A 144179-nucleotide genomic window follows, 5' to 3' on the forward strand; every position below is an offset into this window, starting at 1 on the left:
CACCCTCGTCTTGGATAGATAAACAAAGCCTATAATTTTCACAAAGGAAAAAACGGTGTTGAGTGCAGAGGGAAAGTGGTTTTAGAGGGGTAGGGGCTCCACTTTTCTGCTGGCTCCATTTTCACTCCATTCTCAATAGCCTAATTGTAGGCCCCCACAATCAGTTTTAGACAACCTTTGTAGCAGGTAAAATGAAGGAAGTAAACAAATGTTCGGAATCCGGGCAGGAGAAAAGTTATTGGCAATAATACACTACTGCACAAAAACAGCAGCAGCATCTATCTTTGAACAGCTCAAGATGCAGAGCAGAAAAAACATTTACTCTAGAAATATTTTCATTAGATTGGAATAAAAGGTCCTGGCTTGTTGATGAGCCACAAGCAGGATAGATGTTGCTGGGATTTGAGAACCCCCCCAACCCCCTCAGTAACTTGAAAGAAGAATAAATTGGAAAGCTTGAAAAATACACATTTAGGAGGCAACAAACAAAAATAGAAAATCACATAAAAAAGGTGCAGTGAAGTAGACAAAGTATTGGCAAGAAAATAAGTAGATGGATGGGAGCACTAGATAAGACTGCTGCTTCAGAAAGATGTCTGTGGAGGGCTAACACAAATACGACCAACTGAGGGAACGGAATATCCCAGAAAAGTAGTAAAAATAACAGAGCTTTCTTTCACTGCACAGAGTTGCAGTTCCTCCAACAGTGTTTAGCATTAGCTTTTACCAAGGAGGTGCATTTTATACTACACAATGGCTTGTTCAACAATACCCCCCCACCCCCCCAAAAAAAAAGGTACAGCCCAAGAAGGAAATAAAATGGTGAAATTATTTGTCTGTTCTTTAATAAATAAGAATAATGTGGACAATAAATGGCCAGAAAACAAAATCATAAACCAGAAATTCGGCAGAGTACTGTACAATTAGAGCTAAGACAGGAAATCACAGACAAAAGAAAAGCTAACAATTTTATAAAATGTACATTACAATAAAAAAGCAGTGTAAGGACTGCAAACAAGGTTGGGTTTTTTTGGGTGGCAGAGATTAAAACATACATTGTCTCAACGTGCCATCTTACACAGACTGCGGGCCATTCGAACACCCCCTGCTGTCCATAAACCAACATTTATTTGAAATACGAAAAGTGGCCGAGTGGGAGAAGGCCGTTTGCATCGCTGAACATATGGAGTCAGAACAGACTCATACTACATTACCTACATGTGTCATGTATGTAATGTACAGTCTATGCAATGCGAGTGCACGTTTCCGATCATGTCAGGGTCTTGTGGCATTTTTACTGTTCCTGTTTCTCTCTTGTCCCAGAGAAGTTCAGTACCACCTTTTACTTTCACTTATTCAACCCCCCCCCACACACACCCATGATGAAAAAACATTTTCAAGTTACCTCATGCCTTTGTTTTAACCATTATTCCTTTTCAAAGATTTGTTTTTATATAAAATTGATAAGAAAAGCTGGGCAACGATTGCTTTTTTTCTCAGTATTTCTGATTAACAAAATAAATACCTAAAGACTCTTAATTATTAATTACAATGTGAAGTTTTCCACAGCGTACTTCAGCACCAGCACGTTTTCTTGCAAATATTACGGCCTGTTTATTTTTTTTAGCCACAAACTTCCAGTGTCATCTGTGATACACAAGCTTCTGAACACAAAGATATACTTCTTGTTATGCTGACTGTAAGACTGTGGTTATTACAAACGGGAGACATGCGGACTGATTACTTAAAAAAGGAAAAAAAAAAAAAAAAAAAAAAAACTTGTCAAAAAGATGACTACCTGGAAAACTGTAAGATCTACAACAGTTGTTTGTTTGCTTTTTGTTTATTCGTTTTCTCATTTTTCTTTACAGTTTCTCTTCCACCTCTTCAGTCTCTGGTGGCACGGCTGCCCTCGGGTGTTGCCGTCTCTAAAGCAGACTGCAATGTGCTCCTGCCCTTGTCAGCACTCCTGGAGCATCGCGATACCCCGCAGGAGGAGAAAGGATCCAGTGGGAAACAGGTCCAGAGCACCCAAGCTGCCCAGTCCTGCAGTGCCAGGTCTTGGCTTCCGTCCTTCCAAGTGGTTCAATCGGTCGGTTCTCGTCTCATTCTTTTACACAACGGTTATTTCGGAGGCGGGGCGGGGGGCAGCTCCTCAGGTGGAGCAGCACAGGGCGATCTGCTGCACCTTCCCCAGCTCGGTCAGGAGCTGCTTGATCCGGTGCTTGAGCTGGGGCAGTCGGGCCAGGGGCTCTGGGGGCTCCAGCTCTCCGGTGTAGTCCAGCCAGCTCTCAAGAACTTCAGGAGAAAAAACAGAAAAGAAAGATGTTTTTTCTGTTCTAGCCATTTAATTACACACATTGTGAGCTCACGGAAAGGACTGGGCTCCACCTGCTTCACACCAGGCCACTGCTTTCTTCAGCATTGTCAACAGCATTTGTAACCGAGTAGCAGTGAGGACTATGTCATCAGATATGGCACACTGATCAGACACTTTCAACCCCTACAAAGCGATTTGCTACAACAAAGATTACCATCGAGCTCCCTTTCGATGAAGTCCATCCTGTGGATGACCTCATCCTGCACAGCCTCAATGTGGTCCAGCAGGTTGATCTGCCACTGCTGCTGGAAACTGTCAGTGCTCTCCGCCCCTGGCTCGGCCTTTGCTTCAGTGCCCTTCTCTAGGCTGCCTTTCTTAGGCACCTCAGCTTCCTGGAGCAAGACAAGCAGCAACACCTCACCATTAGACACAGGAAAACGAGGCTCGGTGCATCAATGTACTTCAATGCTGCCGAGGCAGGTGAGAACCTGAAGCTTTGAAATGAATGTGACAGCAAAGAAGCCGGATGGTATTCAAATCAAGTGCATACTGTGTGTATGGAATCTAATTAATACACTACATACATTCAGTTTAAGTTAAAAAACGAAAATTAATCATCCATGCACACACCTTGCTGTGCGTGTTCTTATCCAGCTGCAACTGGCTGTGTGTCCTGACTCGGTCAGAGTCCAGGCTGCGGCCATAGCGCTGCCCCAGAGCCAGCAGGTCCTCGGTGCTCCTCAGACTGTCCTCCAGATCTGTGCCGCGCGTCTCCACCACGAGCCGCTGCTCAACGGCGGGGTAGTAGGTGCGGGGCTTCTGGTAGCAGTGCTCGCTGGTGATGTAGGAGTGCTGGAAGGAGGGGATGCGGCAGGGCTTCTCCACCACCGCCTCCACGGCCCGGCACATGCTGCTCTTCTCGCGCTCTTCCCCGTCATCAGCCGCCACCATCGCCGCCGCCGCCACTCCTGTCCCGGCTCCCTTCTTCCAGGGCTTCTCCCACGAGTCCACCTGCTTCCAAGGCTGGCACCACAGCTTCAAGTCTGGGTGAGCCTGGCTCCTATAAGGAAGAAGGGCAGGGAGACAAAGAGCCATTATCTACTTTTCATGGAAAAGAATTCAGCAGCACCAACCAGTCCAGGTATAAATGTTCTTCTGATGTTTTCTGTAAGTTAGTAACAGTATTGGAGCTACCAGCCTAGCATTATAGAGTGCTTTATTGTGCATATTGGAAAGTGAAGTGAAGGGAAGTGAATACTCACTGCAAGATGCTCATCTTCAGCTGTAGGCCGTTGAGCACCTCGATGACTCTGTGGACGTCTCCCAGGAGCTGGTGGGTGGCGGCAATCTTCTTGGCATTCTGGTGAGAGTAGTTCTCCTCAACGAAGGATAAGCCGTACATATGGCCGCTACTCAGCCAGTCTTTGTCATACCAGTACTTCAAGCTTTGCCTCTGCCCTGGAGCCAAAACACAAGACACAGGATGAATGGCAAGTCTCCTGTCAGTAAACATCTGGGCACGATTATGGTCTCTTAGCAAAGATCAGTAAAACACAGGGTTCCACACTATATATTTAGAGAATAAAGTTAAACCAAAAGAGTTTTCAAAAACAATCTAGACTTTTAATGTGATGTTCTGTGAAAAGTTGTTTATTTTAAACTGTTCTCAGATGCTTAAAGTATTTGAGTCAAATGGGTTTTAAGGTCTTTCCAAATCATTCTCTTAAGTGCACAAGTTTAGTTTATTTTGTTTTCCAGGCAGGGATGCTCCAGAGACGACTAATGCTACTTTAATGCTCATTAATTCCATTAAAGAGGCTAATGACAATGGTAATATTACACTCCAGAGGCATATAGATCATTATACAGACATCAAATAAATTCTGCAGAATGGGTTTGGTTTTCTTCCAACTGCCTGGATTCATCACAAAGTTATTAGTTACAAATGCACCCCAATAATTACATCATTAATAGCTCACAGAGCTCATTCAATAAGACAAGAAGCCAAATTGTCAAAAGGGAAAAACCCCAAACCTAGCCCAGGAAATTCAACAATGACAATGAGAGCTCTGGGGGTTACCTGGGGGATCTCTGCATATGTAGCAGGAGTATTTCTCTGGAACATTGTCCTCTAATAACCCCATGCAGATCCCATGCTGCCAGCACAAGCACTCCTCACACTGCGACACAACCAGAGAAAAAATATTAATTAATATGATGTCACCCTGTAACAGAAGATGTGCCCACAAATGAAGATAAACACTGAGCTGACAGTTGCGATTCTTTGAAAGACTTTCTAGGGATTAGTCATGTTTTACACAGTAACTCTGTGACAAGTGGCTTTATTCACAGAGGTGTCTCTAAAAGGGTTTCACAGAAATGTTTGGTTACAATGCCCCCAGACAGAGTTCATTGCAAATGTCTGTCTATTGCTGACGTACACAGGAAAGAACATTCAAATGCAGGATTAAAAGAGAAAGGGAAAACAAATTCAGACGTATGACGCCCGTTTCATCAGGAGCTGAAATGCAAGTTCAGTTTTGTTTCTTCACGTCAGCTTGTGCAGGTAGTTCACCTGGATCATGAAGTCGTTCTCCTCTTGCACCTCACAGACGCAGCGCACGATCTCAAATTCCCGCTGTCTCAGCACGGGTCCCTCTTCCTCTGGGTTGGTGGTGACGTCCACGTCCTGGCCATACTCATCCTCGCTCCACAGCAAACTGTCTGTGGACGAGTCGCTAAGCGTGTCCTCGTCTGCTACAATGAGGGGGAAGAAACACTATGGAACCGAGAAGCATGGATCTTCACATACCCTTGAGGAATTAAAAACCGTGCTATACCCTCATTCACAATCAGAATTATACCCACACCAAAATGTCTGGATGCACTGAATACACTACTAAATGTGACTTACTGCCATTCAAATGGATCCAACTATTTATACCACAAAGAAACCCATCATAACGACCTTACAGATCAATACACAGAAGTGTGTTTTATGTAGCAGCTGCTGAGAAACTACGCGCAGTGGGGAGCGGTGTTGAGTCAGGTAGCGGCAAAGTCAAGAGGTGAACTTTGAAAATGCCATTTGCAGCTCAAAATTATTAGGTGCAGTCGCTGAAGCAGGGGCATTGACTTGGCAGGACCCACTGTGCACATGCACACAAATGCAATTCAGTTCAAAAAGTGTCCCACACTACAAAAGGTGACCAAAAAAAGTCTAGTTGTCTAGTTCAGCTCAGTGTCAACTCTGAACTCAATGGATGAGCCTCCTCTAGTAAACTGGATTCCCACGGCCCACAGTGATTGTTATCAATCTCTCTCTCTCTCATGTAACAGACCTCACTGTAATATACAAGGCCATCAGCACTGAGCAAATGTGATTCCATTGCATCACATATGGCAGACATCTGGTTTAAGATCTACAATTACAATTGGACGCTGTCATCCACTAGCCAAATCTGTACACCCAGAGATTGTTAATGTTAATCTTTTTTATTTTTTGGTCACCTTCCAAACTACAAAAACAAACAAACAAAAAAAAAAAGTATGAAAAGTCTTGATACCCACCATCCAATTTTAGCGTTTCTGTGTTGTGTCCCGGGCTGGAGTTGTGTAACAACTTGTGTTTGTGTGAAAAGGAGAATTTGTGTGCCAAATTCAATTTGGATTGAACAAATAGTTTCTTGGACGAGAAGTCCCTAGAGATGTCAATATTTTCTTCACTACCAGTATACTCTGTCAAAGGGAAAGCAGACGCAGAAATAATTAAACACTTCAACTTGCAGAACATTCACGGCACAAAATGAAGGCTACACTACTTATGAAAACGACAAAACTAAAAAACAAATTGTCACAAAAATTCTCGGCCTTCTCTTGGCTCAGCACATTTAGTGAACTACACATGACAATGGGAGATTGATGGTCCAATTAAAATGCATTACATAGACAAGGCATATTACAGGGGAATGTAGTCAGTGATCAGATACAACCACTAACACATTTAATTAACTTCCAACACCTGGGAATTCAAATCATCATCAGTCAATCAGTGGCATTGAGTGCATCAGTCACCCACTCAATTCACTCACATCTTTTCTTCACTATTACAATATTTTTGGCTCCACAAATAAATGTCTCCAAAGCATGTGGTATAATTGATCCCCCCCCCGCCAATTGCTCTGATCTGCTTAATTTTGTGGTCCTCATTTTAAGTATGTTAGTGTCATTTTCGTATGGGACAAATGGATATTGAAAACATTTATTTAAAGATTGAAGGTCACGGTGCAATGTGAGGGAAGGGCACAAGAACATGGTATGTAATGTAAATAATATTATGGTAAAAAAAAAAAGTACAGCTGACAAGCTTTTAGGAGGAGCTTGTGGAGCTTGTCTGTACCCTGGTGAAGTAATGTAACTGATGGAAACAAACAGATGGCTCAAAGCTAAGCTCTTGTTCTTACAATCTAAGGCTCCAAATACAGGCCCAGACAAAGTGCATCATCCCCTCAGGAATCTCAAGTCTAGTGTAGCAGAAATGTCCCTGAACATCTTCGCAAGATACAGATCAATCACATCCTTGGAAGAAACTGCTTTCCCCGGCAGAAGAATACAGACTTGATCAAAATTTCAGGACCATCTGAGACTCCAGCACGCGTCCCTAGTCCTGTTTGGGTCATAGCTGCAGTACTGTGATCAGAATTTGGCAGTTGAGCATGTCTATCGTCAGTGCTTAACGCACACCAGCCTGGGAAACAATTAACAGATCAGACCGACGCATGACTTGCCATAGTGAAAAATATCCGCCCCCCCCTTTTCTTTAATTGTGCTCGTCTGTGTTCCATCAGATAAATTACTTGAGGAAACAGACTCGCTCGATGAATTAGAGGCAGATCGAAAGCAGCAGCCGAAGGGAAGTGCGTTAGATTGGCAAATCTCTATAGAAAGGTGTACTGCTCGGTGAGGTAAAATGAAACTGGAGGATTTGATGTCTTACCAGATTTGGACTTCTTTTTCTTCTTCTTTTTCTTTTTCAGCTTAATTCTGAGAAAGTCCCTGTGTTTCTTCTCTTTTAACTTCTCTTTATCTTTCACAACTGAAAGGTACAAGAAGGAAACTAAATGCACCCTTGAACTTTACCAGCACGATCTCACTACCTCCTTTTGCTTTTCAAATTATTTTAAAGATTTTGCCTATGCTTTTAGAGAATCTGAAGTTTGCCCTTAAATTTAAATTTCATTAGTAGACCACAAAACATGGGAGTAAATAAGTTTAAATTAACATGAACCTGATTTTGGAAACCTTATTTCATTTTCTAGGAAATAATGCTTTTAAATGTATTCAATTTCGTAAATTGTCATGTTCTTTAGTACTTAATCAGAAACATGAGGTTTTGGAGTAGAATTGAAGGTGAGGACAATTATTATTATTATACTGTTATATAGAGTAAAATATGTATGGGTGTGTGATCCAGAAGTCACGAACTGACCAGTCTCCACAGAGGTCTTCTCTTTCTCCTGCTGCTGCTGCTGCTGCTGCTGCTGTTGCGGTTTGACTTCTCAATCTGGTTCTCCTTGCTCTTCTCGCGCAGGGAGGGCCGGTGGTTGTTCAGCGTGTTCACAGCAGGGGGCGCGGACGTCCTTCTCTTCTCGTTCAGTCTCCCAGCCTTGCCGTCGCTGCGGGGGGACTGCAGGGTCCTGTGAGTACTGTGCAGTGGGAGGTCTGCAAGACAGGAACAAAGCAATATCGTCTCCAATGCACATCTGTGTGGTTTAATACTTCTGTCAGTGTCAGGGGTGTACAGTGTGTACATTTAAGACTAATCTTAACCTATAGATCTGAAGCAAATTAGGATACTACTCGAGTTCAGCTCAGTTCTCAGCAGAATCAGTGACACAGTTAGCCAATTTGCTGTTCTAGTTTAATGCAGTTTAAAAGGAATTATTCTTTAGAACGCAACCAAAAGCTGCAAACTAAATCAGTGGTGAAAACTTCAATGAATTCACAAAAATAATTAGCTAAATGTATTATTTTCATAGCAAATTCTAAATACAGGTATAATTACCATAACACCAATACAATTATGAATCTTTGTTTCTCCCTGTGATATTAAAGCAATAGATTATCAACTATTTAACCATTTAAAGCCTGAACAACCATCTCAACTGCTTCCCTAATAAACATTAACATTTTACGGTAGCTCCTTTCAAATCTACACCCCATTCAGTAGAAACTCAATCCTAACCTTAAATGGAAAGTGAAGTTTACTGCGGAATGTAACCCGAACCCAGATCAAAATATAACCTTAACAGAGATGGATGTCAAACCATAGAAAGATATATTTCTTAACTTTACAATTTATATTCACGATACAGAATAGAGGAAATTCTACATGTGTGAAAATCACACCCCAAAGCAGATGGAAAATACCCTCCCTCCCACTTTAAAACACAGCTGAGAGTGCGCTTCTATCAGAACAGGCGACTTACGCAACGAGGCGGAAATGGTTCGTCTCCTTTTGGGGTTTTCCAGGGCCGCCTGCTTCTCAGAGGCCCGCGTCTGGATGCTCCTCTTGGGGCTCTGCTCACCCTCGGAAGTCTTGTCCACCCCGTGGTAATACTTCATGTGGTAGTGCAACAGCTTGGCCTTGCGGAAGGACTTGAGGCAGTCAGGCACCTTGCACTTGAAGGTGTTATGGTCGAGATCAATGGCAAGAGCTGTCGGGGACTGTTTAATTGCCGTGTACACTAAACAACAACGAGAACAGACACGGAGACATCAGCAGTCAATCCAAAGGCCCAGAACAAGAAGGATTAACCAATAGGCAGTAGCGATACTCACAAGGCTCTCTGCTGAACTTGTTGGGGTTTGGAGGGTGAGGCTGACGTTTCACAACAGGAGCTGTAAAGGATCAAAATAATTAAATTAACAGATACATAAATACACCCACAATGTACTCCAAGAGCTCAACTGAAACAATTATATCCCATGCTCTTTCTGTTTCATAATGGTCCCACAGCCCACATTTATTATGTTCCCTCTCTTACTCCACAGTTATCATACAGGCAAATGCTTTCTTGGTGTTTAATTCAGGCGGCCCACTTAAATCATCTGATCACCAGGAGAGGGTGAATTCCAACATTCAACAAATCAGTCTCAGTGCTAGCAACCCACAGCCCTGACTCGGCACTCACTCAGTACTGTCACTTTCTTTCATCCTGCTATCTGCCACCAGAACACTTTCTCCATTCACTCATGCGCAATGTGATTTCAGACCTTGTTCAGCGGAGATGCTTCCTGGCTCTGCGGGTGTCATGGTGGTCTCAGCCTGCCCATCTCCACCCTCCTGCAGCTCTGGATTAGTTGACGAGATAGCTAGGGACTCTGGGATGGCATCAGCAGCCTCTTGGTTCTGGTTCGGAGTCGAGGCCTCAGTTGCAGGCTTGGGCTCTGAAGGATTGCTGTTGTCTGGAGAGAGGGAGAACAGGAGACCGTTAGTCCAAGGCTACCAGAGCGTTTTAGCCGCTAAGGATGAATCAGGCATAGGAGGTGGCTGCCATTGTAGATTTCCTATTGCAGATAAATTGCAACCAAAATCCAAACACTGAACCTGCTGAGGGCTCCTTAAGCTGGCTTTCAGAACGGGTCTTGTGCTTGGATTCAGTGGTTTCCGAGGCAGTGCGAGGGGATGCTGGCTCGTGCCTGGATGACCTCCTCCGGCTCCTGTCTGCCGCCCTGCCGTTCACCTGACTCACCTTTCTGGCCGCTAGACAACAGGACACACACCACAGGACACACGTTCAGCTACTCCTGATCACGTGACCACAGTCTGACAGGGAAATCTACTTCCTGTTGCTGCTGCGCACATAGACAAAGCAGAACCTTCCCTACTGACAGAGGAACCAAATCTTTCCATTTAAAGAACACACCCTTAAAATTGGAAAAATGTATATAAAATCAAAACACAACACACCCACCTGCCACATAAAAGCAGGGGTGTTCTTTGCTAAACAAAGAAATATGAGTTGCAAGAGTTTTGACTTTACTGTTACATCTACTCTTGTCCTCGTAATTGGCCACAAATGAAAGGAGCTAGTGAGAAGTCCTTATCTAGAGCATGAACCTTGTGCAGTGGTTCCCCAAGACTGCTTTGAGGAATGTTTTTTAGCACCAAACTGAACTGTTCAGTTTGTGCAACCCAGGTTTGCATGCAGCTTGTACACTACCTGGATTCGTATCCAGCCTGGTTCTCTTCGAGGGCAGGTTCAACCCCAGAGAGATTTTCCTTTTTCTCAGTTCCAGCACCCCTCGCTGGTTATCTGGTGATTTTGCTGTGGATGGAAAAATATATATAATTATCTACAATTAACTGAAGTGAAAATGTATAATGAACATATTTCATGGTGTGTGAATTATGGTGACAAATCACACTGGGGTTCTCAATGATAGGAAGGTTATAAAGAATTATTAAAGAAGAATTATTCTACATCAGACTTTCCTATTGTTTACCGTTATAATTTAAGCTTGCTTTAAAGAGCCTTCAAAAAATCTGTGCATATAAAACCTTTAAACAATGATTAATGTCTGACTACTCCCTCTGCATTACAGTGTTGAAAGTAAAGCCACACTCACATGCTGAGGAAGGCCTGCCCCTCTTCCTCCTCACTGGGGTAGGGGTCTGTTCCGCTGCCTCGGACTCCCGTCCACCGGGCTGAGTGCCTGCTGGGGGCTCTTTGGTCGTTTCTCCTGCTTCGCTGATCTTGCAGTCTTTCTCTGCACCCTCCTTCGCAGCGGCCTGCTCTGCTCCCTCCTCCTCCTCGCCAGGTCCTCCAAGCTCTGCCTCCAGCTTATCCTCGGCTCCTGCCCGCACCTTCTTGTCCTGGCTTCGCTCCATCTCTTCCCTCCTCTCGCTCTGCCTTTCTGTGTCATCGATTTCCAATTCCACTTCTTCTCCCGTGTCTCTGGACTGCTCCATGGGGTCACACTGCAGCGGCTCCCCCCACTCGGACCCGTCCCGCTCACCGTCCTTCTCTGCTGGGATCACAGGGTTTGGCTCGTTCTTCTTGCACTTCTCAATCACCTGTTTCTCGTCCGCCCCTTTTGTACCCTGGGACTTGCGATCGTCTTGTGCAGGGAAGCCACGTTTGGGTTTCTTGCTCTCCTCCTTATGGTCGCTGTGCTCCTCGGGCCGTTCTCTGTCGGTGTCTCTCCCCAGCTCCTTCGCGCTGCGCTTGATCTTCTTGCTTTTCATGGTGCCGTTCTCTTTCTCTTCTCTCGTGTCTTTTCCGTTCTCTTCCCCGCTCACATCGCGAGAGATCCTCTCCTTTTTGAAACAATATTTCTCTCGGTTTTTATCTTCTTTCTTAGATTTCCCTCCACTTTTCTATTTGAACACAAAGGAGAAAAGTTAAAAACAAGACAAAACTAAAAGTAAAAAAAGGAAAACCTCCATGTTCAGTTAGCTACCCCGCTTTAAAATTAATAATTTAAAGAAAGCAATAAATACCGGAGCCTTAATTTATCAGTTGCTATATGTCACGATCTACTAATGAGAACAAAGCTAGGGTTGTGGCCCTCCAGTAGGATAAGTTTGATTATTGTCATTACTGCCATCTCCATAAAACCATATCTAAATAAATAAATAAAATAAAAAAATATATGACTTTCTTACCTCTTTGTAAAATGGCTTGACATGGATTCCTTTGACGGTCTGAATAACACCATCGAAAAACTTCACAGTATACGAAGCTGAATGCAAAGCAATTAAGAAGTTAGTGGAAACATCTGATAAGCGAGAGATCACTAACACAGTTTCCATTTTGTGAGACGAGCAATCGCATCACAGACTAGAGTCTCCGCCATTCAGCACTTTGTCTAATCAAAAATAATCTTCCATCACAGACCGGACATAAAAATCTAATGTCTCAATTCAATTTAAAAAAATGCACAGAATCCATCTGGCTTTAAAAAACAGATAATAGAACTAAATCAGAAAAGTATAAAACAGAAAAAATAAACGAATAAAAACCTCTTTTCCCACCACTTACCATCTTTATTGACTGCTAGGACCTTGGCAGGATAGAATCGACAGTCAGACCAACTGGCCAAAACCTTCTCATTCACCCGGAAACCCTGTGCAAGGGGGTCCAATAGAGGGAAAAAATGCAGTATATATACATATTTTTTTTTACTTTCAGCTTCACTTGAAATATAGGGTAAAAAGAACATGCATTGTAATTTTAAAATTATGGTATATCTACAAAAACAAAAAGTCTCTCTCTGATATGGTACATGTACAGGTGAAGATGAGAGTTAATGGGAATTTTTTTTTACGCCTGAAGGCAATTTCGATAGTGTAGGGACGTAGGTTTAATGGTCTGCACTATAAATCAGCCTCAATGGAGAGAGGGAGGAAAAGGTGACTAATTGAAAAAGATCAAATCGAAATCAAACACGTTTAATATAGTACAGTGGTTCTCAAACTATAATTAACAGACCACTTGCAGAATTCACAGACCACAAAACAAACACAATCATTTAGACAAACACACTAACCACTCATCTGTTATAACATAAAAGGTGACGGTAACAGCAACAGCTTCTTTTATAGTTGCCATGTGACATTTACAGTAGTTTTATCGAGAGGATTTTCTTTAACTCCTATAGCGATGCTATGAGCAAAGCAGCACTTGGCTAATGGTACAGTACTGTACAAATCAATTGCCAATGTGCAGTATGGTAGAATCTATTAATGCAGTTGACTTTACACAAAAGTAAACACACCGGCCACACCTGGGAGACAGTGGCCTGCAAGGGTATATGCAACTCTTTTACAGGAACCTGTGGAATTAAATCAAATCCAGATTTATACAAAGCTAACAATTACCGCTAAGCCATACTACTCAACAGTCCTATTCAACTGTATCCTGAACTGTGACAATGCACTGATTTAAAGTCAATAGTACACAACAATTAAACCAACAACATACCTACCTAGCCCATAATAAGCCCAAACAACAGCCAAAACCCAACCACAGCCAACACCAATACTTGAAGCTATGCCAGATCTACACAAGTTCAGTAAAAACATCACCCTAACCCAACATGAGTCTAAAGTTAAACCTAACCCAAACAAAATATAACCCTAGTTATAACATGGAATTAATGCTTACTGCAGTTCTCTTCCCAAATGATGTAACCTTCCCACCCAGCACCAGAATGGAGCTTGTGGAACACAGTTTGAGAACCTCTACTTTAGTAAATTGTCAGACACCAGATCCAGATCCATTGTGTGACAATTACAGAGCCCTGCCATATCAAAATGGGAAGCTTTGGCACACCTCCCAACTAGCACAGCCTGGTCAATCATGCAGGGTCTGACTAGGATGCTCCTGCAGGGGGCTGACATTTAAACGGCTGCAGACATGGAAGTGTGCAGCGACGACTGGACTATTCCACTATTCTGGGGTTGTATTTGTGTGTTTTTTGTCTATGGCAGGACTGCACATCTGCTGCAGATCAGAGATATGGTGACTGCAAGTCGTGGTGGTTCTACAGTTTGGCACCCAGGGGAGCCGTTCCACTCACAGGCTGCACCTCCTCCTCCTGCAGTCCCTCCCTCCTCAGCTGGATTCTCTCCACTGGCCGCAGATAAGGGCTGGCCCAGTCAAACCATTCATCGTAGCGGTGACTCCACTGTCTGTAGTGAATCAGCACCTTCTCATCCTCGTAGTCAATCTTCTCAATGTTCGCTGCATACCTGAGCATGGGACGTCAAACGTGCTTACTACTGAAATGCCATTGAAACACACACCGCACACAACAGAAATAGTGACAATGTGTGCAGAACAAAACAAGAAAACAAGGAGAATTTGTGAGTGAGCGAGAGAGAGGAGGAGGAGGAAACTCACCAGTTCTTCAGGCTGTCCCTCGCCTCCAGCTGGGCTCCCACCTTAAAAGTTATTCCTCTCCTGTTCGGGGGTGTCTTGCTCATTCTGCTGACATCAAAAATCTAAAGGACCAAGCAAACGAAAAGAAAATCAGACAATGCTAGACACAATATAAACATTGTGCTCAATTGCACAGTAAGGAATACACTGGAGATACAATAGTGTGTATAGCGTCAGGATATAATTTATCCATTTACTGATCAAGATAATTACCAAACCAAACATTAATTATTTAGAGGGGATCCTGTTTTTACATTGTCATCACATAAGCACCAAAATGGATGGAACAAAACCATGCAATACTTCAAAGAAGAACTTGTTATGCAGCCATGCACCTCTTAATGGCAGGGTTTTAGACCTGATAAGACACTTTTTATAAGCCCATATTTATTAAGAAAAAAGTTTGCCAGCAACATAACTACATCATTTAGTGCTTGTACTGAGGGACATGCAGCTAAAACCAACATAAACCCAATGCAAATTAAAACCTCAGTCAGACAAAACAGTTTGCCTAAAAAACAATAAAAAAGTCAGCCAAGCCTGTAATATGAACATGCTACTGTTTTCATCCACCAATCTACAGAAAACTGTATTTCCATTACATCACATAGGCCTACATTACATAATATTATATTCAGATCACAACATTTTCTATTAAGGAAGAAAACAAAACAGGCCCTAAACAAATAACACTTCTGGACATTAATGCACTGTGTCGGAGAGCAGGCGCTCCCGGAGTGAAAGGCCGCTTTCAACGCATGACTGTCTCACTCCCCCTGCAAGTCAGAACATCATGGAGCCCTGCCTTTTCGCTGCTCTCAGCACAGCCCTGTCTCCGCTGATATTTTAATTAGACATCGATGTGACAATGCCTTTGAGCTGCAATTACGCAGGTGGACGAAGGCCGGCAGGAGGGAGCAAACAGGCTGCAGAGGCGGTAATTAAAGAAAGTGCAGGCTAAGGTCTGCTGTGAGAAATATGAAGGACGAGGGGACTACAGGAGCACCACCACAGACCACACAACGTATCCGTCCTAGCGTCGCTCCAAACTGCGGGCGCTGAGGAGGCCTGCGTTGGGTGCTGAATTATAGCATTACCCAAATTCTGAGAGAGTGACCATCTAAAGAAAAAACATAACTTGTTCATTGGGTTATTATTTCTCTTCATGGCCTGCATGAATATTGCTCTTACATTAGGGTCGAAAGTCTCCAGTTTCCCCCCGTATTCTTATCAATCTCATCGGCTTTAAATATAAAGACCTCCAGAGTTGACTTTGATAAACATACCTCACCCAACCCCACCCCCCCCCTTCAGGGATTCCCAATTAAATAAAAAATCTCTTCTCTGTACTCCTGTGAGGTGTTGTCAGTGTGGCATCGGGTGTGGCATCTGGCTTAACAGCAGCTATGAATGTCAGTCACACAGGTGGCCTATTATACTGACAGTAAATTATATTTTAAAAATAACTGACAGAAAAAAAATGTGGACTCAAATACACAGTGACAGCAACAAATCTGGGGATATTATTTAATCTTACTGGAATAATTCAGTTTATATGCACAATTACAAACCTTCTCTGGTTGCTTTTAAATGTTCTGGGACATGATCTGGACTGGTTGGGCATCAAAGGACAGTGACAGCATGGTAAAATAATTTGACATGGTACCTAGAGTAGCTTCTATTCCAGACACTAAAAGTTGAGGGGGGGATATTTCCACAAGAAAGGATTTCATTTTTCTATAGTGATGATGTTGTCTTTAAATTTTTTCCAGAGCTGTGTGTGTGTGTGTATATATATATATATATACACACACTCACCTAAAGGATTATTAGGAACACCTGTTCAATTTCTCATTAATGCAATTATCTAATCAACCAATCACATGGCAGTTGCTTCAATGCATTTAGGGGTGTGGTCCTGGTCAAGACAATCTCCTGAACTCCAAACTGAATGTCTGAATGGGAAAGAAAGGTGATTTAAGCAATTTTGAGCGTGGCATGGTTGTTGGTGCCAGACTGGCCGGTCTGAGTATTTCACAATCTGCTCAGTTACTGGGATTTTCACGCACAACCATTTCTAGGGTTTACAAAGAATGGTGTGAAAAGGGAAAAACATCCAGTATGCGGCAGTCCTGTGGGCGAAAATGCCTTGTTGATGCTAGAGGTCAGAGGAGAATGGGCCGACTGATTCAAGCTGATAGAAGCGCAACTTTGACTGAAATAACCACTCGTTACAACCGAGGTATGCAGCAAAGCATTTGTGAAGCCACAACACGTACAACCTTGAGGCGGATGGGCTACAACAGCAGAAGACCCCACCGGGTACCACTCATCTCCACTACAAATAGGAAAAAGAGGCTACAATTTGCACAAGCTCACCAAAATTGGACAGTTGAAGACTGGAAAAATGTTGCCTGGTCTGATGAGTCTCGATTTCTGTTGAGACATTCAGATGGTAGAGTCAGAATTTGGCGTAAACAGAATGAGAACATGGATCCATCATGCCTTGTTACCACTGAGCAGGCTGGTGGTGGTGGTGTAATGGTGTGGGGGATGTTTTCTTGGCACACTTTAGGCCCCTTAGTGCCAATTGGGCATCGTTTAAATGCCACGGCCTACCTGAGCATTGTTTCTGACCATGTCCATCCCTTTATGACCTCCATGTACCCATCCTCTGATGGCTACTTCCAGCAGGATAATGCACCATGTCACAAAGGTCGAATCATTTCAAATTGGTTTCTTGAACATGACAATGAGTTCACTGTACTAAACTGGCCCCCACAGTCACCAGATCTCAACCCAATAGAGCATCTTTGGGATGTGGTGGAACGGGAGCTTCGTGCCCTGGATGTGCATCCCACAAATCTCCATCAACTGCAAGATGCTATCCTATCAATATGGGCCAACATTTCTAAAGAATGCTTTCAGCACCTTGTTGAATCAATGCCACGTAGAATTAAGGCAGTTCTGAAGGCGAAAGGGGGTCAAACACAGTATTAGTATGGTGTTCCTAATAATCCTTTAGGTGAGTGTATATATACACACACACATATAAAACATAAGTATGGATCTGTCTGATTACAGCAGGTGGCAGACTGTTCTGGAAAAGGACATTTCACTTTCATTTCCGTGCTGCCTGACACAGTTATAAACAATCCTGTCCTTGCAGCCCACAGCGAAACTTCATGAGGCAGGAATGAACAATCTGCTCGCTTCACAAGTCAAAGCTATTAAAATAAACTATACAATAATTAATAAAGTTATCAGTGTAATTGTCCTACTATAACTACAGTAATAAACAAATACGTAAACGGCAATTAAACTATATTCTGCAGCAGCTGCTGTGCTATTTATACTCATACTTCTTTTATAAATGTAATATAAAATATTTTTCTCCAACATAGTTTTAGTTTTCATCAATTGTATCTATAACTGCCGAAGAACAATACATTATGGGTCAATCATTTGTATGCGTTTACTGTAATTTGGAAATTATAAGACGTCGTTTATGACATATGGTCCCGTCTGCTGCCTCTGCCGGTAAAGATGCTACTATGTATCAATCATTTTATTCGCGTTCTAGTAGCGCAGCTGTTGGCAGTTCTGCGCAGTTCTGCAGAATCCCAGCGATCCCATTGGTGGAGCCGCGCAAACCTGCACAGTACTGAGGAAACCTGCGCTACACGAACGCACCCAGAATGTCAGCTGCACACGTGTGTTTCTGTGTTTTCAGACAATCACTTCCCAAGGTGCGCACTGACCCAGCGACCCGCCTGGCCCGACACAACACGCAGCGCAGCAGTCTGCGGCTGCGCGTCGAGTCCCAGCGCCGCCGCCGGCAATCACAGCAGCGCCTGCAGGGCGAAAATGACGCAAATGGCGCGCAATACGTTTCTTCCCCGTTGTTTACCGAAGGAGACTGGGACCCGGGAGTAACTTTAGTTTAGTTTTAAGTTTAGTTTCTGTACAAATACATTCAGTGTCATTTCACTAAGCGGGTATTACCCGCAAAGCCACAATCTGTCTACGCTACACAATCTACTGCAAGACATTGGATTGTTTTCCCCAAGAAAAACGTGCATGCAACGTTTTAAGAAATGTGCGTGGTGGACTTCGGATCCATTTGATATTGCACGAAAATGAACCGAAAGTCCCGAATACCATTACGATTACATAGAAGAGAGCTGTGGCTTTAAAGAAAACGTGGTCTTTATTAAAAATGCGTTTTGCAGAAGGAAAACATAATTACATTGGTGACACCCCTCCCACCCGTTTGCGGATTTCTCAGAAGCTCATTGGCCCACAGCTCTGACAGAAAGCAATAATTGGACGAGCCGGCTGTCGGTCAATCGGCGACTTTGCCGGGGCCTCTTCGGCCTGCACACGGCGTCTCTACCGTAATTACAGCCCGAAAAGGAAGGAGCGAACTTCCCAGAAAACTCCCCGGCTCATCGGGGGGGAAAACAACAACGCCGGGCTCTCAGGGCACACCACGCTTCTCTCACACCCTCCACTAACATCTTACCCTCCCTCGCCCGAGCTCATCTCGACACAAAATGGTCTCCTTTTCCCCACAGCGGAGCAGCATCACTCGCCAGTGGAAACACATGCGGCAGCTCCGATGCCGAGTTCGGCGCAGCGACAATGACGGCCGAGCGGGCCAGCGCTGTCCACGCCTGACGAAGAGCCCCTACCTCGTATCTGTGAACGTCCTCCCCCGGTGATGATGCATGTACAGTTGGTCCTTCCAGCCTCGCATGTACCGCCACCTTCGCTCGGCGTCGGCAGCCCACGCAGTTTGTTTCCCCGTGTGTGAGAGAGAGAGAGAGAGAGAGAGAGAGAGAGCGCAGCGCCTGTGTCCCGGAGTGGCGCTCTTCTGCGCCTGCGCGCCTGCAGAGCGGCGCCCCTGTCTCCGGGTCTGGCGTGGAGAATGTTCTGCACAGAGGAGGCCGGCGACGGACGCCCAGCACTGCCTGCCTGCACGCCATGTGTTGTGGGCTTTGCGTGGCCTTTGTCCGGTCTTCATTTTTGTACAGCTGGTGGACCCCCATCGATTCAATGTAGACAACATGACTCGTGTTTAATACACATACATGATGCAGCCACGTCCAACTGCATCCAATCAGCACTGGCACAAGCACATTATACTGAAATATGAAGGCACACATCATGCGTTAGTAGTAGTAGTAGTAGAAGAAGGATTGGTGTCACTTTGTATACTTATTTGCTTTTGAGATGCGGATGGGGGGCGATTATAGCTGGTCATTATAAATCGGCCTATATATTTTGTATTTATATCCGACTTGTTTTGTGTGGAATGGTTTTATTTATTTACTTGGTTCTATAGTTATAGTTTGGTTATAGCAATACAAACAGTACCAAACGCACTGTGACACTTCCCTCTGACGTCAGCTATTTAAGAGTGATACGGGAGAGAGTAGGCCCATTCTTATGAGAGAAACCTTACATACTTGTATGATAAGACGCCAGTTGAATTAGTTATAACGAAGATGCATGATAAGCAACATCTGCTAATTCCTGGACTCTGGGCTGCGGGCGTGTGAATTGAAGCGACACGGTTCCCATAGGAGACGGCAACACAACTAAAGCGCTGGCGGCCTCTGTTTGTGCACAGTGTCGGTGCCGTGTCCTTTCGTCTTCCTGGTGCCGGGGTGGGTTTTGGTTTCCCAGTTCTGTGGGGGGTGGCTGTGTTTACATCGTGAGTCCAACACGCACTAAAATAAACGTTTTCAAGAACGAACTGGTAGTAATCCCGCTCTCCCACAAGAGGGCGCTGGTCCGATGTTCCAGTATTGATCAACACTCGCTTGCATAGTGCATTTGAAAAGGCAATGCGTGTAAACCACCACTATAGGTGCATGGATTGTTTTGAGTAACCTAAGCAGAAGTGGTCGAGATTTATTTATTTCTATGCGGTGACAACATATACCATTAAAGTCCTAACACATTATTTATATCAAGCCATACCTCTATCTGTATTGGTCCCGTTTGTGCAGCACAGCTCGGTACCCTTTTTATGTAGCACAGGTGAATATCAGTAAAGCTGAATGTTTGCATTGGTGTGACCATTCACAACTATTTGTAAAGGGATAATTAACATTTTAAACAATTGCTTCAAAACTCATATTACAATATACACTGATAAAACCTACCCCGAAGGGAGCTGTCACAATAGCGCAGAGCAGTCATGGTGTACTTTTAAAACTCAGCTGCTGCAATGCACATGACCTCCAGCAGAGGGAGTGCTGCCCCATGCAGTCTGGTTTTTTCCCTAGCTCAAGAAACAAAACACTTCATGATTTGAGTCCACAAGCCCCCATTATATTTTTTGCAACAACACAAATTGCACAGAGACATTTAATTTAACACGGCCAGGGTCAAAAAGTTGAGGAACAGCTGTTGTTGCTTCAACTTTTTAGACAAAGGCAGAGCAGAGCAGTGCCAGTCTCCCCAGCTGTCCACACCATAGAGAATCAACAGTGTGAGAGAAGGAGTCCTCTTCCTTCTGCTGAGAAAAATCATTAGTCATGGATAAACCACTTGGAGTGAAATTATAATTTCCACTCTCTGATGTACTATTACCACTATCATGATAATAATTTGAAGAAAGAATGAATGTTGGTATTACATTACTGACATGGGCATCTCGATTGTTTCGTTACAAAATGCATTGCTCCTGTGTAAAGTGAATAGCAGCACCTTGTGTTTTTCATTATTTTACAGAATGCACTAATGAAATACTTTCGCCCCCTACACCACATCTTTCAGCTTCCCAGGTGTTTAAGTTATGGGTCTTAAACTAATGTGTTCAATATGTCTCATCTTTTTACAGAAGGCTACAGAACTAGAGATGATGTATTGTACTTGGTCAGGCAACCTGAACTGAATTTCTGTGGAAAGCCTTGTTGAAACTCAGGTCAAAGTGACTGGTCAGATTTGCCCTGGACTCCTTTATCGCTTTACTTGACCTGCCTTCTTGCAAAGTTACACTACACTATAAATCTCTGAGGCAAATCCACAGAGTAATATTTACACTGAAAGAATGTTTGAAGGCCGCCAAGTCAACGCACATATTTGGCATCCGTGTATTAATAAGGGAGTTTGTAAATTAATCAAATGGTTGCGGAGAACTGGGAAATATTCTTGAAGTCTCCAGCATGAGCCGTCTTGTGGCGAACCACAAAATTGACCAACAGCCATGTCAAGTATTTATTATTTACACACGCTGCAGACGGAGCATTTTTAAATCCCTCGAATTTACTAGAAAATGAACGTGTTGGGAGGCAGCTGCAGATTCCCTTGACTGAACTGCATGACATTTGTGTATTGAGCTCGGCGTTTAAATCACACGCCTGTTGTGCAGTGTGTGACAGGTCCGGGAGATAACATGAGGGGAACTATTTTATTTTTGTAGGAAACTGTGTTCAAGCCCTGCTTTTAAGGATCTGTTCTATGTCAAAGCGTACTAAAGATTATGCTCTTGTTTATTACAATCTACATTAAGAAAAATATAGAAGTGTATGTGCTTCTGGCTTTATGGAAAATGTTGCTGGAATCATAACAACTGACTGAGTTCATGCCCTACCGACCAAACAACAGCAGAATACAATTCTTTTAGGCAATACAAAACTACCACGTTACATAGATGTTATTTTCCTACTACATGCTGCTCAGATTATTGATATGTAAAGATAAAAACAGTCTGCATTCAATAGCTCTTCAGACACAACTGTGCCAATCTTCCATAGTGAAATAACTTGAGGTTCGTGGTAACTAAAAGTATGTGCTGTGCATGTACTCGTGCTTTGTGGTACTTCCCTCCCTGACAATCCTACAGCCGTCGTGTTCCCTAAAAGAAAGAAGAAAAAAAAAATCTGGGTTCATTATCTGTGTCTTTACTCAGATGTTGTTTTTCATCTGCCAACTAATTCAAGAAGACTTTGAATTTTATAGCTCTTCGCCGTTTGTGTGAATGAATCCATGTGCTTTTCAGAATGGGCGCCAGAAGGTAGCATTATGTTCTCATGATGGTTAACGGGGCTGTGTCGCATAGCCAAAATTAAAAGTTAACGATCTTTCTAAAAAAAAATCTCCACAAGAGCCTGTGGGTGGTTGTTGTGCTGCTAATGCTCAGGGTGGCAGTAACATCTGGATCCCATGAACTGACAATACATCCAATACCTAAAATACATGTGCTGGTGGGGTAAATTAAAATAATGACAAAGCTTGGCACAGACAGAGAGAGATCGAGAGAGAAGGATTTCAGCTCCAGAGGTTCAGTAAGTTTACAAACTTTATTTTGTATTATTATTTATGAAATTAGGGAAAATAAAGCATCTGCATTGTCACCATCTTTCACTTGCATCTCTTCACACACATACAGGACATTCGGAGCACAGCGGAGGCATTTACAACAAAAGCCAACAGCATCAAACAAACAGGAACAGAAGCTAAGTGCAATAAGGATCAGGGTGGGTGACCTGTTGCTGTATAACTGTAGTCGTTACAGTTCGTTGGAAAAAAGTTCACTTGCTAACAGACATTAGGAGCAATCATTCCAAAGGAAGAACAAAAAGATGTACAGGTACAAAAAAGATAGCATCAACAAGCGGCTAGATCAATTTCCTTTCAACAGGCAGCCTACGGTAAGGGAATACAAAAAAGGAAAGAAAATAAACGGCTTCAATTTTGTTTTATTTTTACAACAATAATAATCATCTTTATCCTATTACTCTGAAATACAGTAATTAAGACATCGCTATTCACAGGTGGTATTTACACATATGAACATGAAGGAGAGCAGTGTAGTCTATTTACCTCCTGGGAGGGTTGCGAGGTAAAACTGAATTCCATAAATGTATTATTCGCTTTTTGCGTGCTCTCGTTGTGTGGTTTCTGAGCAACTTTCAGCTGTCAAAACCCATCCCCTTCCCCATCTACAGCATTCAAAAGGTTAAACGTTAACAAACACCAGACACCTAAATGGGGGGAACTTGCTGTAGCTCAACACAGCATGGCGAGCGATTATGTTTTTAATAGTGCACACTGGGGGCAAGCCATCTCTGACAAAGCCAAAGAAATTACATGAGAGTAGGGGGAGAAACAAATCCCATAGCTTATTTATGTGGATTAGCTCCATTGCAGAATGCTAAGGGGAAAACAAATTCTCTTTAGCCTTTTCAAGGCCCTGGAAACCTTTTAAAAGCCCTCTCGGGTTCACAGAGGAGATCACAATGTCGTACAAGCAGGCCTGTCATGGCTCAGCAATCCGCTCAGCAGTGTATCGCTTGATCAGCACAATTTAAAAAGACGCACACGAGCAGCCAAAGGTCCGTCTCCTGGCCCGTTCCCTGCACTTTCCCCGTCTTTTTACTGCGAGCCAGAGAATATAAGCTTGCCTGTTAAAACAAGTACTCCTTCATGAACTGCAAAGAGGAACTGAATTTTACAAAGCTCCATGCCCCATTTTCTGTTTGATAATTGTGTATAGTAGCAAACACCTAATTGTACCCTGATTATATGGACTGCTGACATTTATTCCTAAAATAATTCAAAGTGTACTTTAAAGCAACTGAATAGGTGGATAAGGGAATAACATAAACCAACGTGTGTTGTCTTTTGCGTGGTTTTCCATAACACAGTCAGTCTAGTGATTTGTCATTGTAATCTTAAACTAGGTCAGGCCTTCTGTATAATTGCTGACATTCCAAAGCGGTGATATAGATTTAGTTAACGAGTTATATTTGATGAAAAGGGGAGGGGGGTTTACAATTTTCCATGAAGGTTTCCCACATTCTAAATTATATATGTAATATACATTTAAAAAAAGGGAATACGTTTGAACATTTGAAGCGTATAAAACTGAAAAGCTCCTGTCCTGTCCCGTGTGGTCATCAAGAGTGGGGAACTCTACACACAGGAAAAAAAGCAGGAGGAGATCAGCCACTGGGAGTTCGCAAAGGGTTATCGAAAAGACTAACCTCAAGAAGAGATTTTCTGGTTTAACACACCCTGTAATTTGGCCTGGGGAAGAAGCAAGTTCAGCTTCTAGGAACAGAACGCAAACTGTCACTAAATCCTGTCAAGAGTAGAAATAAATGTGAGAGGAGGAGGCCACAGGGCTATGGGACGCCGGGGCCACAGCGCAGGAAGGCCATGAAGGCCCAATAAGCCCGCAGTGCCCTGTAGTGAGGGCCGTCTCCCACCCTGCGTTCACCGCTCTGAGCTGGCACAGCAGATGGAGAAAACTTCTGAGGCGCTTAAACAAAACTGCAACCACAGCTATAAATAAGAGGGCCGCTCGGGAACAGCAGCCAGCCAGCCAGCTAACAAGACAACTGAAATATGACGGTTCAATCAGTTTTCCCCCCCCCAAAAAAACCCTCCTCGTCTGCAATAAACCTTTTGTTTACAAATTAAAAATAAAAGTATTAGTGTGATTTTAATCTACATTTTCTGGTTCTTTCAGCTTACTGATTTTTTTTTTTTTGAAGCTACAATCTTTTACAGGAAAATGCAACAAACAATCAATCAGACAAGGCACATTTGCAGGTGTCATGGAGGGAGACATGTCAAGGTGAGGCACAAGCTACGAATAGTGACAGACAGACTGGACTTCGGAGGGCACAAGCACACCAGGAACACAAGAACGTGATGCCAATTCAGATCTCTCCTGTCCGAGCCAAGTGTATTGGACTTCTATCCTGAGCCATAACGTTTCATCCAAGAGCTCCCACATTCACTTTATTAGCATTATTTCCCCCCTAAGCACAGCTAAGGCCTAAAACAAGCCATTTGTAACAATATATGTCTTTTGAATAAAGCCTCCAGAATTCAGAAATGCTTGCCGCATCCACCCACACCCACAACTCTCTAGTCTGACTGTAACGTCTTACAGTCCACAGCTGAAAGCGCTTCAGAATCCGACACTCCTCTCTCCATGTGTAAACTGGAGCAGTCGGTTGGTGCTGTTCAGATCAGGCAGAGGAAACAAGTTCTCTTCCAGTCGTAGTTCATACAATGTGAACAGCTAAAACGCAGTCTTCAGTTAGGCAGCAAAGTCAGTCTCTCTGTAGAACAGAGACGGGCAGCGCGGTGGCGTTAGCAGGTTGTTGTTCAGTGTTTTTCCTTCTTGGTTTGTTTGGGTAGTGTTTTCTGTCCCAGTGTTAGTCAGCTGTAGGAAACGGGCACTGCCAGCAGTTTAGGACAGTTTGCCCACAATTAAATAACCTTGAAATTAAATAAAAAGTAAGAAACGAACCATTGCTTTTGATACGCAGACTTAACAAAACAAGATCACAATTTCTTCAGTAATCGGTCACTTCCCCAGTCTCCTGGTATCACACTATGATTCATCATTTGTAGTCGTAACTAACCACAAATAAATCTGAACTCTTTTCTATTTAAACCCTAAAAAGTCTGTATGTCACAAACACCATTTGTACTAGATGTTTCACATTTTGATAATACAGTTGTATTACTTGTACATGTGTACGTGTATATGAAAGACTATATACATACATATATACATAAACACACACTTACTGAATGACAAAATGTATGAGAAGCAAAAGACTTGCAAATTTCTGTTATGCCTGAGGACTCTTATACAGTATGACTCGCATCCCATACACATTAACATATGGGAAAAAATCTAAAATAAAATAAAACCATAATAAATTACTGGATACAGTATTCGCATTAGCTTACAAGAGCTCCACAGGGTTGTAGAAAACACAGAGTGGGCAGCAGAGGACTTGGACCGTGTGCCGGAGGGCTACTGGGGAGGAGACAGACGGTGGAGAGGGAAAGTGAGAGCAGGGAGGGGAGAGTGGTCACACGATGCCCTTGATGAAGCTGGTGTCCAGGTGCACGATCAGCATGCGTAGGAAGGACATCTCCTTGCGCGTGTTCTCGAAGATGATGCGTGGGTCGTCCGACTGGCAGCGCAGGCAGTTGGGTGCCATTACCATGGCCAGATTGTTCACGTCCATCTTGGTCTTGCTCACGTTGACTGGCTGCGCAAACACCTGGGTCAGAACAAAGTGGACTATCAAACACATGGACTAACCACCCCCCCAAAAAATGAACAAACCTTTTTCCCATATTACACTGCATTTTTGTACTGTGGAGCTTTTGGGAATCTGGACATTTCTTTGATTTAGGTTTTCCTGCATTTGAGGAGTTTTTCGATGAGCATCTGGTTTTGCCGAGAAACCATTTTCGTTTTTGGGACTTTATTCTTTATAACTTTTATAGTTGCATTGTTTGGAGTTGGACAAGCCTCTTTCCTCTCACAATAAACGGTAACCTGCATTTCCCTAACTACTCCTGGTCATGCGAGCAAATTATTTCGATCTTAAAGGCCGCTTTCCCAATTCAACAGAGGGATTATAACCAGACAAGGCCAGCCTCCTGCCCAGTCTACCGCTGATCTCTCACATGAAATAGTAAAAAAAAAAAAAAAACATACAATTGGCAAACCTCGGGCACAAACTGGACAGCATAGAGAGAGTCTCAAACACTGAAATTATCAGTCTGTTATGTTTGTTTGCCGTCTCGCTGCAACATGACGGACTGTATGACGGTTTCATCAGTTCGCTTTGTAGTTCATCTACCTGAGGTCTGCACTGCTGAGCTGAGGTTATGATACGTACTATACAATGGAATGAGTCAGTAATAAGTAAAAAATATATTCCATCAAAGCTTTTTTGTCTTTTAACGAGATATTTGAACAAGGCGAAAACAAACAAACTGTTTTTGTTGAACAAAAGCTACAAACAACAAATGCCGACACACACAGGGTTGTGTCACCACCAGCTGAACTAGAATAGCAAAAATATAATGATTGTCTTTATTTGTATGCAGAAAGCAAATTGTTAATACTTTTGATGCCTGCGAGGCTATACTCTAGGTGCAGGGTGTGCTTCGATTAACAAATTCGGTTTTGTGAAGGAAAAAACATGCTCCGATTCTACAGAGACCCGTGCTTTGTCAATCTGACCACACAAACACTGGGCAGCCGCTTGTTTCACATGGTGAGAGAGGTCTGGCCTGTACTGGCCCCCACCCTGCGAGAAAGCAGTAACTAAGACAGCTGTTCAATCACACCCTCTCCCTATGGCTTCAGCCAACTTTTTCATTTTTCTGCAACTAGGCCTTAGCCACCACTATTCATTCTTCTACTGCTGCTCCTTCGTCTTTTTTTGTGCTTGTGTTCACGTATATTGAAAAGGGTTTATTTGCACAACTTTTTGTTTACTGGCGAATGTTAAAACCCTAAAACAGCTCTGACCAGCTCACTGTCTTTGATCAGGGCTCTTCAACCCTCGTTAGGATTATAATTGTGAAAGCCTAGCATAAAAATAAAGCCAACCGCTCCCTTAAAGAACACAATCCCTATTTGTAATCAATGATTGCACAGTCACTCCCATTGATGCTTGCAGGCCATAGGAGTCCCACTGAAAAGAGAAGCCACATTTCACCCTGCCACGCTCTCCTTTGATTTCTTTTGCTATGCATTTACAAGCTTTGTTGTTTAAAAAGGAGCAAGCCCACAAGAGAAAAACACTTTTTTTTGGTTGTCTGAGCAAATGAAAACATCTCCAGTTCAAGAAAACAACTGCAGCCCTAGAAATTTCACTTCATAAAACCTAAATAAAACTACACTGAGCCTGAAACAAGCAAAGGGATGAAAGGAAAAACGTATGCTTTTAAAACAAAAGCTTTCAAACAGGATACATCTATATGAAATTGATGTTGCCACATGAACAGTTTGCTTTCTGTAGCATTTATGTAAATCAATGATGAGTTAACAGCCTCATTAATAGGCTGTTTATAGTTTCGTGCTTGTTGTTCAATATCTTTAATGATGCTCAGTAGGGACTTATAAGTTACTAGGTGATAAATCGTCCCTCGTGTGAACCCTGTTGTAATGTATTCTCAGGCAGTTACAGGGCAGGTAAACATCGAACAAAATCTCAGAATGACTGGATTGGGCATGGGCTTTTTCTCTTCATTTGCATGGTAAGATTATGCAATGCAAGATGTCTGCAAACAGTGCAGCCCCCTGGCCCATTACAGCCACAGCAGGGCCAACACCAAGAGGGCATGTGTGAGTGGGCGTCCTTACCTGCAGGAAGTGGATGAGGTAACAGAGGACGAGGCGGCTGAGCTCGGGCAGCGACTGCACCACGGCGATGGCGGCCTCGGGGTTCTCGTAGTTACTGATGCACTGCCTGTAGAAGCTCTGAGGGATGACCGGTTCCTCCAGCTCGCGGTACCACAGTTTCAGCAGGGAGGCTGCAAGCGAACAACACAACATGATGCACACGGAGAGGCAACTGAGAGCGCAGACTGACGCGCTTCCATTTACTGTCCGTCAATCTGCCATTAAATCACAGCAGGAGGTTTGATGAGTCACGTCCACCTCACCAAATGGTGATTATGATTAGTGCTGCCACAATTAATTATTATTATTATTATTATTATTATTATTAATATAATAACAATTACCCTTTCGTTTACAATTGTAAACTTATTTCAGGCATAAATGCCAACGATGCGTCTGAACTGTGAATAAATTGACTAGAGATTTCACCATCTAGTAAAACATGTATTTCTCCATTCAGACGTTCTCCTACCTGGGACGTTGGGATCAGAGAGATTCTCTGGGATTTTCCACTGGTCCACTTGTAGCTTCAGTGCATTGACCTCATCGATATCTCCGGGCACTCTGGAAAAACAAGTCCAGGGAAAAGCCACAGGTGAGACACAGAGCCCTGGACGTGGAGCATGAGAACAGCTTTCATGCGCTGTTTACACTGCTGTTCAGTGAACCTTGAAGAATTCTGTGAACCCGTTTCCAACACTTACTCAGATTTTCACAGTCAAGCACCACCAAAGATGTTTGTTATTCTATCGTCTTATTTAAGTGGATTGTTTGAAGGCACATCATTAGTAATGTAATGGCTACAGTTGGCCACAGGGTGGTGTGCATCTTAAACAGAGCTGTACAACCGTCACATCAGTGTCCATCTGGCACTCAAAAACCCAGGGAGGCACTTACACACAAAGTCTAGGTATGAACCCTATTAGTTCTCACAGATTGAGTTACTCAGTGCATTTCCTGCATTTACAATTCCAGCCGCAGCAATTCTAACTGTCTGTATGGAGCTCGAGAGATATCAGTTACACAGAGGCCTGACTTTAAAAACCCTTTTTGGCAACAAAGTGAATCAAAACAGCAGTTTAAATCCCCTAACGTTAAAAAAAAACAAAAAACAGTGACATGATGCATTGAATAACATATCCTAAATCATCAAAGAAGACTTGTCTGTCATTTTCTTACTTACACTTCTTACAATACAGTTCAAATACAACGCAGTATACTTATACACCTTATAAACTGCTACCACTTTATTTACACAAGCGATGTTAAGTAATGTCAGGCTCGTGAGGAAGCAGCTTATGACTTTTAATGCTACATAATAAATGTGCTATCTACCAAGATGTAAGAGGAAGTGACGCAATTAAACTCCTATTCTTAGGGTTCCACCTAGGTTTTCATATGAAGCAAAAGGCCCAAAATATGAAACTGACATCACATCTTCTTGGCCTCCAGCTTCTAACTTATATAAAAGGCAGATATAAAAGGCAGTCTTTCAGGAACCGTGTGGGGCTGCGCTAATTATATTGTGTGTCGCACACTAGCAGGAAATGAGCTAACCCATTTTCGTGGTCTGGATTGATCCTTGTACAATACAGTACCTCTCCAAAACAAAAACATAAAAGACAGGGATTTTCTATTTCTTCTCGAGTAAACCATTTTGTCTCTGGCGGAGTGCGCCTTGTTGGTCTTCAATAACATCTTGAATCTACAAATACTGAGCTATCCTAGTTGCCTGTAGGTTGTGCGTGTGTTTTGTTATCTACTTTGCATAATCAAAAATAAATGCGACAACAACCCCAGAATGGAATGAACGTTTGGAGATGATGATAATGATAATAAGCTTTTGTGCTTCGCAGTCCTTACTGTTGATCTTTCCCTTTCAAAACATATGGTTCAAACACTGCTTAAGTACAAAAGTAAATGATACAAGCTTTCCGTGTTTACATTCAAAATAAAATGATAACGATATATCTTTAACACAAATCCCAACGAGTTTGTGTGCGAGATAAACGTTTTAGTTGGTGTTGGATCTTTTTGTATTTTTATTTATTTTTTATTTACAAGTAGTTGGTTTGGTTGCTTTCCCAGACCACCCAGCGAGACACCTTTTGGGTCAAAGCTCACATTTTGGGGAAGCTCTGTGCTAATGAATTAAAAAATGTATATTCTAGAGAGAAAATAAAAACACAGAATGACTCAAATCCTTTCACTCCCAGGGCTTAGGCCAAATGGTGAAACATTAACTTCCACAGTTTTGGGATGAGAGCATGTTTATTTTAGTGATTACAATGGTTAAAGAGCAGCCAGAATTGCAGGAGCTTTGAATGAAGAGGCGTAGCTTAAAACCTACTGTCCAAACTCTCATTTAAGATAAATCTTGTGCTTCACATCCACCCCCCCACCCCCCCCCTCATCTTTAAAAAGTCCTTTCAAACATGGACTATGAATGGTGGCAGACACTTCCCTAGTCCAAGAATACAAACATTTCAATAAGGTGAAAAATAACACTACACAAAAATAATTAAACATGTCTACATAAAAGTAATCTTTGAAGATATTATATAACAAACTGCTTTACATCAAGAGATGTGGGAGTCTGCAACACACACTGCCATGTAGCAGGAGCTGACTCTTAAATGGATGACACAATTGTAGGATAATTTTAGGATGGAGCTACCAGTAACCATTTTTTATGTTCTCTCTGTTTGATGTCCATGTTGTTGCAACTCACCTGAAGATGCCCTCTGTCTGAGCGCCACCCAGCGCCAGCACGTACTGTGACAGCTGCACCTGCACCCAGGGCAGCCGTCGGTTGGGGAAGAGCTCCTGCTGGCGCTGCATGATCTCTTCCAGGGCGCTGCCGAACAGCGAGGGCGTCACGATGGCATTCTTGGCGTGATCGATCTCCTCCATAGTGGGCTTCCGCAGCCCCTGAAACGAGCACCAAGGAAAATAGTTAAACAATTGACGGGGGCAGACGGAACTACTTTTCAATTTTTAAAACCCCCAAAATTCTCTTTGAACTGCGAAGAGAAGACTGGATAGAGCCTTCTAGGAATCCCACACCGGAAACTCAACAGTCAAGACAAGTCAGAGCATGTTCCGTCCACGTTACGTCATTCTGAGATCTGGGGTGTTTCCATCAGGACCAAAGATGCTTCACACAGGCTAGTTCAGCTTAAAATGCTTCCAAAATAACGGCCCTGAATTGAGATGCTGCCTGAAGGTGGCCCATAACCTCTTGTGCCGTACTTAAGACTAAGGATTACCTCTCCTCCTTGTTACAGAATCAGAGACAGCCATTCATACAGTCTTCTGATTGTTAACATATGTCTTTCCTGCTTTTCTATGGGGAGACGAGTATGACTCACAACCAACCCAGTATGATCTAGTCCATCCTGCTTACAGTTTAATGACTTAAAATAACAGTGGAACTTGAGACTTTCTGTGTAAACAAATCTTGAAGGATTACAGTTTTTTCCTAAACCACTTATTGGTTTACACACATCAGGAGAGCCAGCTGTCACATTTAGACTGACAAACACCCCCTCTCTATACATCATCATCAGCACTCAATGAGTTGTCTCAAACTACTCCCCTCGCCCTTCTCATCAAGGGTCTTCGGGGGCTACTGTGTGGGAATGACTGCTCATCTTGAAAGCCCATGTCAAACTTGACACAGAAATCAGCACCAGAAGACACAGAAACCGCAAAGCAGATCAAGAACTCCCGAGTACAATATGCTTCATTACACACAGTGATGGGCCAGTAGGCTGGAATCCCATGAAAAACAACTTAAATGTAGTTCTTGGACCATTAATCCAATAACATCTTATTGACAAAAATGGGGCAAATAGGGAAGGCTGTCTCATGTTCTGCAGTAATCCCTTACCTTTTTGCCTCCTGTGACGGCCACTTTCTGGAGCTTGCGGTAGCAGTACTTTGCATACGTGCTGACTGGCAAGCCTGCAATGAAGACAGAAAACACATATTAATTCAATTCAAGAGCTCTTCACTACCACATTGGCGTGCTAAACGAGTGAGTTCCATATTATCACAGAGACCAGACACTGCTAAAATAATCTAGATTCAAGGCAATGTTGGTCCCCCCATCGTCATTGCATTTGCAGTCTGTGATATCTTGGTATCAGGCCTAGTCTGAAAAATTCCTACTGTGTTAAAATTTCTCTGCTCTAGACTTCAAGCCTGGAAAACATCAAGATTTATGATAAGCAGGTGCAAGTGTGGATGTTGATCTGGCAAAAATAATCTAACACATTTGCGGTGGAATAAAATAATAAAACAAAAATCAGTCGACATGACATTCAATCACAGCTATAATTAAAGCTATTAAATTATGTTTTCCTTTTCTCCCTGTCAACACTTATTTGAATGCATTGGGAAAAGGTTATCCCAAACCTCTGCAGAAATGGTGTTACACCGTCTGTTCCTTTAGAAACCATAAGCATTCTGTTCCCTTACACAGCAGTGTAAATGAAAGCGCTGTAAACATGGCCAGCACATCAACATAGGTCACTAAATAAATGAACAATGATTACAAAGCAGCTTGTGTTTGGCAGCAGAGAACAGAACGAAAACAAAAGGTCCAGCCCCCGAAACCCCCGTCAAGTGGAATGACATAAATGCAGGACGTGAAGGGCAAATGCACTACAGCTCTAGAGGTTTGTTTCCAAGCGCAGTTCGCTAGTTAGCACCTCTGTGAGACCCAGCGAGCTGAACCCCTGAGCGCCGAGGAGGCGTGAGGATCCGAGTTCGCACCAGAGCTTCACGCACGCCTGCTCACAGCTGCTCAACAAATGGTCAGCGCCTCTCCAGAACTGCGGGAACAAGGGAGAGAAGCGCAAGTGGGAACAATCTGCCCCGAAATACAGCACAAGCCTTTCCTGAGCTGCTCTTAAGGCCTAGTGGCTGTGTCTGGTTGTGATATACTGGAGCAAGGTCGATGCCACTGCTTTTGCAAACCCCAAAGATGGCCACTTCCGCATAGCGTTGGCGTGGGGGCGTTTCCGTGGCCACAGCACAAAGTGTTTTGTTTTTTGTTTTGTTTGTTTTTCATTACAACCTCTAACCCCAAAAAACTTAAAAAAACAATAACTAAATATTACAAAATTAACCTAATTTCTAGGACATCCAGACATCTGAAGATCATCCAGCCGTTCAAGGCTGTGGGTCCCAGCTGGCCATCTATGATCATTCTGAGTTATTGGCTCAGTTGTAGAATGAGATCCTACAGTATATATCACTACATAAGATGAAAATTTTGAGAAAAGCACTTTGTGGGCATAAATCACATTGGGTCATGCTTGCGCTTCAAGATCATTGCTCTCAATGTTTGGAGAAGCAGCCCTCAAAATGTGAATTCAAACTGCCGTAGTTTTCTACTGCATTCTTTGAACCTCCAGTCTGGCGTTTCTCTGCAAGAATGAGAAACACGCAGGCTGGAGAAGGAGGCTAGTGTTTGAACAAGAGCTGAGAAAGGGCTTGATTTAGATGCTGGGCAGGGACTGCAGCTCCTGTAATCAAAATTAATAATTGCTCACAGATGTTTCTTTATGCTGAGTTTGTGCTAAACACATAAAGATGGTGGATCCTTCATAAATCCTACACGGACAGTTAGTGAGCTGGAATAAAAGATAGATGGGGAAAAAAAAATTAGGATGGCTGTAATTTTGTCTAAAAGCCAAAGAAAGGAGCAAATCATCACAGAGAATTTACAGCCGCGAGGAGAGGGAGTACACTGAGACCTGGAGGGCTGGAGTTTGGAAACAGCTTGCCATGGATTAAGTCATGACTTTGTAATTTCAAAACCGGAACATTTTTCATGTGCCGCTATTTGGATTTGCAGGCATTCCCTTGGCACCTGACCGAAGAGCACCACTCAACTGCGCGCAGGCGAATCCTAAATTTGGATCCAGGACTGGGAGTGTGACGACAGGATTGTGCCGCTGAATGGCGAGTTGTGCAGTGTGGGTGTAATCCCCACAGAGTGTCAAAACAACCAACAACAGAAGGAATCAAAAAAAGGAAAACGATAAATGAAAAAGAATGAAAAAGGTATGGAGAGGCGATTAAGAGGGGGTAAGAAAAGATGCTTGGCAATTTACTTTCAACTGCCTCTTTTTCATAAAAGGATAAATGCAAGCCCACCACTCCACAACCCCCCTCTCAGTTACAGATCCAAAGCGAGCTCACTGATGTGTCTAATGAGATAAAAAAGCCGACGGAGCATTTTTGTTGAGAAAAAGAGAGAGAGAGGGAAAAAAAATACTGTTTGCAAGCAGAGTCTTCCCCCGACATTTGCATACAAATGCCCGGTGTTGTAATGGCTGGGGTTAATCCCCGACAGCTCTTCAAGCACAAAGGAGCCGCTCCGCAGTGACAGGCCAGGGGCTTAGTGAGGGAATGTTTTTCCCAAGCCATCGGTGTCTGCTGCCACAATACCTCTCTGCCCACACTGTATCTGCCTGCCTACGGACTGCAGCCAGGCCATTGTGTGCAGCACGCTTTAAAATGTGCCATTGAGGCTGCGGGGACAAAAAGCTTTCTTTCTTTTGGCATGGATTAGATCTGAAGCTTCAAGCTGGCATCTGCACAATGCCCCTCATTTCTCAGGCAACTTCTTACCCCGGCTGCAACAGATGGGCAGGGCCAATATGTGCCCCTCACCCCACCCCACCCCACCCCAGGCCCACTTCCACAAGTGGTTGTGTGCCCAACCTCATCATTTCTGAGAAGACTCACATTTTTCATTCTTGTTATTGTTTTTAAGAAAAGCCAACTACACTGACTGAGAGGAGAAAAGCATTACAGGGTTTTAACTGTAGCCTACGCCTTGGGGAGACATTATGAAGGAAAATAAATGCGCCCCCCCACCCCCTCCCCACCAAACACACAGCTTTTACCAGCTCTGTCTTGGCTGTTCCTCACAGCTGTAACAGCACTGAATTTACAATACAACACACATCAGACACTGGGCAATTAACAAGAATGAAGCAACAAATCCTAACCACTGCCACTCAGCTTCTTACTCAACAGTTCTTTTGTCCTTTCTCCTGCTCTGTGGGAGAAATCTTTTTTAGTTTGTTATATATATATATATATATATATATATGTGTGTGTGTGTGTGTGTGTGTGTGTGTGACCATGGATGACTGCATGATTCAAAAACCCCAGCTTTGTGCTCTCTGCATGTCACGTTTTATTTGTGTGCAACTCGCCTAACGTGGTCATTGACACATGATGTGTAAGCTAGTGTGGGTTCACCACAGAGATGCTCAGAGTGCCCTCGATAGCAGGAAGGCTGGTTAAATAAGGCTGCTGGGTAACTGGAGCCCCACCGCAGCTGGCGGGTGGCTGTGTGTGTTGCCACAGAGAAGGGGCGGAGGCAGTGACTCACCTGCTGACATCACTACAATCGGGACACCACAGATAGACTCACACACAGTGACAGTGGCAGAGTGAATATTGCGGAGGTCACAATGAAACAGTACAGAAAACCCCAGAGCAAAGCAGGCTATATTCGTAACAACCTTTTACGTACATAATTGTAGGGATTTCAGTCGCGTCCAACAAGAATAATAATGGGCAAGTGTCTGATTTTTTTTTTTTTGTTTTACTTATTTTTCAGCTTTGTTTAGTTTGAAAAGGAGAGGTTTATCCTTTCCTTCCGTACTAGAAAACCTCAGTCATGGCTAGAGCTATAATTATTGAAACTCTTCCTGCAAATGGTAAAAGGAAGTCTTCAAGTCTCTACACCTAATTAACACAACTAAAATACATGGTAATAAGCAACTGACAATCTTTTAAAAATATATTTAAAAAGGTTTCTCTCTCATATCCTGTGCTGACTGATATATATTCATATGAAAAATATATTGTACAACATCTATATTTAGTTTATTTAGTGCAGTTTGAGGGATCCACAATACATTTGTTTTTGTAATGATTATTTTGTTGAGCAGTGTTCTTCAGTATTAGTCAGATGTTTTAGGCTGCTGCAGTGTGGGATGCCTGTGAATGGGAACACTGTGTCTGGCTGATGGGCTAATTAGTATGCATCGCTATTGAAATGGGGCAATTACCAGTATACAGCTCTTACTATAAACTTGAAAGCACTCATTATGCATCTGCAGTGAATGAAAGCATTAATACAAAACAAACTGGTACTTCATGGCGTGTGCGCATTGCCAAGCACTTCTGAGTTGTATTTAGCCTGTTCATCAATGTGGCATGAAATGTGCATCCTGCTAAAGGCCACATTGCGCTCTCTCTGCTTTAGGTACCGTAGGCACGAGAAGGGTGGTATTTTGTCTGCCGTATCTATGTTGGAACTAATCGCACCCTCTTTATTTGTGTGCACTGGGCACTGTGGAAAAAAGAAATGGTAATTTATGAAGTTTGACAGCTGTACTTTCTCACTCAACCGCACTCAAAGTTAGCTATTTTGCTGTCGCTGGATGGCAGTGGATGGATCAATTGATTTGTCTTGGCTTCAGAAGCAGCCCAGGGTCAACCTTGCAAGGCAGTACATCGCTTCTCTCATCTATGCCCTGTGTGTCCCACACAGAACTGACCCACCTCACGGACTAAACTATATAGCTGTAATGAGGATGGAATGTAAACTGAGCACAGAACCCACATATGAGAGAGACAGAGAAAGAGAGATGGTCCCAAGACTCTCACTCCATTGAACGGAGTCTCACTTAGAGTCAAATTAAGCAAGAACATAATTAGCCCTAACTAGTATGTCCTCACGGTGAAATCCATAACAAGTTATGAAATTGGTCCTTTTAATTAAATTAAAACAAGAAAATGGGAACTAGTGGCTTTAATTCTCGCTCTTCTGGCCCACACTTCTGGTGCTGGTGCAGAATGGACGCCGTTTTTCTGCCCCGTTCTATTCTTAATCTCAGTAAAGGCATGCATCACTTTTCAAAACAATGCTGGCAAAGAACGCACTGCTGCAAATGTACCCATCAAACCATCCAGTTCCCCTCCGGCAAAAATATTTCCCCTGCATTTCGAGAAGTGGTTTCTTTTTTATTGTTGTTTATACCGTACATATAACACCGCACTCCTCCAAAAGGGAAATTGTTAACAGTATATCCTTCATCATTTTCTCAGTGTGACAGAATGATGTAAGTGATTCAAATTAGTCATCCCAGCTGAGAAACTTGCACTGCGCTGAGTTACTGGCTGTTAATCGCAGTCCGAGCGAGAGAAGTGAAACTCACCCTCTTCCTCTGTGTTCTGCTTCCTCTTTTTCCTGGACTTTGAATTCTTCTTGTTTTTCATGTCCATCTGTTCCATGATGTGCTGGGTAACTGGATATCAGAGAGAAAAATGTGTTGTTTCACTTTGTTTCACAAAAATCCCCTTTTGTTACTTCTCCATCTCTAAACCCTGTGATTTGGAAAAAATATGAATCTGAGATAAAAATAGAATAACCAAACTATTTGGAAAAGAAAAACAAGCCTCTTTAAATTCGACATGCACAATGCTATTCAACAACAACTGAACATACAGTTATCCTTTTCTTTTACTGCTTACTGCTTTTAACCCTTTTCCCAAGACACTTTTGTCCTAATTTTAAACAGGAACACATTAAAGACACCCATTTTTGAACAGTGTCAGAAAAAGCTATTTTGCGTTTCTCATATCCAGCTCAAGGCTTAAAGAAACGTGAACTAAACCCAAAGACACAAACACACACTAAACACGTGGCAGTACCAGCTGGGCATTGACTCACTTTTCTTATCGTATCCCGGATCTAGGTGCCTCTGGATGTAGCCCTCCAGGTATCGTCTGAACTTGGGCGAGGGGGAGAAGAAGGCCAGGCTGATGGCCATGAGCTCCCAACCAGCAGCCAGGCTGCGCAGGCACAGGTTGTCCGTGGTCTGCCGGACCAGCTGGATGTAGAGCTCATCCCGTAAGCCCTGCATGTTCCAGCACTTGGTGACGATGAGTAGGGCCACGTGGCGGCGCTCCACACGGGCCTGCCGGTCCCCCATATAGACCTGGACCAGCTTGAACATCTCGCAGGCCTCCTTCTTCACCAGACGGTCGCTGGTGATCAGCATAGGCTTCTTGATGGAGCCCCGGTTCCAGGAGAGCATATTGGCGATGGATACTCTCCGCCGGAAGATGCCCTGAGTGTGCATGTTCAGGTTCTTGCTCGCCCAGTCCACCATGTTGGCCTCGGGCGGGGGTTTGCACAGGGTGGCGTAGGGAAACTGGTAACCGCCAGCGGTGGAGCCCAGCGTGCTCCCGCCACCGCCACCCCCTCCTTGCTTCCCGTTTTCCGATTTCCCTTTGGATTCCAGTGTTCCAGCCTGGAAAAGCGCAGACAGAGGATGAGTGTTAAAACAGCTAGTGATCGGCACACAGGATTCACATAGCTACTGGCTCTGTATTGCAGACTCAACTGCTGCTTCTCTTAGCTACTGTCGCTAACCTAGAAAGGGAATTGTTGCAGGATTGGCTTATTCATTTTAAGACAAAAACAGAACACAGAGCTTTGAGCCGTCGACAACACATAAAATGCAGTGCAATGCTGAGGAAGTGGATCAAAGTTTAGATGTAATTCCGGCCCTTGCTGGGCATCAAGAAAGATGTTGTTCGTTCCAAAAACGGCTAATGCTTCTATGACCAGAAAACCCATAAAAATACTTTATTAAATCAAGCAAATTCAATAAGAAGATAAGATGATCACTTTGAAAAATGTATTTGAATAGTAAGCTAGCAGAATTATTAAAGGATAAATCAACATCCTTTACATTTTTGGCATTCTTTTAAATAAAAAGTTGTAACATTAATGCAGCATTAAAACGAGCAGTCTGATTTTAAATTATTAAATCTGGCATCCTAATTTATGTCCATCAATATTTCCAAGTTCTGTCTAGCAGAATAACCAGTAGATATCACATGAATACAGTGCATTGCTTTCTTCTTACATTTTGTTTGCAAAGGGTCTGCTTAATATGATCGGTGCCATGTCCCAATGTAGCAGGGAAATAAACATATGTTGTCCTTTTTATGTTGTTTGGATTTGTTTTACTTGTAAAATATATACAATTTGTTCACTTGGAGTTCTCACAGTTCCATTGCAGATTCAAAAGAAAATGTGTTTTTGATTAAAATGTTGCTCTACAGAGAAAGCCAATCAATCTGACTATTTTATATTTTAATTAGGCTATAGAAACTGCTTGATACAACCATCTCCAAATCACTTGAAGGAACAAACAGACTTTTTTGTTGCATTACAGCTTTGAAGTGCCAGACTCCACAATAAAAGGAAACCTACTAAAGTAACAATTCCACTGGGCGCACACAGTGTTTTAAATATACTATACCCAGACAGGAGTTATTTTATGATTCTATGTAACTAGATGAAAGTAATATTTAAACAAAAAACTTTTGGATACTCCTGTAGCTTGAACTACAGTAGTTAAACATAAAGCTCTCTGCCTAGAGGTAAGCAAAATAATAACAATTTTGAACTAATGGGAATATTCCAAAACTGGGTCAAAACTTAACGGTAAACTTCACATTCTGCAGAGGTTGAAAAACATTATCAGAGAATAGACTGAACCCAAACCAGAAGACATGAGGTGAAGAATGGTCAGGGACTGCTTGTCCCTTAGAACAACAAGCCATTGTTTACTTCTGAAAGTTACTGTTGCCATGATCCCTGGTAATCCCGGTTATGAAGATATACCCCATGCAAAGGCCAATAATGTACCATGGCTTTGGCAGCAACAGTAGTATATTTGTCAATTAAACTTCATCCCTAAACTCAGATTTTTAAAAAGTATACTTAGGCAAATTAAACTAATTTAATATATGCATTCTTAAAAAACAAAACAGAAAAGAGAACATGGAGACAAAAAAGAAAAAGGAAAACTATCCCCACACACATTTTATTTGCTTGAATACACAGAGTCACGGTCAATAAAATAAGCAACTCATGACACAGTTTAGCACCTGCACAATAGTAGATAGGATGAATGCTAATTTCCCTGCTGAAGCTTTACCCTGCTAAAGCATATGCATATGGACCTCAGCTTCTACCTTCCTGAACAGAGGGACGGAGCTCCAGTTCTCTGCGGTGAATCTGGCACTTGCCGGCGCCCAGACCACAGGCAGGTAAGAGGGCTGGACAGGCCTACTGGCCCACATTGGGATCAGACAGCAGGAGAAACGCTGTCACCAAACTACAATACAAAACTGCTTCTCTGACGGGCAGCAATGGCCAGGTTAGCTCACAGCTGCAGTGTGCTGTTGCTGGAATATGCATACTTTAATGCTTACCCTTAAGGAATGCATCAAAAACACACAGAGCCTTCTTTTAATCCACAACTGTAGGTCAGCACTGGTCCAAAGCTATTTTACACATATTTGCTCTGTGATCATAGTGAGATTAAACTAGTTCAGAAAAAGTAGATTTGTAGATTTCTCCTGCTCTACCATGGCCCCGATTACAGACATTTCTCCATGCTATTCAAGGAAATTAGTTAATAGTACATCCACACTATTTCTGGTACTAGGTTTTCCCAGAGAGGATAGCTATCTCTCAATATCGCTATTACAACATGAAAAAAAATGCATTCTAGGAAAGGTACAGTGAAATCCAGAGCATTTTCATTTTATTCCACTCCCCCTCCCCAATGTCTCAACATACTTCCAATCTACATGTGTGGCCCAGCCTGAATCATGAGCTTCAGTCATCCCCACTTCTACAAGAGATTTCACAGCATTCAAATATTATCTTTAAAGGGAACATTTGTCTGTGCTACAGCAAAGCTATGTTAAAATTCATGCAGTTTTCCACAGGCTCTTATGTGGCTGCTATTTGTCAAAATCAGGTTATCATGATTCATTCCTCATGCTGTACCGTAACCCTACTTTGATTTGCTTTCTGAGTCACAGTATTAGGATAGGCATGTAGGGGATGATTCCTGAACCATGTGAACAATTGAGACCTGGGGCCATGGAATTCAGAAACCCAGAGAGTTGCAGTCCATGATGATGTGTGATCAAATACTGTAAACAAACTGATGATACTTTATACCAGCTGGACATAACCAAACTCCTATTGCCACACATTTTCTTGTATTAAAAATAATAAAGGCAAATGACAGATTAGCCTTATTTTTCCATGCTAGGCAGACTATTGTAATAAAAAAGTATCAGTCTGGAATTTAACCTACCACACTAACAAGGTCTCCCAGATTAAAAGCTTATTGAAAATAAAGTGCCTACTACAGTTACAAACAAAAACAAGTTCCCCATTATGATCTCACTGCTCTAAATCCCTGTGCAAGAATAATCTCCAAACCAGTCAGTTATTAGATGTGTAGGGGGACAAAACAAAGCAAAACTACCAATGAAGACAACCATGAAAAGAAACCCACCTGCTGTCTTAATTGCAACTGCTTATTTTGTGATTAAAACCCCTGTCTTGCTCACCAGAAAACATTTAAAGCAAAACTAATCACTACCTGACATTGCCAAAACCCAATTCCCCTTTTACCTTCCTGACAGGGCAGTTTATTACAAGCAGAAGAAAAAAAAAGAAGCAAATTCAGTCTGGAAACTCATGGTCCCAAAAGTCTGCCAGCAAAGTCAATTTATCGTATAAGAGACAAGAGTGAAATGTGGTCATTTTAACTAGCAGTTAAAAAAACAAAAGAAAAGAAAAAAGGTATAGAGCTTGGTTACTCACCTCCACTTTAATCCCAAGAGACAATCTAGTTGGCGTGCCACTTAATAGAGTGGCTGGCAATTTGTACAAATTGTACATTTGTGCATTAACGTGTTGTTAAAAGACTGATATTAAATGTCTAAATCCATCCTCCGAAAGAGCAGACAAAACCCGAGCCCTAACTTTTATTTACGCCACTAAAAAATGAAATGGGGTACCAATAAAATCCAATCAGCATCCCCGAGAGGTACAGAATTTCATCCACGTTGTCTCGAAAATAATTAGCTAGCACACTGCATCTGGAAAAACCAGACAACACCTCAAGTGTGTAGCATCGCCCCCATCAAAGCTCTCTTTCGTTTAATGTTTATTTTCCTGTGTACCACAAACATATAATCAGGAACGATGACTTGCTTTTGCGATGTATTTAAATCCCTTTTTCAGGATCGGCCTCGCAATTATGGGGGTGGATGCGGTGAGTGATAAAAACCTCAGACAAAAACAACTCCCTGGATTAGAATAACCCCTTAAATAAAAATAAAATAAACACAAAAGACCAAAAAAAAGACTATACCAAAACCCTCAGGCTCAGATAGCAGTGTGCACACAGTGAAGTTAATACCATTCTTTGGGGTTAATATCTCATGCGTAACTTTCTTTCCTTCTTTACATTATTTTCCAGGAATGAAGCACAATGGCAGTGGCAACAGGAAGTGGATTGTGAACGGCTTTCTACTGCATTGTGTTGAAAGCTAAAGCACACAGCACAAAGTTAGAACGTGGCTTTTGTGGAGGGGTGTTTTGGAGAGCGTGGGGAAACGTATACTAGGGAAAATATACTTCAACCAGAATGATTGCTTTTACTGTGAATTCTGTGGAGAAACCACTGACAAAAAAAAAAATCCTTTTTATCCTGATCCTTTACTTCACAGGGCTACAGCATTTCTACAAAACACAGTACTGGTGCACCACACAGAGCAGCACTTTCAACTCCATTTCACAGGTCACTGGTGTAATTCGAGCATTTGCTTTTATAATAATTTTTATGTTAACGTAACTCGTCTCAAATCCAAAATTGATATGAAACGCACAGCACTGGATTGCAATAGGTCCTCTTAAGAAAATTACTGAATGTTTTCACTTGCAAATTGAATTCTCCTTTCAACTTGTCTCTATTTGTGTTGCGGGGCAACACTTACCACAGTTCTTGTCCTTTTGTGCATGTTTGCATTTAATATACAACTTCAGTTCAGTCTGTACAAAACAACCTACACAAGAACAACTAAATAGGTTTGAAAATATGTGAAGCCCCGAATTACAAAAGGTTGAAAAGCCAAAAGATTTACTCTCAGTTGCTTTTATATAAACCCCTCAACATAACACTGGTGGAAGGGGAGATCGGGGACCAAAAACAGGTTGCTAAACTTGGAAGGAACAATCAGATCTTGTGCACAGCAAAATGTACACACTGATAAACAAACGCACACAGCTGTGAAGGGCAGTACCTGAGATGGTGACCTGGGAGGCTCTGGGGAGGACAAGCTGATCTGGCTGGTGACGCTCTTCTCCAGGGAGTCCACCTTCTCATAAGTCCGTTTCTGCCGGCACAGGCCCTCAGTGGCCAGTGGGGAGAGAGGGGCTTCGCTGTGTCCATTGGCTCGCGGATCAGTGCCAGCCCGGTAGAGAGAGCGATTGCTGGCTGTGATGTCCTCCCGGGAGCCGCCTCCTCGCCCTCCATACTTCTTGAGAGAGTCCAACGGGGAGAGGGGGCGGGGAGTGGAGTTCTCAGACATCTCCGTATCTAGGCTGGCCTTGCTGCCCCGCAAGGTGTTAGACCTGCTCACCACTGCCCTCATCTCTGCCATCAGCTTCTCGTTGAGGGCGTTGAGCTCCCCGCTGCTGCCCACCGAGCCTGGCCGCCCCTGCCCAGCCCCAGCCATCTGCCTCCGTCGGTTCTTCCTCCTCAGGCTGGGCGAGGGCCCTGTGGAGTAGCCGGAGTCCTGGTAGTTCACCGTCGCTGGGGCAGGATATTCCTGTGAGGCCAGGCTGTTCTGTCGACTGTGCCGAGCTTCAATACTCTTCAGGACGTTGGCCTCCAAGATCCTCCAGGACTGCTTCTTCTCCCCCGTCCCGTCTTTCGGTTTGGACAGGGGGACTTCAGGCAGGGCAGCGTTCGTCGGGGTGGCGAGGGCGAGGGCCGCCGGCTTGGAAGAGCTGGAGTCCACATTGATCATGTGCTTGATGCACTCTCTCCCGGCGGGGCTGTACTCTGTGGCGGAGGGGTTTCTCTTGTGTTTGGAGTTGAGGTGAGAGGCTGGGTACTGGAGCAGCTTGGTTTGCTGATTTTGGAAATGCTGCTGCTGCTGCCCTTGCTTCTGCAGGCTGTGTGTGGGGGTGAAATGAGGTGAAGATGGCACGTTGTGGAGAGAAGCCCCCTCGACTTCCATCTCTACCGGGGGCTCATCGTAAATGGGCGACTCCAGCGGAGGCTCATCATAAATAGGAGGCGTAGCACCATACTGAGGCGACACGGGCCGAGGAGTCCCTGCCTGCGACCTGTGAGGGGTCTGGTAGGTTGGGCCAGTTGAGTTAGTGCTGGACGTCACTGAGCAGAAGCTTCCATTGTCAGTCTTTTTAAGATGAAGGGCATGCTTGGAATCCACAGGTGATGCCATCTTGCCAGACAGAGAGTTTTTGTCTGGGAAAATGTAACCCGCCGCCTGTTTGCCAGTCACAGTGCTCGGGGGGCTGCTGCTGTTGAAGTGTGGTAGCGCATTAACAGGCCCCACCGTCTGGTTCCTGCCAATGCTGTTGACCTTCACCAGCATGGCTGCTTTGGACCCGGGAGCTGGCTGCCATCTCTGCGGAGAATCCCTGGAAGACAGAAGGGAAACAAGTGAGCCCTGAGGTCACACAAGCAAACCACAATACTTTTCTGAGGTAAGAGGATAATGGACAGGTCACAATGTACAATAAGTATGCCAGAAGTGATGATCCAACCTCCAGCACATTCCTTACACAGTGCAAAGTCAGTGCGTTTCAGCTAGGTGACCTTTCAAAGATTTACAACTGGGAGGTCTGTAAATAACTGGGGCTGTAATTAGGGACTCCATAGTTACTTCTATATGCCATAGAGCAAGAGCAGTTTACAGCAAATAAAATTAAAATAATTACCATAAACTACTTCTGCAAATCTGTACTGCAGTATAAAGTAGAATATAATTTCCCCTGATTGTAAATCATAAACGTTTAACAAAATTGTTATTACAGACTGAGAAAATGATACTCAGGCACCACACATCCATCAGACGAGCCTGTATTAAACGGACAGCCCTATGAAGACCTTTACTTTACCAGTTACATGCATTTTCCAGGAGTGGTCTGCAGCCTAGTGTGTTTATGAGAATAAAACAACAGGAAACATGGTACAGTCTGTTCAGCGCAGAGACCCAGTAAAAGACAGAAAAACAGGAATTCAAACAGCTTCATTCCAGGCTCCATCTCATGGGACCCACAGAAAAAAAACAACCTCAAACATCTCCCTGTTTTCACTGAAATGGACTGCATGAAAAGGGAATTAAGAGAAATTAAATCTGCCCTTCAGCGGTGTCCTGTACCACTTTCGATTTAGTTACTGGGCTAATTTCATACCACAGATCCCAATTATTGTAATTGATCTTCAAGCACTTTTCACGCCCATCGCCCTTCTGCAAATCCCAGGCACATTTCAAAAGATTTGCAAAGCATAGTCTCACGGTCCCTACTTACAATTTTCACATAGTTCTCCAGATCTTTGAACAAAAATGGTGCAACACAGTTGCATCGCATGTTCAGTCTCAGTGATGGACTGCTAAAATCTACTGTAGGATTCAAACAATGCATTTGTATTGACAGTGATGCTTGAAGGAATTGTAAGATTCAAAAGAGCCACCTTCATGTGAAAGGAACTACAAACCCCAACTGACCTAATTTACTTAAACAGACAAATGTTTCTTTTTATTTTTCCATCAAGTCAATAGATTTTAAAATAAACTTACCCCCAGTCGCCTCTCCTGGCTTAATAATATTTTTTGGGAAACTGTCTGGGTTGACTTACTCACTTCCTGATCTCAACAAAAAAAAAAAAGGAGAGCAGTAGAAACTTCCCAGCGAACTATTTTAAGTCCAGTACAATTTCAGTCTGAATTACACAGTAGATCTACAGTGTCAGTAGAAGCAAAATGAAGGCTAGTGTTTCTCTTTTAATTGTAGGCTTCCAGCGTCTATTTCTAATTCTGGCACTCAGTTACGAAAAAGCAGAGGCGGGTCCATTTTTTTTCTCCCCCAAGTTACAGTAGCTGGAATGTGTCCCCCACAAGCACCCTCCCTCTGGCGGCTCTGAGAGCTGACTTCGAGTATGTGAAACAATACAGCGACAATGCCCTTGAGGCCCGTATACAACAGTGACCCATAGTGTACTTCCTCTCTCCCCCTCTCTCTCTCGCTCTCTAGCCCTTTCTTGTCATCTGACCCACCCATTGAGGCTCCGGCCACACGGTTCCAAATGTCAACAATCTTTTGAATCTGCTAAGCAAATACAGACCCTGGCCCACAAACAACTGACATACTGGCAAACATGCAGAGCCCACCGCCTGCATTGCCCATCACTCCGAAAATTACAGCCCTAACCAAGAGAAAAAAGTAAAACAACAAAGCACTTGTTTATGCTGTGCATCTTAAGTGGAAAACAGTTCACAGAACATCGCTAACAAGTTTCACAGAGTTTAGTTTTCCCTTGTGTGCTTCTACCCACTGTTGGATTTAAAACCACAGCATCCAGGATCATATGCAGAGTTGTTCTTGACAAGGAAATCTAATTACAATTGTAGACTTACACAGAGCCGAAACATTTGCTTAGCTTCTAATTTAGTAGACCGTGTTGGTGGCTCGATTTTTCTTTCAAGAAATGCAATACTGTAATACTGTAGTAATAACCGCTAAATTTGTCTGGTTATATTTGTGATTTGAATGGGCAATCTGTCAGAAACGCCACCAAATAAGAATTTCATTCAAGTATTGTGAGGAAAACAGGCAGACAATTCAGAAAGAAAAGAAACTGGATTAATATTGTATTACAGCAGCCAAAATTTAAAAATATATTATTTCAACTTGTTTTAAAAACAAAAACTTTCCTTTTTTTTCCCCCACAGAGCACTGTAATGGCTGTAGCACACAGAGATGGGGCACTAGGGGAGTGCCTTGTTATACAGTTCAAAGGCCGTTTTCCAGAGTGCAAACAGGAAATACCAAACAATGTGTTCACATAAGTGTAAGTAAAAAAATAAAAAAATAAATCCTTTCAAGTAATAGTGAGTTTATGTTACAAATGAAAATAAATAAATGAGTCCACTGATCTCTACCTCCCTATTTATGTGTAAATTGCAAACATACATATATGGTGATGCAGTTATAGTGGCATCTGTTGAACATATATAAAATGACAGGCCTTTTGGTTTGCGTACAGTACATTAGGTTTCCTCCTAATTAGAAAATACTGAATATAAGAGAGAATCCTAAAGTCCAACTCTTAGAAAACTAACAAATAAGACAGCAAATACATACATACATACATACATACATACATACATACATAAATAAAAGAGGAGGGACTGTTCCTGGTTACTCCATAATCCCAAACCTAATATCGCAGACTGAAAGACAAGGGCTCACCCACACGGGAATCAGAGACTGCCAGGCTCTCTTCGAGGTGTAAGAGTGGATCAGTCTGGTTGCCACTTCACCGCGTCGGACAGCTATGAAGATCGATACCGATGCCACGGAAGCCACTTCTGCTTGCCGTTGGCGTGCATGGTGGGGTTTTCCCAGTAACACAGGAAAGTCCTCTGGGAGCTTCAGAGCTCGGTCATTTCCCCTACTTCACAAACAGGCCTCGCTTCTTTGAAACTGCTCAATTGCTCTCAACCATTTCTTTCCTTGCATGTAACTTGTAACTCCACCCTATTTTAGGAATTAGGAAGGGGGAAAATCTGGCTACTTCTAATTTGTGTTTCCTCTGTGCTGCTCTTTTTGCAGTCCAGGTTGCGTCCCCGGCTCAAGCAAGCGCTCACAGTTGCTTTATACAGTTTTACTCTGCCCTCTTTCAGCTTAAAAAATAATGACATATGTACACAATACAACACAACATGGAATCACTCTTGTTGTGGTAATGCATTCCTAAATTGCACTGGTATACCTACGGAGCGAAAGGCAATATTAAAGTCAAACATTTTCTGCCTGAAGACCTTTCTTTTTGTTTTTTGTGCTTTGCAAAGATGAAAGGAACTAATATTGTCACAATCAAGCGATGGTACGAACTCGGCAGCAGTCGTGAGTATATCCTTCCTGAAGTACATCATCAATTAAATTTAAATCAGGAAATTGTATGTCATAGTCAGGCTTTAGCAGGTTATACTCTGTTAACGGACTACTTTTGTTCCTGTAAAGCTGAAATATTAGCCATTTTGAGAGAAAGAGAAAATCACAACGTCCTGAACCACCAACCTGATTTATTTACTTCCTTCAGTGTCTTTCCTTTGGGATCATTGCATAACAAGAACAGCTGGCAACTACAGGCAACAGGGTTAACAAACATCTTCATTAAATGTTTAAATGGCAGCCTTCTCCCCTGACAGGAGAGGTTATATAAAAGACTGCTGTAAATAAAGGATTACTTCTTCTCTGCACACAGAGAATACAAGACTGAATAAACCCATAAAAACAAAATAAGAGACAGATGTTAAAACACACAGTTTATTTTAATACTTTGGATCAAAGGAAAAATCCAATATGTTTAGTACTTTTGAAGTGATTATTCTTGATTTCTCTTTTCTTTTCTTTGTATTTGTAAATCCAAAACTATAGTCTCTTGTGGTCGACACGTCAGCCTATCTAATGTGAAATCATCCAGACAACTTGAATGCGGTAATGATTTGAAGCACATTGGCTAGACTTACTCAATTAGAACATGTTCAGTAACATATAGCTAGCAGGTTTAGACTAGTGTTAAAAGCACACATGATATAAACCTAGTGATACACCTGGACACTCCAGTTCAGACTGGTCTCTATGCAGTACACCAGTTAAACCATTTAAAAACAATGTATACAGTTCTGCAATGTCGCTGAAACGTTTAACTGCCAATTCTTAACCAGGGAGTTTAGCAATGGAACTGCCTCCAAAATATAGTTGGACTGGCTTTCTCTTTTTCTTGTTTTTCTTCTTGAAAATGTGTTCATGTCATTTATAATGGCTAAATGATTTAGTTTGGAACTCCTTCAGGTCTACGGCAATAGAACAGCAGTTTATGATGTATTCCCCAAACACAACACAGCTTCCCAGTCAAAGACTTTGAAAGGTGCAGAACAAACAGGCCAGATTTTCATGATACCAAATGCTACATTTTAGAATTATACACGCTGAACAAAAGCAAAACACTTTCCAGACGGGTTTCATCAGGTCACGTCCATGCATTTGCATCTAATTCTTGCCCTCTGGTGTCTAATTAAGGTAGGAAATATATATATATGAGATTTCCAATTGCTGCTCAATGCACGTGGTACTACCAGCAGATGTTGTAATTTCTCAGAAATACAAAGACTAATAACTCACTACAGTGCTGGACATTCCTTCATATGCCAGATTGTCCACCACGGCATGTACAAGACTTGGCCTACAACACACTGAGGGCAGAGAGGGTATCTGGGTTATGGCTTTGTCTGACGTTCTTAAATTAAGTGTTACTCAACTAATTTGTGCTGGCTTAAATGCAATTCAACAGCTAGTCCACAGGCCAGTAAACAGATCTCATGAAAAGAAAAGAAAAAACAAGAGAAAAATAAAAAAACACAACAGATAAAGGAGACTTGTTATTAAGAGCAACAGCAGGAGATTACTCGACCCTTGAAGTGTGAAAACAAGACAAGTCTATGTTTTATGGGCATCTCTGCCCTCTCTCTCTGTGTGTGAAGCCTGTGGGCAAGAATCATAATCTCTTCAGTCGAACTGGAGCAAAGATCACAGTCCTCTATGGCCTTTGCAAGCCATCTCTAGGGTTCACAAACTACTCTTCAGATAAGAAGAGTTTTTTGGGGAGATTTATTCTATCCATTAAGACTCACAAAAAGGCTGTGTTCAGAGCTGCAGAGAAACAATGTCTTGCATGCATTAGGTGAAGCTCCAGCCACTTTATAAATCAAAACTGCCTCGACTCATATTTAATTATTTAATTATTGCTTTAATAAAATCCTTTATCTGCTTTGATAAAACAATTACGACTTCAAGAAATGATGGTTAAATATCAGTTTTAACAGAACTAACCAGAAAAAAAAAAAAAAAAACACCTTCAGGTTTTAAAGTAATTTTACTGATGCGTCATAAAAACAACAGCACGGGAAACACAAAAGAAGATTCTGCTCTGGACATGAATCTGCTGGCCAAGCAGGATGTCGAGTGGCGTCTCTGTGTTCAGACAGTCTTTTGGGTAAACGTTACAGCAAAGTAAAAAAAATAAAATAAAAAAAGGTTTTGGTGAAAACAAACTGCCGCCATAGAAAGATAGAAAGATAGAAAGCTCCTGTCGGTCGAGTTCAATTGTGATGCACACTTATCTAAAGCTCTGTGTTGTGAATGCGCTTGCTGTTCGACAGGTTTGTGATGATCCGTTTTCTGCCATTACAAAGTGGGGCTTTAAACACCCTCCTTTGGCAGACCATCCTGTTTGTTCATTTCCACACCAGCAGGCACAATGCAACTCCCCACCAGCACATCCACTCTCATCCACACATACCATCATCCCACTCCGCATGCTGTCAACGGCCCATTATCCTGCCCTGCTCCGTTAACCCTTTCATCCCAGATGATATCAAAGAAAATGGGAAACCTTTGAAAAAAAATGCTGACCAAATGAAAAGACTAGATTAGAAGGGGAACTAATTTTAAAATCTATAAATGTGCAAGGTTCTGAATGCAAAGCTAGAACTGGGAGTTATCAATTATAATGCACTTAAAAAATTAAAATCAAGTACATAATTTTGCCCTGCGAAGCCTTTGGCATTGACATAAGAGGAGAAAGGGTGGGGAGTCGGTCAGGAGTTCAAGTTGACATTATTACTCCCAGCCAGCTATCCATTTTGAAATATGATTTACTACCCTTTTTTTGCTTTCCGTTACAAAGAAATCACAATCAATTTGTTTAGAATAAAGGAAGGAATAAAAAGGGAAAAGATGTGACACACACACTGTGTCATTGTATTTCCTTGCACGAAGCCCTGACCTCACGCTGTGTGTCTGTGTTACAGTCAGGATATCGTCATTTCAGGACTCTGAGAGCAGTGACTCATGCTGCAATATATCACAGGACTCCTACTCCGACACCCGGCTTGACAAGTACGCTTTGCATTTCTGCAAATTTCACAAGCAACAGCCATATTAAAATCAATGGCCACATTTGCATAGCACACTGGTAGGTATTTGTTTACAATCACCACTGCAATCCGAGAACAGGCACTTCAATAGCTTTCCCTTTGTGGCATCACTATGTGCAGTACACACATATAGCGCCATGTCATTTGGTCCTGTTCAAACAAACTGGAGGAACCGACCGAGAAAACGAGAGAGGCAACCTAAGAGAGAACCTGACAGACCCTGGTCACATGCTAAGGGAGATGGCTGCTCTGTGCTTGGTGTGTGTGTGTGTGTCTGTGGTGGGGGGGTACACTCGATTTAATCCTATTTGCCTGTAAAAAGCCAAGGACAAAATGTACAATTTACCAGCATTATGGAATGCTAAGCTTAAAGCGAACAAGAGGTGAGACTCACACACTCCCGTGCTCATATCCCACAGCAATCCCCCAAAGTACTGCATCCACAGCCCATAGTACTGACCCCGTGTCCTTGAATACTTCAGGCAGTTAGATTACTAGAGTCAGGATATTAAAAGACAAACACTATGAAGCACATTTGTTTTATATTCTCACTCTCTCACGCACACACTCACACACACACTCACAAACTGAAACAGTCCAAGTCAGACTGTACTATGTATGAATCCGCCACTCGTCTCGTAAACTCATTTTGTATAATGACCATCTTGACATTTGGGATCTGTTTATGCCGTGTAACCACAAGTCTATAAGCTGCCACACTATTTACGTGCATCTGAAGAGCGCCAAGGCCACCCCCCCCCCCCCCCCAAAAAAAATCAGAAAAGGAAAAGGAAAGTTGGCAAGAATAAGTCTTATAGCTGGACTACCTTTTTCAGCAGCTGCATTGTTAATACGAACACAAGCAGGTGACCACTCTTTCAGATGTGGTTTTAATGACATAAGGGGGTGGGGGGAGTACCCACAAGCTGGTGGACATCAGAGTTTACAACCAGGTTTGTGGTGTTTTTGTTGGACTAGAAGCAGAATAAACTCACACAACCGAAGAGTGTCTTTACCACTTGAGCTGGGCAGACCTGCATTCTTTAGGTGGCCGTGGTCACAAGCTCCGGATTAGGGAGGGAATAGCAGGAAGGTCAGATTCAGCCTCCAAGACAGGTGTCTGGCACTCTGAAGCAAAGCTCTTTATAGACCCCTGAGCCCCTGCAAAGAGCACAAGGGCACAAAGACAGAGCAGACACTGAGGGGGGATCACGAAGGATCATTTGTCCCGGGAAAGCAGTACATTCGTAATGATTCTGCGATGAATCCAGGTGCAGTCTCCCTCTCCGAGATTTAGTACCCACAGTGCCTTGGGGTGGATGGCAGAAAGTTTACATCAAGCCACACAGCACATGACTCTACTTTTAACTGACCCCCCAGTCACACTCTTGACTAAGGAGCCCATCTTTACAATGCATCCATCTCCAAATCCACAGCCCCAAGCGGAACCAGAAGTCAAGATAGTTTTAATGATTGTAATCTAAACTTGAAGGGCCATAAATAAATAAATCAAAAGTCGTGGGCTGGTGACGCATCGCATATTCAGCTCTTATAATTATTTTCCAATAAAATGTCTTCCCAACACATTTATTATGAAGTACAATTACATTTACAAAAGGAACAGTGTATTTCAAAACCTTGATGTCCATCTATCTGTCTGTGTAACCATTTTCCTTTATTTATTTTAAATTGGAGTGCATAGTTTAATGATGACAACTTGCAAATTCAGCTTAAAAAAATCTTTGGCAATTCAGTAATTCAATTTGAGAACAAAATTAAGTTATCAGTAAGGGAGTTTCAATTTGTACATACTTTAATGGCATCTGAGCCTTAACTACAGACTTTACTGTCTTTATTAATACCTTCTTTCTTAAAGGGATGCCCTGGGGATTGCTAAATATAGACCTGCCCTTTGTTATGCAAAGCAAATATCTTTTTTTTTAAGAAATAACCCTGTGAATACAAACATACAGACTATGAGTTAGTGTATTAGACTGGGAAGTACCTTTCAGATTTTAAACTGGGGAATAGGGAACTGGGGAATTTTATTTCTAACTCCACTGTAAAAAACAAACATGTTCTTATTACAAAAAGTGCTTTGTAAAAAAATCTCTTTAACCCTCAATGTCCTGGAATTTTCTTGGAGCATCCGGTGAGAACTGTGGGAGGTCCATGATAAAGTAATTAATGTCAAATCGCAATTTTTATAGTTAAAAGATCAAATGAAAAACAAAAGCAGTAATAGTGCATTAGAATCTGGCAGATTTCAATGAACAGTAACAGCTGCTGTGGGACTCAGATTTTTAATTTAAGGGACACAGCACTGAATGAGTGTAGCAGTTTTAACGGCTTTGATGATGGACAAAAAAAATAAAAGCACTTCGTATTACAGCTTGACAGAAATTACTGGGGACTAGTAATGGAGGCTCCCGAGAGATTTTAAAAACATTACATTCGTATTGTGCACGTGTCATGAATCACTGAAGTTAATTCAGTAGAAAAGGAGGACTAGATTGACATAACTAGAGAGTCACAGTCTTTTAACTTTGCAAGGACTTGACAAGGATGGCAGGTGGGAAGCAGGCCACTTGAAAAATATTGTGAACTGAAAAATGTATTGTATAGATAAACATAGAGTTCATAAAGAGGGAGGAGTTACTGATATAATCTATTCAAAAGCCATTCTTAATGCCTTTTTTGTCCTGAAACAGTGTCTGGTACAGTTGGGGACTTGGAGTTAGTGCTCCTGCCCTTCAACAATGATGTACAGTAGGGATTTGGGGAGAAATGGAAAGCATTCATGAGGCCACGTTTTCAGAGAATTTGTAGTGAGAGACACCACATATACCATTGGGAAGACCCAATGTCCAGCAACAACGGACTACCAATCCCTGGGTGGAGAGCTCTGCCAGGAAGTCTGACTTTTCTCCCCCATAGTTCATCGCTAAAATCCCTAATCGCTCCCATCTCTGCATCCCCAAAGAATACAAAGCTGCTTGCAAGAACCAGCCCGCAAGAAAGTTATTTTGTTTCCCCGTTGTTGTTATTGTAGTCATTTCTGATGTTGATAACAAATTTATCTCTTCCTGCATCAGTGTGTGATACAAAAAAAAAAGTACCGCTTGTAGAACGTAGTCCTTGTGATTGTGAACTTTAAAAAAAGGTTGTGCTTTTTTAGCCGATTTTAAAAATCCAGATCCTAAAGGCAGAGACAAGAGTGGAGATGTTGCTGTAGCTCAGCTTGGCACAGTGTGATTAACATGCAGGAAGGTTCATTTATAATAAATGTCCCTGTTGATGTACAGGAGCTTTTATCCTGTCAGTGACTTGGCACAAGATAAAGTGGATCTGCAGCTCGGAAAACCAACCAGGAATGTTCCTCTATAAATAACCTCCACCCTTCTCATTATTGCAGGCCTGGGACTACAATACTATCTCTGATATTAGGTTTCTGCTTCTTGGCTCACGAGCCGCAGGCTAAACACCCGCTTCGCCCGCAGGCCGACTGTACAGCATGGACCCACAGAGGACGGAAAAAAAGATGACGGTACGTTACACAGTTTACACTGTAATTAAACAACTGAAGCATGAATGCCACACTGCCATCCAAAGAAGGATTCCAGTGTCAGTCTGTGTTTATGGTCTATATAACCCTTACAGCCCAAAACCCACTGGCATTAACCTTGCAGTGGCTCAGAGAAGCGTCACCTTGTTGCTGGTGCTGCCGACAAAATGGGAAGGACAGAGATGAATCCGAGATGAGGCTTTCGATAAGCCACTGAAGAACAACAAATGCTGTAGCGAGGATTAGTCACATGTCATGGTCTATGGGCCTCTTAAAGAAGAAAACTGAATTAATCCAATGAGCAAAAAATATTGATGACCATTTTATATGTTTCTCTTTGTGTATAGTATAAATGTCCTTACAGTTTATATATTATACATTTATAGGGGAGATGCATGCTCCTAACTGCATTATGATCCACACCACTCACCTACCCTCCCTTCCAATGTTAATAAAACCATATCTAATGCACAGACTTGCTAAGTCAGTCAATGCTCTCTTTTCTTCAAACTTGGACATGGGCACGCCTTGTTCTGTGGAATATGAATCTCATAGCCCAACCCTGACCACCACCCCTTCTTCCGAAAATGCCCAAAGCAAGAAAACCTGGCAGGGGTAGGGGTGTGTTACTAACTGACAGGCCAGGGCCTGCTGTCATTCCACCAAACACACCTCCAACTTTCAGGGAAAACAAGTCTCATGTGCTCAGGGGCTCCTGGGTTGGTAGGGCTGCTTGTTGAGATGGCAAGCTTCTCTATGGCTCATATCAGATGGTGGTGGTGCAATCTGGCGTTTTGGTTACGACAAGAAACAGATAATGACAGATGGGTCCCAATGGTTGGCAAGGTTAAGCACGGTAGCAGGAATCCTAATTTTAAAATCTAATTTTCTCATTAAATATACATATTTTGACACCCAATGTGGGAGGATTTTATCATCTTTTATGGCAGCATATGATGTATTACTACCATCTTAAAAGTCACACAACAGGGCTACAGGTTGAGCAACTGAAGATTTACAATGTTACAATTAGCAATGTGTATGTGTTATATAAAACACTTATTTTAAATGACAAATGTAACCTTAAACTACTAATGCTTTTATACCGAGAAAAACCGAGAACAAAGAAAAGCATTTTATTCCCCTAGAAGGAACTAAAAACTGTTTACATTACAATCTGATATGAAAAGTCTGCTCATATGGAAAGAGTGAATGCAAGAATGCAATCCTCAGATTACCACTATAAAAACCAAATCCTCTTTGTGAAAGAAATCTTTAAACTGCTTCACGGAGCTGCACAATGTGTCCACAGTTCTTCCATTTCTCTCCTTTTGTGTAAATGAAGACTGATATTTAAATCAAACAAATGTAAACCAACAAAAACCAATTAGTTTGTTTAAAATATTTCATTCAAACAGTTGTTTTACAAATCTTCAACATACATTCCAGGGTAGTGATAATCTGTAAATTCTTCCTTAAAGGATGTTTAATGAATGCAAACAACACCATGTAAGCTGAAATGATCCAAGATAAAATTACAAACCATTCATTTCTAACTGTCAACTCATGTACCTAAAATAACGCATTACACATGCAAAGTGAGAGTCTCATTTTTCATAAATCTGCTTTACCATAAATAGGTCATGTACGCATATTCTTCAATCTGGTTTTGTAGACTTGCCAACCACAACACCCGAAAGAAAAATCTTTGCAAGGTTAAATTGGAGTGTATGGTAAGAAACTAATCTGCTTTTAATTTAGAACTATGAATGCCTAAAGACCAGAAAGAACTGAACTGAAATATTAACTGCATAATCCTCCTTTGTTAAAAAATAAACTTTAAAATCCTGAGTGGTTTGTCAGCATTTAGTAAATAAAATCCTGAATCAAATCATCCTCTTCACTACACGCAAATGTTACTTCCCAATCAGAATTTTAATATCCTGCTTATTCAGTGGAGTTAATAATAATAAAAATGTGCCAAGCCAAATATTCACTCAATTTTAACAACTAAAATTACCAGTTTAACTAAACATACAAACAAAAGGCAAGGCCTTTACAAATAAGCTGCTTCAATGACCCATATGTCATTATAAACAAAAGGCCACATGTGAAGCGGACATCAGGACAGGACATAAGGCCACAAACAAGCACGATTCACAAATATCTACAATCTTTGCTTAATTTTGTCATTGTCATTCCTTACTAGTCTATCAACGGTCAGCGAGTTACACACACGCAGACCTGCGCATCTAAAAATAACGCAAATTACTGGTGCCGCTAGACAACATGGTAAAGTAATTAAAAGTTGGGCTCCGTAAACAAACTCTGGGGACTGATTTGTGGATCTTTATGCTCAGGCTGAAAATTGTACTTCTCTTTTTTTATCTTAATTAAGAGCTACCCATCGACTCCATGGCGTAGCAAGAACTGCCAACCCAGCAGATTTCAGTTCTCGAGCTGGAAACAGGTTACAAATGAGAAAAACAGAGATCCCCTATTGTAGCCAGATTGGAATTATGACCTGCAGTCGAGCGCTTTAGACAGAACTACTAAAGCTGAGCTGCATTATGCGTCCTGGCTGCACAATTCCTGACACAGCTCTAATAGCATTATGATCCTAATTAGTTTTCTGGAAGAACTAATTAAGGGACTGTCCAGAGAGAAAGTGGGGCCCCGTGTGGCTCGGATAACTTCACAGGAGGAACGTGATAGCCTCACAAAGGCTATCAGTCACAGCTCGGGTCTCAAACACGCCAATAGTCTGGTATTCTGAACTGGACAGCCCGGAGAATTTTAACAAGAGAAAGTATGTTACCATTTAGGGCTGATTACATTACTTTAAACCAAAACAACAGAGAGTCACTTTCAATCTGTTAAAGCTGGCGTGTCTGCCATTTGGCACTGAAGTCATAAACAAGGCTGGAGTCCCTCCCATGCACAGTTTGTGTGAAATAGAATTAAAATAAATAACAACAAAAAGCTTTTTATATAATTATGCCTTTCATGTGCACATCTTAAACTACTTGACAAAAAAGAAAACCCTTAAATGGTTTAAAGCACAATATACTGATTTCACTGTAAGCAAACAGGACTTGCACTCTATTTACAGTGACTGGAGGTACTAAATAAAAGCTGTCAGCAGAGAAAGGGAAAAAAGGAACAGTCCAACAAAATAATTAATTATACTTATGATTGTTGTTGTTAAGTTACAGTTGGCAAGTGAAAGGTCAACTGGGAAAACCTTAACGAGCACAGAATGAGGATGTGAGCTCAGAAAAGAGATGGATGATAAATCCCTGAGGAAAAGGAAAACAAATTACCTTAAAATGTATGGTTCTGTATGACCACATGACACTATCGAGCGCCTTCTCTGACTTACAAGGCCCAATCCTTTCTACTGAAGCCAGCAGCAGCTGGACCAACAATCCTGTGACCTCACTCCCAGGCTGCACTCGTGAGAGCCCAAGTTCATCTTTCTCTCCAGGGTTTGCAGACACACTGTAGGATACCATGACCTGTAATTGTACATAACACACTCCCTACACCTCAAATGTCAAAGCATGGGAAGCTTGTCTTTCAATCCAGTTTTTCCATTTGTATTAATACACCACCACAAACCTGGTCAGAAGAGACACTGGTCAGAAAAGGTGACACTATTGACGGAACACTGTAACCGATTAAACAATACAGGAGTCATACAACTTCATTTTCTTAGATACACAGGTGATGTGCTAATAACGTCTATTTAACTAGGGGATTTTTAATTGTTGTTGTTGTTGTTCTTTTGCGTTTCTCCCTTTGTTCACCTCCAACAAGGGTAGTTCCACCTAAAACGTGTTAAAGGCGTCAGTCAGGTTTCTTTCATTCATTCGGCTATGAACCAGGAAGCAAACGAAAACCTCAATAAATATGTAATGTCTTTCCCAGAAAAAAAATGTTTTGTGAAAAACAGGTGCCACCCACCCACTGTGGGGACAACACTATGTCTTACTTGGAATTGAAGGCAACAATGCAGAGTTCTGATCTTTTATCATCTGCCTTTAGAGGTAATAGGAATGCAGACATACTGGTAGTAGTCAGCATTTTAAAGAGCTCAGAAACTGAATAGTGAAGCACTTCATTTAGACTGTTAATCAAATGATAGGCCCATATCTTTTCAATGGCTCAGTATCCCTGGCGTAAAGACTTTGGAAGAAGTTGTCCTCAATATGTCTGACCAAGAAAACACATGTCCTTTCTACTTGTGCCAGAGAGCTAATGAGAAAAGCAGGGGTTGGAGTGAAACAGGCCCGACAGAGACACTGCGCCCCCTTGTTATTCCAGCGGTGAGTAATCTGATGCTGTGCTTTGCTGGGGAACATGTTTCTGTGTCGGGGGAAGTGGGACTACAGACCATGTTTGAAAAATGTAGGCCCATTTAAGTGCCTCTATTTGGGGCATTCAGCAAAAAGAATGACATTCAATTATCAGAAACCTTCACAGGTGTTCATTATTTTGGACAGATTCTACAAGCATATCAACAAGCGCAGTACCAGCTGTCTCACTGGCTTACAGCCTTTTCAGCTGAACTGACAGAAGGTGAAGTGTTACATTAAGGCCAAGAGTGCATTATAATTGAGAGAGTAAATGGTTTTGGGCCGGACATTACAGTCATCGAATGAAAGAGTGATCTTCCCCAATGGGCCAATCTGCTGATGAATCCCAAATTGGGAAGTCTCAAGTCAAAACATCTCCATTAATACTGAAATAATACAAGTGGTAACACTGTATGTTGGACTAACTAAAACCGATGGCTTGATCCCCACTAGGGAGTTGATGTTTTTGCTTTTTGGGCAGCGGAAGGTGGGAAGAGTTGGGTTGACTTATTAACCATCTGTCTGACATGAGTTAAGTGAACAGAAAGTTGTGGAGTGACTCATTATCTGGCATCGGTGAGAAACTATTTTGTCTGGGAAAATAAAAATAAAGACTTTGACCTGTAATTCAAGTCTTATTATTTTTTACGGTGGTTGTAAAGCACCACACTAGTTTGATGTCAGCCATTCATTTTTTTTTAATAAAAGATCATAAAAAGGGAAAGTACACAGTGGTTAAAATGAGTTTGAAAACTTCGAACATTTCAAGGCAAAATATGGATAAAGAAATGTGGCAGACAGCCAAGACAAAAATGGTATGTCTGGCATTTTGTCTGAGAGGGGGCATTAACCCTAGCAGGTATGAAAATCAGAACAGGTGCTTAGGGTTTGAAGCAAATATCTAATAAATCACAATTAGTCATTTCAGTCTGTTTGAGAAAGGAAATTCTCATGCATATTTTGACAGTCACATCGGTGCATTTTATAAGGCACTCTCACAAAACTTGGGTATTAAATGACTTTGCTGTGGTGTCTGTTGGCTGTGTGGGGAACACAGTGGAGTTATCAGGATGGTTTGTAATCTTTTCCATCAGGATCCCTTAGGGTGGCTGTTTGCCTGAGTGACAGCAGTGTTCGATAAAAAGAGATCCTGCATCATGTCCTGAAAGAAAGCCGTTTTTGTGCCATCCTTCAGAAATTTTAAATTGGTCTAAAGATTAATCGTAATGCATACTAAATACCTGTTATGGTATTAATTTTATACTCATATGAAAAGGCATTTACTTATTTTAGTATATAAATAAAAAAAAAAGGAAAAGCTATCTGAATTCATTGGAGCAAATCTGCACATATTTGTTCCTCCGTTTCAGTGAAGGCTGGAGGAGATGATTCCAGCCCACATGCTTTGGGAGTATTTATGCTCTCTGGCCAAAACAGCTGTAGGCTGCACTTGCAATTCCTACTTTCACTTACAAGTTAAACAGCCACCGTTCATAAATTAGGCCTACAGTCCAGCTCCACACTGCGGACAATTCATATGCTGTCAATGATGGTGGTAGGGCAGGAGTTTGATACATTCCTGAGCTGCAGATTTTATCCGTACGTTGTGACAAAAAACAACAGCTAAAATCTCATTCCAGCCTGGGAGTGCTGTTACACTGGAGTCTTGTTTCTGTCCCCACTGTGTGCTCTCTGGCGCTCTCTCAATGTTTACTTTACGGAGCCAGAACAGAAGAGAGAACATTTACCATATATATGTCTCACTGAAAAAATAATCAAACTAGCATGTGACCTTCGATAACATGACTTAAACAAAACACATCTGTGCGATAACTGTACTGAAACTTGATTATTACCTGGCTGGGTCCTTCCTGCCATCCAGGCTGTCCCCTCGGCTCTTAGGGGGCATCTCCCTCCCGATGCTGTCCATGTCCTGAGGAGGGGGCACCATGTAGGGCCCGTACAGAGGGGTGCGCCGGCCCTCGCTGCCCCCGGTCCCGCCCGCCCTCATCTTGCCGTGTGCCCGGAGCTCGGACTCGGAGTTGCGCTTCATGGCCTGCAGCTGGGCCAGGGGCACGATGTCGCAGTTCTGGGGCCGGTGCCACACGGTCTGCCGTGTGGCTGAGTTATAGTAGTAGAAGCGGTTGTTGTTGCTGTCAAAGAGCTCCCACCACTGGCTGCCATCGCACTGGCGCACCGTGACGTCAGTGGGGGCCTCCCAGCCGCACTCCCCCGTCAGCAGGTTGACGTACATCCGCTCCCTGGAACGCGGCTCCAGGATCTCTACCCAATCAGAGCTACGGATACAAGAGAGGGAAGGACACAGTGAGAAAAGACACGGCTGATAACAACAAGTTTAGACCACGTTAATTCACAAAGTATAAACTGTACAGGCTTAACTACCCTAGAAGAACTACAAAGCCAACACACGCCACAGCTGGTAGCAGCCCCCTCCGCAGGACTCTGAATTACTGGAAGATCTCCCTCTTGATATGATGCTAGTTTTTGGGATGCCCGCTGAATCTTTCACATAACTGGCATGACTGAACAGGTCTTAAACTATTAGAAATGAAGGCAATTGTAAATGAATTACTTACATAAAATCGAAAGCAATAGACAAACAGCCAAACAAAGAAAATCTGTCACTATTGGATCTTAACAGAAACTGAAATGAACAGAGAGAGACTGAGATAGGATAGGATTAAAACAGAGATTATGCAAAGGTCCACTGAGAAAACCCCTTTCACTTAATACAGGGTGAATCCCACACACGTATTAAGGAATACATATAATTTGACAAGAACATAACAATAGAGTAGGGACATATACTGACACACTAGCCATCAAGGTGGCCCAGTTGGGTTATCAGCCCTCAGGATTTTAATCAACGGATAAAGACTGCAGAGCAATGTGCCCTTCGAGGGAAAAGGGAAAACCAACAAACAGTGACAGATTAAGTGCCTGATACTCCAAATGGCGAAGACTGACAAGGAGTTTCTCAATAATGGTGAGTCCAGTCACTCGCACAACCCAGTCACGAGCACTTGTCATCAGAGCTTCTACACAGCAGCTCAGATTTATCAAGGAATGGAAAAAAAAAATGCTGAAATAAGCATTAAACTAGCCATTTGTAACCCTGCATGAACCTTTTATATGCTGACCTACAGCCCACTTTTAAGCAAGTTAAGACTTTACTACAAAATATTAATATTTACGGGTTTTCAATTGCCTTCTTTCACAAGCTTTGCATCAACAAAGCCCTTAATTATTTCAACTTACAAAGGGCTCAGTAAAGAATGATGACTCAAATGTGCCAAGATAGTGGACAAGATTGTTTTTTAAGATCCCAGAACAAATCTTATGATCTTAACAAAATCCTTCTACAATATAAACTGTAAAATACTGCTATCTGTTGTTTATATTGGCGTGTAAAGTCCCTGCCTTTGGGCCCTCCTCAGTGTGTTTTAGCTCTGATAGACATATTGAAAAAATGTATTAAGTGTATTATCCGAGTGCTTTCCATAAATATGAGGCTAGTATTTATGTCCTCATGTCAAACATAATCTTGACTCATATGTACATGTCAAAGAAATATTTGTAATGAAAGGGCAGTAACATTTTCAGGGGTACTTGCCGGCAACAAACGCTGTATCATCTACCAAAAAACAGAAATTCAACCCATGTGAGCCCAGCTCCAGTTGTTTTGATTCGCCTCTACAAGTTACACAAACTGGTCCAAGATTATTATTTTTTTCTGGTCTCAATAAAATAAGATTACACAAAAATCTTTTCACAACAGTGAAATACAGCAAATACTGTAAATCTGTCCCTTTCTCCTCCATGCACAAAACTGCACAAAGAAGAAATTAGTCTTACTTGCAAACACTTGTTTGGAAATACAGCTGTAGGCTCTAAAAAGGCCAGGTCAAAGTCTTATTGACTAATGCAGAACCTGAATAGAGTGGTGACCCTGGAAATCCAAGTTAAACTGTAAAAATAAGCACCAGGCTGCAATAAAGTAAGAAAGATCTCCAAGCAAATGCACAAGTCACCCAGAATGATTTAAAGACATAAGTGAAATAAACTAAAACAAACCTCAAATATACAGTGGGAGAAAAAAGTATTTGATCCCCTGCTGATTTTGTACATTTTCCCACTGACAAAGAAATGATCAGTCTATAATTTTAATGGTAGGTGTATTTTAACAGTGAGAGACAGAATAACAACAAAATCCAGAAAAACGCATTTCAAAAAAGATATAAATTGATTTGCATGTTAATGAGGGAAATAAGTATTTGACCCCTTCAACTTAGTACTTGGTGGCAAAACCCTTGTTGGCAATCACAGAGGTCAGACGTTTCTTGTAGTTGGCCACCAGGTTTACACACATCTCAGGAGGGATTTTGTCCCACTCCTCTTTGCAGATCCTCTCCAAGTCATTAAGGTTTCGAGGCTGACGTTTGGCAACTCGAACCTTCAGCTCCCTCCACAGATTTTCTATGGGATTGTGCTTCTTCTTGAGCCACTCCTTTGTTGCCTTGGCTGTGTGTTTTGGGTCATTGTCATGCTGGAATACCCATCCATGACCCATTTTCAATGCCCTGGCTGAGGGAAGGAGCTTCTCACCCAAGATTTGACGGTACATGGCCCCGTCCATCGTCCCTTTGATGCGGTGCAGTTGTCCTGTCCCCTTAGCAGAAAAACACCCCAAAAGCATAATGTTTCCACCTCCATGTTTGACGGTGGGGATGGTGTTCTTGGGGTCATTCCTCCTCCTCCAAACACGGCGAGTTGAGTTGATGCCAAAGAGCTTGATTTTGGTCTCATCTGACCGCAACACTTTCACCCAGTTCTCCTCTGAATCATTCAGATGTTCATTGGCAAACTTCAGATGGGCCTGTACATGTGCTTTCTTGAGCAGGGGGACCTTGCGGGCGCTGCAGGATTTCACTCCTTCACGGCATAGTGTGTTACCAATTGTTTTCTTGGTGACTATGGTCCCAGCTGCCTTGAGATCATTAACAAGATCCTCCCGTGTAGTTCTGGGCTGATTCCTCACCGTTCTCATGATCATTGAAACTCCACGAGGTGAGATCTTGCATGGAGCCCCAGACCGAGGGAGACTGACAGTTATTTTGTGTTTCTTCCATTTGCGAATAATCGCACCAACTGTTGTCACCTTCTCACCAAGCTGCTTGGCGATGGTCTTGTAGCCCATTCCAGCCTTGTGTAGGTCTACAATCTTGTCCCTGACATCCTTGGACAGCTCTTTGGTCTTGGCCATGGTGGAGAGTTTGGAATCTGATTGATTGCTTCTGTGGACAGGTGTCTTTTATACAGGTAACGAGCTGAGATTAGGAGCACTCCCTTTAAGAGAGTGCTCCTAATCTCAGCTCGTTACCTGTATAAAAGACACCTGGGAGCCAGAAATCTTGCTGATTGATAGGGGATCAAATACTTATTTCCCTCACTGTATATAAAAAAAAGTGTATTCAAATGTATTAATTTGACCTCAGTTTTAATTAATTACCATTCTGGATTTTGTTTCTGGGAATCAAATGAGGACACCAACAACCTGTGTCTGCCTAACATCATGACTTTGTGATCTGAGCTCCGAGATGCATCAGTCATACGATTCCCCGTCTGAACCTGTTCCCCTGTCAAAAGAAGTATATTCATTATAAAACGTTCAAATCTAAACGTTTAAACCCCACCTTTGCCTCTATAAAACAATACCGCGTAGGAAGATACCAGCTGGTGAGAAGACATGCTGGGTGTGTATAAGGTGGGGGAATGACTTATTACAACTACTGTTCCTCTTGCCAGACAGTGTCTAGATTAGTTCCAGTGAACAGTTTTTCAGCTCGGATTCCTCCAGGCAGGATATTCAGGGCTTCAAGAATACAGTGCCCTGCGTTTACTACACACACAATCTACATGTGTGTTGGTGCAGTGGCAGTCACACAAAGGAGGGATGACTGCTATTCTAGCCCTTAACATCTGCCTGCCAGCCCTATTTGAAGCCTGAACCAATTCTGTCCAGCGACTGAACTCTTCAGTCCAGGGTGAAAGTAAGCCACAGACCCCCTTCACACAGCCAGGCCAGCTGAGGCCTAAAATAAACACAATGCTTCTGTGTGCATGTATGAATCCAACACACACACCTGTGCTCAGAGTATTACTTTTGGAATATTCATAAATAAATTATTGTAACCAGAATTGTTAGTTAGAATTGTTAAACAGTTAAACATGAACATTATATGTGCTGCTTTTTTTTTTCATTATTGTAGGATTTTACAACATTGAAATTGAAAACTGCTATGAGCAGGTGTCTCTGAACAGGGACCGAGGCAAAAATGTGAGTACTGTGGGATGATAATAGTTCTGATTCAAACCCTGAGAGGTCGCCTATGTCATAGCAAAACCAATATCCAGGAGGGCACAGAGAGCAATAAACTCAGCAGTCCAGGAACATCACACCACTGGCTGCTGTCAAGAGTGTTTTAAAAATCAATCCACCAACCTAAGCAGAAGTACAGTCACAGGTACTCTCAACTCAAACACAAAACATTAAATTAAGCAATAAACTCACATCAAATCTAGGATAAAATTTTCTACCAGTTCCAAGAGCAGAAACAACAGCAAAATCAAAGCACCTTTCCACTGAAACATTTAGGCCTAGTCCTCTAGAACTGACACAATAAGAGGAATCCACTCCAAATCTCACATTTAAAATCCTGTGACAGTGAGTCACAGCAAACACAATGTGTGTCGACTGACAAAACTGTAAACTTTGAAAAATAAAGCACTTCCAGAAAAAAAAAAGGTTGGTAGACTATTTACAATAACAAATAGCGTCTATCTGTTCATTTGGGTGTGTGTCAATACTGGGTCTCAGCATCGCGCCACTTCCTTTTTAGCTCAAAAAAGGCAAACATTATTAAAAGGTTTTCTACAGACTCATTCCCATTGAACGGCTGCACCTGACGTACAGTCTGCTGCAAAGTCTCTGTGTTTTGACTGGCTATGTGAGAGGACTTGACTGTTGTCCTCTTGTTAGTCATAATAACAGGGCCCCACCGAGATTTCTGTGGATACAGTCATCAACAATAAAACCCCACAACTACATACAATTCCAGTTTAGAGGACTTTGTACTATTGTATTACTTCATGGCAACTGCAAATACACCACAGCTCCCTACTTTCCAGGTGATGTCATCAGATGACACACAAGGTACACCTGGGTACTACAGTAACAGGCTTCGCAGGTGTACGGTACTGACGTGCGTTTTGCCTTGAAACCATGCCAGATGGTCCCAACAAAACAAATTTAACTAACCACCACAGAAAAAAAAGCAACAGTGAAATGTTGCCCATTACACACTAATATAATAATTAGCATTTATAACCTGAGCATGCTTTTTTGTGTGTGCATCCCAATTAATTAAGTCTCTGCTCAGAATCAGTTCCATTAGCGAAAGCCAATCACAGCTGCCACAATAAGCACCACAGTAGAATATATTCACACTTCCAGCATTTTTCAATATTGAAATGTTTCTTTTGTTAAATAAAATCACAGAATAGATACGTTTAAAAAAAAAAAAAAAAAAAAAAAAAAAAGACAAAGAAATGGTGACCGTTTGTTTTCTCGGGAGGGTGGAGCATCCCAAATATATTTCTATCCTTGCAGCATTGTTTTCAACCTTTTCATTGTTGTTCATGCCAAGAATTAATGTGTCAGAGATCAGGAAGCACAGCTCATGAAAATGGTAAACATGTCAAGACTAGCCTTCTTGTTAACACACACCGATTAGCGCTGGAGAACATTCACTTGGCCAGGGAATACAGTAAGCAAGACCGCTGGCCTGAAACACTTCCCACGGTTTGTCTATAGTTTTCAATACAATTTTTTTTAAAAGCAGTATAGGCACTAATTGGAGAAAAAGCCATGGAACTGAGAATGTGCTGAGCAGCCACAATTTGAACAGAAGTTGTATTTTTTTATGAATCCTGAGGGAGAAAGTCTACCCTGCCACTGAACTGGACTGGACGGAACAGGTTGTAATCAGGCAAGAGATCAGAATGGAATAAAACTAGTAAATAAATAAACAGCAAAAGTTAGTTGGCTTCTGAAATAAATTATTTTGTTTGCATAGAGAGCACCTTTCAACATATTTTTGGATTCTATGAACACATTTCCAAACTGATTACTCACCCACTCATTCACTCACAGTTGAAACCTTCCAGGATACACCAAGTTCTGCGCTCTTATGTTTGAGATGAAAGCTATTTCTGGTGCATCACGATGTCAGAAAGACACAGACGGAGCACTGCAGCGCTAGTGGGGTTGGTGTAACAAAGATATGGATGATCACACTTAAATTAATATTGCAGCATTTCCCCATCAAATCGCCTTGATAAAATTTTGTGCTCCCAACAAAAGGAGGAACTCCCTCATGAAAATGAATTGAAACTGGAATATCTTTAAAATGACATGTCATGTGCTCCAAAAAAAATCTATCTTGAGCATTACAGGCAGAGAAAAATGAATAATTCAGTTAACAAAAATAAATACGCAACAGACACCAAGATTGAGTTAGATTGTTTTCCCAGACATTTCCAAATCACAAAATAAACTTTTGTTGATGCACAGGTTTAGTATGCTAGCACTCTGGGCTTTTCAACAACAGCTACATTCGGACAACAATCTGAGAAGTGTATTACATAGTAAACATTACTAACACCGATTCTTCATCAATTTACACCTTATTATTTTTTTAATGGAGGGGGGGCTCTTCAATTGTTTCCTAACCTTCCAAACCTAATCAGGTCCATTCTATATTCCATCTGAAACCGAATGTGCACACAATTACCAGGACACCAGAGCATGCTTTCCAGTTCTGGGGAGAGCCCTGCAATGCTGGTTTTGGCGATGTGTCGCTGCTCCTTCACCCACTCTAATGTCCTATAAAAACACAGTCTGCAAGAAGTCACACAGCTGCGGAGTCCCTCAGGAATTATGTGAATCAAGTGGTTTGCAAGTGAGGAGCGCTGGTGGTCTGGATCATATCACCATTTACCAGCGATAAGGGCCAGAGAGCCGCTTTTGGCGTGTAAATCTCATACTGCCACTTGCCAGGATGCTGTAGCCGAGACCCTCCATTTTATCGCAGGTCACCCTTCTATTCCATTAAAGCTCTTTGTTGTACTTGCGTCATTTGGATTCCGCTCTTCAAGATTCCCCCTGATCAGGACATAAGGAGGAAATATCCTCTCTACCTCAGCCCTGGCGGTGCTGTATAAACACATGTATGTTCTGACACTTTGCCCTTCAGAGATTCCTGCTTCACAGTGCCTGAGAGTGTACATTCGCAGTGTCCTCCAGCCCCTTAGCGATGCTGTCTAGCTGCCTGCCAAGGCAAAAATTAGTGAGGCGTATCTGCTCCGCTGTGCCCACCTGCATATTGGGAGCTGGGCTGACACCCAATTTGCCTAGGAGCTTAACAAAAATCCAATGAAGGGTAGGAGCCAGCAACCCAGTCCAAACATTTCTAAATGCAGCCCATGAACTTCCTTGTTCATAGTCTTCAGATATTGTTACTGTTTTCTGCTGCACAGTAGCTCAAATAAACAATCAAATATTCTAACTCTGTACATGTAATGGTCTTCGTTTTCTCCATTGGCAAAGTGCCCAGTCCACACAGAAATAATTGCCTATCTTGATAATTCGCCCATAGGGAAAACCTGACCCCTGGCCTGTGAAGTGCTTACACGGATTGTGGAAAATTTCATGGCGCACCAGGTTATTCTTCTAGTTTTCCACACAGACGTTACTCTGAGCCTGGCTGGTGTCGTACATATTGGAAGAAGCATTAAATATCAACTCACTTGTGTTTCAGCTGACTGACTGTCCTGCAGTCAAGACAAACCCAACCTTGTGTAAGTCTTTATTCCAAACTAGTATAACACTTAGGGGATTTTTTTGTTTTGTTTGGTTTTGTTTTCTCTTTTAAGATTAGTTTTTTATTTCTAGATGCTTCCTCATCTGTTTTTGTTTCTTTTGTCATGATTAACCCTCTACACAAAAACAAATCTCTTGAAGTTAATATCGACACTGGATAGACTTTCGTATCTGGTAAATATAAACGATGTACACAACAATGTTGTCCATGATCAGAACAGTATCAACTCATCAGCTTTCCGTGTCCCCATACAAATACAATATTCAAAGCAGCTATATTCGTTTCGCTTCATTAAAAAAACACTACATCGGAAGCAGTAAAGGAGAGACCCAAAAAAAGGTTTAAAAAAACAATAACTGACTTATCAGCAAAAAATGTCAGTGGCCCACACTCCCCTCACTTAAACAAAGGGATGTGTCGATTTAACGCAACCACCCCTCACACAAACACACAGTCCCAGTCTTTGTGCATTGAGAACTCAGACGTGTGTGGAAACAGGGAGGAAAAATGGGCACCCAGTCTGTCCTCAGCTGCTGCCAAGTCCAGGCCTGATAAGGCAGCACACTGAGAATAACGGGACGGGTCTCACCTGCCCATTTCACTCGGCTGGGCACATAAACACAGAGCTGCAGAGTTTGTTTTTGGTTGCGTTTCAGTCACTCCTCTTCACTTGCACAGACTCTCTCTGGCACGCCAAGGAAGCTGTTGCTAACTTTCTGCCAGCACATTCTCTGACAGTTGCGTCTTTCTGTTAACCTGGCAAAATCACGTCTTTTGAAAAATCCCAGTGGGAGTTTCCTTTTAAGTGTGGCACAACAGGGGTGTTTTCATCTTTAGAAACCAGTACATAGTGATTGTTTTTAACTGATTTAGAGCAGACAGTATGTGCAGATATTTTAATAAATAAATAACATTAAAAACTGAATTGACAAAATAATTTTGGTTGCTGTTATGTTAAAGACATTTTTAAAACAAACTATACAACTGAAACAATTTTTATGTAAGCTACTGTTAAAGAAATATTAAAGATGTTCTTAGTTATTCAGTTTTCACTTTACAAAACACACATACACTCCATTTTACAGTTTTCATCAACCATGGAGTACAATTTCTTTTTCACAGCAAAATATGGAGTTTGTCTGGCTTATCTATTATTACAGTTTTTTTTGTTTTTTTTTTTCTTATTTTTCCTTCACAGCAACATTCTTTTAAATGAACCCAATTTGTATAGTTTAATTCAAACTAAACTACCACCAAATACCCAGCCACATGTTTATTTAAACCTAGATAAACTACATCAACAGGATTTATTCCCATTGATTTTATTTGAATTTTGAACTTGGTGGCTTTGTCACTGCAAAGCTTTAAGTTTCTTTTTCCATCTGTCAAAGTTTCCTGGCACTCTTAAGTGAGGAACCTGGACCCAGCTACTGTGAACTGGAGGCAAACACAAACAAAAAAATGTAGACAGGGAACAATGAAGCTTCAAAAAACAATAAAAGATAATACATAAATACCAGAAACTTTATCCTATTTCATAATCACTGGACTCACACTGCTATTAAAGCAGCACACCTGGATTGCATATAGGAGAAAGTATAAGGTTTCTTCTTATTAAACTAAATACATGGGAGTTAAATGTGTTTTAATTAAATTTCAGGTCGGTTTATCCGTGAAGACCTGGGATATCGTACCTAACAAGCCTAAAGAAACTGAAATTGTATTATGTGAACAGAAGGAGCTTTTTTTTTCCTAGGAACACTCTGCTTAATTAGTTAATGCACTATGGTGTAGGGCTGGATTTATTCAGATTAGTAAAAAGGATAACTATCAACAGTTTAGGAGAAAGGAGCAACACGACAGTGAGTGAATTAACAGAAGCAGAAACATCTGCCTGCCTGCCAAGAATGATGCGTCTCAGATAGAAAAAGATGCATTTGCAACCATATGCGAAGAATGTGGTAATCGAAGCCCAAGAAAAAAAGGTGATGCGATAAGCCATGGCACAAAAATCAATACGACCACTATTCTGCTGAAACTGAGGACACTTTGTATGCCTAGCCTAGAGCTCGGGGATAGACTTTCCACCTCCAGCTCGAACAGATCATATTCAATTCATCTGGACACGGGCACGGCTGAGCGTCTTGGGACAGGGAACAGGATTGGAAAATAGTGCTCTCTACTTTGCATCTTTTAAGATTTGCCTTCTTTTTTCTTTTTTTCTTCAACTGTTGAAGCTGCGCCAGCTAAGCTTTTATAAAGGTAAAAAGAAAAAACTATGACAAATTACTCAATTCACTAGAAGGCAAAGATCCTCCTGGCAAAGAGCAATGTGTATGATTCACAAACTGCTGATGTCTCGTCTTGCTGTTGCTGTAACTGTACCCAGTGACCCCATGGTTTTCCAACACTGCATGGCATATTTTGCATGCTGTAAAGCATCATTAAATTAGTCTTTTCCCAGCTTCAATCGAACATTGCCAGCAATGTGGAAGTGGGTGCGAATGGACACTTTCACGGACAGACAAGGCCAAATGAAATGAAAATGATTAAACTTTCGACAGAGAAAGAAGGGAGGTGTAAGGGCATTAAATCTCTCAGCAAGAGGCAAAACATACAGATATATACTTGTAAAGGGAGAGCCATCCATAAAAAACATGAAGTGATCCCTTTAATAGAACGCTTCAAAACTCTGGACTGGCAGAGCAGACAGATGTTCTCAGTTTCAACGGCAAATTTGTCTTTGTACTCCTTTGAAGAGTGCTGCGCTGCAGAGATTTAACTAGTGCAGCTTCTACAGGTTGAATTTTAAAAACTAGCTCCTCTCCTCACTTGCACAGCTTTCAGCGCTTATTTTGGCACCAGATCCATGGGCTTTACTTTTCCACAGTTATTAGTGCAAACAGAAGCTGAGGTTTTGTAAAAACAATACCTTGAGCCATTTAGGATGCATGTTGCAACATTTGAAGGGGGGGTTATTTATGAGTTGCACCCCACCACTAGGGAAATAGCCAACCACCTACAGTAGCGCAGTAGTAAGCTTGGCATGGCTAAATATGGATTACAACAGCTTGAGGGGGGTGGGGGGGAAGAGGAAAAATCACTCCAAAACTAATAATAGGCCAATCATATTCAAATACATGTAAAGGAGAACAAATTTTAAAGTATTCAAATGCTGTGCGATCTTGAGCTGCTATACAGAATTATGTGTTGATCTCTGGATGCCACAGATTTATGAAACTAAGCATCAAAGAAGGCATCGACCTTTGTAAAAGTAATACACTGTATACGTACAATAGTATGTCAGCTACCTGTTACTGCCCCATTAGTTAATCACCATTACAGCTGCTCTTATTGTTGGAGTTGATGTGCATGTTCTAAGCATACCCATGCCATTTTGCTTGAGCTAAAACCTTGGGTTTATACACAGGCTTGGGTTTTTACACATCTGACTCAGAAAGAGCTGCTGTTAACCCAATGTCATGCAAATGAAGTGGAAAGCACGTAGTTCATATGTAGATTAGTTACTGTAACAGTTCCCAGGCTGCGAATCTGATTCTCCAGAGTCTGAAACCCAAACATGCTGCTGATCACCATATCAGCAAGTCAAAGCACTGCACGTCAACTCCAACACTGAGGTGAGTCAGCACCTTGATTATACACCAAGCCATCCACCAACCAGGACTGAGAGGAAATAGGATCTGTGTCAAAGGTGCATTATCTACCAGGAAACTCACCTATTAGTGTCAGAACAATAGGCTCAGATAACACCAGCCTTCATGTGGACTTTTTTTTTTTTTTGTCAAATACATTGACCGTTTGGATTTAATTTTAAATGCACCGGACTGTTTTGGTTTGTTTTTTATTTTTATCATTTTAATAGTTTTTTGATTTGTCCGGTGCATTTTCAGTTAATTTCAATGTATTTGACTTTTTTTGTTGGTAGCAGTTTGCTTTAATCACGTTTGTTTTGTGCACTTGTTTATTAGAAGTTCATATATATTGTTTGCATTAATCACTAAGATTTAAAATTTTTTAAGTGATTTTAAGAACTGATTTTTTAAATTTTAATCATGAGTATTAAAATTTGTTTGAATGTTTTTATCTTTGAAATGTAAAATACTTTCCCAATAAAACAGTATTTTACTTCATGTGGACTTGAGTAATTTGATTTTTAAATTATATTAATGTCTGTTTTAAGCAGTTTGTGTTACTGCTGCTAATTCTAATCCCTAGCACCCTATATTAAGACAAATGCAGTATATAGCTTCCTTGCACAAAGTCTAAAGTAATCAATCTTCAATATATATTTCAACTGATTTTAGAATTGAATGGATCTAATATTCTGACAGAATTGTGTGTGGGGGGAGAAAAACACACATACACTCTACTACTGTAAATAGTTTAAGAGAATAAGCAGGCTTGTAGTATTTAGACTGAGACAGGTTCTAAATCTGCAGAAAAATGAGTCTCATGCAAACAAAAATCCCTGCCAATGAGTCATGGAAATGGTTTGGACCTTCTGAAATTTTCACTCAGCTGTCGATCCTACGGGAACACCATTTAATCTTTTTTTTTTTTTAATTCAGCTCGCTCTTTGCTGGAAGACCTGTGCTGTCTCCCTTCCTTTGCATTCCACCTATTAATAAACTGCTTGGCAAGTAATCTTATATCCTGAGCTGGGTCACACCTTCCCAAGCCAGGAATGCAAACCGACGAAGAGAGCGATGTGGTAAAGCTGGGAAAATCTCTTTTTTTCTTGTCGTTTTCTTGTTGTTTTGGCAAACATTCATGCAAACACACACATACACAGATTTGTGGTTTAAGCAGTGTACTCTTGAGGTGAACAAAAACTGTGCTTGCGTTACTTCTGAGTGTGGGGTCACGGAGCTTTTTATTTACCCAGTTATATCAGTACTGATAAAATAAAGAGGGAAAAAACAAACAAAAAAAACATGTTGTCCTTGGCCAGGCCATGATATTCACAGCCAAGGGCCCTCATTTTCCAGGAGTATATTGATAGAAACACTTTCATCAGGAACTTGCATCTTTGTCTAAAAATACCATCTCCTTGTTTGCTGTAGGTTTTAAATAGCTATGGGTTTCCCATAAATAATAAATTAATGAGGCATTGTCTAACAAGAACTGCCATTTTCTGAAGTGCTTTGTTTTTTTGTTATTTTTTATATGCTTGGAATCAAGGACAAAATCAATAACATCCTCAAAGAAAGTGCTGCCAAAGCTAAGATAGATTCCATGAACAATTTAAGAAACAAAACAGAGCAATGTATTTTGTAGAAAATAAACACACACCAAAAAACAGACCCTTTGCTTAGTTTATCAAAACAAAAATTATAACGAAAGGTCTCCAGAACTTGTTGGGATTCATTTTGTTCTTGTTTTCGAGTAAGTTATACGAAAGAAACTGGTTATGCTGGTATCAATAAAACATCTTTCATAAGAGAACAAAAGAACTCTCTTGGTTTAACACCATTGGGTTAAAAATGTATCGAATGGACTTTTTTTCACATTTTCATAACTGTTTTACAAGTACAGTAGCACCGTAAGTTAAACAGACAATATCCCTGAATGAAAACCAAAATAATTAAAATAATATACATCACAATGGTCCTTCAATAAAAAAAAACTCTGAATCTACAGAACAATGTCAAACAGTTTTACAAACAGCTCCCACTCTCCCTAAAGGAGATCAAAACATTTCTCTTAAATTTAAACAGTTCGGTCACATTCATAGCTTAAAAAAAAAAAAACTACATAAGTAGGCTACAGATGAGACATGGATTTTATTGGCTTCAGCACCAAAACAGCCTTTTTCCTTCCCAAAAAGTAGGTTATAAACTATTTTTAAACTGTTAAAGGGGGATACATTTTGAAGCATCTGCAAAAGTGCTTGCGTTGCAGTGGGCGATTGTTTTAGCATAACTTTTCTGTTATATGATCCTGCTTTTGGGGATGCAAATGCATTCCAGAAGCAAACCGTATACAACACTCTCTTGTAGCAACAGGAATATTCCAGCTTGTTAATGTGGTTAGATGCGATTATAGGGACTAATTACACGCTGAAATGTTAGCCAGATCATCGCTGGAAAAAATGTTGCACTTTAAACCCCTGTAACACCAAACAGGCTCTCTCCGAAATGCTTACGGAGAAGGTTATTAATGCATGAAATACCTGTATAAGTAACAATACTTACATGTAGGGGACAAAGCATAACATAGCATGGAAGTTAAACCTTCAATGCCAAAGACTAGGCCTATATCTGGGCTATATACATGGAACTCAACTTGCACATTGCCTTCAAACGTGTTCAGAACTATAATGAGAAATAGTGGAGTCACAGTGCATAGCAGGGTTCTAAACTATTAACACAGAAGATTTACACTGCCCTTAAGCAGTACACTTCAATGCATATTGTGAGTAATGCCACACCACAGTTTTAGAAGGGCACACAAAAACCGTTATGGTGAAGACTGGGAAAAAGACAAATAAAAGTTACTCCCTTCAATAAACTCCATGAAATGGCACAGATTTAGAAACATCTCAGCCTGTTACAGATGGTTCTGCGTTATAATTCAGTGCAATCATTTAAAAAAAAAAAGGGTAATGTAGTGAATATACACAAAACCCTGAATACAGAAAACATCTCATTACATTACAGACTTCCCTATAATTAAGCACTTTCTGTAACAGCAGAAGATACCCATATTACACTCTACTATATCTACCCTACCCTATCGTCTTTCTAACCATCTTCATTATGTAATCTGGGTGTGGTACCAAGGCACCAGTTAAACACTCTTTTTGTCTCCCTTAAGACCTCTGGTCTTTTATCTCCTGGTCGTGTAATTTTTACATTTCTATACCCTTTCACTGGCGAGAAAGTCATCTGAAGAAAGGGGTTTGCTCTTGACTAAACTTTGGGTAACCATCAAAATAGTTTCTAAAAGGGGCTGACATTTAAATTGGGATTTTTGTTTGCCAGCATGCAATACCCCATGCCAGATCAGTAGAATATTTACTGCTAGACATTTCCTGTCTGAAGACACAAAGTCCTTTCTCTACTGAGGTTCCAATTTAGAAGTAAAAATACAAATGTGCCAAACATCCTTTCCACTGCGCTGCCAACAAAAATTACAGAGGGACTAAAGAAAATAGAACCTCTGTTTCAAGTTACTTTTCCAACAAGGGACACGGACAAAGCCCCCGTTTCTGTGTAGTGCAGAGGCTGGGGCTGTATCACTTTCCAGTTTTAAACAAACAATACTGAACTTCTGCAAATTTTCTACAGCCTTTTTTGCTTTTTAAACCGACTCGTCAGACCTCCTCTAATTTAACGTTTACACTGGTGAAGCAAACAGTATTTGGAACAGGGGACTGGAATGTCCTCTCTGAGGCTGCACACGTGCTGTACAATGCAGACTGAAGCAAACATTTAAATATGATCACTTTTAAAACAGTGCTGGATAGGTCTTAGTACTTTGGCTATATTAAGCTGGATAGGATCTAGTGCCTTTTTTCAATTATGCATTTTATTAGTGATTTGTCTTCATACTCAAGTTACTCTCCTATGTCTCCCTGTTTGATTGGGGATCATGTCGATCCTTTGGGTAATCTTTTGCGAGCAACTGAAAGAAGGTCACAAACCTACTTGCAATACACATTCAAATATTTTTTATTTTTAAAGAATAATTGGCAGGTACATGAATCCAGACATGACTACCCTGGGAAATAGAAAAAAAAAAAAAACGAAATCACATTCTAGTCTAACATTTACAAACAGTGGCGTGAGAGACTGGCTAAACCCCTCTCACTTTGCTGGTGTGTTTACTGTACTGTAGGTGTCGGCATGTAAACCAAAGAAGGGTTGAAAGGACTGAAATATACCATCAGAGCTTTTAATTATAATGTGACATTTCTTAAAAGGAGAGCACCCAGCTCAGTGTGACTTTCATAGTGACTCTGGGACACCAGCGGTCTGAGATACATAAATAAATCAACACGAGACATGAATAATAGAACTAAAAGCAAGAAAGTAGCCTGTCAATCTTGCCTTATCCAGAAAACCGCACTTCATCTCTCTCTCTCTCGTTATCTCTTCAGATACACAATTGTTTTCTGGCGACAGGACAACAAAATTAATACAAAATTTAAGTTTAGCATTACACGAAGTGTAACACGAATCTGCCTATTTGTGTTCGAGCCCAGTGGAAAACGGGGGCTGGTTGTGGGTTCAATTTGATCAAATCTCCCCAAAGCTTTTCTTATCCCACACATGAGAAACATCTCTTGGTCTGTCTATTAAAGAAGTACTTTAAATCTTGGGATTAGTGTAGTACATTATTCTTCACTGGACTCTTTCCCACACAAGAGAGCAATATCCTCTCTTTTCTTTTTTCCAAGGGTGGTATCCAAAATCAAAAGCTATTTTAGGATAACCTCCCTTTATTTCAGTTCAATATATATTTGCACAAGGTTAATTACTGCTCGCTGTAACCAGGAAACATATGGAGGTAGCATAGTCTCCTGATTTTGAAGCTGGGATTTATCATCCGTTGAATTAGTCACTTTCCATTCACATAATACAATGTCTGTAAGGAGTAGTCTTTTCTCAGCTTATAAGAGCATGATAAATTCCTATTAGTGAAGCACATGCATTCATGCCAGAATGATTGTTTACTTGGTTACATATTATTTACTTTTTCTTTAGTCCCATAACGAATCCTACATTTTTGCTCTGTACCTTGCCCACCTTTAAGCTTAAAAGGTTGGCATGTGAGCGCAAATAGTGACCCTCCATGTTAAAAATTAAAATAAATCCTGAGTGCAGTAAGACATAAAGGCTGCCAAATTTGCAATAAATTACACAAAAATAAAAATAAACTGTCAAGAAAAGGGAGAATGACAAATCCAAATAAACAGCTGTTTTGGAATATTTTTTTTTTCATGGGGATGGGGGTGAATCCACACATATAGTGCTGAGGTATTAAACCTCTCATGTTTGACTGAGTGGTTGAGACTTCAATGCGAGAAAGCGGAACTGGCCCAGAGAAAACCCAATTAAAAGTTTGATTTGTCACAATTTCACGCTTCACAGAAAGCAGTCAAGTGAAGTCGCAACTGTCTGCCGCTTCTCTTTTCTTGAGTCTTGGCAAGTCCTCTGACGCTGAGGCAGATTATCGTGAAATTCGAGACAGGGGCTTTTCAAGAAGGCACTTGTCTGCTGAGAGGACAGCTGAGGGAGTTGGAGAGCTTCAAGATGCATCCAGCCACTGCCAGCATGCCTGATAAAGTCTAGCCCTCCCTCAGACCTCTCGTTCTTTCCATGCGTTTGTGTTCAAGGACTGCCAATCTTATCATCTTTCAGAAGGCGATGCTCTTACAGACTAGACTCCTGAATGGCTGTATCTGATATTGAAATCACACGTGTCCTATAATTAGTAAGCATTAGAGTCTAGACAAGCGTTTTACCCAAACCTCGAACTGCACTCAAACAGCAAACAAACAAAAAAAGGCAAAGGATTATAAAAACATCCTGCTTCTTATTGTGAAATCTGTTACAAATGCCCCATTAACCAAATGGTGCTTACAGCTCCCTGGGTAATATATGCACTTACTACTTTGGAGACATCTGTACAGTTGTGCTCATTGACTTACTGTTCTCCTTGCCTGCTTTCACTGGCAGGCAGGTACAACCACTGGTTTCAAATCTTTTGCCGTGTTACAAATGCCATGCTTAGAGTCAAGTGAATCAGCGTGTGTGTGTTTTTTTTTGCTTGTTTTTACTTGTTTGTTTGCTTGTTTATTTTGCCTCAACTTTTCTGTAAGGATTATTTGACCTCGCCTTCTGCTAACACCAGGAGGGCCACGCAAACGTACCATCTGCAAGTGTGTTAACACTGGGTGTGTGTTTGTTTAGTCAAAGACCTGAAACAAACCGCTCACAGGCTCAAGCGCAGTACAGAGTTCTGCAGGGTGGGGGAGGGGCGAGGAGCAACAACACAACAATGGAGCAATTATTTGTGTTGTGTTGCTGTTGTGTGTACTATCACATACACTTTCATTAGTCGGGGCCCTGTAATTTGCCCTTATAGTAGAACTAAAAGCCTGGGCGTTAGAGGTGGGGAGATAAAGAGGTTGTTCTTTTCTTTGCCAGGGCTCCTACCAGTTTTTTTCCCCCCCATACAAAGCTGGCAGTGTTTTGGCTCATTATTCATACAGGTTGCTGCTGCTATTCTTTCCAGATCTTGGGGGCTGCCGCAGCTGTCTGTGTCCATTTGGACAAATAAAGAGAAATTTTAACAGCGTGAACAAATGCAGGCTTATCCTGCAAAGGATAAACTGTCACAAATTATTAAGTGTGACTTGTGTTAACAGATCTGCCATGGAGCTTGTACAGGAATCTGGCTGGCAGCCAGTAGGTATAAGAGCCTGGTGCCAATGATCCTATCACCACAAAGCCCAGCGGGACAGTCCTCGCTCATCTGTTCTTCACAGCTAAGGTTACCTTTGGGCTGGCAGGGCTCTTTAAAGCTGCAGAGAAGTCCTTTTGGTGCGGTGACCTGCGACTGATGCATCACAGGAACCTACACTGACACGAAACTGGGATGGTGTTGGCACTGTGTTTACTGAAAATATTATTTGGAAACTCATTTCACAGAAGCCACATTCTTTCTTTAAACAATGCATGTGTTGTCCAGTTTGATTTATTTGTATAATTCACCCAATATCTATTTATGCACTGTGTAAATATGCCAAACTGCTCTGTAACAAATACTATTAAACAGATGCATTCTCCATTGTTGACAAAAACACCCAAGCTTGAAATACACAGAAAGAGCAGAATGGTGTTCTTCAGGACTCTGCAGTATGGACACAAGGACGGAGGAGTAGGGGGTCAGTCGTATACTTTGTTAACTGTGCCACCTCACTCCATCAACACTGTCTCTCTCACAGGCCGCCTGCAGATTTGACTTTAGAGACAGGGAATGCATGGTCAAACGCTGGCTGCTGATAAGACACTCCAACTTCGAAAGCTGCAAAGTGCCACAGCTGAGGGGCTGGGTAATGAGCTCATATAGTAAGTCATGCAGGTTGACTTTGATCACAGTGGTTTGATCTGTAAACTACCTCCGCTCAAGCAGCCCGAGGCACTATGCACTCCCCAGTCACCCTGCATAAAGCATGCTAGACTCATTAACTCCGATTCACTGTATTACCCATATGCAGCAGCAAAATGGATTTTGGCTCAGTGTCCAGTAGTTTGGAAGTCACTGGCTTTAACAGAACAGGGCTGGCAGCACTAACAAAGTAACTGTAACATGACTCTATAGGAATATAACATCAAGATACGGGCACTCTATAAACATCAAAACTGACTGCCAGAGTCACCTCAAAATCCTCCACTTCCAGCTCGTAAGATACTACAATGAAATAGTTTAAAGGAAGTATAGTGTTACTAGAAATTTTTCATTTGCGTTTTACTAAATACATTATTTTTAAGTCATGCTCTGCAGCCTTTCCAATTTACAGTATGGAGCATTGTTATCGTAACTGTCCATTCCTGTGTGTTTCTCTTTCTCTCTTTTCTGTTTATCTGCCACAGACTAATGATAAGCAAAAGAAGACAAGAAGCCTAACTGAGCCCTGTCCAATACTGCTCTTCCAGTTAGACACGTACATAGACAAGAGCTGCCTTTTGGCCCAGGGACACTGGTGACCATGGGGATAGCTAAAGCAAGAGGCAAGGCCACAAGGCTGAGTAGTCCATTAGATGATCAGCCTCATTTCACCAAAGGCCCAGAATGCAAATTAAATTAATAGAAACGGTAATATAAATAAATCCTGAAATATTACAAACAAAAAAGAACCATAATAATCGAGTCTGAACTTGTGAGAAATAGTATGATGTCGTGTAAAATACAGATGAGAGACCACGTTGCATTTCATTGCAGCCACTTCTATAAGCTCAACATTGATGCACACCTACAAATCACAAACTACAAACCTAATATTTGAAGCCAACTTTTAGTCTGCCTGAAGCATCATCCCTCTGACGAATGAAAACCTGCCGTCAAATATTGTGTTTATTCTTTCGAATGGTCGCATGGACAAGTTTTGATTTAATATTTGTTTAAATCAATTGTTTTCCCCAAGGAACTCTTATTTTGTGTCCCATTCTACTATTAAATCTATCCACTGCACACCAAATCCATTTCAAACACCACAGTAACATGATGGGACACTCGATCCACTAAGGAAACACTCAATTCCGTAACACTGCACATGAAGCAGAACATGACAGAGAGCAAAGTAATTTTGTGAGGGTGACCAATTCAATTCTGTGGATATTAAGCGGGTTGAGAGGTTAGGTGCCCTGTGTAACCTGAACAGCTGCCATTTCCCAACAATTTGACTTTTTCTCCAGGCTCAGGCCACACTCTCTATATCAGGAATGCAGCTTTAGCCTAGTTCAGGTTGCCGCACTGTATGACGACTATTGTTCGGGTGTTGCTTTTCACCAGCAGGGCTGACGTTGGAAAAATCCATCGCTTTATATGGCAGCCACTTACTGTAAACCCAGGCAGTGTGCACAGGGCAATAAAATCTGCCTTTGTCTGTGGCAGTCTGACAAACAGGACGCTGCCACAGCCCCCAGCGCCGGGACAAAAAGGCTCTTATCCTGCCCACATCGGAGGAGTAATCTGAAAGGCCAGGGCGCTGGAAGAGACAGGAAGGAAGAGACTCGCTCCAGCTCAACATTACAGCACACGGGCTGAGGTAGTTTTCCTATCTAAACTGCTGAGCCCACGAGTCCATCATAATAATGGGAACTGGGGGGTTGGGGGGGGGGGGGGGGGCCATATAGCAAACTATATTTAACGAAGGGACAAAGGAATTCATGCGTTAAAGCCTTTCCCCCTTGTTGCCAATTGAAAGAGCAGAGTAGTATTTTTCCACAATGCTCTCTCGCTCTGGAGAAGTAATTGCTGATAATGATAAATGACGACAATAATTCCCAGGTTAACTATACAGACTGGACTAAAACAAATCACTATTAAAAAAATAAATAGGGGAAAAAAATAAAAGGTATATCGCACCACATGACAGGGACGGCACAGGGGGACTTGGTGTATCCGACTGGAAACGGGAGCTGACAGAAACGAGCAGGTGTGTGCGTCTCCCCGAAGCACCCAGGGTTGAGAAGCCAAGCAGAAAGGTCAATTAAAAAGGCTCATCTCCACTGCCAAAATAATCAGCCTGCGGGGCGTTCCACATTCCAACATTGCACACCACTTCCAGGCCTGGCGATCCCCTCTGATCGCAAGTGACAGGACATACTGCACACTGAGTGCATACTGGCCTATGAGAGGGTAAGACGCCAATCAAGTGTTGAATGCGACCCACACAAAAAGAATCAGGAACCAAAGCTTGGATGACTAGGGCTGGGAGCATGAAGTGGGCAAAAGTCCTTGATTAAGCAAGGTCATGATATTCCAAAGTCTAGGATTAGATAACTATTCTTTAATGCACTGGACTGTCGGCATGCGATTTAGCAGTAAAACCATGAACGTGGAGATTGTTAAGGATAGGAGAATGTTGTTGTGCCAAAACAAAAGCCATTGGCATAAGGACATTTATATAATACACTAGCCTGATCTTTTCAAATTTTAAGCATAGAACACACCATGTAGTGTGTTATAACCTTAAAGTCTGAAATAGATAATGCTGCAAAATCTTAACCACAATCATTTGTGAACAATTTCTTTCTGGATACCTTCCCACTGAGAATCTACTGCTTCCAAAGACTGAACATGAGGTTATCTACTACTGAACAATTTCCATGAGCAAAATAAAAGGCACCATCATGATGAAAGTCAGCTTGCAAATGTAATGTACCGTAAATTCATCAAATTGGAAAAATAGGATGTAGTTATGACAACAACCTTTATATAATGTGATCATTTACAGGAAAACTATGTGGATATGTAGGTAGACTAGAATGTCTCCACAGCCAAAAGGGTGACCCCATTTGCAAAACAAAAAGACCATTTACGTTGAAGACAGTGAGCGGCGCATTACAATATTTGACCCCACGTCCAAGCCTATCAATCAACTCGCTGACCATTGCTATGGAAATCCAATTTCTCTTAAGCCTCGACTTTACTTTTGTCTGAAATTATGGGGAAAACTTTGTAATTTGGTAATTTGCGATGTAGCAATACATGGTCGATCTGAAACACCCGAATCAAACTCAAGTTATAAACTACTTGATAATTGTAAAAAAATAAACAAACAATGCCATCCTGCTCCCCAACTCTCCTCAAGATCAAACAATGTATTTGTTCTTTAAAATGTTGGTAAATGTGGTCTCTCTCATGCAATGCACTTAATGTTAGTGGTGATTGGGTACAACTTTAAATGGCTATGTGTCAGGCTATTTCCTAAAAACTAGTTGTTCAGTAGAGCCCCCAACCCCCCCACTCCCCTTACTTTCCCAAAATATCAGGAAACCTCATAAATGAAAAAGACAACCAAAAACTCAACTATGTCAATATTATACAGTGAAGACTGACAAACACCAAAAAAATAAAAATAAAACAACAAAAAACAGATGGGATTGACACAGGCTGAACCCTAGGCGATGCACGTGAGAATGTAGTGGTAACACAAACTCCACCACTGTTTGCTGAGAGTAAACTTTTGTTTTAAAGATCTGGGGGAGGGGGTGTGAGTGGGAGGGGGTGGTTGGGCAACATTCTTGCAATTTGCTCCTTTTGGGTTACAGTTTCTTGGTAGCTGAATAGTCGCAACCTGAGTGTCCGGCCCAGAGAGTTTGCTAATGTGTGACCACATCAATTACTTTCAACAGAGACCGAATTATCTAGATTTTTTTTTAAGAGTTTATAATTGCAGAAGACTTAAAAGATAAGAGCTTAGATTAGAAGGGGGAAGGTGTGTGGGGGGGTTGTCTGGTGGTTGAATACAATTGTAGAGGCTGGGAGGGCTGGACACAATACTTTCCAGTATTATTAGGTCTTTCCATTCACTGCATTCTCTCCCCTCTGGCTTTAAGGGTTTTAACCACTGCGAGATTGAAACCCCACCGAGCGGAACGTGAAGGAGATGTACACTGATTTCCTGGATTTAAAAAAGGTTAATGACATAAGTATTGAGGACTCAGGGCCCCTTTGTGCTCAGACTAGATGGTAATCTATCTATTGTGCGCTCAAAAACATCCTCAAACACATGAAGTAAATAGCTAAGGCCAGAAGCTAAACTAGACCAAAACATGAATTAATATAAATTAACGTATAATGAAAATCACCATTTTGTTTAATACTTCTGCACTTTTATCACAGCAAAGGAGTCTTTAAACATCAAAGCCACTTTTGCATAAACATCACTATTTTTTTGTAATGGGCAAATCAGTAATTTGTAGCTTTAAATTGATTTAAGTGGATGGATGTGGAAATAAAAACAATCTACACATGAAAATGTAAGTACAAGATCAGATTTCATATATTTTTTTCCCAGCATAATTTAAGTGGGGGCTGGGCACTGAATCACCAAGAAGGCTATTGACTACCGTACTTTCATCTCATAATGGTTCCCACAGATATTCCAGCACACAGAACTGAGACATCGGCCTATTTCTACCAAAACAATACGCACTTTCTGCTCTTCAGATTTAACAGTTAATACTGCAAACACATCTGCATTGGTTTGAGCACTTCAGTTCAAACCAACACCAAATTCATTTTATATTACACAGCTTTCATACAAAAAAAAAACATTCCTAGAGTTGCATGCACACCTCTGAGAGAGCAGGTATGTGTCACTTCCTAAGGTGACCCTTAATTATTCGAGACACCTTTAGCCTCGCACCTTCCACAAGCTGAGACAGACATTCAAAAAATTCCTTGAATACCCAGGCAAAGAAGCTAAAAGCCACTTATCAGGTTATAAAACAAAACAACATTCAGTCCTCAGAAGAGATGGGCAATCCAAACCAATAAGCAGACTGAAAACACAATCTACACACATAATACAGTAAGAGATTCTGTTTTGTTTCTTTTACACGTGCAAAGCCATGCTAAGCAATAGACCATCTCACTCAGAACCAATCCAACCTTATCATGGAATCATACAAAATAAAACTAAGTAAGAGTCCAAGTGGAACCGCTTGTCTTAAATATCAATCCCAGCAAAGCAAGAAGCCATAGTGTCCAGGCCCATTAACAGGAACTCAGGTCTCCTGTCTGGGCACAGCCAGTTTTTTCAAGATGCAGGTTTGTGTGGCAGGTCTGTGTGCAATGCCCAGGCCAAACCTCTGTAACAGGAGGCAAGTGAGCTTGTAAGCAAAATCCAATACCGCAGCTCGGCAGCCAGCGTGAGCCAGGAGCACGGAAAGGCAGATGCTATACCACTCGAGAGCTGGGGCCACCTGTCTGTTTCGTGCCACAGCCCTATTCTGCAGATTTCCATGTCCCCCATGTGTCGAGCAGCGCTACACGATGTTCACATACGCCAGATAATTGCTCACCATGTGCAGAGATGCAAACCAGCCTCATGTTGCATTGGTTTGCGTGAGCCGCTCTAAGTTGCACTGTTAATTAATAGATGAAAAGACTAGCCTGATTTAGTCCCCATTAGAGCCAGCGCAGGCATTCCCGGCTACACTAGGCATCTCACAGCTCTTCAGCTTCACGCAATCTACCCCAAGCCATACTTGTATCAAATGTTATTTCCTTCTGTGTTGTGCATGTTTCCTTTCAGACTGAGGTGAATTCTGTCACAATAAGCAACTGTCTTTGAAATACAATGCAATTCACTGATGTGTACAGTATAAAATACTCACATTGAAATGGTTAAGATTACAGAACGACACACTCTGATTTAATCCACTTTAAATCTGAATAGGGACTGTCTGCAGAACAATTTACTGTATGTTTAATTGTGCCTACAAGTGAAAAGTTCACATCTGTACGGCTGCAAAAAAGCAGATGCTGGGAAATAAATTAATACACTGACAAATTAAAAATAGTACATAAATAAATAAATAAATAATGTGCAACATATGGAGTAATGAACATCAGTGTTTTTCTTCATATCTTGGGCTTAGCACTAAGCCAAGCAAATTTGTTGATTTGACTTAGGAGATTCAAAAAGGGAAACTAGTAATTAAATTCTAACCACAGGCAACCTAATCAAACAAGACTTTCCCAAGCCACAAGAAACACTCTGTAGGGAACGTCAAGTGGACATTCTATTTACACCACATACTGAGACTTCAGGGTAGTATTTTATTTTACTTATTTATTTTGAGTACACTAACCTTTTCAACTCATAAAATAATCAAAGCCGTTCCCATAATTTGAAATAACTTGTGAATTTCAGCGGTGGTGACGGTGGTGAGTTTGTTAGTTTTGCTAGGGAAAGAGTTTGCCAACAGCAGTAAAGTAACTCGAGAACATGTTGCGTGAGGCTGCCTGACTGCGAGTGATTTGTTCACCGTTTCATCTAAAGGAGACTTCAGGATATATCTGGTTAAACAATGAAGGGTCTTGGTATCACACTTACTGTACAGCCGGGCACATCAAAGAAATTGTAATTTCCCTTGTACCAGACTGCACATCATTCTGTAATTTCCCTTGTACCAGACTGTGAAACATTCTGTGAAAAAGGGGGAAATATACACATGATAAAGAGGCTTAAAAGTAATTGACTTTCTTGAAATGTGTTTTATGTACACACTATTATTTGTGTATTTATTTTAAAACATTGTATTTGAATGACTATTCTTGTAAATATCTGTATGCTGTATTTAGCAATAAGCCAAAACAATTAAAACAATAAACTGAATCCATGTTACCTTTGGTTGGCAATGCTTGGCAATAGGCTACTTGTCTAACCTTGTCATGCCAAGCTCACTTTAATTTCATTGCTATCATTAGATCACAGTGGAGATTCTGAACAGATTTGTTTTTCAATTATAAATCACACACACACACACACACACACACACACACACACACACACACACACAGTGCAGTATATATTTGGAACTTTTAGTTTCCCTAGATGATCTCAAACTACTAATTACTTGGTGAAAGGCCAATCAAATCATCTTAGAGAGTAAACATTTAACCAATTACTCATGACACATGGCGGACCGAATAAATGGAGGGATGTTCCTATGAAAACGATGGCCGGACCATATTAATCCTGCCTTGTCCCCAAGCTGCAGGATCGGCCCAAAACATCCCAGTCGAGGCTGGACATGCCCGTTAAATATCGCATGCATGCGGTTCAGTCTATAAATGCAGTCAGTTTTGTAGCATGTTCTCTGAAGCTGCAGCACGCTTGCCTACACGGTGCACACAACCAGCGCAGCGCAGATGTCCGCAGCTCTGCGCGGCTCCACCAATGGGAGCGGTGGCTTTCTGCAGATCTGCGCAGAACTGCGGAAAAGCGCGCAGCACGACCGCAATCACACACTGTTGGGTTTTGTTTTCATTTTGTTTGCTCCCCCCGAACAAAAGCGCTTGAAACCCATACACCGCTTCGGAGGCTAAGTTAACTAGGCGTATGTTGTAGAAACAGTTCACTAACAAATTACACCGTCAATTAAAGGTGAGCATCCCGGTGTATATCAAACATGTGCACACGAAACATTTATAAACACGTTTTCAAACTTGCCTTGGTTTGTCCCCAAGAAAAGTCACTGTTGTTTGTTTTCTGATAACGTGGACGTAGCACGTTATTTGGGGGATATAATGTGTTCGATAACAAAGCGCCAACATGTCAATAAAATACAGATACAAACAACGTCACGTTAGCAAAGTGAAGAACGACTCGAAAGCAGCCTTTTTCTCCTAATCTAAGCATCGCATACTAAAATATGCATAACGCCAAAAAGTTCACATTATTTCCCCCCACGCTAGTGCATTTTGCAGGTCGGATATCTAGGAACTGTAAACTTACAGTAAATTAACTTGTATGCTTGATTCTCACTTCTTCCAGATGATCTCAACTCCACGATTGCATTACTTTGGTCGCTTTCTGGTAGCACTTTGCTGTAATACATTTGGTTCAAAGGTGTACGTGTAGATCTGTGCAGATCTGCGGGAATCTGCGCTACCAGAAAGCCACCTTTGTCCAAACTGGACACATTTGAGGAACTTACCTTGTTTCGGCCATTTCCCCCTCACATTGTATGGACACAAACTTGAATAGAAACTCCTCGTTTTGTTCCTAGTCGGAGTCTGGTGGTGCAGGCGAGATCTGCGCGTCCTGTAGTCCTGATCTCCACCCCTGTGCGTGAGTCAGTCTTTTTCAGGCTCTCTCGGGAGGCTCTCCCCCTCTCCTCTCCTCTCCTCTCCTCCCCTCTCCGCACGGTGCTGCTGGCAGGATGTGTAATCTGATCGCACTACTGTCTCGCATTAGATTAGGGAACATGAACTGGCATTCCTGGTTCCCCCCCCCCATGCTGTATCCAATTGCATTGCAATGCAGTGGGTCCATCTGGTGGAAAGGAGGGGATGCAGAAATATTGGGGACATTTCCACTGCAAATAAATAAATACAAAAATGCATAACGTAGCCAACGCTGCAAGGGCAGTTTAATGTAGTTCTGCACCGTGAGCCTGTCATTGCGCACTGCGGTGCATTAAGCAGTGCAGCTGCGACAGTGCAGATGACTAAAGTACTGTTTGTAAATAAAAAGATGAATAACAAAATTAGAAATAATGACAAATCATAAGAAATGTGGTAGTAGCAGAAAACGATGAACAATATAAAAGTTATTTTGACGAAAAAACTGGTCAAACCCATTCAACTACAATTCGTTTTTCAAATTCAATTAGTCATTTCAGAGGTAACAAAGGCAGTGTCGCCCGGGGTAAAGCAACCCTGGAGGACTGCATTGTATTGCTTAATTGCAACAGAATGACTTCCACTCTCAGGGTTTAGTCCTGCAAGTATGTCACTCATGTATAAAAATAGAGGCAACCCAGGAAAGGAGCTGTCAAAATAACGGTGTTTCAGATTTCTGTTGAACCAGAACTCTCATTTTTATGTCCGTAATCTAAAGGAGCTGGTGCAGCTGATTTCTTGAGTAAGAAAACATGAAAACACGTTCAAAATAATTGGTAGGCCACTTCAAAACGAATTTTAAATGGTTAAAATAAAATGTGTTCTGTGACAACTTCATGCATCATTAAAAACAATTTGTATTGTATTAGAAGCTATATGAAATTGGTATTCAGACATGTCCGTACAACACTTTGGCTGTCTTTTGTTTGGCTAATATTTACATATGAAAGGAGCCATTATTTTTAAATAACAACAAAACTGGTTTGGGGGGACTATTATCAACTTTATGATTAGTTCAGTTCAGATGATTATCACTTCAGAGTCCTTTTACGGTCCTGTACTGTCACGTACAGGGTGCAGATATTTATTTTCATTTTTATAACTATGTATTTAATTAAAGTGACCTTCTACAACTCAATTAGCTACTAAAATACATAAGAGTGATGATTAAAACAATACTAGTACTATTACTGCCATTGGCTACCCAACATTATGCAAAATAATTGGAGCCAATGCTGGCATAACACGTAGGTCAATGTAATGTGTGATGGATGACCTGTTTACTGGGAATCGGTTGCATAAATTAGGCTTTAAAAAACAATTATTATTTTGCCCTTTTACTGCAAAACTAAACAATAGTACAGAAAGATTTATAAAAAGGCAGAAGCTTTTTTCTCCCACGGTATGGAACGTAGCCTGTCAGAACATTCAGCTTTGGAATTCCCTGTCCATAAACATTCTTAAAAGATTAGAAAAAGCACATCTGAGGGAATAAAGCTGATTGATGTCTCTGTGCAACCCACTGGACAGGATTTGGTACTTATGCATCTGTAAAATAAATAAACAGAACAAAATGGACTTCTTAGCTGAATGGCGACCTATCCCTTAAGTAAAAGGGTCTAGTATAGTATTGTACTAGTTTCAGTTTATAATATTGACGTTCAGAGAATGCAAAACTAGCATATTTTAAGATTACCAAATGCACAAAACTTTCACTTCAAGTCAAACAAAGCAAAACAGATTTCATACAGAGGTAAATTTCATATTGCAGGACACAGAAAACTTGTTGGACTTCTCTAGACCCACTGGTGTAAGCCAAATGATGCTTCATGATCAAATTTGTATACGTATAGATTGTATAGATTGTAATTGTAATTTAGATGTCCATGTGAGCTCACAGAAATTACACTTTATGCGAATACTTTACACTGGTCTTCGTAATGTGGTGCAATTTGTTTAACAGATAATAATTTTGAGGAATATCAATAATTTTGTATTATTATTATTGTTGTTATCTTGAAAAAAACGTGCAATGTATGAGAGGTGTACAAAGTTTTTCATAGTACAGGTCTAGGTATCATTACAAACTTGTTTTCATTTAATGGACATTGTTAAGAATGTATGCAAGTATACAGTGACATCTGCTGGCCCATCATACATACGTTTTTTTTTCTGTTTCTTAATAGTCATATTATTCTGTTTTCGTCACAACAGGCAAATACATTTAAAAGCTAGAATTTGTGCATGATACTTGTGTTTTTGAACGGTAGAAAAACGTGATTGCATTTTATGGTATTATTTAGATTCGGTAGGTAGTTGCATTTTGTTGATCGGAACAATGAAAATATTATAAATAGATAAATAATAATCTTTATCTCAACATGCCATTTTGTTATTGATATTTTATTATCTGTAGGCCTATGTTAAAATGTATAAGGCTTCACAACGACATTATACATTACTCAATATGTCTTGCCTGGTCCCCTAACGTGGGTAGCATGGTGACCACTTGTAAAACAGCTGCGCATCCCAATATAGCTCAGCTGTGACGGCACTGTATTACCACCAAGCTGCATTGAAATACTCAAGTATCCAAAATGTAAATACAGATAGATTTTCACATTTCATTAACTGCAATAATGCAATGCAACATCTATTAAATATGATAAATGTACCGGCACGGCCTCTGCAACTGTTATCGGTTGTTATGGAGAGCACATACGTCACGTCCGTTTCTCCTCCTTCCCCAAAGGTACCCGGTAGTGACGTCAGTTCCTGGAGTGAGTTAAGAAACGTGGCCTTAGAAAGGGGGCAGCGGGGACAGTAGCGGGTAGTGATATTAGTGATCCTGGCGCCCGGTCTTGTGTAACCTCGTACATCTTCTCGGGGGTAACTTGACATTCGAGCAACACGCATAAAAAATGGCCGATGTTGACCAGGGATCGGCGTTTGCCAGTGAAAGCTCCCCGGCTCTCGACAGTCTTAATAATGACACCGTATCGAATGGCACCGACTCCACCAACGCCACCGTAGCCAAGTTTGTCTCCACGCCTGAAGGCACGGCTCTGGCGTACGGCAGCCTTGTGTTCATGGCCCTGCTGCCCATCTTCTTCGGAGCGCTACGATCAGTCAGCTGCGCCAAGAACAAGGTATGGGAACAAAGTGACGGGTTCAGTCTCACAGGGCTGTTTTGTTTGCTTCGTTTGCAGGGCTCGCGTTTCCTCTACTGTGCTATATTCCGGAAAACGATGTATGCAACCTGCACTTGCACAGAACAGGCCTGATCCAAATATTAGTTTGCGCCAAATGACGTGCTGGCTCACTCTGACCCCAGTATAGCCCTTTCATTCTGCGATCAAAATGTGCCGTCTGCCATACTTCTGATGTGCAAAAAGTGGGCTTGTACTTAATGCACAGGAAGCGTCATCACTCGACAGTATGTTGAACATCTGGAAAGATGCGCTCACTTTCGGTGCCTGAGAAGGTCTACCCATAGCGCTGTAATGCAGTCATTTTCACACCATACAAACTATCACGGTTATTTTATTACAGTCTCATGCATGTCTAAAGACATTCTTGGATAAAACATCTGGCCTAGTTATCAGCCTGCGGGGACACTGTTAAGTATTGAAGTGTACATTTGGGACCTCCTTCTAAAACTTTTTTGCATGCAGTACATTAGAACGTTTTCTTTCCAATTATTTCATTTATAACGCAATAATTACACATGTAAACTAATCCACTTATTTGATTGACTGAGAGCTGGTCTTTTACATATTTTGTTTTTGCTACTTTTGAATTTGCATGAAGTTTATGGCTTGCTGTTGGGTTTCCGAGGTCCTATCAGGGATTGTAACATGTGCTTTTGGTACTTGTATTAACAATGATGTGAGGTGACCGAACTATATTTTGAATGCATCTTTCCTGTGTGAGGGGAGGGGTTGGACATTTTTTTAGTTACTGTAGAAACTCAGCTGATGCAGGGTATGGTTGAGTGAGGTGGTTTCTGGTGATGCTGTAGAGACTAAATTCATTATGACTGAGAAGAGCCTTCAATGTTCTTAATTTTTATACACTTATTCCTAGGTGTCTTCAGAAAATGATGGGACTTATGAGTACAGAGTGAGTATTAGCATTGTTAGCACGACACAGATGTAAAGTGATCCCGTGTAGAACTTTGTCCCCTTTTATTGAATGTATACTGGATTTTTCCTCATTCCTATGCCTATGCAACTTAATAGTCAGAATAGTTGGGAAATCTTACACATTGTGACATGTTTTTCTCCCCTGTGACTTGATTGGTTATCGTACATTGCAGAAGCTTAAGGTTAAGAGTGTAAGCTTAGAAGGGATAGACATCTAGACCACAGAGATTGCATATGGTCTTCAAAAGACCTCAAATGTGCTGAGTTCTGTATGCTTTGGTTGATAAGATATAGAAATGGAAATGGTATGTCAGGTTTTTTTTTGTTAGGGGAAAAATCTTCAAAGTTGTATTTCATGTAGTTATAAAGTGTAGATGTTGCCCACTGTTTTAACGTTAAGTTTTCTGTGATTCACTGGTTTAAGTTGTACAGTGGGTGTTAATTGGAGGCAGGTCTGTTGCTGCTCCTTGTGAAATATTAGCTGAAGTAAGAATGTCTGAGACCTATTTTCTTGTGGCATTTCACCTAAGGTCAACTACTTTGTTTTGCTAGGGTGGATTTTAAGTTGGTCCAGAAATACAGGAAATGAAAACCAAAAAATAATGTGGCAAGGTACCTGACCAAAATGCAAATTATTTAAGTGGCATTTCCCCAGAAGGTATGCCTTCCCTTGTCATAGTGATTGCATTGTGGTATTACATATAAAATCATTTCCTGGGGAATGGATCTTACTAAGACAAACAGAGCTGTCATGAGCACATCTATTAGAAATAAGCATCAACCACATGATGTGAACTGGTCAATATTTGTGCAGGTGTTCAATTGAGGTGGACACTGTCATTTGCCCTGGTATCTTCATTATGAAATTGGCTCCTGAAGCGTAGTATTTGTTTACAAAAATGAAGTTTTCAGGAACAACGGGTTTTAAATTGTATGTCACCTTCGGTAGTTCAATGGGTATGTGTGTCAAGTCTTTGCAGAATTTTATCTCGAGGGTGATGGTGCATCTCTGTCTGTAGAGGTCTACAGCTGTGCAAGATAGAAAAAGTATTGGTTTCTAAATCTTTGCACAAAGGCAATACCTCTCGAGTGAATTTCACCTGACACTTTCCCCTTGAAAAATAAAAAATGTCTTGGCCCCTGGTGATTTGTATCTATACGTCTATCTCACCATGGTTCTTTGGCCTAATTTGTGGCCTAATTTTATGTCTAAATCATATAATATGCACCATTTGATTTTTATACCAGTATAGTGTTTTATTTTGACATTTCTGGAAATAAAAGCCTATATAGCAAGACAATAATATTTTGTAAGCAATGGAAAATCTTTCGTACAAATAAACAAAGTGTTGTATTGCTGCCTTTTTATTATTTTTTATTTCTTCTCATGTGTAAAGAGCATGTTTTTCAGAAAGGTGTTAAGCAATAGGAAAACGCATATGGTGTGTGAGTAGGCCATTTTGTGATGGAGTAGATTGCCTAATGATCGAACATAATTTTTGTACGCTGAGAATAAAGTGGTTTAGTTTTGCCGAGTACTCTTGTATGGTTAAAAACTGGCCTCATTTTCTAGAGTAGTATTCCTCCAGAGACCACATCTTATTTCAGTGCTTTTTCTCTGTGGATTTGAGAGCCTAGGGCTATTTCATTTATTTTTTTCTGGATCCCCGTGTGACCTGGAAAATGGCAATATTTTCCAGGCCTGGTAAAGCAAATGGAGAAAAAATATGAAATATTCTGGAGAATGAATTGAAAACAACAATGCAAGTTCCTGTCTCCAGAATGCCTGTGTACAGTAAATTGGTATGTACAGATAGAGGGAGGTTAGCTGTTAATATTTATAATGAACAATTGACAGGATTGAAAATGAATATTGGCAGTGCTAGAGAGGGGGTAGGAACAGCTGGATGAGAGATGAGATTATCATCGTTATTTAGCTGATGCCTTTAGCCAAAGCGATTTACATAGTTTAACAATCACTAATGGGCAATGTTCTACATATACACCGTTTTAAAAGGGTAACGATATTGATGCATTCCAGTGAATCAAGTCTACATAGAAGAGATTACATGGGGGCTTCATAGTAGAGAATGTCAAAATGGTGTTATGGGGAAACATGATTTGAAACAATGTTTTATACATACTTTTCAATTAAATTCCTTGTTTCTTGAAGCACTGTCACAGGTAGTTAAATATTAATATTTAAACCTGCACTCACAATTTCTCTCTCTTCCTCAGAATTCCTCGGATATGCCCGAGACCATCACCAGCCGAGACGCAGCCAGGTTCCCCATCATTGCCAGTTGCACTCTTTTCGGACTGTACCTCTTTTTCAAAGTAAGCTTATATATTCTACCAGTCTGAACATGTCTAACAGAGCTGGAACAGTAAACAACTAGTTGACTAGTTTCCAGGGTGAACCTATAGTTAATCTGGATTAATGATGTGCAGACTAACTATTTCTGAGAATTGTCGATATGGAAAATAGCTGCATTAAGCTGTGTTGGCTCCACTATAAGTGGTATAAATAGACCAGTTAATATAATTCAAATATTGTTTTGAACTTAATATGTTCTCTCCTACAGATATTTTCTCAAGAATACATCAATTTGTTGCTGTCAATGTACTTCTTTGTGCTGGGGATCCTAGCACTATCACATACTATCAGGTAAGGGATTAAAATGTGTGTGTTCATGCATATAGCTGAATGCACAGTACACTGGTAGTGTATTTGCAATGACTTCATCTGTAACATACAGTATATGCGTACTTGTAAACTCTGATTGGCTGCTGTCTTGTAAAGCAATGTGTTATAGGTCGAAAAACTCTACAATCGTTTCCTGAATGTAATATTAAAATAATGCATAACATGACATTACTGGACTCAGCCAGAGATGATGATAACTATGGAGCGCCTATGAGATTTTCCTGTCAAAGAGAATATCAGCTTAATAATTTTGAGCAGTATAAAAAAAATTAAGTGTATTCTGCTTTATTTCCCCCCCCTCCTTACTTTGCAGTCCGTTCATGAATAAGGTATTTCCTGCAACCTTCCCCAATAAGCAGTTTCAGCTGCTCTTTACACAGGGATCTGGGGAAAACAAAGAAGGTAAGAGGCTGTGTGACATGATGCAATAATGTACTGTTTGCAGATCTTGTTGTGCTGGTCAATATTAATAAAACAATTGTGATATCATATAAACTCAAGGTACAAACACTAGGTTAATTTGGCCCCTCTTGAATATTTTGTTTTGTCACATGAGTGCAATATTAGTTTGATTTGTTTTGCTTTTGTGCTTTTCCTTTCAGAAATTGTCAATTATGAGTTTGACACCAAAGACCTTGTGTGCCTGTGCTTCAGCAGTGTGGTGGGAGTTTGGTATGTCCTCAAAAAGGTAATGGTAGCCACAAATAGGCTTATTTATGCAAATCTCGGGCAGATGCTTGTGACGTTCTGAAAACGCAGTATGGCAGAGTGAAATTGGTTGTAATGGAAGACCTTCAGATTCTAAGAACATCAAATCTTTTTCCACTTTTCACGGCTGAGGGATTCTACAGGAAGTCCGGTAGATGAAGGATTTTGCATGATGTTTATCTGCTTATTAATGATCGGTTTAACACAAGTAAAGATTGCAAATCATGAACTGAAACCTGGATGTCATGTTCTAACCTTTTGGGAGGGGTGGTGTTGGGGGTGGGGGGCTTGCATTAATTTCTATATTTAAAACCTGCTTTAGAATTGATGACTTTAGTTCTGTGACGGCTGAAGGGATTAGGTTTGGCTGTCTGGTAAACCCATGCCTTGACACGGATTATAATTGCATCTATTTTGCAGCACTGGATTGCCAATAATCTCTTCGGATTGGCTTTTGCTCTCAATGGGGTCGAGCTGCTCCATCTGAACAATGTCAGCACTGGCTGCATCCTCCTGGGAGGCCTCTTTGTATATGATGTCTTCTGGGTAAATATTGTCTGCTTTATTATACACTAGGCATATCCCAGTTTCTCACGTTAAATATTTAATCGAATCACAATGCAGCGTCATGAAAACATGCAGGAGTTTGACTGCATTATATAATAATTCAAAAACAGTCCAGCAAGTGATCACAATACATTTCTATATTCCAGTGTTTCTCAAAGTTTTGTTTCGTTCTGGTCTGTTCAAGGAGCACCACAAACTTGATACTATAACACAGTAAACACATACAAATTGCAATGAACAATCTTGCTTGCCTTTTTGTTTAAATGTGATGAGTTATGTTTTATAGAATTTACCATTTGAAACTTGCATTAATCAAGCTGAGAATAAGATATTTAATTAAATTGATTACCAGAGGAATTATATTGCATCCAGTAGTTGGAATGCTTTCATTGTTTTAAATGTATGCAAAAACTCCTGCAAACACTCTTTCTTACTGTCACACTTTTGCTTCCTCTGCTTAGGAGAGGCACCAGTACCCTATAGTAACATCTGTTACTAAAGTGCTTGGAAATGAAGTTGGTTAACCGTTCTGATCAAAACTAAACATTTTTTTACAGGTTTTTGGCACCAATGTTATGGTGACGGTGGCCAAATCATTCGAGGCACCAATTAAATGTAGGTACCATAATCTTTATTTAATTTGTAGTAAACTGAATGTGTGATGCTTAAACAAAGTTTTGATTGAATGTGGCAAATCTTCACAATAGGAGTCTATAATCCCTGCTGCATAGTTATCGGTTATCAGGGTTGGGGAGTAATGGAATACAAGTAGCTGCGTTATGTAATCAGATTACAGAATTGTGATACTTGTATACCTGTTATGTTCCTCCTGTCAGATGAGTATTCTGATTACCGATACTTTTTAAAAAGAGTAAGAGAGTACTGATTACTTATACATAATTTACATTAAGATAAAGTGTACAAGTGTAAGGGAGTCTGAAGGGGCCCGTGTGTAGTATTTTTGCAACATAGTTTTTATTTATGGTCTCTGGCCAAAGAGCGGCTGATTCGGCGCCATTCTGCAACAAGCAGCAGAATGGAGCTGCTATATAGTCAGCGATATCCCAGCCAGTAACACACAGCTCTACAACTGTGGCCGCTGTGACAACACTGTGTATAGCAGGGATTTAAGTCGTGCAAGTACAGGCAATTGTTAACTTCCAAAGAAAGAAAATGGAGCAAATATTAAAGTGCAATACAAGATGTGCAGACCACGGGACAATGTACTGTCTCCTTCCGAGGATTAAACTTAAAATAATAATACCAAAAAAACATCTGGAGGTAAGATTTTATTTTTTAAAATGTGTGCAACTGTAATACAATTATGCTTGACATGCGAGTAGAGAATATGAATTTTAATCACAATTATAATAAATACGATTTAATAATTACGTATTTTCATGAAAGCATAATTATTAATAAGCAAAACGGCAGCACAGAAATAGTAACCAAAAACGTCGTCGATAGTTTGTATTTGCAGTAATAAGTTGTCCTATCTTAATCTGTAACCTTAACGATGAAATACTTAATATAATACCAAAGTAACAAGTTTATAGTCTAAAACAAAACAAATCGCACAAACTGAATAAACTAGTCCTAACCGTGCCATGCCATGCTCTGTAACAGAGTGTCCGTTCAGGGGATCCTCACATCAAACCTTTTACAAACCAATAGATACCACTTAAATGAAGGTAAGACATCAATAATGTGTTAATTGCAGAAACAAGATGCATAACACTCCCCACTTGCTGATACTTAAAAATAACGGCCTAATTGCATTGATTTCAAACTGTTTTTGGTGCTGGTGAATTGAAACCGGTGATAACAATAACATGGATAACAATACATGGCATTTAAATCCCCTTTATTATAGCAAATTGCTTGATCCGTGTATCTTCACAGACAGAACAAAATAATCTGTAGTCTTTATAAGCATTGAAGGTACTTACAATTTACAGACAAGGTACCCATTTAAGTTTTCAAGAAAATCGGTTTCACTATAGTATTATTATTTATTTATTAGCAGACGCCCTTGTCCAGGGCGACTTACACTATATCGGAAATGGAAACCAACTCCTTACAATAAAATGACTGAACATGATGCACCTTCTTTGACATTAACACATTACTGATATGTCCAATTTATGTTGGTTTGTAAAAAAACAAATTAAGGGTATCAAGAACAGGCCCTGCGTCAGGGGGGCAAAAGGGGGAATATTGTGCCCCCTCATTAGTTTGATCCAGTTATTAATTGTCCATGTAGATAATGTGCATTCTTGTTACAAAACTGACGTGCGTTGCCGCAGCTTGTCTGTAATTTTACAGTCTCACTGGTTTGAAAAATCATACACTACTACAAAATGCAAAGTATAAATATGCAAGATAAACTGACGCAAATCTTAATTACCATTTTAATAGTTTGAACTGTTGATACAAATAAACAAGTTCAATCCGTCATCCATATTAGAATGTGCAGTACGTTTTGTATCACTTCTTGAACTCGGCTGCTTTTGTTTTTTAATAATAAAAAAAGAAGTAATCTAAAAGTATTCCGATTACGTTACTGACTTTGAGTAATGTATCGGATTTGGTTACAGATTATTTTCAAAACAAGGTAATCAGTATTCTGTAACGGAATACTTTGTCAAAGTAAAGTGTCTTTTCCATGCATCTTACAGTTATAAGTTTGTTTGAGCCATGCAAAAACAAGTTAGTACAAAACCATTTTGCTTTTAAAACCTTAGTACACCCTGCACTGTAGAAAGTACTCCTGTTACCACTCTGCTGGGAAAATAGTGTTTGCCTGTTGAAGTGTATTTGCTCAGTCAGGAATCCGATAGAGCAACTTTTGTGTACCCTCTTTGAGCACACTAGTTAGCATAATCACTGCTGAAACAGTGTGATACAGGACATCCCACTCTGAGAGTTTAAAGTGCAGGTGGTTCCAGTCTGGCTCCAGGACTGAAGTATAGGTGAAAGGGACACTTCTTTATGTAACAGTGTGTGATATACAAACTGCATGTCCTACACAGAAGTATTTTTTTAACCTGATGACCATCAACAAAGTGTTCGTACCTGAGTTTTCATTTCCTGAGGAGGACTCCGTTTTGCATACTGTGAACCGGTTTTAACGGCCAGCTCAGTAACGCAGCCCTGGGGCATACTAACTCCAGTTTCACAGTGTAAGTGGAAGAACAAAGAAGCACTAGTGTTGAATTGCAGCTTGATTGTGTGGTTTTTAGGAGCAAGCAGGAGATGACTGGGGTGGATCTTGGAGTCAGGCAGGCTTGCATCTCCAATGGCTGTCTGTTGTTCTCTCCGCAGTGGTTTTCCCTCAGGATCTCCTGGAGAGGGGACTTGGGGCCAGTAACTTTGCCATGTTGGGTCTCGGAGATATTGTAATACCAGGTAACTTTACATTAACATTTTGGCAGTTGATGCCCTTAATCCATTCTTTGCTTCACTTGTGCCCTTTTTTATAATCATCATCATTCTCATTGTTACATGATTTAAAAATGAGTAGGATTGTTACCTTGAATCTTTCCCTGTAGTATAGCATTTCGTTTTTTTATTCAATAAACAAATTTAGCAATTCAACACATTCTGCAAGAATAGTGCGTCTTGCGTGACTGCTTTTGTGCAATAGTCATTCGCTGTCCACCAGAGGGCTGTGCAGGTCTGACAAAAGCATGTTAGAATGATGAAGGCAGGATCCACTAGAGGGCACTGTGATACTTGAGAATGAGTACGTAGAATGGAAGTTTTGTTTTAATAATTTTTCAATCACTTTTAGGTATCTTTATTGCTTTACTTCTGCGTTTTGATGTCAGGTGAGTTTTACTTTTTATTAAATACTAGTTAAACTTGTGATTGTTCATGTTTCCTAAAGCTTTTCATAGTGTGTAGTGTGACACCTCAATGTCTTGGGATGGATTTTCTGATCGTTTTTCCTGACTTTGGTGGCTCTTCTGTTTTCAGTCTGAAGAAGAACACCCGCACCTACTTCTACACCAGTTTCTTTGCCTACGTCTTCGGCCTGGGTCTGACTATCTTTGTCATGCACACCTTCAAACACGCTCAGGTGAGAACCTTGAACCAAACTACAGGAGAGGGAACCAATAGGGCTTGTTCTGTCTGAGATATTTTGCGTTGCATAAAGAAATATTCAACCCAGGGTTCAGTGTTGGTTGTCCTGCTGTCTGGTGGGGACTGTCTCATACAAAGCAGATGTCTTGATCAGAGCCAGGCTGCTTAACCTTAAGATAAAAGCATCTGAGACGACGCTCTTCTGGTCTTTAGACACTCGATACAAAATATTGTGCAGAAATAAGTCTAAATGCTCAATAGGTCTACTTCATAAAAGTTGAACAGGCTAATTACTCATGTTAGTCCTGAATGCCTTGCTTTTTAAACTCTTTCCTGGGTATGAGATTATACTGTGAGTCAGATCTTCTCCCTCCTGGGCGATCCTGTTTGCATTGACATGTTCGAAAGCATGGGGGAGGGATTTTGCCCGTAATGGTGTTCAATGGTATTAGTATGCTCATAAGTAACTTTCTTGTTTCCTAGCCTGCCCTCCTGTACCTGGTTCCAGCCTGCATTGGGTTCCCCGTACTTGTTGCTCTCATTAAAGGAGAGCTGACCGAAATGTTTAGGTAAGCTTTATTTTTATTTTGTCCACCTGGTTACTGTACCGGATTGTTCAGTGTGGCTCTCGCCTCCCAGCTTGTGTGTCCAGCTGTCTGTACGATCGCGTTAATCAAGAGCAGGGTCTGCATGTCCATATGAGGCTGCTTTCGCCCTCTGGTCAGCCAGATCTATCAATAGCCCCCAGGATGTGCTTAAACCTATTGGCAGGTGGCGGAACATATGCCCACCCCTCCGCCGAGCTCTTTTGCATGTGCCGGGGTACTGACAACTTGAAGTGTATCTGATAAAAGACACCGTCGAAAATCTAAAATAAGCTCAGACCACCTCCTGTGACTCCTCGGAGGTTCGAAACATCTGTGCATTCTAAATATTTCAGAAACCATAAATCTGGGCTGGTAATTAGTGCTCCCCTTCATCCCAAGGGAAGAAGAGAGTGAAGTCATTTATTATTATTATTATTATTATTATTATTATTATTATAATAATGCGTGCTGTTTTGAACAACTGCAGTTGCTCCGTAACTTTGTCCTTCAAGTAATGTGCCCCGGCTTCTTCTTGGCACCCACAGGGTCAGACTTCTACTGGCTTTAAATCTCTACCAGGAGGAACGGACGAAATAGTCAAAACAGCTTAGGATTTTTTTTTTTTTTAAAGACGGCAGGTGTGTGACCGACGGTGCTGGTTCACCTCTCGATCGGAGGCGATACTGTAAGACGCAGAGTCCAGCTGCACGGGGATAAGACGGAGGGGGGGGGGTGCAGTGATGGCCGGGGGAGTAAACATTCCCCAAATCACTCATCTGCCAGGAAAGTGTCTGCTGCTGCTGATCCGCTGATAAACGCCATGGCAACGGGAAACCGGCGACCTTGCTGTAGCACCTGGGACCTCTGTGATCACGCAGCCTAACCGAGGGAAAGGTTTATGGCTCCCTGAAGTCTAAAGTGCTTATAATAGTCTATTTTTATTTTCTAAAGGAGAGTGATCTCTATACAGTAATTGAACTCTGCTTTCATCCAATTTCATGTGTAAGTCCTCGATGTCGCTGAGGGAAGTCTTGGCCAGTTAGTTTCACCAGCAGGGGGTTGTTATGGAGTAGTGGGTTGTTTTTATTACGGAAATGGGAGTATATGGAGGCCGGAGTGGACTCTGATCTCGGATGAAGGTGAGCGCCGTGGATTTGATGTCTCTTTTCTTCCCTTTTCAGTGTCAAACAGCATCTTAAATGTTCTCTTCTGCCTCGTATTCTTCTCCTCCTCGGTCTGTCCTCCTCTTGCTCCTCTTGTTGTTCTGTTCCCTCTCCTCCTTCAGCTATGAGTCTTCTACTGAGGTCATGCCACACACCCCCCGGCTCACGCATTTCCCCACTGTCTCCGGGTCGCCTTCCAGTCTCGCTAACTCTATGCAACAAAAATCCTCCTCCTCCCCCCGCCGCAGGAGGCACAATCCCACCTCTATGTAGCGGCCAGAGAAGTGCCAGCTGTATTTGACTGGTCAGGTATATTTCCTCTCTTCCCACTCTGCTTGCTTAGAAACCAACGACCCCCCCCCCCCCCCCCCCCGTCATCCGAGCCCTGGATTGAATCACTACAGCAGCACCGCGGCTCTCCTGCCGTCCGTAGACGCAGGGCCAAATCTGATTAAGTGTACTTCCAAGTATTCTGCACTCGTCCTGTTTATTTAGATTTCAGTAGACTCCGTAAACAGGCCTTGATCGTTTCTTGTTGGAGTTAAATTCCTTCCCCTCCCCTGCCACCCCCTTTACAGAGGATCATGGGAGATGTTTGTGTTGCAGCAAAGGGTTGGTAAGACTGGCCTGTGTTGCTCCCAGGCACTGTGCACTGCTGTAGTTTGTTCAGTCCAGACTTCTTCTGTCTGAGCCTTGCATCCTTGCCCTCGCTGTATCGTTTCCATTAGCCCCCTATTTTTCTCACTGGCCATTTAAGGGCCTTCATCAAGAGACCACTTCTACATTTTAAGTTGCTCCCACCTTGTGAAAGACCTCAACGCGTACCTCGCCTTCATCTGTTCAAATGTTTGAATTAAACCCAGGTTATTTTCTAAATGTCTGCTTCCAGCCTAAACCCATCTTTGCTGACTAAAGGTTTAACGCTCATCTCCCTCACTTGAAATCTGTATGATTTGCAGCTGACTGACATGTCATTCCAGTTGTTGGGATCCAGCTGTCAGTGTTCCCTTTTGTTTGTTTTTTCATAGCTTTTGCAATCTTTGTTTTTATTGTAATGTAACCTCTTTCTATAATGTATTGCACTCAACAGGAGTGTTTGAGATCTGAGCTTGATAAGGGTGTTGTGCTACAGTTCACTGACTTTCTAGGAAGGAGAATGATTTACTCCCTCCCCCCCTTACATGCTCTCATATTCTGCTGTGTGAAGGAATTTCCCAAAAATAGTTCTGGGAATAAATGTGTGGAAAGTTGGGATACATTTTTGTTTTACTCCTGCCATGGATACTGTGGTGTTGTGACTTCAAGATCTTATTAAAAGCTGTTATTTTCTGTTCAGTGGGTTCACATGGGGAAAATGGGTAGTCTAAGGGCTGGACGGATGCCCCACACAAACTCTGTTGACCAGGGATGTGGGGAAGATCTTTGCTCTCACCCCGGGGGTTCACACTATTCTACCAGGAGATTCAATGGCCTTTCTTTGCTGAAAGTTGAGTGATAGAAATGGCTTCAGGAAATGTCAGCTGACTGGAGTCGTGTGTCTTGGAGATGTCTGTTCATTCTTTCATCATAGTCAATTACATTGTGGGTCTTGTTTTGTTTTCTGCCTTGGACAGTACATTCTATTGAACTTTCAGGGCTACAACACATTTTGAATTGATCACGACTATGTCTTGTGCACTTTATTGAACCACTTCAGCTCAAAATCTGTTTGGTTAGTAAAGATGACCAAAAATAAAAACATAAATTAAAGTTCTGTTCAGGATGATGGAATCAATTTAGATTTATCCCCCCCCCCCCCCCTCTGGACTGCATGAGATTTGCTTAAAAAGGTTGAAACATGATGTTGACAGCCACAAACGTCCACACACCCAATGAGGACTTGCTGAACTCAGACCTGCAAGCCCAAACCTAACCTTTTTTGGCAAAAAAGCAAGTAAGGCGATCATTCTGAATCATTATAGTTACACTGCTATAATTACTGCTACCACAGTGGTGGACTTCAGTAAGCAGGAACTAAGAGAAAAATGCCATGTTCTTGTTGTGGAGTATTTCCAAATTTCATAAAATAACTTATTTAAATGGTAAATTGTTGGTTTGCACCTTTTTTGTTGTCTGTGTTGGCTCCTCCCCCCCCTTGTTTTATTTTATTTATTTATTTATTTATTTTTATTGGCCATGCTTGGTAAGTCACTCATCCTGTACTTAGACTTCAGTGCATGTTGCAGCCTGTAGCTGTGTGGAAATCTGTGCACCCGTTTTTATGTATTTATTTTTCATTAAAGGTATGAAGAAACCTCCCCTCTACCAGAGGAGGACTCCAAGGATGAGACAGAGACCGAGAAAAAAGAAAAATAGCGACCACACAGTTGAGCACATCTTACTGCCTCTGCATTTCACAGCCCTTTGTATGGAGGGGGGTGTTGGCATTTGTTCTGAATGCGTTTGTTGTACACGGAAACGACTAATATATTAAATACCTTTAATTTGATATTTTGTAACACATACATGGTTTGTTTAAAGAAAGATAAAAGTACAACGGTGTATTGGTGCCTCCTTATTCCATTTTTTAATTTATTACAATTTGCCTTGCATTCTCATAGGCTTTTTTATTACTTATTTTTAAGGCCAGAATTTTAAATTTGTTAAAGTTTTTCCTAAACAAAGGAAGAATATTCATTTTTATAAAGACCTCAAAACCCAGCTGCTGAAGGCTTTGCAAAATAATTGTTGATGTATTCTTAGTTTTGTTCTAGTTTAAATACTTTAAATTTCTTTATACTTTTTTTCTTGTTAAGTGATTTTGTTTGCTTTTAACGATTTGAGCATTTTACTATGTGACTGCACAGCAGGATTGTATAAGTATCATGCACAGTTCTGAGTCGTGTATATCTTAGTCCTGTTGTATCCTTTTGTAGGATAATTGATTTTATATCCTTCCTGTATTCAGATTTTGTAAATTAGCTAAACATGCATGCAGGTCTTTAGTTATCAAATTCCTAACATTAGCAGGAAGGTGGATATTTAGTTCTTTATGCAGACATTAAGGAAGCAATTTTATCTTAAGGGAAGTCTAATTTGATTATATGAAATTGAATTGTGAGCTATCGGTTATTGCATTAATGATAGTGATTTGATATTTGATTAATTGTCATGCTTATCTTACATCATTTTGAATAGTAAGAGTTCCTGGAACTCTTTTTAAAGTGGATTTATATATTTAAAGAGCACAGCTGAGCTTTATCTAAAGTCTTTATCTAAATATGTTTGTTGTCCTCTTTGTATTGATTGTGTAGCAGTGAACTGACACTGTGGCATACAATTGCAGTTACACTTTTTTTCAGAAAGGCTGTGCCAAACAATGGAACATTATTATTTTGTATTTTTTTACTCTATACTCGCTGTATCCATTGTTAAACCTGTCTAGTATTTGTGATGGGGATCAGGCTATATATATCATGGTTTATTGTTTTATTTAATTTTTTTGTTCCCAGCATTAAAATGCTGTAACACTGATTCTATTCTTGAATCTGTAATATAGTCGGATATATCCAGTTTTTGATTTGTAGCTAATTTCCAATCTTTCTATATAATGTGCACTCGCAGTGGTTTTATGCTGGAAGGTAAGAGTATTAACAGACATTTTCTGATTCCTAACTTTTATCACAACTTACAAATGACAAGATCACTGTACTGTTACAGATCTAAAATTTAATGTTCTGGCCTTTTCAGAAAAAGGGTGTGTGGGGAGGGGGGTGGGGTGCTGGGGGTGCAAGTAAGGGTGACTGGATTTTATATATATATATATAAACATTTATGTCCATGCTTTGCTTGGTGTACATTTAAGTATCTTATTTGCAATTTGTTTCCTATTGTACCAATGCAAGTTCATTCTGGCTTCTTTGTGGAGCAGCTGTTCCATTCTGCAATAAATTGTGGTGTACACCACTGTAGAGAAGCATACATCTCCAGTGTACAAGTGTTTCTTCTTGATCGATTTTGATTTGTTATTGGATCATAGGAGTTGCCAGTTCCTGGAATGGACAGGGCCCATGTTTCTGGGTACAACGTTAGGATGGCTGCCTCTGTTTGACCCTGCTGTAACAAACTTCATTACCATTCTCTGAAGAGATTCATTGTGAAAGCCCTTCAATTTTTACCAATTTAATAAAAACAGAAATGGCTGAAGCGTAGAAAAAATTTTCTGATCATAAATTAAACCGTAAAAGAGTACAAGTTTGTAATTTGCTATTTGCCGAAAAAGCTGTTTTGATTTGGTCTAGGCATTTGCATGTGTGATGATCGTCAATACAAAAGCAACTCATCTGTGTTGCAATTCAGAGTGCTTTCTCATTCTCTTGACTTCTTCTAATTGGGGAAAAAAAATGAAGTTTGAACTGTACTCCTTAAACTGTTAACAAGTTAAACAATTCTCTGCTAATAAATCAATCCCATAAAATTCCCTAAAAACCTTTTTAAAGTTATTCTTGACATCATTTTGGATGCCATGTGTGCACAAATAAAGAATACGTCAGTGAGGAGCCTCATATTGTTTGAAGCTCACGAGAGAATTTATATAAATACAAAATATTGAAATGGGCCCCATGCAGTGTATAAATGCATGGAAATTAACTTCACGTTTGGAAGACATTTTTGTTATTCACCTGGGTTTACTACATGTCTAAAAATGGACGTGTGAAATGTATCAGGCTTTATTAGAATTGCATGAGCTCGATATAAAATGATTCCATCTTGTAAGGGTTTTATTTTGTGCTTTGCTTTAGCATTGCTTTCTCAGTGCTGGATAATTATGTTTTAATTTATTGTAAAATAACTTGTCTATAACATGCAACTTAAAGGTTAGGAGTCTAGTATATGAAAATATAAAGAGGTGACATTTTCAGTAGTATGCTGTTCTAGGAAAGGATTGCATTTTCCCCTCTGAAACTATTTATACACATTCAATGTCAATGTGTTATCCCCCTTTCCACCTGTGTTTAAGTACTCCCAGAGACATTGTGGAGAATTTTAATTCATACTGTACACCAGATGTACATTGACAGAGGTCAAGTCACTGTTCTGTTCTTAAAATAGCAACAAAGCACTGTCAAAATCACAATTGAACCAGCTTGTTGTACAGTTTTGTATACCATTGTGAGAATCAATGCAGCATAAATATGTAAGCTAGCAATCTTTTCTTCTGTAGCTATAGAAGTTATTTGGGAACTTGTTTAGTAAGGCTAGATTCCTTAAGGTTTTGCTTTTGTATCCTTGGAAGGCTGATTCCTCTTATCAGTCACCTTCCTCTGAATATTTCTGTGTTTTATTATAATGAAGGTCGGTAATATTGAAGTGCATCACTTTAGTTTATGGACTATACGGTCATATCCACGGTCTGTCTGCAATATTTTGTTTTGGATAAATATAATCTCAGCAATGAAGCTTTAAATGTGTACTGCTAGCCTCTTTACACACATACCAAGTGTGCTAGCTGAGCTAACCATTCATTTCAGACCAGGTTAGCAATATTTAGAACAATATGGAGGGATCTTGATCATCTTATAATTTTGACCTTTCCAACTGCTGAAAACCTTTACAAGTACTTTTGTTTCTCTATTAACTATGACTTCTGTTTTTGATGAGTGATTTAAATCTTCAATTTCATATGTAGAGGGATTTCACTTGAATGTGGTCAGTTATCTGGAAGCAGGCAGATGGCAGCAGTGTAGCACAAAGGATATGAAGAAGATGCAGAACAGACTTTTTTTTTTTTTGGTATTTGATTTATAAAAAAGGAAAACTCGGAAAAACATGTTTTTGGGGCTGAGAGCTAAGCCGAGACACCTGCAAGCCTTGCAGCTCCTTCTGGCTACAGATGGTCAATAAATAATAGAGTGCTGGAGAAAAACAGCCTCTTAACCCACTGCGTTTCTCCGGCTCAAGCTCTCTGCGGCAGTTTGTGTATTTGATTGATGGTTCAAGCCTAGGAAAGGGTCCACGTATATGAAGATTTTTCTGAAATGATACTAGTACTTTATTTTTGAGAATTCAGTTATATCTGTAAAATAAAAAAACAAAGACCTAAAGTGATTTTTTTTTCTTTATGAACTCCAGCTTTCATACTTTGAACCCACTTAGGCTGACTCTCTCTCAAATGTCAAGGCCTCCTGTTTGAGGGAATGGAAAGGCTTTATCATGAGCTCACTACCAATGTGTAAATCAATAATTCACCATTTATTACAAGCAAAGAAGAAATAAAATAAAAAAAAGTTGAGCTATAGCCTAAATACCCCCCATCCCCTTGTCACTGGATACATTAGTTTTCCATCTGCCTTCCCTATTCCTGCTGGAGATGTTTACAGAGGATCTGTGTTCTCCATGCAGCTCCTGTGCTCTCGGGCTGGGAGCTGCGTTGTGTCAGCGATTGCCATCTCCCCCCCGGGTCATTAGCAGTTCAGGCAGTGAGAAGAGGCAGGCCGGCCCTGGGCTGCTCTTACACGTGTGCCAGGCCGGCCCTCTGATGTCTGGGGGAGTGTTGGCAGCTGGGGGCTGGTGGTACAGAGGCCTGGATACCACAGCGCAGATAACGTGTTGCCCTCGCGTCACCCTGGCCGAGGGGAGGGTGGGGGTGGAATTGGATTCTTCCCGTCAACTGTTCCGTTCAGAGCAGCTCCTTTGCCCTACTTATTCTGTGTTTAAACTGGTCAAATTTGACTGTTTGTAAAGGTTTGTTGTATTCCTACCAGCAGCCCTTTCTCTCTCACGCACTTCAAAACTGCTCCTCACTACGATTACAGTAAACGTGAGCAAAGAAAGAAACAATGAAAGATTGTAGGGTCCTACTTTTAGAGGCCCCTCTTTGGCCTGAAGGGGCCTCAACAGGTGAACTGCTTAGGCTGAGAGGAGTTCCTTTGGAGGGTCACTGTGGCCCTTTCATGAAGTACCCATCAGTTGTGTGGATACCAGTTTGCAAAAAATTTCACTTTAAACAGAGTAGTTAGTTGTGCACATCTACATACACCTGTTAAGTGGAGATAAGAGACCTTTTACTGAAATGCATGGATGTTTTCATAAAGCTGAGCAATGCTGCATTGTTGTGGAAGCATTAGGTCAGTTCTTGTTCTGCTTTTTCAGGTGATCGGCTTATTAATTTTTTTTTTTTGAGGTGGCCAGTTAGATATGTCTATATAAATGATTGATTCCTTTAAAAGGTAGTATTATAAGAACAAGCAAATCAATTTAGTAGAAAATGAACTTCCAGCAATGTAATTAACCATCTCCCTGCTACCTCCAAATGGAGTGAAAGAAATCCTCTTGGCCGCCACAAGGGGGTGCTACCTACCTTTGGCTGAAAGATGGTGACACCTGAGAGAGCGGACACATCTGCAAAATCCCTTGCCGCTAGAGAACCAGTCTGTTGAATTTTGAGCAATTTGGGCGATTCCTTTCGGGGTCACATGTTCATCTGACAACTCTGTCATCTTTTTGGTTTTAAAATGGTATCTGTGGTAGGTCCGTAACCATAGAATCTGCATTTGTGGACTAGGAACTGAATATAGAGTTACTGCAGCAGGTAATGTACTTGAACGAGAGTGGCCTGCTGGGGTTATGTGCTTTTTATTGCATTTTAATTGTTTCTGTTGAAACTGATGACCTCTTCAGGCGACTGCGTCTCCGTTGAGGGGAGCCGGGAAGGAAAGTTTTAGCTGAGTCGGCACGATGTGAAGATGTAGTGTTGTCAATAGGAGGCTGGCCTAGTGTGGGTCAGAGCTCTGGTGCCGATGGGAGAAGTGATCCAGGTTTCCGGTCTTCCCCGCAGCCACTGCTCTAAATGAGAGCTTTAATGGGAAAACAGAACTCGGGGGTTGTCTCGTGGATGCGGTTTGTCTTAATGATTGAGAATTTGGCATTTCTGATAATACTAAGTGTGACAGGCCCTGCTGCTGTGTTTACTGCAGCTGCCACTGAAGAATTGTGTGGTGTGTCCGTCACCTCTCAAAGTTTTACAATATTTCTGCACACTTTTATTTCCCCCCAAGTTTCAAGCCATTGGTTGTACAGAAGATGTGTATCTGTACATTTCGGCTTCGACCACTTACTCACACTCAGTCAGGGCTTGAACTACGATCTCCTTGTAAAAATACCTTTTTTTTCAATCCCACAAGGCCTCACTATTCTCCCCAATGTAGCTTTATTTTCCATTCTGGTTAAGCAGGACTCTTTGTTGCCTATCGATAGTCAAATCAATTTTCTTGGGTGTCAAGTATAAGAAATGATCAATTCTTTGCCTGTTAAAGACCAGGCTGTCTCTCTGTGAGAATCACCATGCACACAAAACCGCAGTGCCCCACTCCAGATGCCTTTCACAGCACTGTCGCTCTAATCTTGCTCACTAGCAATCAGCATCCAGCTTAAAGCACGGTGAATGTGCTTTCAATGCCCGGGCTATATCCAGCTGGAAAAACCTCCCTGCTGACAGAGAGACAGATGCTGCCGTCAGAGGAAAAGCAGTAGTTTTTGTATTTTTAAAGTACTTTCCCCCCCCCCCCTGTTCTTGCATTGGTGTTATGAAAACATAGATTCAAGGTAATTTCATGTTGTTATTTGATACATTTGTGAGACATCTTTGACAACTCTATCCTAGGGTTTCTAAGTGAGTAGTATTTCCTCAAAGCTGACATAATTCTACAGCAAGGAGCATCACAGTGTGGAAACGACACGGACAACAATTTAAAAGTTCTTCAGAGTGAATGGTTAAAATCTGTTGGCCGAATCAAGGCAAATGACAAATCCTCACCAATTGAAGTTCAGAAGGAAGCTAGCTTGGCCAAAGTGCTGATGATAGCGAATAGTGTTGACAAGGAAAACAAACCAAAGAGGAGAGGGGAAAAAAAATGGAACCATTACCTGAAATAACTGAGCTTAATCTCCAACCCCACACATATTTAAACACTTTTTCAGGACTGTGCTTATTAAGTGCTTGAAGGGATGATTAAATTTTTTTAATATATGTATTTTTGACTGAAAGCTGTTGGTCTATGAGAGTTAAATTGACAAGCCTCTTTGTCGCAGTGACAATAGGATTAGGCTGGAAAGCCTGCCGAGTTTGAACTGGTTGCAGCATTGCACCATTGGGACCCATTAGCAAGAGCGAGTGGGATGACCGTCTATTGTTCTCTTCCGTTCACGCTGCCCGTTTACTAATGAAACGCAACAAGTACGTTTGACATTCATCACCTAGGCGTCGGGGAGAGTCTATTCTGCCCATGATGGCGATCCTGACAGATCAGAACGCGGCCCACAATAACACTTGTCTAGTATCTCTTTTCACCTTGAGTCGAGATCAATGGGGAGGCTTTCCACAGTGTCATGGCTTTCATGTCATTCCCCCACTTGGGAAACTTAATTTAACTCCTCAAAAATATACTTTTTTAGTTTTTTTTTTTAGCCTGTGGCCTACACCAGCACAGCATCAACCTGCTTTGAGAATTGATCCTTTTGAGATCAAACATGAATCAAGTGCTTTGGAGCTCTTAACACCTCAAAGTGAATCTATATATATTTAAAAATCCTGCTGATAAAATATTTACACTAGGCAAAAATCATATTGAATTCCTTTTGATTTAAGACACAAAAAAAGGATGAACGTTTGAGGCACTCACTTCAAGGCACAGGTAGAAGGTAGATTTGGGGAAGTGCTGTGAACATTGTGTCAAACCCGAGTGAGGGCCCGCCAGCTAGTTAGCAAACTGGCTGTGTTAATGTCAGCTCTGAGCCCGTTTTACCCCACCACCAGATGGAGAGTAACTTTGGTTGTGCAGTAAACCTAAATGGAAAGCGTATTAGGTGTTTATAGATTGGAAATGTGATCCAACGAGTGGAATGCTATAGTAGCCCCTCCTGGAGAGCACTACGTTCATGTGAAACCCAGTTGGGTGTTTTGATCAGACCTGCTGAGCGCCAGATCACTTACATAGACTTCAAGTCATGCTAGTTTCTTGTATTTCTCTCCTAGATGCCAGGAGTGAAGGCAAGCTTCTATTTAACAGTGAAGGGATTTGGGGTCAAAGTCATCCCCCCAAATAAAAATAATAAAAAGTTGAGAAGAGTTATAGAGGGTTAACATGGGTTTCGTTTTATTTATGAATGAGTCTATTGGGAGAGGGGTATTTGTTTCAACGTTCTTGGAGAGCTCTGACTACTTTCCGTCCTTTTCTGTATCCGGAGACGTTAATGGGGCTCTGATCACTATGCTAAACAAACCGTTCCAAGGGGGGAAATGTTAAGCTTCAAAAACACAGACCTGGGGTCCACATTCACTCGGCGTCAGTGACCAAAACCATGACGACAGCAGTGGGAACGCAGCGAAGCTCTCCCAGGGGGAAAGAGTGTGATGTGTATGAAGCCACCTGTGAACGTGTTGTAAAATCGCAAACACTCTCCTCTCGCCTGCTTGTGCGGAGGGGGCTGCTACGGGCCGGGAACATTGTCCTGGTAATGGAACAGTGCACACAACCTCAGTATAAACTCTGGGAGGCTTTTATTTGCTTGGCCCTCTCTCCCTCGCCCGCTGTATGATATCAGCTGTGTGGCTGTTTGCTGACACAAGCATCAATGTGTGACAAACTGCTTCTCGCACCTGCTAACAAGCCCAGGGAACGCAAACGGAGTTGGAATCGGGATGGAGTGGTAGATGTGAGTCTGGTCCCCTTGCCCTCATAAACCAGTGTAAACCCGCGCCTGCTCTGTGGGAAGAAGTCTCTCGGGCAGCGCCAGTGATAGTGTGAGCCCTGAGTGTCCCTGTCTGGTCATGTGGGCCGTTTCTCGTGTTGAAAGAATCGCCAAATCCACTTCTTTGTGCTGTGCCATCGGTAAGCTGTTGAACTGCCCCCTCCAGCAATTGTGAATGTGTTTAGTTTTTTTCTCTCTGAGATTCCTGCAACAGTCAGAGGGTCATGTTGTTTTTGTTCTGCCTAAGCTCGTTTTAGTTTGTAATTGACTCAAATAATTAGTCTTCTGCTTAAACCAAAAGTCAGTTCCACTACACTACACGTATACAAATTTCACTGCGTATTTGTTTCAATGCTGTTGATATATTGCAGAGAAACTCAATAATTGGACTTACTTTATTTTAGCAATCTAACTGTGCTGCTTAGATTTTATTACAACAACAAAAAAAGATTACTACTAAAGCAACAAAACTGCACCCAATTTGCTGAAATGCTCTCATTGCACAACGTCTTGTCAGGCATTTCCTCACACTGGGGTATACAATGCGAGGAATACATCCCACACGGGGACATTACGTATGCGGTTTAAAAAAGCAGGGGAGAAAGAATAAGCCTGAAAAATGTGAATTCTTGATTACGCTCCATCCTTCAGCAGAGCAGGGGACAATGGGAGAATATACGAAGGGAAGAGGAATCAGTTAATGGGAGGTCAGATTTCAAAGCATGAACATCTGCAGCCCTCTTGCCCATGTCCTCTTTGCTCATGTGGATTTTTCACTGTTTCCTTGAATTCTTTACACTGTCCCCACTGTGTCGCCATGTGCAGGTGTGCTTGGGAACCCTGCTGAGAACGATCTTCCCTCCAGGCCGTGTCAGGCCCCCAACAAGGCTGATGTGAGCCCCGTCGCCAGGCTGTTGCTAAGTGACCTCTCAGGCCTTCACAACTACAGCCAGGCCGTCCAGCTGCAGTGACCCCTCTCCACTGACCGGTGCTCTGTTCTCTTCAGAGAAGGGACTTTGTGTGTAGCCAGCGAAGGGAAAATCTATTTAAAATCTCTTTAAGAGGTGATTACTGCCTCTCTTTTTGTTTACCAGCAGCAGAGTAGGGTGAGAGACTCAGTTTAGTGCTCTGATCGTGTTGTTAAATCTCTTGTTTATCCAGCCCATTGATCAGGATAAGGCCTCACGTCTGGTTAATCTACACACCAGTGTAAAAAAAAGAAAAAGAAAAAAACATTGGGTAAAAGCCTAAAGGCATTGGATTTACCACCAGATTTATATATACGTATATATATATATATATGTGTAATGTCTGTGTGATATATATTAGAGTAACTTTCTCCTTGGACAAGTCACCCCAAACTTCTTCAGTGTATTTAGAATATTTTTGACACAATGGCATAAAAGTATAATTAATAATTACTTTATTAGAAACAAAATATGTATTATTATAATAACGGGTAGGCGAGAGGCTATGTGTGTGTAATATATATATATATATATATATTTATATTATGTGTGTCTGTAACCCCATGGATACATGATTTATTTAAAGTTTCTGTAAAACAAAAATAAAATTACAAAAACAGAAGGGAATGATTTAATGTTCTCAATGACCTCCTTTATTTTTCCAATAAAGAAGAAATCCGAGATGGTATAAATCTGAAATCGAGCGATAGGCCATACAACACCCCTGCTATATACAAAGACGTATCCTGGAAAAAGAAACGCGGGCCCTAGGCGCAGTAAGAACACGCTATACCCGTTTTAACAGCTCAATTAATTATTACCATATTAACAAAGAGGTTTTTTATTTGTGAGGAAGCAGAAGGGTCTTTAAGAGTGCCTGAAAAAACGTAACAAATCTCTTTTGAATTACGTTAACAACACAATCTGAGAAATTCAACAGCTCTTGAACAATTTATTAACACAGATCAATTTTTTTCTTGAATATCAGAATTAAAAGAAAAAAAACATGTTTTTTGTTCAGCTCCGAATGGCCATCTATTCTTCTATTAAAAAGGCGAATGAGGGTTAAATCGGGCTGTTGATTTATTGCTTGCGAAAAAAGGGCAGTTGTAGAAGCAGAGTGCAATTAAACAACAATTAAGCCTTAATAAATTACGCTGTGAATCCCGAGCAAACGTACTGCGCTTTCTAAGGACCGTATTGACGGTACTCTCTAGCAGCATAGATTCAGGCTTCATGTTGTCCATTAGAGTCCACACAGGTTTAGGTGGCTCAGTGAAATGTACAAGGCCAGAGAAAGCAGCAGTTCTGTTCATTATTCCCATCATTTTAATATTGAGCTTCCACTGCTGAGAGAGATGGAGACAGTGAAGGGAAGGGGTGGTGGAGGGGTATGGGATTGTATGAGTGCTGATGGGGCTGTTGAACTATAAGCACTGTGAGCTGTTTAATTAAAAACTTCCACCTTTTTCTCACGCTTTCAAAAACAATCACCACAGAAACCAGTGCAGCAGCGAAACCACTCGTGTCCCCCTTTCTGGCTGGAGGGCTATGATGTAATTGCTCGGCATTTGTTTGTGTTTTTTTCCCTCCCCTCTCTCTTCTGTCCCCAGTGCTGTTTACAGAAATTTGTCCTCTCAGTCAAGGAGATTAGCTCAAGGGGGGGCTCTGAAATGCCGATTGTCACCGTTTTTATAGACCGCAGCCAAAGCAGAAAACATTGCTCTTAAAAAAAGAAGAAGAAAGAGTTTAAGAAAGAAAAGGAAAAAGAGAGCGAATGGACAAAGACCATGGGATTCATTCCCGTATTAATACCTGGCTGATGTCTGCAGGGTTACAATGGGTTTACTTTGCTTGACAGTCTGTTTAAGTCCCATGCCATTGTTTAGAGCGGTACAGACGTGTTTGTGTTTTAAATCAGCCGTTTGCTCCTGGGATGAAACGGGTCTAAGCACAGGGCTGTGTTAGTTTTGGGTTCAAGAAACTAACAGACAACTAATGAGCAGATCGTACAGTATTTATCACAGTCAGGAGTGCATCCTCGCTCGCAGTATGAAAATATTCTCTAGCTCTAATGTAATACTAAGCATGCCAGCCTTGAACACAAAGTACCTCCCAGGGCCTGGAAAACAGGCTTCATCCAGGTGCGCAAATAAATTGTTTACAAATACAGTCAGCTCAGACTCGAAACAAGGGCAAGTGTAAAGCTCACTTAAGATACAGTACTTTTACTTTCTTACATTTTGTGTGTTTGTATTGGACCGTAGGGGGAAATAAGCATGCACATCACACACCTGCCATGTGCTACTCTAAAGAAACAATTCAAAGAAAGGTGCTGATACCAAACAAATGCAACAAAACTGTTGTCCCATGCATCAAGGCAGTTTTCTGAGTGAGATTATTTATTTCTGTTTGTTATCAGGTGAGGGCCTGTCTCGGCACTCTCTCTGCAATAATTTCACTCCCTGCCAAGAAAAGAAGGAATACGAGTAAATAATGGCTGAAAGTGGAGGTAAGGGTCTGAGTAATTTGCGCCGACTTGTGATTTTGCACGTGCAAGGCAATTTTCAGCAGATCTCTGCGTTTTATAATGGTTTCCAGAGAACAAACACAGGACCCAGTTGAATCCAGATGTATGTTTTCAGATACAGTTTGTTCAATATTCACTTGGATTGTCTCTATGCCTTCTGTGCTCAGAGGTATAAAATGCTTGATGCTGCACCAAAAGGGTTTAAGGTCGGTGTATTTTCTCATCATTTTTCAAATGCATCTTAGCCAAGAAAACGCTAGGTAAAGTAGTGCTGAATTCTGTGTGAAAACAGCCTCTTGCACACTGCATTATATTCACCTTTACAAAGAATGACAACCCCAGCCCCCCCAGACACACACACAAACATAGATAAACACACAGCTGGCATCCAGTCCTTGGATATCTTGTGGGTGGTGGTGGCCCTGTCAATGTATAGTACAGACTCATCCAAAGTCCAGGAAAGGGAAGGCCAGGATGATGCTGAAGGGCCCGTCTACTACAATTCAATTACTTAAAAAAAAAAAAAACTACAATGATTATGGTCATACCTGCCCATACATCCAATAGGCTTTGATACTGTAGGTCTCTTTGATTGTGAACTTTTAACTGCATTAAATTAGTTTGAAAACTTCCAAAACAACAGGCAAAATAACTAATTTGGTTTAATGTCTTAATATAATTTAAGTGGCCCCTTTGCTGAAAACAGAAATTTGTTCAGATGGAAAATAAGTTTTTTGAAAAGGCTGGTGAAAGAGCTGCATATATAAAAAGGGAAAGAATAGTCTGTGCTTCAGCTTTGTCCTTTCTTTGTTATTAAAAGTATATAAAGGTGTAATTTTCTTCCTGGATTTTCCATCGCTCCAAACAGGAATGGCATTTATTACTCAGAGTCTCGAGTGCTCGCGCAAATAGGAGGAGAGAGAGAAAAAAAAAGAGGAAAACCAATAAAATGTATCGCACTTTGCAGTGAAGTTAACTTTTTCCACATCGTGTGGTCGAGCAACAGAGCCAGTCATTGTGTTCTGGGGATATTTATAACCGTGACAATATTGACTGTGTCACAAATAGAGGGGACAGCAGCGTGATTCTGATGACTGGAGTCATGAGAATAACGGCTAAAAATGGCCCAAAGATGATGAACCACAGACTAGCTGTGATCCATCTCACTGACTTCTCCCTCCCTTGACATCCAGCTGCTTTACAATCACTGCTGCCAGCTGTTTAGTCTTGCTGATGATTGTTTAAAGTTCTGAAAGAAAAAGTGTCAGGATGGTTTTTTATTTTGAAGAAAATGAATCCTGGCTAATCGAAACACACATCCAGTGCTATTTTTTTTATTTTTTGTTGGCCGTAAAACAGTATATATTCAATCAGTTTATAAATGAAAGAGCCCTAGAGATATGTATTGAAAAGGTTAAATATATTTTCTTTCCTTTCAAAGTTTGATTCACTAAATCCTGCAAAGGTACTTGCCTATATTGCAGCACATTTGTAAACTGTCCATCTTTAAGCTTAGAGATGATTAGGTGATGTGTATCATATTAATCATACATTTGTGCATGTACATATATGGGAAGAATAATCATTTGACATTATGCTCAGCGAAGACAACAGTGATGTCTCATTTCCACTCTGACCCGCTCCTCGGCTTCTCTGCAGGGCATTCGCGCTGCGCAGATGGGAAAGATTATCAAAGTATTTATTTTCATTTGACTATTTTGCTTCTCACTCTTGTGGGCAATCCATCATAACGGCTGGTTATTACTCTATTAATCAGCCGGGAATTGAGTCCCCTTTTCCCAGCAGGTTATCTGTGGGAAAACAGAAGTGCAAATTGCTGGCAGTTAGCTTTTCCTAAACATTTACTCTCTCGTCTTTGCAAGGGTCGGGCTGTGAATTCGGTGAGAGGCGGCGGCCAATCTGGCGTCAGCTGGCCGGGCTGTCTCCTGCAAGGGGACATCCAGTAAGTAAATACAGCCCATCTCCCTGCTGCGCACAGCACACAGCCCAAGCCACACTCACACACATTGTTTCAAGTTGCCCAAAATAGGCTTGCAGTCCATATTAAGGCCTTGTTGCTTGTTGGAAGTGAAACATACAGAGATGTGTTTAAAGGGAACAGTGGTTATAGCTCTGGAGTGGAGGGTTGTGGGTTCAACTGGTCGGGGGAACTGGTGTTGTACCCTTGACTCAACTTACATTGTGCCAGTAAAGACCCAGCTGTATAAATGGGTAATTCTATTTAAGAAATAATGTCATTCTTATCATCCTAAAGCATCCTAAACTGTTTTCTTAGTTTGAAAGGACTCACTTCATCCACCACTGAATTATTTAGCCAATTAGCCTGATTGAGAGAGCCTGGATTTAAACTCAGCTAGGGATTAGCAGCCCCCTCTGTGTTGAATAGCTCTACATGATCTTTAAGAAGTTGGTCAGAAGTTAGCAGTCGGGACCTTGGTTGAATGATAGCACCCCATACAGCATTATTTAAAGGCATGTTTCTGCTTCAGGGAGAAAAGTGACACCTACTGGTCAACATTATTTTTCAGCAGCACCCTGATGAGACCTCTGGACGGCTCTGATCTAATGTCAGCACCACAGTCAATAAAAAAGCGTAAGTCGCTGTCACAATCCCATGATACTTTTATTTCACTATGAGGTGCACTAGTGATGTAATGCAGTACGATGGTGGTTTGTTTACTTATTTATTTACTGTAACAGACAGCCTAGAAGTGAGAAATTCTCAGGTAAAGCAGATAGTTACAGGCAGACAGGTCAGGGGGCTACAGTTCCCCCACCCCTTCTTCCCCGGGCCGTCCCTTTCTGGATCCTTCGGGAGACAAAAAAAAATCTCAGCCGATAAAGCACAGGAACTCCTAACAATGGAAAAAGAGGCAATTAACGAAAATGTGTACAACCACTTTCTGAAAAAAAGAGAGAGAGAGAGAAGCGAGAGTCGGGCTCACCTGTAGTAGTTCCTAACGTTTCCTAATTGGGACTGGCAAGCGTTCTCATGCTTCCAATGGAAATCCTTGACTGCTTGAAACAAAACAGGTCAAGTGGAACAGTGTTTCAACCCACCCTCCCCTTTTTCTTCGGAAATGAAATTGTGTTGCACTTTCATATTTTATTTGCAGGGATTGCACTGCCTTTGGAGAAGGTTACAGGAGTTCAGTCCAGCAGGAGGGTGATGTATCGTGCACCTCCACGTCAATCCAGATTAAAAATAATACTAATAATAATGGGTCAGGTTGTGTTTACAGAAATATTTACTTTGTTTTTGCAGAAGGATTAGTTTAGTCAAAAAAGCCAGTAAGGGGGAAAAAAAGACATTCAGATTTTAAAACATGGCACTTCTTATGCAGTACAAGAAGCAAATTGCCTAGACTATGTAATGTGTGAATCATTTAACGGAGTGGTGTTGTAAAACGTGATGTAAATGGTGGTTAACAGAACTAGATAACTGTATCCATTCTCCTTATCTGAGTTCAGTCCAGATTAATTATAGTAAATTGCAATGTAGAAAGGCAAATTGTCTATTTACAACATACGGTTTGTTTGCCGATGTTATAGAAACTTCAGATGTAGAATAGACTCTTCAGCTGTGGAATAATATTTCTATCTTGTCTGCGACAACATTGATTATTTGCACTTGTATTTTTGATGTATGATAGTCGATCAGACTTCGTGTTGTCCATTTGTCTTCTCCTTGGTTCTCGGCCAGCTGGATTAACTCAGAATAAGGAGCAGATGGGAATAACCAGGCTTACCTACCTGATTCTGTGCTTAATTTGGTAGTCGATGTGGGGAGTTAAATTTCAAAATGCTACATGTTGGGATAGCTGATTTTGAACAAAGGGCTTTTTGTTTGGATTACATTATGCAAACGAGATGAGAAACTAAATGAGATGTGAAGTGACTGCAACACCTTTGCGACATGATAAAGCAACCCCTGCATGCATGTAATTAATGTGCTTAGTGGGGACTTTAATACACAGCACTTGAATGACTGTTTACCCCCCTGCTAGATTGCACAACGAGATTCTACCCCCGTAACGCTATGTGAAATGTGGAAAGCCATTCTCATATCACAATTTGCCAAAGGAAATACAAACAGAGGAGCTGTAATTTTTTTGTTTTTTTTCTTCATGGGGGCGGAGAGGGGGGTTGGACTTTGTGGGACAAAAAGACTTTATATCGAAGTCATTCTTCATAGATTATTTTACTGTCTACTGTGGACACTAAAACTGGCGCCAAGCTTTTTTTGAATAATAATGACCCTAAAATGTCCGACATATGTTTTCTATGACTTATAGCCATTTTTTCAGTTTAGTTTGTCATTCGTACAAGAGAGGGAGAGAGAGAGAAAGGAGGCACTTTAATTTCAATTAAACACAACCAGCTATGCAAACACTGGACAACAGGGAATGGGCACAGAAGAGCAGTGGAGGCCTACCCATAGAGCCAGTAAGTCTAGACTCCAGATGTGCGCTGCTAGCCCCTACGGTCCTCTGTAAATATCGCAAGCAGATGTCATCGGTTCAGTAGTAAATTACAAGGGGAGGATCGCAGGAGCAGAGTGGCCACAAAAATCCTGTGCTTGGGCCCCGTGCGCGCGGGCTGTCGACAGTCGGACGCCGCTCGGTCCGCAGTGTAACAGAGAACCAATAACTTCAATTACAGACTGGGAGCGAGCGCGTGAGAGAGAAGGAGGGAGGGAGGGAGGGAGGGGGAGAGACAGAAAGACATCACTCCTCTCGTTGCAGCCCCTGCCCTCGCTGTTTATAATTTTGTAATTTTTTTTTTTAACAGGCCTAGTGTGAGCTGTTGAAATTCCTTCCCATTTTTTTGGTCAAGACAATCCAGGCTTACTCATGCTCCAAGTCTCCCTATTCCCCCCTTTCCCTCCCCACATCATATTGTTTAGGGGCTCTTGTTTGTAATGTGTCCATCTGATGGACCTTCCAACGTCACATGTTTCAGGTACTTCCGTTTTGATGAGTTTCTCCCGATTATTTTTGTCGTCAGAGAACTCGATGGCCACACTCGCCCTGAGGTGAACTCCGTTAAATTGGACTGAGGCTTTTGTTGTGAAGTCAGTGTCCTTTTTTGAGGCAGCTTTGAGTATACTTGCTTTGGTGGGCTGTCTTTGCTCTGGAAATGCATTGTGGGCCAGATCAATTTTGAGTACCTCCAGTTCTTCTGAATAGTGAAGACAGTAGCCTTCATCAAAATCAACATTCATTCTTAACCTCAAAAATGGAACAAGAGTTGCACTTCTTCTGCCACTATTATGAATAATAATGAGCCACACAAACACACACCTTATGTAAAGTCCCTTGAGATCCCTGTGTTCTGCCAATATTAATATTCAGTCTCCCACTGATGATGGTTGCCAACAGCCCGAGGTGTATGTGAAGAACGATACGAAATGTGCCTTCTATTAATCTTATTCTCACTGTGAATGCTGGGGCTCTGAAGTGTTAAACATAGCTCTTTTGCTAATGCTTGCAGTAAACAACAACTGGCCCAAGGCTTAAGTGGGCGGTCGGTGTGCGTCTGTAGCCAACAGACACAAGGAAACTTTAGCTGCCTGCCACTCAAAATAGCAGATACTTGACGCCTGGGAGCTGCACATTAGTCCTGAGCCACCGAGGGCTGAAGACAGTGTAACTAATAAGTGTCCTGTTTATATAATGCGCTGGGAGGCTGTCAGCAGAGAGGTATATATCACTGGCTGACATGCCAGTCTTGTGTCATGTGTATTATTGTAACGCACGTGTCGTTAGGGATTCTGGGAGGAACATACATGATTGTTCTCACTTGCTGGCGGAGTTATTCTGGGGAGTCCAGCTGTCATCTCTGGCCCTTGTGTGTCACTCAGGTACTGGCAGAGATCCTTCTACGGGGGGGACACCATTTTACGGGGGGATTTTCATTTTAGCTACACACTGTTTTTGCCAAAATCAGAGCCAAATATAATTGAATGCAGAACTTATGAGGTGCTCTTGAACACTGTAAACACAGATGTATCATTTGCCTATTAACATGCATTTTTTGTATATTTGTTCATTACCCCCCCGTGATGAAAGGGTTAAGCTCGGAGTTTTGTTAAGCAGTGTAAACTCTGAAGTAATATGCTCAGGCTGTATTCATTTGAAACACGGGTGGGCGTGAAATGAAGAAGCAAGTGTAATACAAAGGGCTTATTCAGCTGAAGTACAAGTTCTGCAGTTTTGGTTACAATTTTGGTGATAATTGCGTTTTTATTTTTGAGTTCAGTCCTCTGAACTGCTCTGCTCTTATCTTGTTTCTCAGCGGAGTGTGGCGAGATCACATTCCATAAGCAAAAGCAGAGGGTGAGACTGTCTGACTGCGGGCAGTGTTGCTGCTGCCCGTTCTTTCTCTTCCGATACATCACTTTCTTCTGTCCTACGATTTGCCTTCTGTAGCCAAATATGTGTAATCATTCACTTATCATGCCTTGTGTTGTAGCCTATTGTTTGTGTTTCTTTTTTTTTTTGGCATAGTTTTATTTTTCTGATTCCTTTCCTTTCCTGAACATTGTCAACATTAACTATCACCACAGCAAAGCCCTCCACAACCCAGCTATGTTCGGAAAAGTTGTCCTGCTTCCACAGAGGAATGGAAAGGGTTAACATCATTCATGTGCCAAAGGAGCGGATCAATATGTTTTTGCAAATGTGGATTTTCCGTAAATTCCTGCCTGAGGCAATCTTTCTTAAACTCTGCATGTTTATAAGTGGGCAGCCAGAAGAACAAACAGTTTCTTCTCATCAGAGGATGCCGTGTGTGGACAGGTAATGTTGCTGGTAGCTTCTTGTCCACTGGGATTAAATTCTTCGCACACAAGTCCCAGATTAGCCCTGTCCCAACTCTGACCTCATGACTTGTTACCCAACACAGCTCCAGCTGAGATACCAGCACAGACGCTGACCTTTATATAATTGACAGTCAATATCAGGGCAGGACTGCAGCTGTCTGAGTCACGGCATATACTGTCCTCTCAGGTTTAGCTGGTTACCTCTGATTCGTTTTTTATTGAATAAAGTGTGCCACCAAATTGATTTTCTTTAGATTTCTTCAGTTTTCCTTTGGCGGATCCTAAAACCACTTCAAAGACCAAACACAAAACGAATTCCTGGAGTCGGGATATCTGAAGCTGATAATGTGCTAACAGAAAAAAGTAAAATGACCTTGGTGTTTTATCTTCTGTGTCTGCAGTGTACATAATCGCCAGACTACATGGCGGTCCCTGGGTCCCCACGGTGTGGCCCATTTAAACACATCTATTCAACCAATAAATAAATAAAAGATATTTAGTGCTTCCCATTATACAAGTCACAGCCACTTTCAGCTAATGATCCCGATGGGTTCAGTGCGACTGAGCTGTGGTGAACCAGTGTGTGGGATTAAAGTACGGCACACATTTTAGTAAGAAAGTTTCTTGTGATAAATGCAAATGCCCCCCCCACCTTTGTGAGGTTGCAGTTTTTAAACAAGACCCTCCTCACGACTCGAGTGAAGCCTTCCGTTCTGCTCTGGGATAACACAATGCACGTTGCCCGTATCGTGTATCACAAACTGTATTGATCATGTCTTTCCGGGCCAGCGGAGATGCCTCTTTAATGTTTGACTAAGTGCAAAAGCAGGGAGGCAGCTGTGGGCGTCCCTGTGTGCCGTGTGTTAAATTCCTGCCTCGCAGCGCCATTGATGTAACCCAGGAGCAGCAGCCCTGACAGGGGAGGACCGGGGAGTCTGAGTCCTCACCTCCAGCCCAATTCACTGCACCTTAAAAGGAACTGTAACTCACTGCAGCTTTTATATATACATTCACAATAACTCATGTAGTCATACACAGGCTGATTAATAATAATACATACAGGATTACATTCACAGATGAGCAGAAAATGTAAATGCTTATGTTAACATATATATGATTATACATAAGTTTACATTATAAATATTTACAATCTTCCTTTCTCTCTCACATATATGTATATATAATAAGTATATCTTTGTTCTTTATTTATCAATGGACAACCTTTTTTGTCTTTGGGAAAAAAAAGAAAAGAAAAAAAAGCACGTCAGGAATGACAAGGCCAGGTGACTAGCCCAGAGATAGAAAGCTGTATAATTACACACTTCAGAGTGTAGATTGGACAGGTATTTCATTCTGATGTTTCCCACCCCACCCACGTCTTTGACAAACTCCAGAAGACTCTGCATCCCCCCCCCACACACACACACCTCACAACACTGAGAGCTCCTCCATTCCCCCCAAACACCAACTGTGTTCAGCTGTAGGCCAGCATGGTGCTGTCACATCCCGTCCCTGTGGTCGGCTACTTAGTGCCTCCAGAGGGGCTTCCATACAGCATGTAAAAAGCCTTTATTTATTCTGCTTCCAAGAAGACGATTGTTGAAAACTCATGTGATGATTTATAAAGCAGGGGCAAGACATATATCACAAAAGCCTCTACAGTTACCATAATATTGGATATGTGATCCGTGGAGTTCTCTGTAGAGATAATGTCTCAGATTTAAATGAGTGATTCTTTTTTTCAAATAATACAAAATATGCTAATCCAACAAGAATATCACATTGGATCTAATATGTGGTCTATCTTACACCCTCCTAGTTGTTTTGCTGTGTTTATAAACTCACTTTTTGTCCTTCCATATCTTTCCAACAAGAAGGGGCTAGAAACTGATGAATTGACGAAGTGCCTTTCCTTGGGTGTTTTGGGGAAAGGAGCCCTACCAGGCTGCCTACAACAATCAAACAGGAGATAATCATGTAAAACACCGCCGCCTCGAAAAGCAGGGGACGGGAAAGGTAGGCAGTCAAACATCTGCAGCCTGTGATTTACTTGTTGACAGCCCTGAGAGTTTGCACAATGCGTACATGCATAAATCTGACATGCCGAAAATGATTTTGGACTCTGTTATGATTGGAGTGAAAAGACCTAGTCAGCACATTAGCCCATTGTGGTGACTTTTGTATTTTCCTTGTCAGGGGGGTGGGGGCGACCCTGGTGATTATATTTATAAAGTAACCCCATGTGTTAACCCCCCCACTATAGCATCTTGCTCTGTGCAGAACGGTCTTGCTTGCTTCAGGCTACTAGCAAACTGTTACATAAAGCAGTAATTGTCGTTGTTAACTGTCTCCCCCTGGGGTGTCCCCCCTTCAGGCAGTATTGACACAGCTTCAAACCCCCCACTCCCTCTCTCCTCTCCCCTCTCCCCTCTCCCTCTCCCTCTCCTCCCCCCTTCTTGATGGCTGCACATCAGAAGCCAAGCGGCCCCCACACCTGGGTATGTTTGCATAGGAAAACAGGGCGGGTATTGCTTCATGTGTCTTGATGGCTGGCTCCACAATGTCTGGCCAGCTGTGCAGTGGGGATGTCAGCTTGGCTTGCCTCTCACTGTGGGGCCGTGCAGCTGGGAAAGGCATGTTCCCAAAGACGGAATAAAAAAGAAAAGAGAAAAAAAAAAAGAAAAAAGTACTGAGGCTGAACTATTTCAAGACTATAAGCATTTTCTGTCTCTCTGTCTCTAAATGTGCTGTTTAATTGAAGGACTCGGGCTTTAGTGGATGTTTTCTTGAAGTTTTTAGACGCCAGCACACTCCCCAGTTAAAAAAAAAAAAGAAAAACATTGTTTCATACATTACTTAAATAGCTGTCACTGCCTAGTGTGTATTTTTATACATTTCATTAGTGTATTAAATTGTTGTTGGTTTAATGTTAAAAAGCAGTTTGGATGTTGCAAACGATTTTGTTTATGCAGATTCCTTATGTTTACGTTTTTTTTAAGGTTTTCTTTGTGAAAAATAAGTTAATCCATTTGTTGGTCTGGATTTCATTTGTTCAACACTACATTCCACATGCTTTCTGTTTCAATTTAAGGCTTTTTCACTGCATATCTAGTGCCCGAAGGCAAAACTTATTTCAAATGGGTTCTGGATTGTTGAATTAATTATTTCTGACAAATTAAAGATGTGATTCTGGTAACCTATTTCATTTAAACTATTCCTTTGTGATCAATGTGTGGATATAAAATCCTTTTTGGTCTTTATACCTAAACAGTGAAGAAAATCAAAGCCAAATGTAATAATAATATAAAATAGTCATTAAAAAAATAATGGATACAAATATATTTTCCACTTAAAAGGGATATTCAGTTTCTGCTGGTTGTACTTGTAACTTGAAGTTTACATAAATAACTTATTGAAACATTTAAGAAAATACATTTAAAATTGCCAAAATAAGCAGATTGAAGATTCAAGTTATACTTTAGAAATATGTTATTCATTAATATATATATATATATATATATATATATATATATATATATATATATATATATATATATATATATATATATATTAATGAATGCAATCTTCCTCCCAACCAGCTAACAATCTGCTAAAATGTTATTAGACTGATTTTATTTTTATTTTTTTTTGTGTTTTTTTACTTGTTTACGTTTTTATCTAGTCATGTTTCAAATACTATGCTCTTATGGTGCACTCTTCTAAAACTGACCTGATGTGATGTTTCAGTGTGTTCTAGTGCACGTTACTCTTACCTGGGCTTAGGCTTATACATCAGTGTTGGGTTTGGGGTCAAACCAAGGGTACGTACTACACAATGTCCAAACTATCCCAGCACTGCTTCTTGTCTGTTTCCTGCCAACTTGTGCCGAGGAATGCAGGCACATCCTGTGCCGAGTGCCCGCTGGCACAGGAAGCCTTGTGCATGCCACCTTGCTGCTGTACCATGCTGTCGGCTCTTATCAACCTCTGCAGCTGATCAGATACCCGGCCGGGCGGGGGATCTTTAGCGCAGCGTTGCTTTGCTTGAGACTCAAATGACCCTGCAGTTTCAGCAGCCTGTTCGTATTTGCTTGGCTTTCTAGAGATTTCCTACACTCCTGTCATCATGAGGAGCAGAGATCATGTCCGAATGCCCATGTGGTGAAGGGCTGCAAAATGGCATGAAGATTATTCTGTTTGTAAAGTGTAATTCTGAGGATAGAATACAAATATCTTGTATGTGAGATCCCAAAGCCTTACATGACCTTGGCCTGGTTATTGCTTGATCAATATCGCGAGTGATTGAGAACACATGTTTTATATAAATGCAAACTTCAACAAGCACCTCATTCTTACAGGCTTTTGTAAATGCAAGCCTATTATGCAAGTATATGTTTTTTGCCCAGAACCACAAGACATTTTAGTTCCATTTAACCTTTCCTAACACAGCCTCCAAACTGCTTTCAACTCTGGGCTCCCCAAGACTTTCTTACAAAAGCCTTGACTCTAAAATATAGTGAAAAAAATTATATATTTTCAATGTAATGGTCTCAAAGGGAGATGTGTTCAGTCAAGCACCAGGACTGTGGCTACGATTACGGCTCTTACACATGTTAGTCTTCCCCCCCAAAAGCAGCGCGCTTTAGATTTGGTTAAACGCCTCCCGCTGAGATAAATCTAAAGGATTAAGATAGTTTCAAAAGCATTCCGAAATGGTAATATTCAATGCCAAACGAATATCCCAGATTCCTTTTCTGAGAGAGGTTTGCAAAACTTTTCATATTAGCAGCCTCATTACCATCCTCATTAAGAGACAGGAAGGCCAGTTGTCGGGTGGTCAGGCCAGATGGGTAAACAGACAAATGGAAGGGGAGAAGAATCAGGCAGGCACACTGGCATATGTCTCCAGGCACGTCGCAGGACAATGGGCAAGATTTCAAGAGCAGTCTGTATGGAGGCTGTTAAAAGTGTTAGTGCATGAGGTGATATCACACTCTGACCAGCAGTAATCAACAGCATTAACACACACAGCTGGCCTCTGGCCCTCTGGCCCTCTGGCCCATCTACAGCACCCCGGGCTGGTAATGAAGGATATCAGGGCAATCATTTAAATTAACTGACTAAGTGAAATGAACTGACTCAGAGCAACACTTGGTAGGTGATGCTATTATAATTAAGTCTGAGAAGAGGACCCTGTAAACTGCCTATTTTGCTATCTATCTATCTGTCTGTCTGTCTGTTTTATTTCATCATTTTTACATACATCTGCCACATTGTTAGTTTAGTAATTCGTTCCGAAAAAGCATCCATCTCTCCGTCTGAATTTCATTAAATCAAATCATAGCGCTCTATGCTGTCTGTGCTGACCTCACTATTACTTCACTCACTCTCAGTGTCTGGGGGCCGCAGTACATTCACGTGCTAACCTTTGGCCGTTCACTCTGTTAAAGAAATTAAAGCATTAGTTACGGAAGAAATCTCAATTTGAAACAAACTGGTTTGTTGCTGAGAATTGAAGCACTGCAGGGCAACTCACCTCAGATGTGTGTGTGTGTGTATATATACATAAAACATGCATATTTCTAATGTTAAAAATGAATTTAACTGGGAATAAACTGTAAGTTATTCATTTTGGCAGCGGAATTCGTTCTATTTTTAAACGTATCAAAATTCATTACCATTTCCACAGAATCACACACACACTTATCATCCTAAATACATTGCGTATGGATCTGTACTGAGGGATAGGCTTTGGCAAATACTGCTCATGAGCTCAAATAGCTTCTTAAATACAAGTTGTATTTTTATCAGTGCATGTGTAATTTGCAGTTGCACCAGTGAAATTAAAACCCAAAAATGGAAATCGGGATGAAATTGCCAATCATAAAAAAGAGAGAGAGAGAACAAACAAACAAACAAAAAAAATTAAAAAAATGACAACATATGTGTATATATAAAAAAATCCCTGACAAAAGCACAAAGTGGGTATTATCTCCCCACAGCTGTCCCCACCACAGGCTGGAGTGACCACTCACAGGAAGTAGACCCTAGCGGAGCTTCTTAAAGCGCTAATCAGCGAGGCGCGGCAGGATGTAGCACAAAATCAGAGGAAGTGAGCGGCGGCTCCACTAGGTCTGGGCCTGGACGGGATGGAGCCAGCTAGGAGGAAGAAATAGCCCATTAGGACGCAGATTATCACAGAATTAGTGCAGCTTTCCCAGGGCGCGGCTGCCGGTCTCTGGTCACTGCCAGCTGTGTGCTGTTACTGAACTTCTTATTAAACAGCCCAGAGAAGAGCAGCATCTGGCACTCAGTGCTACAGCATCCCATGATCCACTTCACCCTACAGGACTGCAGCCCGGCCCCCCATCCTCCACGTGCAAACATACATGCACACTCACACTCCACACAACCCCTGTGCGTTTTCATCTGTCACTCAAGCACTGTCTGTACATTTTCACACACTCTCTATTCACATTCTTGGAAGCTCCTGCTTTTCCTTCCTATGTATTCTAACTCTCAGGATCCTGTGAAGAAAAGGAAGTAGCCTTTCTTAACAATCAAATTGATGTTAAGTACGATAAAGGAAAATGTTGTTCTTAAGCAAACCTAAGCATAAATACAATGATAGAAACAATATTCAGAGGAAATGTTTGGATTCCTATCAATTGAATTAATACTATTAGACCAATATTAAATTATTGACTAAGTGTTCCTATTGAATTTAATTGATTATTAATGGGATTCAATAAAATTACATATGATTGCTTTGATTTCAGTCTCATCTACTGCTGGAACACTTTATTGGTGTTCAACATCTTTGCTATAATGGACTAGACTAGACGAGATGTGGAAAGCAGCAACTCAGAAGACAGAAGACGTATCTGTCTGTTAAGTGACTCTCTGGCTGGAAGTTTACATTTCAGTCGACCTTGAACGTAGTCTAAAGGAATCCTGCAGCTGTTCAGGAATTAAACATAGTCTTTAAACATATATAGAGAGATATTTACACCCTTTCAGGAAAAAGGCCTCTAATTTGCATGAGAACAATCTAGGATAGAGTTGAGAGGATGAAATTTCCTCTGCAGGTCCACTAGATAAACTGCTGGCCTGGAGTGTGAAAAGCGCTAATAGGACATTGACTGCTAATTGCTGGGCACTTAAGAAGCATTTACCACGGCAACAGGAAACTGGGGCTCTGCTTATCATGTACCTGTTTGTATGTGGTTAATCAATGTAAACATCAACATCATGTTTAGAAAGAAACAAAGAGACACTGTACAGGCAGTGGTTCTGTGTGATTTTGACCAAAGGCCCTTTTCTCGGTTTCTCAGTTTCTCTCTCTCTCTCTCTCTCGCTCTCTCTCCATGAACACCATAAACAGCCGGTTCCTCACAGTTTCACCTGTGAATCATTCTCAGTAATATCCGACCTTACAGACTAGTTAGATTTAGTCATAGTTTCTGACACTGAACCTTTCCAGTTGCTTTTTCTAATGTCTACCATTCGTATTTATGAATACAATGAAATGATAAATAGATCTGTCATGCAGTTGTCAAGGCTTTAATTAATAAATATTATTATAATACAAGTATAGGATATGTTAGTTGAGACTCACACTGGAATATATATAGGAGAACAGAAAATACTTTTGGAAAAAATAATATATCAATTGATTACTAGAGTTCCCAGTCCTGTTATGCAGGAGGTAGGAGACCCAGAGAAGAAGCAGCTGAGAGAAGCTCTGAAAGGGTTAATCAATTAACTGTCTCACCCTGACTACACACCTTTATTGAAGCCTATAGCCTTCTGCTTAGTAACTGCTCCAGCGCTAATCTGTCCAAATGAAAGGCCCACAACTGGCTCCTCTCTCTGCTCTGAGGTGCCCAGGAATGCTTTCACTGGGCGGACAAAGAAGAGAGTTTAGGTCTGCAACTTTCCCAGCATTGTCATGCTAAGAAAGACAGAGAAAACTACTCCATTAGCATTTGAAGGAGCTGAACATCTGAAGGAAACATGCCTCGGGTCTGAGAAAGCAGTCCAGCTCCCACTCACTCACTCTTTCCTTTTCTCCAAGTTTCTCTCTCTCTCTCCCTCTCTTTCTCTCTCTCTGTCCTTTTATTTTTTTAAGCCTTTGCCATCTGCTGAAGGGTCTCATCTTCTTTTTTATATAAGGAATAAAACGAAACGAAGCAGGGATAAAAAGAAACGTTATTGAAGAGACAGGAGAGGATAAGGGGTAAAAGCAAAAAGGTCAAAATCATTTAGAAAAGTCCTTTCAGGGAACTCTGTCCTAGCTGGCAATATGACAACTCCACTTTTAATTAGCCAGTAGACGAAATCATTTGGGTTTATTTTGCTTATTCACTTATTTCTTGCACAAAAGTTCCCTGGCAGTGCAGACTCATTTGCATCACCTCAAGACCTGAGATTGATGTTGAAAGTTTGTTACTGGACAATAGATTAATATTATTATTACTGCAAAACACAGCTATATTCCAGCTGACCTTAGAAGTTTTTTTAACCAAATGTAAACAATAACAAGCTATATTTGGGATAAATACCATCTAGGGATGACTTTTCCCCAACTATATGTCATTTATTTTGGCAGTGTAACTGAAACACAAAGACATTTCTCCCATGCACACATAAATAACAAACACATGTACAAAACAGGCTGATTACATTTTCCAAAAGCTGGGATAGATCATAACATCAGGAACACAATGGTGCAATAAAATCCCTATATATATATACACTTTTTGTTTTCTCGTTTTCAACATACTTAACCCCCAATAAAAAATATATTTTCTCAGTCTAATAAGTTAGAATGTGACACTTCACGATTTTGTTAGACAAGCAGATTGCAAGGAGGGAAGAAAATGTAGAAGGGCAGAGAGTTTATGTATTCAAATACCTAATCTATTTTATCCACGAGCAAATAATTTTACCCAGACTGCTTTATGAAGCCAGACTGGTAAATAGGCATTTATTTGGGGATAACCTGGACTCGTGTCCCATCCAGGGGTGTGTTGTACCCTTAGTTCACTGAAACGGGGATATACTTTAGTCTAATGAGTCAGAACTCAGATGAAATGCACATCATATTCATGTGTTTAAAGTGTGGTATTCATATATTAATTCATGAGGAATCTTATTACCTTATTACAAAGTGTGACCTCCACAGCTGTAAGTATAGCAAACCTAGCTTACTCAGTCGCGATTATCTCCTTGAAATTTCATCCCTAGAGCTTCAGGTCCATCATCTTTCGTTAATAATGCACCAACAAGTGTCATAAATTCAACAGAAAGGTGGTTTCGGCTTCTCCCAGGAAGACTGAATCAGGAGCCTTGATGTCAAGAGCACAGGAAAACACCTCTGTTGCAGCTGGCTGTGACGAGTTGCTTTTTGCAGCCTGACTCACTGCACAGCTGTCAGGATGCCGAAACTCCTGTCAGGATGCCCAGCAGTAGTGATGCCTCACCCCTGGGCACACAGGCACCAGCAGGCCTTGGCTGCACCGTACGGGCTAATAATGAGGACATTTACAGTGGTCTTAAAGTGTAAAAAAAGAAATAAAGCCTCTGCAGCTGACGGGCTTGCGGTTCGCACACACTGTCCCTCCTGTTTTATGATCTTGTCACCTCTGTTAACAAGGCTGACTCTGTTACCTCATCGGGAAGCCTCTCTCTCTCTTTTACAGAGAGGGGAATAAGCAAGCTCTTAGGATAGTGTACAGTGCTGCAAAACGATCACCTACTGTGTTTTTTTATTACCCTTTATATGGATAATACTAATCAAGCCCATAACCACTGACAGCCACCATAATATGCGGTTCAGTGGTTAGCTCTTAGTCACTGTGCTCACTAATCTTTTTACCTAGGATTTTTGTGCAATTGAAGCCTGAGGTTGAGGTTGGTGTTGGGATGACTAATTCACCACCCACTTGCACCTGCTTTCCACCCAAGGCATTTCGACAGAGTTTGGTTAGAAAAAAAAAGAAGAATGACCAAGGACGGAAGGCGTTGCAAAATAAAGACAGAAATGATCATACGTGGGCCAGCAGCTGCAGGGAAAGTTTCTGAAAGAGGTGGTGAGTCATGAAGGCTAATGTCAGGAAGACTCCACTAACACAGACAGCAGTCGAGGTGTACTGCACTGTTGTGCCTCACAGAAATATTCAGGAAGAATATTCACGTACGTACAATTTACACTGCTTGAACATGCAGAGGGGCTACACCAAACAAACTGAATGACCTCATTATGAGATTAAAATAATATCTGACTGTGAGAATGTTTTAACAGGAAACGGAACAAGAAAGACGCAACTTTTCAGGGTTGGCTAAATTGTAAATTAAGTGCATTTAAGTTTCGGAAGTGATATCTACACAAACGTGCCCATAGCCCTATGTGTGAGCTCTGTCCCCAGGGTCCCACTGGGCCCTTGCTATACATGTAGTGAGAAGGTCCTGATACTCTCTTCTGGAGTCGGGTCTTCTCAACCTTATCCACAAGAATCTGTCTGATTGTGGCTTCAGACAAGAAGAGGTTTGAATTTTTAGCACATAAACAAATGTGGGCGCCAAAATAATTGACCAAACCACTTTTTATCATATGTTTATACTGGCCATTAGTGCATTTCTTGGCATACGTGTCCGATTTCCACCTAAAGTAGTTATGAAAATTGTCCAATTCTTTTCTTCAAAGTCTACTGAAATCTTAATAAATTTCAATCAAGAACAAAATGTATTTTAACCAGTCGAAACAATACCCCGAAACCACATTAAATGCCTTGCAGTGTCTGATTTTGTTGGCTGCCTGTGGTTTGTGAAGCCAATGACAGTTGTATTGTTACCATGTATAATATGTATCTCTAGTTAATCTTTTTCATAACTGATGTGGATAACAGCAGAAGCATTACAACAAAAAAGCCAAAAAATACTTTTACACCTCCACCTAAGCCAGATAATGGACACTTTCCTATTTTTTCAATCTTCTGGCTTCGGTAGTGGGAGGTCTTTTTTTTAGGTCTTAAATGGGATCTGTTGTATCTGCTGCTGCTCTCTTCCCATAATAATGTAATCTTTAAGCAAAACCTCTCTTCTACAGACTTTTTTATTTTTTAACATGTTATCTGCTCAATTATTTTGCTCACAGTCACATAAGTGTGACGTCTCTTATTTTCCAAGTGGGGGCTGCTGGTGTTCCATTTGGCCCCTGTACAATATATTTTATGAGGATATAATTATGAGCAGCTATAAACCGCTGGCTTTATTAATAGAAGCATAATGGATTCAGCCACAAAATATTTAATCTATTTTGGGAAGCCTGAAACTACTTTTCTTACTATTGAATTGTCTGGCACATTCTGTACAATCTCCTTCAGGTCCCACGGGGCCCTATCTAAGCACAGTTAGCTTCATATCTGCCTGAAAAGAAAATCTATTTAAAAAAATCAAAGATGTTTTTTGCAAGAATATTTGTTTATTATAAATTGAACATAAAATCATCTGTAATCATAGTGCAATGCTCTGTACACAGCCTTCTCTGCATATTTTCTTAGAATTTATGTATTAGCTGATGAGTAGCAGAATGAATACAAACATACCTGAGATTTACAAATATGATCAACCTTGGCAGTTTATCATTTCAAGAAATTGACCCATGAATTGGAAATCCTAGTAAATTGCTATTTATGAGGAATATTTTTTGTTGCTTTTCTACCTTTACAATCACGTTCTAGCTTCTGTGATCTTGCAGTTTATAGCACAAGTTAGATTTATTCATCTAGCATCTTTCACAAACAGAAAAACTATAACCATTGGAAATTCAAATGTTTCTGTCATAATAACTTTGGCTTGTTACTATCCATGAAATAAGTGGGCTTTTGATGGACCAGAAAAGTCATAAAAACGACATATCTCAGGGATCGGTCCTTTCTACTTAACTAGATACATTGTTTGCTGAGAAACACTGGTTTATAGAGATGCTTAAGGTGTGTCTTTCTGTAACATATCATTATATCATCAATGTCAGTTGAATGATACATTCCAATAAACAGCGTAGGCCTTCTTCAGGACTTGTGTGGGAATGTGTATAATGGGACTTATATTTTGACAACAAGAAAAATAAAAATAAAAGAAGAGTTGTGTCCAATCTGGTCATCATGTCGGTATCTGGGCTGTTTGCAGTGGAGGAATGCATGTGTGTTGTTTCACAGTGCAGGCAGTCACTGCAGCGATTCAGCAGCTGGCCGGAGAAGGGCCCACCACTGCCACTGTCGCTCCCCCTGCCGAGTTCAATGCCCCCTCTGCTGAGACAGCTTGTGGGCAGCTGGCCCTTGAAACTGGCGGAAGCAGCATGGAGCGCCTCAGAGCCGCCCCACTGGTGCTGCACAAACAACCAGTGCTGCCACCCAGACACTGGGGTCCTCCGCGCACACATGGTGCAGCTTCCAAGCTGTTTACTGAGGCTGTTTGCAGACCAGGAGAAAATGTGTCATCTGGAGTATAATTCAGTGCTTACTTTCTGAAGAGTCAAGGCTTCACTTTTACATCAGGTTATTTTTTAAACATTCCCTTTTTTAAGTATCACTGCATCATAAAATCTCTTATTTGTGCCTTAGAGTTTATTTCAACCCCCAAAAAACTATTTTCAAAATACAGTACAGATATAAAGCAGAGACCTGTGACGTTTGTTTTGTTTTTTGTCTATTATTTAACCAGTAACCGGTGTTGAAGAGAGAAGAAAGGGGCTGTTGACTAACCTGCTTTTCTTGGGTATTAACGATGACATCATTTTGAACCAGTGTGACAAGTTTCCTATTCACGCACAAGCTGCTAAGGAGGTAGCTGCCATGTTCCAGATAGGGGAGCTATCCACATCGCTGGAATGTCATGTGACTGTCACTCACAATAACAGGCCTACACGACAATCTGCATCCTAATCCTAATTTATTTCACATAGAGGGCAAATGAGCACCATAGGTTGAATGGCCTCCTCTCATTTGTAAACTTTCTTATGGTCTCATGTCTCAGTGTTGTTCTGGATGATAATAATTATCATAATAGAACAGTTTCATCTTAAAAAAATCTGTTGATATATTTTGTGTGTGTCTGAGGGAAAAAACAAAACAAAACAAAACAAAAAATAAATAAAACTCGAACCACAACAGCCCTGTGACGGCCTCGGTTACTCAGGAAATTTATGCCCAGATTTATCGCGGGGAGGACTAAATAACTCTACACAGGCAGAGGTCTCCTTGTTAAACCCCCCTGCTTCATTGCTCATTAAAATCAAAGTGTCAGCAACAAGTAGCAAGTATCCCCTGTGTGGTCCAGTTTGGCCATAATAGAAGGAGTTGCTAAGACGCTGAGACTTAGTGGACCCAGTTTACACAGCGCCTTTGATATCAATGGCTGGGATGCGACCCTTTCGCTCTGGAAGTGTCCCCGATCTTCACCGGTTGCTGAGTGAGGGCCATATGGAGCTGTGCTTGGTGTTACTTGGAGCTCGCTGCTGTTCCCAGAATTCACATGATAATTAAGCCATTAGTCTTTCACTCTGCGCAAGTCTAAAGCTGGATGAGGTGCTTTTGATAGTCCCAGCAACCTTTGGTCCTTCCCACCACTGGTTGTAGCAGATTGCCAGCCTTGCCTGAACCACCTGTTTGATTTTCCCAGGGCTAAAGGGGAGGGCTTTCAAAAAGGATGCAGGAATTTTTTTTTTTGTATCCTCTGCCGCTGGGTATGTTTCCTATTCAGCCAAGCCCCCACCCCCCACCCCCCTCTCTCTCTCTCTCTCTCTCTCTCTCTCTCTCTCTCTCATTCTCACACTCACTCGCACAACTTCTCCTTCACTGAAGCCCGCCTAAAATGAAAAAAAAGGAGGGCGCCTTCTGTTGCATTCAGGTTTCTGCTTTTAACACAATCTGATGGAGGCCCTCTCTTGAGAATGCAGGACAATCACAAAAAGCCGTGGTCTCCAAACGACAGGGCCACATAATGGACTCATAGCGCTGTGGCTGTGTAAGCCTTGTTACAGGATAAAACATTGTGCTGGAGAGAAAGGGGCGGGGGGGGGACGCGGGGGCAGAGGGGGAACACTAAAAACTGATGGAGACGGTCATTAACTCGTTTATTGCACAGCAGCTTAAGATACACATCAGGACATGAACTGATTAGAGGCAGTTGTTTGCGTTTGTTTTGGTCATGTTTCAGTTGTGGCTCAAGCCATTGGATTAAATAAAAATAAATTAATTAATAAATGTCTCACTGTATTGTATTGATAAATCAGATGTATGTGACGCACTGTAACATTTGTTTTTACACTACAACACACTTTCTTTGGAAACTGCTTTGAAACCGTATCTGTCTTGGTGTCAACACTCATGCAAGGTCCTTTTATAGATTTGTGTCTGGTTTAAGATAAAATGTGTGATTGCAGGGTATTAACATTTCCAGAGAGAGCACAACATGCGAAAGATTAGGAGCATCTGTCTTCATCACTGCCGTCCGACAGTTTAAAGTGCAGTAGTCAGGAAGCATAGTGTGTCCGCACTTTGTATATCTATCCAACGTGGAAAGGATTTGTCATTCCTATACGTAAAACCAGCAGGATCAGGTCAGTCTGTTGCTCCTGTTTGATAAGCATCAAAGTTTCTGTTGACTGCTGCAGAGCTGGTTCTCTCTCTCTCTCTCTCTCTCTCTCTCTCTCTCTCTTCTGGGCACAGGACTTCTGATTGGGCCTGAACACCTGTTCGCATTTCCCAGGGTTTCAATGCAGGGTGGGGCTTTATCCACATTGTGCATGGCAGTCACCTCACAATAAAGCTCCCAGTGAGGTGGACAGGTGGCCTGCACAGTGCAACAAAAGCAGCCTCTTTAGTGAGCTTTTTTTTTTTTACACTTTGTTCAAACATTATAAAGGGAGAAGAAAAAACAAAAAAACTGCACCGACACACAAGAAAAAAACATATTCCCCCGTATTCACCCACACCCCCTGCCGAAGTCCACCCACCTATGCCCCTTCTGTGCACAAAGCACACCTAACTGCGTGAGGCTCACATCATCCCAGCCTCTGAGCATGAGGGGGGACATGACTAAGGCAGCTGTTGAAAGCACAGGAAGCTTCGGTGAATGAGAGAACTGTATTAACGCCCCGGCAAGGAAAAGTCATGAAGTGTGTAGATTGACAAGAGAGGTTACTGTCAAATCTTTCATGCTCAGCAGCAAGTTGATCTATGACCTCCTGGTTGTGTTGGGCATCATACCTACAGTGCAGGAGGGAGGAGAAGAACTAGAGCCATCTGCATCTTCATTTTGTGACCTTATAGAAATGTGTAGAAATCCCAACTTATGTTTGACAAAGCTGGTTGACAGCTCCCTGGTTAACTCCTGGTTATATGCCACATATAAATAATAGACAGGCAGTATTTTAAAATTTGCTTTGAAGTGCAAAGGTTATGACTGCATGTGTTGCATAATCATGTAACCCATGTTTTATGTCTTAGACATTTTAAAATCTGAATTATTTCAGCACACAGCAGAAGAAAAATGTGTTGGTGCACGATGACAGCTCCACAAACCTGGGTGATTAGTCTATGTGTGAATACAAACAAGCTAAGCTGTTAGTAGAGTTAAAAAGTGCAGAAGCCCTGAGAAATGAAGGGGAAACAAAAACAGTTAAGTTGATCTGTATGACGCAATCAAAACAGAAAGGGTGGGTCTCTGGTGTTGTGTCAAGGCCGAACCCTATTTCTGAAGCTCTTCAGTGCTTTCTCACAAGACCTCCACAATGCAACCTGAAGACTTTTGAAAAGGAGGGGATAAAGCCTGAGTTGAAAGAGATTTGAAGTATTAATCTTTGGGTGGGACTGTGGCAAAGATTCTCAAGGTTCTCCAACAACATTCTGCCTCTGGGTTTTTCATTTTCTTTCCTTTTGCTCTTATCTGTTGTTTTGCTGTTGTTGGTCCTGTAGCTTAATTTTAGAGAAAAAAAAAATTACAGTGCATGTTGTTGAACATTGAACACCACAGGGAAACTGAGATTTGAGGACATTTTGTATGTTTTATAAACACGCTAACAAACAATTATGCTTTTAACTCAATAATCACAGGACCCCAATGACTAAGCTGCAAGCAATTAGCATGCAAATGTAACCATAGTCTTTCATTGACAAGATTTGTCAACTTTACTACAGGAATAGACATCCTATATCTATGTCTGTCTGTCGATCTGTGTGCTTTTTAAACCCTGTTATGTGTATAGCTTTACTATAGTAAGTAAGCATATAATAACTATCTCTCTAGACCTTGAAACCTGGTTGAATTTAGACTAAAGCGGCTTACACGGGCCATTGAGATGCCTTTCAGAGGTAGAGAGATTCATCACAGCCTGCACAATGGGTGTCGCTGTGATCCGGTCTGATCTCAGATTAACCGGTTATTGTCATCTGGTTGACTTTGAGGTGTGCACACCTGTTCCCTTCCTGGACTCTCCCACTAAACAAAGATAATCAGTTAGCAATGGGCAGCGGCAAAGAGTTGCAAGGTCCCGGCCAAATGTCCAACTCACAGAGCACGATTTCTGCAGACTTTAAATATAGTTTAACAGTGTGGATATTACCTTGCAGGTGTATAATAATTAATGTACAAATTCTTGCTTGTTAGACCTGAGATGCACTGACTAGTTTCATAACCATAGAGATATGCTGACTCGGCTCTTCTCGTTTGTAACCTCTCTTATGTTTCTATAGTGGTATTGTTGTGCCTCCCAATGTTGTCTAAAAACTGACATCAGAGTAAAAATAGACTGAGTGATGAGTCAGACGATTTTCAGAAGTATATTCTTGTGCAGAGGAATCTCTTCCTCCTCTAGTGATGTTGAACTGTCCTCCCATTGATACAGTTTGCTGCACTTTATTTGCACTTGTTTTTCTGCTGGGGTGACAGCTGCTGAGGGGCTATAAATCTTTGCATGGCTAAAGACATTTTGCTGTTGGCCAGCTGTGAACAGCTGGTCCTTCTAAAGAGCCTTTTTCAGGGAGGTTTTCTAAAGGGCCAAAAGAAAAAGAAGAAATGAGTTGCAAAATGCTTTTTTTTTTTTTTTGTCCAGCTAATCTGAGCTGCCAGCATAGTGTTCGTTTAAAGGGGTTTGTCACCAAAGATTCATCATTTTCTGATTCTTAATTTTCCCTCCATTTTTGTTTTATACAACTTAGGCATTAGAAATCAAGTCATCAATTCAGTATTATGTATTAAGCTACCAAGTAATTAATTATTATAAGTAATTCAATATTCTATCAAAATATCAGTGGAAACAAACAAATTGTGGAAGAAGATGTTTTCAGAAGACCTTTTTTAAATTGACTTTTGCAGATCGACAACTTGAGCCCTTCAACTGTCATTTGTACCATCACATCCGATATAAACTATATTTTTAAATGTATGTTGTAAAAACTTGTATTTTTCACTACTGAGTTTTAAAATGAAAGGGATGCTTCAATTTCAAAAGGGCATTCATGAAAGAATGGAACCCTGGATGAAAAGGAGAAATTGAGCAAAGGAATTTGTTTTTTTCTTTCTCTCCATCAAATGGGAAAAGAAATTTGCATTTTTAGAAGCCTGAATAATGGTGGTCAGCCTCTCGAACTGAGCACATCAATGCGTCTGTGCCACGTCGCTTTGCTACAGAGTGACCCCGACCCACACCTTGCTCCTTCATTGATACCTGCTTTGAAGAGTCCTGTGGAATTTGCTACAGCTGTTCCACACTCTTAACTCTGCCTAAGTGTCTGCTAAAGTTTACCACCCATCTCATGTGCCGGCTCAAGTGGGGCTCCTACAAACCTGTCTAATGACCATTTCCAGCAAAGGCTGCTGGTACAAAGGAGGGATTGATAGTGTTTATTACCTTAACATTGCGGACAGCAGCGGACTGGAAGCAGGTCTTTTCAGCGAGCTGATGCGCTAACTTGAGATAAGTTAACTCTTTCATCTGCAGACGGAGGAAGAGTCTGCGTCGAATAGTGGGATTGGCAGAGCCCGGCGCAGGAAAAGGGCTCCAGCATTATTAGATTCGCTACAAGCTATAACAGTGTCTCTCTTTGTGTCCCCAAAGCCCCTGACCGTGTATAGCCTCCATAGCTAGCTTCTCCAAGCAATTGCTATTGGAGTGGAAAGTATTCCACAGCACAATGTCCATGCTCTCAATAGATCTTTGCGTGCCATTGGTGCACTGTCACTAGCAGATGGCGAGCTAATTAGAAGCTATTAAGTGCTTTGATAGTGTGTGTGGGAACCGGGCTCACAGAGAGCGCTGTGCTCAGGCTCTGAATGAGCAGACAAGCTGCTGAGAGTGCCCACCCAGTGTCTCCCCCTCGGTGTGAGAGAGAGGGCAGTGGCTACCAGCGCAGACAGCGGGGAGACCAGCAAATCAGGGCATATTACTGTCTGCTATTAGAGGAGTCTCAGCACTTTACAGGGCGCAGTGGGAGTGTTAATAACAGCCCGCAGTATGCATGCAGTGACAATACAAACATACATTCTCCAGAGATAGACATAGCTGTTGTGTTATTATTATACTGGGCTGTCTGCTCTAAATACCTAGGTTGTTTTAGTGTATGTGAAATACGTTTGACCTGGTAATGACCAGTCACTCACAGACGTCCATGTCAACATGCAAAATGCCTCTCCTGAGAGGGGTTCATTGCTGCTGGTCACAAGGCTGTTCATATCAGTGCTCGGAGAGGAGTGATCTTATGATGACAACCAGCACAGCTAATCTGTGGAGCTGGCTGTGTCCCTTGTCCTTCACCCAGCATTCTTAAAACCAGATTATAGTAACACACCTGCACTGCACCTAAAGTATGTCTCAGCATTAGCAAGGGGTAAATTCAATCTAATCCTGTTTTAAGCATGTTCTATCGGATGCCCATTACTGTATTACTGTATCTCCACGATGATCTAATTGGCCATCATAAATCGAGATGTTGTTACATGGGAACCCAGAGGCACTTGTTTACACAGAAAACTGGATGCAATAATGTATGATAAACTCAAAGGCAGCGCCGTTGATTCAAGTTTCTATAAAAAAGTTTCAATAGATTCAGTTCCTGGATCAATAACCACCTGTGATTTGTAATGAGTAACATGGTGTCAGAAGGCTGGGCTTGTTTGTCTTCTTATCTACATTTTTAACTAAAGGGAAAGGATTTCCACAGCGCTTAAAATGAGTCTTCTCTGTTCTGAATTAAATCCCCTGAATTAAATCCTCTGGAATTGTTAACTTAACAGACGCCACTGTAGGCTAGGTATCGCCAAGCTGCAGACAATACAGTCCATGTCTCCTGTCTGCAAAGTAAATAACCCATGTGGGCTTTGCTGGTCTGAAGTAGCCTGTTGCCTCTGTCCATGGAGCAGCTCAGAAAATCTCCCAATCCACTGGTGTTTAGATTCTTTCTCTGGCACCATTCCCTGACCCTGACCTCCCTGACCGCTACAATGCATTAGACACAGAGGTCAATAGCCGGTGTCCATATCAGGCTGACGAGCGAATGCACCACCTAGCCCATGTGACAATGCCTCCCTGTGCTCTGAGAAGTAGGCCAGCTCTGAGGCTGCATTGTTTCTGTTGCTAAAAGGGGAATAGAGATTTACAGACATACGCTGATGAAACAGAAGTCAGGCAAACAACAAAACATAAAGAGCCGTGGAGCCCAGATGCATTAGCAGCTCTCCGAACAGGTCATGCTTTATAAGAGTTATGAACCGAGCATTACAATGCACAATACTGGGTGTGCATTTCAGAGGAAGGGGATCTGGTGCAACTATATGATTCTCATAGACTCTTCTGCTTTGCTCCTCTTGCAGTTGTACTGTACTTAGTTCAGTGGAGAAATACATTGCAGCAGTGTTTGTCATTGGGAGCTTTTGCTGATGATAACAAAAGAACTTGGCCCATCCTGAGATGCCACTTGTGACAACTGGCCTTGCTTCAGCGAAACTGTTAGCTTGAATTCAGCAAGACTATGCTGGGAAACAGGAGAGATGGGTATTTTGTAATGAACAAGTCACCATAAAACAATAAATCCTGTTCATATTCAACTGATTTAATGAGCAAAGTGTCAGGGTTACCTGATAAAACATGTTAATATTTTACACACAGCCAGTTTCCCAGGCTATGGAACTGCCCTTCCCCAACCCTCACCCCCACACAAACAC

At 41.3% G+C, this 144179-nt stretch overlaps 3 protein-coding genes across 4 annotated transcripts; 1 reads left to right on the plus strand and 2 right to left on the minus strand.

Annotated features, from left to right (window-relative positions):
* Positions 1 to 828: 828 nt before the first annotated feature.
* On the minus strand, positions 829 to 19148 carry phf20b (PHD finger protein 20, b). Its single transcript, XM_066702462.1, has 20 exons — positions 18963 to 19148; positions 14230 to 14330; positions 13907 to 14078; positions 12367 to 12451; positions 11991 to 12067; positions 10952 to 11702; positions 10546 to 10650; positions 9930 to 10085; positions 9596 to 9787; positions 9161 to 9220; positions 8809 to 9066; positions 7836 to 8041; positions 7317 to 7434; positions 5891 to 6058; positions 4896 to 5074; positions 4401 to 4500; positions 3583 to 3778; positions 2951 to 3380; positions 2535 to 2712; positions 829 to 2298 (listed from the first exon to the last, which is right to left on the minus strand). Exons 2-20 carry the CDS (start codon positions 14310 to 14312, stop codon positions 2156 to 2158), a joined length of 3657 nt encoding a protein of 1218 aa, XP_066558559.1. The 5' UTR covers positions 14313 to 14330; positions 18963 to 19148; the 3' UTR covers positions 829 to 2155.
* A 3421-nt stretch (positions 19149 to 22569) lies between these two features.
* arhgap46b (Rho GTPase activating protein 46b) lies at positions 22570 to 88943 on the minus strand. Its single transcript, XM_066702461.1, has 10 exons — positions 88737 to 88943; positions 61423 to 61863; positions 43688 to 45056; positions 38229 to 38811; positions 37714 to 37803; positions 32352 to 32425; positions 31191 to 31390; positions 28932 to 29023; positions 28421 to 28590; positions 22570 to 26318 (listed from the first exon to the last, which is right to left on the minus strand). Exons 1-10 carry the CDS (start codon positions 88748 to 88750, stop codon positions 26124 to 26126), a joined length of 3228 nt encoding a protein of 1075 aa, XP_066558558.1. The 5' UTR covers positions 88751 to 88943; the 3' UTR covers positions 22570 to 26123.
* A 2749-nt stretch (positions 88944 to 91692) lies between these two features.
* hm13 (histocompatibility (minor) 13) lies at positions 91693 to 106846 on the plus strand. Of its 2 annotated transcripts, XM_066702463.1 has the most exons (13): positions 91693 to 92072; positions 93010 to 93045; positions 95307 to 95405; positions 95654 to 95736; positions 96089 to 96177; positions 96378 to 96463; positions 96904 to 97029; positions 97608 to 97665; positions 100375 to 100458; positions 100844 to 100880; positions 101029 to 101131; positions 101620 to 101705; positions 105169 to 106846. In XM_066702463.1, exons 1-13 carry the CDS (start codon positions 91845 to 91847, stop codon positions 105239 to 105241), a joined length of 1188 nt encoding a protein of 395 aa, XP_066558560.1. In that variant the 5' UTR covers positions 91693 to 91844; the 3' UTR covers positions 105242 to 106846. The 2 variants fall into 2 exon arrangements, with proteins under 2 accessions (XP_066558560.1, XP_066558561.1); XM_066702464.1 differs by lacking the exon at positions 93010 to 93045 and having other exon boundaries at positions 91694 to 92072.
* Positions 106847 to 144179: the final 37333 nt, after the last annotated feature.

This window comes from Amia ocellicauda, chromosome 4 (genome assembly GCF_036373705.1).
Source record: "Amia ocellicauda isolate fAmiCal2 chromosome 4, fAmiCal2.hap1, whole genome shotgun sequence".
NCBI classification, from domain to species: domain Eukaryota; kingdom Metazoa; phylum Chordata; class Actinopteri; order Amiiformes; family Amiidae; genus Amia; species Amia ocellicauda.

Bases quoted from the DNA above. Each gene is read 5' to 3' on its own strand.
- hm13 (XM_066702463.1), top strand. From the start codon at position 91,845: ATGGCCGATGTTGACCAGGGATCGGCGTTTGCCAGTGAAAGCTCCCCG. The intron at 97,666-100,374 runs GTAGGTACCATA...TTCTCTCCGCAG, and splicing joins ATTCGAGGCACCAATTAAAT to TGGTTTTCCCTCAGGATCTC. The intron at 100,881-101,028 runs GTGAGTTTTACT...TTCTGTTTTCAG, and splicing joins CTTCTGCGTTTTGATGTCAG to TCTGAAGAAGAACACCCGCA.
- arhgap46b (XM_066702461.1), bottom strand. The intron at 38,812-43,687 runs GTACTGCCCTTC...GCGCTTTTCCAG, and splicing joins CTCCCAGGTCACCATCTCAG to GCTGGAACACTGGAATCCAA. The intron at 29,024-31,190 runs GTGAGTTGCAAC...TTGTTTTTCCAG, and splicing joins CAGACAGAGGGCATCTTCAG to AGTGCCCGGAGATATCGATG.
- phf20b (XM_066702462.1), bottom strand. From the start codon at position 14,312: ATGAGCAAGACACCCCCGAACAGGAGAGGAATAACTTTTAAGGTGGGA. The intron at 3,381-3,582 runs GTGAGTATTCAC...TCTTCCTTATAG, and splicing joins CTGAAGATGAGCATCTTGCA to GAGCCAGGCTCACCCAGACT. The intron at 2,299-2,534 runs GTAATCTTTGTT...TTTCTCCTGAAG, and splicing joins CATCGAAAGGGAGCTCGATG to TTCTTGAGAGCTGGCTGGAC.